At 44.1% G+C, this 144,179-nt stretch overlaps 2 protein-coding genes across 4 annotated transcripts in view; one reads left to right on the top strand and one right to left on the bottom strand.

The window, feature by feature from the left end:
* PPA2 (inorganic pyrophosphatase 2) overlaps positions 1-3,209 on the top strand; it is a 38,805-nt gene extending 35,596 nt beyond the window's left edge. For all 3 annotated transcript variants that reach the window (XM_072861388.1, XM_072861387.1, XM_072861389.1), the window contains 2 exons: positions 1,951-1,990; positions 3,034-3,209. In XM_072861388.1, the coding sequence (XP_072717489.1) occupies positions 1,951-1,990; positions 3,034-3,062 (69 nt within the window). In that variant the 3' untranslated portion in view covers positions 3,063-3,209. The remainder of the gene's footprint in view (positions 1-1,950; positions 1,991-3,033) is intronic.
* A 31,508-nt stretch (positions 3,210-34,717) lies between these two features.
* On the bottom strand, positions 34,718-109,756 carry TET2 (tet methylcytosine dioxygenase 2). Its single transcript, XM_072861607.1, has 10 exons — positions 109,657-109,756; positions 56,015-59,405; positions 53,633-53,723; positions 49,878-49,971; positions 48,519-48,727; positions 47,563-47,713; positions 45,306-45,395; positions 42,557-42,694; positions 40,718-41,078; positions 34,718-39,416 (listed from the first exon to the last, which is right to left on the bottom strand). The coding sequence occupies exons 1-10, from the start codon at positions 109,684-109,686 to the stop codon at positions 38,008-38,010; spliced, it is 5,964 nt and encodes a 1,987-aa protein (XP_072717708.1). The 5' UTR covers positions 109,687-109,756; the 3' UTR covers positions 34,718-38,007.
* Between the last annotated feature and the right edge of the window lie 34,423 nt (positions 109,757-144,179).

Here is a 144,179-nt window from a genome sequence, read left to right as displayed (position 1 = left end):
CAGCAGGTCGAGGGAGGTGATTCTGCCTCTCTACTCCGTGCTGGTGAGACCCCACCTGGAGTAGTGTGTCCAGCTCTGGAGTACAGGAAAGACATGGACCTGTTGGAGCGGGTCCAGAGGAGAGCCACAAAAATGATCAGAGGGATGGAACACCTCTCCTCTGAGGAAAGGCTGAGAGAATTGGGGTTGTTAGCCCGGAGAAGAGACGGTTCTGGATAGATCTTATTGTGGTCTTTCAATGCTTAAAGGGGGCTTATAAGAAAGATGGGGACAGACTTTTTAGCAGGGCCTGTAGTGATAGGACAAGAGATAATGGTTTTAAACTAAAAGAGGGTAGATTCAGACTAGATATAAGGAAGGAATTTTTTATGATGAGGGTGGTGAAACACTGGAACAGGTTGCCCAGAGAGGTTGTAGATGCCCCGTCCCTGGAAACATTTAAGGTCAGGTTGGACAGGGCTTTGAGCAACCTGATCTAGTTGAAGATGTCCCTGCTTATTGCAGGGGGGTTGGACGAGATGACCTTTAAAGGTCCCTTCCAACCCAAGCCATTCTGTGATTCTAAGACCTGGATTATGTTCGTCATGCTGGCACATCCTTTCAGACCAGTCACATAACCCCCCTGTGCAGGTAATTATCCTCGGTAAAGGAGGAAGAAGAATACTGTTTTTCCCTTCCTTCCTCACAGGCTTTGACCTGCTCTTCACTGGATTGAGCCCCATGCCTGCTCGGAGGCAGGCAGGCTCGTAAGGAAATTTCATACCAATGCAGCTCAGTCTGAGTGCTGCACTGTGCTAAGCCCGGCTGTGCAGCTTTTGGGTCAGTTTGCCTGCCTGCAGGGTATTGCAAAGTTTTCATTAATGTCTTCACGTGCTGTTAAGTAGTGGCAGGAAGGGAATTCCACCTGTTGGTGTGAAAGACATGGGTGGTCACTGTGCAGCTTTGTTCTCCTGAAGCTTCAAACAGCTGTAAACCCTGCCTTTGAGGTTGTTTCTTTTTTGCATGGTTCACCTAAGTGATTACTCCTGGGGTTATCCGCTTCGGTAAGCGTAGTTGGGGTGAGCTTGTGTCATGGCAAAGGCCAATATCGATGTGTCTCTTGCACTTGATTTGTGTGTGCGAGTGAGCGTGGCAGGATTCCTTGTGCTGAGATGCTATCTGCTTCTTTCCCATCACTTATGTCAGTTGGAAAACTTGTCTGTTTGTGAGAAGCTGATGGAAGGGCAGTGGAGGATTGTTGCTGTGCAAGTAACTAGCATCCTCATTGTGAGGCAGGTTGCTTCCAGCTGGTGTTAAAACTGGCTTTAATTTTGTCCTTCAAGTAATAGGACGAGACATGCTGTGTAATACTGCGATTGAATAGTGGTGTATCTAGCTCTGAAATAGACCTGGACTTACACACCTACATTTTAAAATGATTTGTCACTTTCCACAGAACTGAATCCTACTCTGTCAAAATGTGATTGTGAAAGAGTTTAATTACACATTTATTTAAAAATGTTTGCATATATGTAATGTAAATTGTGTGTGTGTATATATATTTTCACATGCATACCTTTAAACTGAAACATGTATATTAATGTAACTGGAAAGGCATTTTTACTCTTTAGTATGTAAACAGCAAACCCTGTTATCCTTAAAGACAATACAGTAGGAAAATCCCCTTTACATTAGGCAAGATGTTAATCTACCATTCATTATTAGTGTGTTTGTTTTGTCATTTATGAGCAACCAAGAAATTTGTACAGTAGTTACAGGGGAGAGGGGGGGAACCAAAACGGAAAGTCTGTAAGGTAGAGCATTGTCCTGTGGGGGCAACAGAAAGTTCTGTTTTTATTAATATCTCTTGACTTCAGCAGTAAAATAGCTTTGAGTTTGGGTGCTACCTGTGAAACGTTAACTAAACACTGATATGTTGGTTTGGTGTTTTCTTTTCTTTTTTTTTTTAAGGCACCAGTGTCTGTGAATGGAGATTCTGTTTCCCCAGAAGGTACGTTTTTCCCCGAAATGCCATGTGGTTTCTTTAATCGTTTGCTTTAAAAATTGACATAAAAACTATTGTGTTGAAAAAAGGCGGTTTTGTGCACAGGAGAATAATAGTAGTTATATTCTGTCAGACTGTAATGCTTGTCCCCTGTTAAATAGAACATGGGCAGAAATTCGTGGATGGTTTGTGGGAGAAGATTACTTCTGAGTATGAGTGAAAGTGTAGTGCACATGAAAAGATGAGAAGGCTAAATTTTTCTGTCACTGATCATGGAAGGCAAATGCATGACCTTTATCCTTTTTAAAGGAGAAAGGTTGTTTTGCCTTAGTTTTGTCATTGCTCACAGTAGCTAACTAATCAAATAAATAGCCCCTTTTCCTAAAAGTGACACAACCATACTTAATTTTCAAGTGTAAGTTCTAAAGACAAAATTCTCTTTCACTGTTATGACTGTTTTTCATGTTAACATGTGTCATCAGGAAATAAGAATGCATCCTACATTTTCATTTTTGTTAACTACTTTAAAAAAAAAAAAGGTATTTTTCTACTGGCAGGAACTATAGAGAAGACATACGTGCTTTTTGGGATGGAGGGAGTTACAGAAACACTAAAAGAAACTTAGTCATGAGTTGAGTTCCAGATTGTTTGCAAAGTAACATCTGTGTAGTCTGTGTCATGGGAAAGCAAGTTGCATTCCATTTGCCCTTATATGGCGTGCCAATAAATAGCATTTATTTACTGAAGTATTACATCTCAGACCTCTGACAGACAACTGAACATAATCTGCCTGATCTTTGATGTTTTCCAGGGATGGTCACGTCAGTGTTGTAACTTCTTGCAGGATTGTTTCAGTCCAACTGTTAAACTGAACAGATATTATTTTGAGGCCATGCTTTACATAAGCTGGGGATAGAGCTCACCCAGGAGTATTGTTACGGGAGAGGAGATAGCTGAAAGGGCAGAATATTGCTTTTTCAAGTGTTTGTGTCTGGCTAGTTGTATAGAACTAATGTCATTCTTGATGTGTTTTTTTTTTTTTGTTTTAGTTGATTCCTGGCACTTTTTTCCCAAGTGATCGTCAAAGTGTTCTGAAGCTGTATCATCAAATCTTAGTCATCCCTTTTTTGAAGACAGGCCAAAGCACTAATTGTTGGGTTCCTGTTGAAACAACTTTTCAACTTGTGTAAACTTTCTCTCATGTAAATAAACACTGACATTATAAAATGAATGTTTCCTTTGTATGTCTGTCTTTGTGCAGGGTGGAGCAGAGAGAAGAGGACTTTCTTGTTTGTTTCCGAATCTCAGAATTCCAGAATTGCTCTTAGCCTCTCATGAAGTGTAGTATCAAATGAGATGGGAGATAAGGTGTCTTCAACCTTGTTCTCCAGATTTAGGGATAATCTAGCCATCAAGTGCATAGAAAACTGTGCTGATTTGTATTTTAGGTCTTGTCTGGCCACCCTGACTGTAATCCTTTTCAAGTAGACAATAATCTTTATATAATAGGCTTAGCAGTTTACCGGGTCCTTTAATATGCAACTGCCCACTGTTTCCTGAGTTGTATTCACTTTTGTGCCCAGTTGTCTTTGCATGCTTCATAGAGTTATGAGCAGAGCATACTTGCTTTAAAAAAACAAATACAACTTTACTCCAAAGAGTAATTCAACTAGGGAGGGCTAATGCCATAACAATTGAAGTAAGGATGCACGTGTGCTCTCTGTACTGCATCCTGTTTTGATAACTTGTGTGTTTCATGACACAGGAAGGGTTTTCCTTATGGAAAGATTCCATTTTTAGAATTGTGTATGCCTGAAGGCTTTTGATAGTTCCTCATTCAGTGAGACAAGATTAATAACATGTATAGAACTGAGCTTTGTGCTTTCATAGTAAAAGTATCTGCCACTTTCTCTACTGCAGGATTACGCCTGACCTGTCTGTACCCACAGTGTTCGTTAAAAACAAAACCAAAAATAGCCAGCTGATAAGTAGAAAGAAAGGAAATGATAATATAGACAGACAGCTTTATCCAGCTTATTACTGAGACCAAAGGTGAGCACTGTCTGCTTTGTATGATGACTGAAACAAAAGTTTAATATTGCTGACACATGATGGAAATAGAAGAGAAAGAACTGAAAAAGTTAGGCTGTGGCTTCCCATACAAGACTAACTCTTCCTTACAAAGAATAAGTTATTAGTAAGAAAGCTTTCACCTTTGGGAATGTTTCTTTGATTTTAGGAGATGACCAGGTTTAGAGACTTTCTTCTAGAATATTGTCCAGTGTATAAGCACCAGTCACTTGGGAAGTCTCAGTTTGGGCCTCAGCACTTAGGAGTAGATGGAGTTGTCCCGTCTGCATAGTTTTGCATTTTTTTTATACACAGAGTTTGTGTGGTATGGAAAATGCAACATAAACCTCAGATATTAAGGACTACTTTTTTTTTAGTTGAGATGTTACATCCAACATACATTTACAATACTGATTTTTCCATACTTTATTTTACACTTTAGAATTCTAAGTACATGCAGCATTATACCTACAGATATAATATCCCTTTGTTAAATAGAGTAAATGTTTCCCTAGTGTCTTGGGTTCATGTGCAGCCTCTCAGTATGAGATTACTCTGGTTAGAGGTGAGCTCTTGTAGAGTGCAAAACAGCTGTTGTATTTGCCTGTATGGTGGTACATCTAGGAGGCTTACTGTTTCGTAAAGTGCTTAGGGACAGCTGGACAATGAAGGGCACTGTGTAAAATCAAATTAACTTCCCTATACAGTGGTCACTGCTGTCGGGTTTTTTGATTTTTTTTTTTGAGACAGAGTGAAAAGTTGTACGCATATGAAAAACAAGTATTGATTACAAATGTGAACTATCAAGAGTAGGTCAGAAGTTACTTCATTTTTACTTCAAATAATTTTAGTAGTGCTTTTTAATTTGTAACTGTATTGATGGTATGTGGTTAGGAATTCACAAGGAGAAATAAATTTCTAGATCAGATTAGACTTTGTGCAAGAAAATAACAAATAGTACTTGGGAAAGCTGAAAATTGATTGAAAATGCCCAATACTATCATAAATTTGAAAAAGTTAAAATATTTCTTAAACGTAGAGTATATAAACAGATGACCCTCTTGTCTTCAGACTACTTTCAACATGTGTTTATGTACATTTCCTAAAGGTTTTTCCCAAATGGGGTAAAAAGATGTACCGTTGTGTGTAGCCTTGCTGCTAAAATGTACTGAATGCTACTGAGAGGTGAATTTCAGAAATGAAGTGTAATGAAATAGCTGTGGAGAGAATGTCTGCTAATAAGAGGATTAGGGGGATGGGACAGAGAAACTAGAATATATTTTTTCAGATCTCCTCAGGAAAAACAAGTCTGTGCAATAAACACTTTTTTTTAAATTTTGGTTTTTTTGGCAGGCTAGGTCTTCTGTTTGTCTGTATTTATATGCCTATATTGTTGTATTTAAAATTGGTCTCATTGTGTGGGAAGCTTAGTGTAACAGTGTCCACTTCTCGGTAGTTTTATGGAAAGAACTTTTTCATATATGATACTAATATCTCCTGGAAAGATATCTTGAAGATAAATAAATACCTCTCCCCACCCTGGGAGATAAATCCATCTTAACTGTATTTTCTGTGTTGAATATATAATATACATATGTATATATTTCTTTCAAGGATAACTTTGCATCTCGATTTCCTCTTTTTGTCTGTTTTGGAGAGAAAGGAGAGGTTACTTTTTTTTTCCCCCCTCACTATTGTGATTATGAAGGTTCTTTTCACATATGTAAATCGTTAGCTGCTGCTCAAAATAATACCGTTTACTGACATGGAGTCCACACTTCAGTCCCCCCAGTCAAAAATGGGGTTTGAAATTTACTTATGTGGAAATAATGTTTATTATTCTTTAAAGTGTGAAAATAGTATGCTGTTGTCACTGGTAGGATGTTATTTTCATGCTGTTAGTAACAATGGACATCCTCTGAAAACCCCCAGAAGAATAGAAAGTAATTCTGAAGTGGGTTTGGGAGAACTGTTCGTAGATGTTATGCAAGGAGAGTGCCTTACCATAACTTGCCTGTGGTTGGCATTTGTGTTAACACTTGAGAGCTATGGCATGAAGCAGTCCTAAACTGACTGAAGTATTATCTCATGCTTCTCTTTACTTTTACTGGGATTGAATCTTTTTAATGGGTTGTAGTTCAATTTTAGTCCAGTTAAAAGCCAAAAACAGTATTAAGTCAGTAGGGTGCAAATTTTTTTTCCCTGCCCTTGCTGTAAAGGTTAAGGTGATTTCTTACCAGGTTTGATAACCTGGGTTCCACCCCCTCAGGACAAGAGATCTGGGATTTAGAGAATAAAGAGGTGAAAAGTTAGCTGGAAGAGAACAGAAAGAATGGAAGACAGATCTAGCAGGTTCAGGCAAATAAAAGTAATGAATAGAACATTAAATAGGAGTGACTGAAATGCTTTAAAACAATTTCACCTAAATATTGCAGCAATATGTAACAATGCTGATTTCATGTGGAGAGGTCAATAGGATTTGCCAAGGGAAGAACAACATTTACCTACCACACAGGAGTTGGAATTGCATCCCCTAAGTGCCTGGAAGTAGTAGTTTAATCTTTGGTCTCCTGAGTGGGGGAAAACAAGGGAAAGCAGCAATTGTATTTATTGTTGAATTGACTTTCTGGGAGTCTTTTGGGTTGTGCAGAGATGACCTGGGTGCTCACCAATGTTGACTGATCCACACACAGTCTGATTTCTCACAGCTTATCATTCTGTGCAGCAGGATGCTGGATGTATGCAGTGCTCTCTTCCTGAATCTACAGATGGGGTCTAGAGGGTAGACCAAAACCAGCCAAGCTCACTGCAGTAGATTGTCACTTTGTGATTATTTGTTGGCTTTGGCTAATTAATTCATTGCTAATTCTTGTGGTGGAAGCTTATAAGTGTTCTGGAGCTATGGGCAGAATTCAGATACTGCTGCATGTTTTTTCTCATTCTTGATCTGATAAATTACAACTGAATCAATCGTATCAGTGATTCAGTATGCTAAGTCAGAAGTAAAGATATTTGTTGATGATTTGGTCTACGGTAAGGGTCAAAAAAGGGTTTCCCTTTGTAAAGGAAAATGCAGAAGCCAGAAAGAATTGCACTATTCTGTGCATGAAGAATGTCTTATGTGCCAGAACACTGCTGCCTGTTAGCTTTTTCCCTTAGAACATCCTCATAAAGTTTCTAGATTCCTCACAGATGTCACCAAGTTTAATACCAACTTTTTTGTTTGTTACCTTTGGAAGAATAACACTTGCATTATCCCGGTATTACCACACATATGCAAATTTATGTGTTCAGTTGCACTCCTTGTGGTTTGCTTCTGTATATGCATTAATACTTGCCTGGAAATTAAGGGGTTTTTTTCAGACCTGAAGATCTGGTTTTGTGTGCAGCGTTCTGTGCTAATAGATCACTGGATCGTCCTGTAAGCTTTTTTTTGGGGATGAAGAGAGTAAGTGTAGTCACTGAAATGGCTCTAGCTGTTATTAGCTTTATGCTCATTTATTGGTGCCTATATCAGGACAGGGATATTGGAATGTTATGAAACTGGTTTGTCTACTCTGTGTATCTGACTGCTGTCTGCTGCTGTTATACCAACTACAGGTTTGGGGGTTTTCTTAAGCATTTTGTATTTCACATTTTAAATATGCTGAAGAGTAAACATCTACTGGGTGTCAAAAGCCCTGGGTTGGAATACAAAGAATTAACTTTAAATTCTATTTTTCCATGTTGTACTTTGTGGGCTTGGGCAGACCACGTAATCTTTATGCTACCTGTAAAATGGGTAGAAAAGTTTCTTCTGTGAGTGGTCTGATTTCTACCAGAGACCGGACGCTTCCCCAGCATTGAAAGGGGAACTCCTTCCAGTGTCTAGGAGAATGTAGGATACATTCAGCTTTGTTTACAGTGAGGTTAGCTATACTGACAGGCTTTGTGAAGGACTTGACTGAAGATGCAGGCTTTGCTAGTCAGACTGATCTGCCAGAGGGTTGTCTGACGGCATAATTATCTTTAAGAGTGAAAAGAGCATCGATGGTGGTGAAAGTTCAAGGTGTAAATTGGCATCTTCGTCCTTGTGAGTTCTGCAGGAGAGCAGACTCAATTCTTAAACAGGTCTTTAAGTCCCCTAATGGTCTATGTGTGGTGTTTCTGGAGTGCAGAAAAGCCAGTTTCAAAGTGTAACTTGTGACCACCTGGGAGTTCTGAGCATTTTAACTCTAAATCATAGGAGGCCTGGGAACAAAGCTGGTTTAAGAGTCAAAGTGAAAATATCCTGCTAGTTCCTGCTATTTAGAAATCTACTATGTGGTAAAAAAATCATGTCTAGCTGAGCAGCATTTGGCAGCCTGCTCTCCCTGGAGAGCTGGGATGAGAGGGAAGGCACAGTCAGGTGAGGTCAAAATTCCCCTGACAGAACTGTTCACTGAAATTAACTTCTTGCCTCATTTTTGCCTTGCTTGAACTAGATTGATTATTCCTTGTATGTGATAACATGGGAATCAAGAATTTAGGAATTCCTAGGCCTTTACTTGGCCAGTTTTCTGACTTGGACAAACCACATAAATCTCTTTTTGTGTGTCTCTTGTGTCTTACTGTCCCTTATTTATTAGGGACAGTATCTGTTTATGTTACAGTAATGTTGTGGGCATTAGTTGCTTAAAAACTTTAAACATCAAGGAAGCCTTATTACTAACAGATGTCTCCCTGACCCTATAGGTTGGCAGCACAAAGCTTCTAAGTGTTCAGACAAGAGGAGTTTTGGAATCCTGTCAAAGAAAGTTTCTATAGCTCTGTGTGTGTGGAAGGGAAATCCTGCAGGACAAAAGGAGTCAGGGTAAGAGCAGGGCAGCTGAGCAAGGGTCGTAGCGAAGTGCATCTGAAAAGAAAGTTGTAGCTTGTCATGCAACTAACTGGGAGAACAAGAAGAGAATGAGGGGACCCAAATGAGGGAAGGGGAAATGGCAATGGCATCTCCTATCCAAATAAGAAAAGAGATTTGAGATTCATGTTTCTGTGGGCCTAAGTGTCATCAGAACATCTTTGTTCTCTACAAATCATGTACAGGTGTTGCTCCCTGGTTATGATAATCTGCTTTGTAAAAGTAGCTTTCTGATTCACTTAGCTCTCTATCTTGCGCTGGAATGGTTTGGGGGACCTCCAACTGAAATGCAAATTAGCCTTAGATGTCTCTTTTCAATTCACACTTCTTGGAAGAAGTGACACAATTCTTGAAAATATCATAATGATGTTTCTGTGACGTGCAAGCTCTTTATTATATACATAGTATAGCTAATCTGAATCATATCAATATGCTTATGGTCTGCCTGAAAGTGTAATGTATGCAAGTTGCACAGCGTGTTATATTTTTCACTGAATGTGTGATCTCATGTAAAAACAAAAGTTATTTTTTCAGAGAAGGAAGAAAAAGGGGGGGGGGGGGGGGGGGGAAGTGCCCTTTACCAGGAAGGGACCAAGCAAACTGTAGCAGTTAATGAACATATGCACACCAGCTCCTAAAACTTCAGGATTTTTATCCTTTTAACTTAAAAGCCTGATCCCTTTCTAAATATAAGTTTATTAAAATAAGCGTAGCAAAAATTGTTTCTTTATGATGATTAGTTGCATAGTGAATAGAGGTAGCTGACTCATTTCCAGTTCTCTTCGGTAATAATTGGGTTTTGGTTTCTGAATGTTCAAATTTTAAATTTTCGTTTTTAAAGTCTTCATTTTGAAACAATGTTGCACTGAAGTCTTCTGGCCCATCAAATGATACAGAGTAGCCATAAGAATGAAATGCTCATTCCGTACAACAACTAGGAAGCTATTTTTTCTGATTTTAACGATGCTGTTTACCAGAATATGAATAACGAAAAAAATCCTCATTTTGCAGCCATAACCATTTTCTTCATCTATTAGAACTTCTTGTAATCATGACCAGAGAGCATTGTAGTAGGTATGTCGAAATATACATACCACCTCAAAGAGCTAACAATCTAAGTAGAAAAGACAGATAAGAGATAGGAGAATAATTAAATGCTATTCCTGTTCTGCTATTGCGAGAACTTGAGGAGCAGTGAACATTAGTGGTTTCCTCAGGGACAGTGGCTGATACGTGAAGGTGGTGAACTCCACAGAGATTTATCCTGACCCTTCACTTCTATACTGTAATATCATGGTGTTATTGTTTGATAAACAATTATATATTATATGGAGCTATAGTGGCTGTTTGTAACACAAAACAGTCATGTAAGCAGGACTGAAGTTTAAGTGAGAAATTTAGCATACCCTAAATAGTAAAAATGTAGGATATTGGGACTTTAGATCCATGCTGTTGTACCTTAATGTCTCGACGGTCTATGTACCGCATGTTGCTGAGGCCCAGAAAAGGAAGCCTTGTATTCACAAAGGAGATAAAAGTAAAGAAGTGCGACTCATCTTGAGGAAGTACGTTTCCCTGGACTAAAACCTATCTATTGTGTCCTTTTGCCACCTGAATCCTAGAGCTTCCATGAATGACACCAGCCAACATGTATTTCTCTAATGTGCAATCAAACTGTGAAGAGTTGCTGCCTTCCAGGAGTTAAGCTAGCATCACTTGAATTGTTTTCACAAACCCTTTGAGCTGGCATTTGGAGATTACTGACCTACACTCTGGTACTGTAAAACACTTTTACAGTGTTGACAGAGAACTGTCACCTCTCAGCTGGTGCCAGGGATAGGAGGTTAAAATCCTTTATTACGTGAAGAAACTTCTCCATATAATGCAGACCTACTGAGGTCTCATCTTTCTGCTTACTTCCAATCTCGTCATGTTGATGAAAGTGTAAGCTAGAGGCAATTCCTTTGGCAGGGTGATGGAAAGTATTTGTGTGATGGGACTGTAGCCATTTAAGTTGAACTGTTCATACAGTCCCAATAATTAATTATATTTGTTAGTAGTTTTCAATTAATAAGAAATTCTGGAGTAGCAGTCTATGTGTTTGGCTTTTTATTCAAGCTGATGATGTTTTTTTCAGTAAAAGTGTGGTGTTTCAACCATATGCTCAAATGTTAACATGTTTAATGCCAGCAGCAGAATATTTACATTAAAGGATGTGGAGCCAAGTTAAACTCAATTGCAACTTTATTAACTGGATTACAGTATTATCAGCAAAAACCAGCTGTGATAATCAATTGAGTGATCTCTTGCTTTTTTCCCCTCTCTAATTTTCTGAACAGGCTCAGGCAGATCTGCCCTTGTTGGAAGTTGTGCTCTAATTACTATCTTAAGCCCTAGTGCAGCAGGGTAGAGGGGGTTCCAAGAGGCATTCTGCTTGGACCTGAAACCCTTGAGAGGGAGGGATAGGAATGTAAGCATATCCAGGATTTTATTCCATACTCCCTCCCTTTTGTCAGGGGACTAGAAAATGTTACGTGCTTTCTTTCGACAATGCACGATTTAGCTATGTTAAATTAAGCAGTCGTTCTGGAAGAGAGATTTTACAGGTAAGACTGAGGCAGTTGAGTAGATTGTCCCCAAAAGGCTGTGGATGCACAATATCTAACTGTAGCAAATGCCTCATGAGGTTTCCATCTCTCAGATCAGGCTTGCAAAGATTCACAGTTTTGATTATATAACTGAAGCAAGGGCATTTTGATAGAAATGGCTGAGGGAGGGATAACCAGACCAAACAAGTCAGCAGATTTGAGGAAGTGGTAACTCTGAGCAAGGCATGGCATGAACGGTTAGTGATGGACGTCTCTTCTGCTCTGTTGCAGCCAGGGGAAATGGTCTGTTCATAGATGGTGTCAGAACTGGGACTGCAATGCAGGAATAAAATCTCTGTGCTTTGTTTTAAAGAGTAATGAACAGGTTGTCGCCTTGTGGAGTCACAGCTAGTGGTAGGATGATGTGACCATGAAGCTCAGAATTTGAATAAGCATTCAGCCTTCAAAAAAAACCAAAACCAAACCCCTAACAACAACCTCAAACCCTGGATGTTCATCATGCCAGTTTGGAAAGAGGATGAGAAAAATCTTTCTTTTTACAGTTCCCCTTTCCATCTGAAAAGGAGAACCATCTGAGGAGCACAGAAAGGAGAAGTTCAACGACACTTTTACACTTTTATGGTTTGTTTGTTGGCAAACACTAGGCCATTTTTTTGTTTTTGTTTTTTTTCCCCTCCCTTTTCCCCTTCCAAAATTGTTAATTCTAGTTAGGCCCGTTCCAGATGATCTTGGAGAGGGCTGACAGGGAGTTAGCATTGTAGGATGATCCAGCCACAAGTGATTTCTGCAGAAGACGGACCTTTGGCATCCCTTGTGTATTTTGTATGCAATATGGCTGCCCTCAGAGGAGTTCTGCCTTTTTGTTGAGACAAGAGGGGAGCAGAAGGGGCGCACAGCGCAGAATGAAAAGCTGAGGGATTTACACAGAGGAAAAATTGATCTGCCACATGGGATTGGGAGCAATAGAGCTGTAGACAGTTTTCTCCTTACTGAGCTGATGTTTCTGAGGCTGGGGATGGTGGGTGTTCAGGCAAGGTGAGGGCTTGTGCACTCATTTCTGGAGAGCACAGATTTGTAGGAGAGAGTGCTGGAACTGGAGTTGTCTGGGTGCTCAAGGTGAGAGGAGGTGATGCGCACTATGGAGGTGATATATATGAAAACAAGAGAGAGATTAGGGTTCTAAGACGACTGTGGAGATGAAAGAAATAAGTGGAATTTTTTTGAGGGATCTTTTTTCCCATGTTGTGTGTTACTGCTCTAATTTTATACTTGTGAGAGGGAGCAAATGACCCTCTTTCCCTTGTTTGTTTCTCATTGCCCATCAACTTTGCTGTATCACTCGGCAAAACCCTTTGACACACACTTGCACCACAGCAGCTTGTTTCTCATTCTGAGAATATGGTCATACTATGGTGATGCTTAGGAAGGGGTTATACAGATGGTAGCCTCAACTTCCCCACTTACTTTAGGCCCCAACCACTTCTGACAGGAGGATGAGCTTAGGGGGAACAGTTGATTCATTCACTTCTTAAAGCCATCAAGCTCTCAAGCCATCTTGTGTTATTTTCCTAGTTACAGTATCTTCTCAAGAAAAGATCCTGTATGATGCAGGCACTGACCCAAGAAGGAAAACAGTAGTTGGAAATGTCAGGAGGAACGGAAGGAGTACTTCCATGTTTGCAGAAACTTTAACATTTGGTCATGCATTTACCATGGTTTCCTGATTTTTTTTTTTTCCCCTGTATTCAGTGACTTTGTCCAATTCCTTGTAACAAGTTAGAATGTTTTTTTCATTAAGGTGATCACATGTGGAAGTGGGTTGGAAAGCATAGTTCAGTGGTGCAGGCAAATGAAAAGAAGCTCAAACCGTAAGATAATATGTTTGGGGGGAAGGAGCTGTGTGAAGATTAAGTTAAAATGAAAACGTTATCCAAAACAAACAGTGGGCTTAAGTCTGAGTTAATTTTTCCTCTTGAAGTAGTTGGAAAATTGTCTCCTGCACTCCAGATCCCAAATTTAAAGTGCAGTAATACTTTGTGAAACTGAAGACATATTACAGATGTTGCTTTCTAGATGTGATTTAGTGGTTATGGCAAGTGGCAGATTTACAGCATCAGGACTTTCAACTTTTATTGCAGACTGAGTCATTTAGTGACCTTTGGGTGACTCTCGGTTAAACACCTACATGCGGAGCTTGATCTTGAGCAGTGAGGAATGGCTGCAGCTTCCCTGGGTTCCCCTTGAGCTTGGCCAAGACCCACGCAGAGGGGCAGGGACGGGCACCCCTGCAGGCGCCCCGCACTTCTGCCTGCCATCAGCAGGGGTAGCTAAGCTGCTGCCTTCTCTGGCAGTCCTCTTCCTTCCCTTTCCTCGCTCTTCCTTGCCTGGCAGAAGGGGCCAAGAGAGTAACCACAGAGCTTCTCCCCCTCGCTGCCTGTGCTGGGACGGGGACAGGAAAGGGGAAGTGGTGCAGTGTGTCAGCTCGGAGGGCTGCTTTCCTGGAAACATGCTGCTTCCTATGGAGGTGTGCATGGAGATGGGAGTTACTGTCGTTGCTTTTTCTTCCCCCTCTGATGCAAGACTTTTGGTTGAAGGTCCTGAAGCTTGCTTTCTTGATGTTGAAATGAGTTTGTGACACGTGTTTCAGTACCCTGAATGGAAAAATGCCGTTTGAATCTCTAGGAGACTTACAGGAGTTGAGGGAAGAGAGAGGGTAAGACGAGGAGAAATAACAGCTTCATCCAGATTAGCTTCTGAGTTAATGCCACATGGCAGTCAGATGACTGAGCACAGCTGCATGGCTGTGTGGTCACATTATCCACATCCTCACTAAGTAGTTTGTTGGTTACTTCAGAAGGAACAGTCGGGGAAGGGGAAGGCAGAGAGCCTGCTGGGACCCACTGTCATGTGGCACAGGAGGGTCTCTGGTGCTGTGCTTCATGCTGGGACGTGAAAATAGTGAACAGTGAAATACCTTTGTGCACAGAGCCTGATTCTGTGAAAACCCAGGCTTAGAGGGTAAAGCAGCACAAAGAATTCTTGTGCAGATGAGTAAATGCTCAAAGATGGCTGATTTCCACCTTCAGCATTGACTTTTTTCATGCAAAGAGATGTGGTGGCAGGTCTGGGGCTGCTGGCAGGCACAGGAAGAAGCATTCAGTTGCATGGGCAGTATTTACTGTCCCCATTTCCTCCAGAGAAACAACTGTGGGCGGGCCTGGTTTTAGCACGTATCTCTTCAAACTAGCTTTGCACATCATGCGTGGTGTACATACCACAGTTTGGGAAGTCCTGACCTAGATGAAGGGAAGCCAGTGAATTACTGCTCTCAGCCTGTTTGAAATGACAGTGCCTTAAGTGAATGCTGCTTCTAGAAGGAGCTGTTACCAGTAAGGTGCAGCAAGCCAGTGGTGGTGTTACTTATCTGATTATTAGCAGAACTGCTGAATCAGACTCGCTACTTGCATTCTCTAAACTTAGTCCAACACTAGATGTAAAAATCAGAGGAGGGAAAAGCAGACAGGGAGGTGGTAATTTAGTTCTGTTGCTGTAATCCTTTGGCTTCACAGAACACATCAGAAAAGGATGGGAGAGGCACATGTGGCTGGATGTGGTGATGGAGCAACTCCTGGAGAAAGTGTGTGAATCTGAAAGCTGTGGAGTCATTGAGATATCAGCTTTGCTGCCCATAATTATAAAGGAGAGAGGAAACTGGAATGAATAAGGGGTCAGACCCTGGCTAAAGGCGAGTCCGTCTTCTACGAGGCAAAGGGTATCCTAAAGGGTGATGAGACATCCTGCCCTACCATGTCAGGGGTGGCCATGGCTGCTTCTGTGGAAGGGCAGGAGAAGTGAGAGGCTCTTCACTACTGGCTACATAATATTTCTCTGCCATTCTGGAAATGCTCCAAGACTTCAGTACCTTACGCTGAATGTATTTAAAACATCCTTGGTTATTTCATGAGGCTGTTATAACATGCCTATGCTGCTATTTTTCATGAAAGACTGCTATGTTTTGGTAGAAGAGGAGTGGGATTATATCAGTTTGAGACGTCTCGAACAAGTTGGTTGTGAGCTCTGCACTTTTTTCTTTTCTTGAAAAAAACCCACCAAACCAACCCCTCAAAACACAAAAAAACCTGAAAACAAAGGTTATTTCTTTTCATTGGGGAATTTTGAAATGTTCAAACTAAGCAGCTGCTTTTTCAGCTGTTGCAGGTATTAAACAACAGCAAGAAAATCCTCTGCTGTGACCTGTCACAGGAAATAATCCTTTCTTGATCATGGTGAACAGCTGGGTTCATTGCTTCTCCTGCAATAGTAATCCTCGACTTCTCAACTTGTTACCTGCACAATGGCTCGTCAAAATTTTAAGCAAACAGTATAAAAAAATGAAATAATGAAATTGCAGATGTTTAAGTGCATCCTTGGGAATCATAAATTATGGGGAGCTACAGTGAATAGCTGTTAGGAATGGATTAGGTGTTTGGAAGTGACCTACTTTGAAGATATTTTTCCTCTTTTAAAAATGCTAAATGCTTTTGACCTTTCTCCCCATTGCAATGCAAGTGACCACCTAATAATGCCACTTCAATTTTGTTGCTTTTTTTTGTGATAATAAATAACATTTACTTTTCAATGGTGATACTTGAATTATGCAAATCAAATTCTCACTAATAGCTTTTTTCAGACTCCATAAATCTGCAGTGTAATTTGTTATTTAGTAAATAGGTCAGGAGAAATGCAACAATGCCAAGGGTGGGCAGATGCATTTTGGATCCCCTGTTTAACTACATGGATGCTGTGTAACCACTTAAAAACAAACTCCAAAAGCCCAGAAAACTGGTGGCCTTTATAAATGTTAAGAAATGGAAATCATTATTGGAATTGCTGTGTTTTGTGTTGTTATTGTGAATAAAGGGGCTGTTGCTAATTTACTTTACTTAACAGATATTAGTGGAACCAATCCTGAAAAATCTTACTCTGACAATATCCTGTAGGCTTCCTTTACTTGGAGACTAACATGTTTATTTCTGGCTTGAATCTGCTTATTGTTTAGATTAAAATCTACTTCGCATGGTCAACATAGTTGAAAGCAAGCAGATTGCCTTCTGACTCCTACATTATCAATGCAAGAGTAATTGCAATCACAAATAAAAAGGCAGTAAATAACATGCATTACTTGAAAAAGAACACACAACTTCCATGTTCACAGATTTTTAAGGTTAACTGTTACTTTCCCTTCTCTTTCTCCTGCTCTCAAATTGGAACAGAACCCTACCCCTGAAAAACACCAAAAACTCAGGAACAAGCAAACTACCCCAAAAGCTGAGAAGCAGGCAGCTGTGATCTGTAATTGCTGGGACAACTAAAAATGGACTTTTCCTGTGTCATTTATAGAATCATATTTGAGATTGGAACTGTGATTGAATTGTTGCTGCATTAGAGAAATAAAAGCACAGGGACATACTGAGACAGAGTTGCCAGACCCAGCTAGACCAGAAACCTAGTGCACTGCAGATATGTTTAAATTCTGTATGTGGCAATACAAAGTAGTTTCTGGATGATGTCTATACTCTCACATGTACACCAGCCAAGGCCATTTCAGCTGTCTGATTGCACGGGATGGAAGTCTGGAAGATAATATGAGGAGAAGTGAAGTCGTGAGGAGGGGACTTGGAAGGAGAGTAGTGCTTTGCTCCATCCTGTGTACGTTGGGAGTAGTGTGACAGCCATAGCCAAAAAGGTGCATTTTAACAGAGAAGATTAGAAGTTCTCCATGCCGTGCTTGTCCCTTCCCTTTACCATCATTTTGACATTGTAAGTTTTTATAAAGAAAATTAGGGTGTAAGAGCGTGAGACACCTTAAAGAATCAGTAGGTGAATACCAGTTCTTTGAAGATAAGCACAGTCTGTCTCAGAGGACTTGTTGATTATCCAACAGCAGTTTGATCTCGTGCTCTGTTGGTTCAGTGATTTGACACACTGTTGGCATTGTTACTTAGGACGTTTTATGTCAACCAGTATGAGCTGGTTTATCCTGTTTAGAGTATAAGCTAGTTCTCCCATTCCCGCAACTGAATCTAACAATTTCATTACAGTGAATGCTTTCCTTATTTGTCTCTGAACTCTTAACTACGGTCACGAACAAAACAGCTATGACCGTCTTTGACGTGAGGTTCTCAGACTTTTCTTAATGGGGATACTGCCTTGCCTTGCTTTGGATAGCTGTTCCCTGTTATCTTTGGAAAGGAAATCTTTTTTTAAAAAAGGATGGTGGTATCTGAAGAACCTTCATTGTATCAGTGTTTCTCAGGTTACAATCCTGGATTGCTGGTCAGCCATAAAACATGGAAGGTTATCCCAGAGAGGACAGAAAGTAAAACACTCAGACTGTACCATGTGTGTGTTCTCACATATGTCAGCAAAGCAAGTGGGAGGAAATGGGCAAATAAAAATAGCAGACATTCAGAGTTTTAGCCTCATTTTTTGTTGGGAAATTTTAATAAGTAAGAGGGCAACAAGCATGGCCTTAGATGTTGTTTATTTAATTTCCCGCAGGGGCAGATAGTCCTTTGATTTATTTATTTCTTGGCTGTTGGGAAGCATTGCGCCCTGTTCTGGTGGGTCTGATTATCGTAGACAGGAAATGCCATCTCTCCAGCCTCTGATCTGGAGCTCTGGTGTCCCAGGCACTGGTCTGCGGGAAGAACTAGTATACCTCCTGTTGCAGCCAGCTCGTGATCACCTAAACTTGGAAACTATCTGATCCTAGTTTTGCACACTTAAATCCTCAGACACGGACAGGCCGGCTTTTGCCATTCTCAGAAACACCTGCCTTGTCTTCAGGGCTAAGTGGTGTGGCACATCCGTCTCACCTGAGCCATCGACAGGCTGCTCTCCCTGTAGTGCTCAATTCAGGCAGCTTTCAGAGCGGTCTTTCTACATGATGGCTCAGAGGTTAGAGTGTTCAGACATCCAATTTCTGAGGAAATTCAGCCCCTGCAAAGCTGAACAGATGGATCTGAGTCCCAGCAAGTAGACAGGGACCTACGTTTAATTCCCACGTCCTGAATGAGTGCTCTAACTGCTAAGGAAGGGCAAGGAAACTGCTGCTTCCTCTGGCCATGCCGTGTAGTAAAGATGTTGTCCTTCCTCATGAGAGCAAAGGGGTAGAGCTCAACGTGCTGAACTGCAAATGGAAAGAAGGGCCTGCTGGTGCCCTGCATGAAGAGCCTGAGCCCCCAGAAGAGGTGGGTTGAAGGAGCTTCTCTCTCCTCGGTGCTCCCTGGCGCTGATTGAACCAGCTTATCGTGCAGTGAGCCGTTTCGCATGGATCGCGCTCTGAAGCATCAGGCCCTTTCCTGCACATTGCACGGGGAACCCTCTTGCTGAAATCACAATGGTTGCTTCTGCTGCAAAATCTAGAGACTAAAATAGTGAAGTGCTTTTGTGCAGCACTGCTGTGCCAAAAGCCTATGTCCACAAATAGATTAATAGTTTGTTCCTTAGGGGGGCATTAATACCACAATACTCTTGAAGAGTAATATGTGCTTGTACAGAGAAAAAGTAGCATTTGGTACTACTTTCTTCCCAAACCCTCCTCCCAGCAGTCTGCATATTAAAGATACATCAACCCCCCCCAATAACTACACAAGTTTGACAGTTGAAACAGAATTGGAGGAGCTAACATAAAGCCAGACCCTGTGACCCACCTGCACTGCAGGCTGCTGTCAGAGCACCTGTCAGTCATGATTTGCAGCTGCACGACGGTTTCTTTCCTGAAGAAAAGCAAAACAAAAGCAGGCTTCCTTCCAGCCTGCTACCCTGATAAAGCTTATCAGTCATAGTGACAGCGAAGGCATAGCGAGGATAGCTTATAATGCTTGCATCACTTTGCTCTTAGAAGCGTAGATGACACAGCACTGAAAATCAGTTCCTTGCATCTCATTGCACTTCTGCTGCTGGTGGGACATCTACCAGCAGTTACAAAAAAAATCCAGCTGTAGCATATGCAAAGCCCTCATTGATATTTCTGTGGACCTAACACTCAATTTCTCAGTGTCCTGCTTGTATACAAAATATTAATAAAATATTTGTACAAGAAAAAAACAGTCCAGTTTCTCTAGAATGCTCCAAGCTGCCTGGGGTGGTCTAACACCCGGAGTTCTGGTGATCTACGTGTTACCGTAATTCAAGAATGGATGGCATCTTTCTCTTGAATAAGCAGCATGATTATCCTGAGAAATAAGAAAAAAGCACCTTTCCAAATGGCTGGTATAATGCATTGGCTTTTTCAAAGGTTGTGCTGGACTTTCAGCATTTACTCTGGTAGCCCTGAACTCTGAAGTTTCAGTGTATTGCATTCATTGCTTTGGATGGATGCCTTCTTTCTTTCTAAGCTAAGACCAAGCACGGAGGCAATTGTAGTTTCAAGATAATAATGTCTTTAGTTAAATAAACCCAAGACTCTGCCATTTTTAAAAATGTAGCTCTAACCCATTTGTTGCAAATTATGGCTTTCTGTGTTTGCACTGCTGTGACTATGCTGGTTCCTGATGTGGGCTCATTAATAGATTATTTCCTTGTTAGCTGTAGGTAAAGCTTTGACCTAGAGCTGATGAGGGAAAAGAACTTCTGTATCTATTATCTTTTCTCTCTCATAATTAGTATAATTATGCTTCTGTGCCCTAGACAGAAATCTCAGACAGTCTGCTGTGGAGCCACAGAAACCGTCTGGACTGCAGGAATGGGAGTTTGCTGTTGAGCAAGGGATGACCGGGTTCTGTAGTGTCAGGGAAAAGCTGAATTACAGCATTACACAGAGAGTAACCAAACCAGGGGAGAGAGAGAGTTCCCTTCCTCCCCACCCAGTTAAATCCAATTAACTGGGAGAAATGCAAAAAGCAGGTTCTGTAATTCCCACTTTTTAAAAGATAAATTGGCACGCCTATGAGGCAGCCTCATTTAAGGGCACAGTATTTCAATTTATAGGCAGAAATCACAGGCAGCGTTGAGGAGGAAAGCCTCCAAATGAAACTGCTCTGGTTCTGACACCATACTACAGCTTTTCAGTGATGCGTTCACCTGCTCTCTGTTGGCTTGGGCTGGTTGGGAGTGTTTACAGGTGTGCAGAGCGGGTGTGACTGGGGCTAATTCGGCACTGGGGTGGGGGCTGCTCCCCGCAGGTGTAGGTAGGGTTTCCCTTCCCAGGCTGCCCTGGCTGGCTGCGGTGCAAAGGCCAGCTGCCTCTGAACGTGGGTTACAAAACAAAAGTGGAGGAGGAAAGGACTCTTTTCAAGGTAGATCTTGGCAGCCTTGGGGGGAAACAAGTTAAAAAGATGAGTTCTGTTTAACATCTTTGTTTTTCATAAAGCTTCAGTGTATTTTGAATGCAATGCTCTGTTCCTGAGATCTCAAATCAGCCTGGTTAAAGTTAAGGCTCACTTCAAAAGGGACATGGCTAAACTGCTGGTGTGTCTGGAAAGCATTGACCAGCTTAACTGGCAAGAAATCTTGAAGCTTAAACTTGAAGGAGCTTAAGTGTATGTTGGAGGGCACTAACAGCTGTCTCTTTATTGCCTCTTACCCTTCCCACCATGTTTGTACCTCAGAGTATGTGTTGCTTTTTTTTGTAGTGCAACTGGACTGACAGGATTTAACAGGGCTGTTGTTCTTTACGGCCGTCTCAGATATCATTGCTGTGGTACTATGGAAGTGTAATTCCCTTTGTAAAATGGCAGCTGTACCTAGGCACTTCCCAGTAGGGCTGAAACGCAAAGCTCCATAGAAGGAGAAAGGAGATTATGGTAGTAGGTAATTGTGAGGGTGCAGCAAGTGTAATTTCTTCCTTGGGCTCAGGGCTTGGAGTCCCCACCTCATGCCTCGCAATGGAGTTCTCCGGTGAGGTAGGAATGGGTGGTTTCAGTGGGAGCAGCCTTCATCCATCCTTTTGAATTCATCCTGCAACCCGAGAGCGCTGCAATCTGAGTGCCTGTATCTGAAGTGGGGAGGGAGGCTCTAGTGTTTCATGTTCTTCTCTGTATAATGATAAATGTATGAGCAGTCCTTGGAAAAGAGGAGAAAGCTCAGGCTCTGGCATACTGTTAGCTTAAGTGTTAGGATGCTTTCTTGGGAACTAAGAATTATAAATTTGGATCCCTTCCAGAAAGAGAGGGGCTTTGAGGCCTAATCTACCACATCTCATCTAAATGCCGAACTAGTTGTGGGTGAAGGCAATGACTCCTGCTCTAAGAGTAGGAGTAGAGGTGCTTACTTTTAATCAGAGGATGTGCATCATGAACCAGTGATGCTGCTTCTTAATAAACCCTTGAAGGCCCCAGGCAGGCTGTAGGAGCTTCTGCCAGGGATCCTGGGCTGTGCCACCTGCCTGCCCCTGCATCTCCTCTTGAGGCACCTGATTGTCCCTGGGCTTTGGGTAAGCTCAGCGGTTTTGTTAACACAGTCCCAAGTTCCGCTCAAGGCCTGGTGATCAGTTAGATCCTGCAACGCTACCTGCGGAGCTGCTCGAGTCCCTGTTTGGGCTAAATTCATTGCTGTTAGCCATCAGCCCTGCCAGGAAAGAAATGACTGAAACGTGCGAAAATACTTTGTGTAACAGAGTACCTGGCAACTGACAGGATAGCTGGATATTTTTTTTTGTTTGCTTGTTTTCACTATGTAACTTCTAAAAAAAAAAAAAATTTAGTTCATTAAATGAAACAATAATCCAGTTATAAATGGCAAAAGCACACTGGGCTGTGCTGCTGCATCCTGGGGTGTAACTATCCCTGTTCTTTCTGTGTTCCACATGTGGTAAAGTAATCTGGGAGGGAGTAGGGTGTCTGTAATCCCGCATCCCTGACTCCCTGCCTGGAAGTGTTCCATAAGCAAAACCAAAGATGAGCAGTGATGTGGGGTGTGTCACGCGTTATGGTTTGATGTGGCAGGGATGAATGTGAGGCTGTGATTAAGGCTCTTGTGATATGCCGTGAGAAAGTAAAAGGCTTGTGTGTCTTACTGGTGGAAACAGAAAAGGAGTTTTGTGGTGTATGGAGGAGCCCACTCCTGCATTGAACCATTTTCAAGCTGCGATTGAATGCTTTTATAGCTAACGATTATCTGAATTTTTAATACAACTTTGATAGAACTGTTGTGTTAGTGTAATAATTAACACATTCTGGAAGTAAATATGCAGTTGAGCATAAGAGCTTGTATGTCTAAACTAGGTTAGTGGCTTGGGGCCCAAGAAAACAGGTAAAACCTCTTGTCAAGAGGAATGATACCGTTTAATCCCAGGTTACAAAGAGAAATTTGAGATGGTAAGCAAAGGAGAAACTGCCTGCATCTGGAAATGTTTCAGGCTTCAGCTAGAGTTTTACTAATTTTAAGAGACTGAGTTCCAGCTAAGAAGTGTGAATTGGTTTATTAACTGGCTGTCACTGACCTTTCTTTCTGTTTACTTATGTTGCTAATGCTTTCTGTGCATTACAGCAAGAAATCATAGCTTACGCTTTCTTCCTGTGGAGCTTGCAAGCATTTACTTTGCAGTGTGAAACCTCTCCCTTCAGCTGATAAGGAGCAAACGGCGTTAGAAGCGTAGCTATTCAAACTAAGACACGGCTCCCAGTTGCGCTGGGCGGAGGCTTAGGAGTGCTCATTAGCAGTGGTTGAAGAGGTCTACGTTTCAGTGGGGACAAGCCCAGTGTGAGCAAGGCTGGCACAGAGCAGGTGGAGGAACTACATGATCTTAACGTGTTTAGACAACGTACTGACAGTTTACCAACCAAATAAACAAACTTGCATGCCGACTGTATTCCGAATGAGTCAGGTCATTTTACAAGAGGTCTGTTTTGGTTACAGAAGTGTATGCGTTTTCTTCTTGGGAAAGATATTGAAAAAGAGTGAGACTGACCTTCTTCTAATGCGTGTGGAAGTTCTGGCATTCACTCCTGGGGTTTCCTTACCTCCTGTTTGCTTGTTACCTTAAAGTGTATTAGTTTTTTCTAGACTTTCTGAATATAATTTCTTTTTATTAGCAATCTAGTCATCATGCCATCTTCCAGCCTAAGGGAATTAGTCATCCCCAACTCCTTTTTTCCTTTCTCATTTTCAAGGTGCCTTAAATATAAAACACCACAGTTTGGGTGTGGCTCCCATGTGAGAGTATTTGAAGTGATTGGATTGATTTGTTGGTCACTGACTTTCCTTTGAAAGTATCCAAAGTGAGGGGCTTTAATGTTCATATTTTTGTGTTTCTCTTAAAATGAAAGAGATGAAAGGGTCAAAATGCATATCAATGAATTTTGACTTCTACATAGCATCTTGGTTTAGATCCCATTCCTTGCCACTCTGTGAGAAAAGCTTTTCTATTAATTTTGTTAATCAGGTTACAACTATTCTTTTTATAATGTTGGCTTCTGTAGGGATGGTAAACAGGTCATTGAGTTGCTAAGATGGGAGGTAGAGAGGATTTAAAAAAAAAAAAAGAGGAGGGGAATAAAAAGAGACCATAGATATGATTCCTGATCTTCTGGAAACGCTTTGAGTCCCAAGCACCAAGAGCCACGTTTCAGTGGCTGCAGAACCTGGTAGGATGTTCCCTTCCAGAGTCATGTGTGAGCTCCTGTCGATGGCCCAAGTTTTTTGTTCATTTTCTGGAAATAGTATAGGTGGTCATAGTGATAAAGCTCCACGGCAGGAAAATATCATGAAGGCATAAGCAGTTTTTTTAATGGACTGATGGAGGGCAGTGGACAAGCATACAGAGTGAGACTTCAAAACAATTTACTGAAATAATCTGCTGTGAACAGAAATAACATAATGATAAATAGAAGTCACCTAATAACTCTCATAATGGCTTTTTTTTTCCTCTCAAAATTTCTTCGCCAGCTGATGCTGTTGAGTCAGTCAGGGTGGTGAGCCTGGTAGAAGGGTGGAGAGCTCTGAAAGGGTGCTGTGGCTCCTGCAAAGCTGCAGTCAGCATATGGTGAGGTTTAAAGTGCTGAGACTATTGAGGGATGAGGAGAGCATGATTTCTTAGTAGAAGGAAGACATCTTCTTACTGATGCATAAAAGCCTGGGTGTCCCAAACAGAAGTAACAGTCTGGGTAATGGTGCTGACTACAGACCCTGGTTACCTTCTCTATTAGGACAAATCTGTTTCTAACATGTTGGGCAAACAGATCTCTTCAGCACCTGAAAATGGATGCAGAGAAGCAAATCTTCAAATCTGAAAACCATATTCTGGCTACCTGGATCGATTTCTCTGCCGTTCCTGCAGATTCACTTTACACCCGACCACCTCCTGCTCGGTTCCCAGGGGCATGCTCTGTAGGCAGTACTGTCTGGTCATGGTTTGCATTCAGGTCCCTGCTTGTGGAGCCTATCAGGTGGAGGCCTATGGTATAAAAGAGAAATCGGACACTCAGTAGATTACCTTCGCTGTGTAAATGACCCTCTTTGTCTCGGCCTGACTTCCTGCAGCATTGCAACAGGCAACTGTAAAATCGCATCCACAGCAAGAAAGTGTTGCAATCTCTCTCCTCAGGCTGTCCTTCCTCTCCTCCCCCTTCTGTATTATGCCAGGATTATGCTGATTTTCACTATTTCTGTTGGTTTTTTTTTTTTCTTTAAGGAGGAAATGGAATGAGACGGAGCTTTCTCCTTTTTCTCTCTCTCAAGTGAGCCTTTCCTCTGTCACACATGATCCATCCAGAAATCCCCAGTCCATGTCTTGCTTTGATTGGTAGCAGTTAAAAGATGGTGCTTCTTGTTCAGGATAGCTTGTGTGCCTCTTGGAGTAAAAACTGTGGTGAGCCTGGCTGGAGTTCTGCAAAAATTGCTCGGTTGTTGTACTACTGACAAATAGGCAAGAGTGAGTGCAGTTCACTTGCTTTTGTGTAATTTCTTACACCTTCATGGTTACTCTGTAGTACTCTGCAGAATGGCTGCATTGTCTTGCCTTGAACTTTCCCACAAGTCCTACATCCAGAGTAATTTTAGTGCTTTAAAACTTTATGAATTGCCTTTTGGGAAGGACCTTTGGAGAATTAAGCTGTTGTGAGGGTTTCTTGCATCTTGAAAGGGTGAGAGGGTCAGGGCAGCAGTGTCTTAAATAGCTCTCATAGTCTGAGCTCAACCTTGTAAGCAAGGCTCTGAGAAAACTATGCATTTCATAAACCATCTCCCAGAATCCGTACTAGTTATATCCCAGGTTTTGCAGTGTACCATAGACTGTTTCGTGAGCAATCAAAAGATTGTATAAACAAGGTCTACCTTTGTAAATCTGTAATTGGAGGAAGAAAAAAAAAAGATGTTTTAATAAGTATGGAAATAGATGTTACTGTAGTCTGAGCTACAGTTAGTCTGCACTCAAAGTGGCTAGCTGAGTGTTGGATGGTTAATGTGAGACGTTAAAAAGCTGAAGTACCCGTCTATATTCCAATAATCAGGTAGCTTTAAAAGGCTTCAAGCTGTGCACCCTGAAAACCTTGGAAGGCTCCAAGAGTTTGTAGCGTATTTGGCCACGTACTTTCTATACACTTCAAGACATTGCTTCCTTCTTTCCCTTAAACCATAGTGATAAGAGTGGGGGGAAAAAAAGAAGGGGTGGGTTTGCTTTCTAAATATGTGGAGTTAAACTAAAGGAAGAGAATTTGAGTATCTCCACCTCCAACTATCTTACCCCTGATGGACTGGAGAGTGTATTTGAGTAGAAAATAGCCTTTGCCCCAGGGGCATTTGCAATCCCCAGCAGCTCTTCAGAGATCATTGCTGATTAGTTGGGATACGGCCGGCCCTCCTGCCCGCAGAGCTATAAACCAGTGGTAAGATGCGCTTCTCAGCTTTACATTCGGCGCAGTTCACTGAAGGTGACTTGGAAAAGTTTTGCACGATGGGCTGTTTAGTGTTTTGTGCAGTTTTTTCCGAACAAGGCAATACAGCATGCCTCTTAATGCTGAAATCTAGTCCTTTTACACTGAACTTGCTGTCCGAGACAACTAGAAGCATCGTTGTTGAATTGTGTGGCACTTCTCTAGCTGAAAGTTGATTCTGACCAGTGGGTTTTGTTTTTTTTTTTTTTCCATTGCAGCTAGCCAGTACTTGATGTGGTATGATTGGAATCAGAAAAGGAATCATTTTGTATGGATTTTTACTGGAAAAAAAGCAGTCAGCAGATCTGCATCTCTGGGGGGGTTATTTTTTTATTTTTTTTCCAGACATGACAGCATCTTTCCCATCTTTTGATGATGCAAATAGGATTTTATGGGTCATAATGAAATATTTTATTGATCATATTAAGAATAATCAATGGAAAAAGTTGCCCTGGCTGTCAATTCTGTGCTACCTACCATGTATGCAGTGACAGGTTTGACTACTCACCATTGTGGCTGAGAAGAGAATACCTTGGGGTGCCCAATTATAGCAGCAGTGAGAGGAAATTCAGAAGAGTAATTTTGGCTTCCTTCATTGCCTTTATGTTGGCCTCTGAACGAGTGGCTGTTCCACTCCTTTCAGATTTCACAGCAGCAAGAGCACTAATGGCAACTCTGTGCAATTTTGACTTCTCATGTCCATGAGATTGAATCAATGCTTTTCCTTCCACATTTAGTAAAACAATTTTCCACGCACACTGAGCAGCTATTCTTGTCTATACCTGCTTTGAGATGGGCTAGATGAACTGGAAGATTTTATAGAAAGCAGTCTCTTCCACTCTTTCTCCCTCACGCCCCCCCCCTTTTTTTTTAATAAACTGCAGATTGGCAGTGGAGCAGTTCTCTAAAGGAGGTATTTTTAAGGCAAAGATGAGGAAAAGCCAAGTGTTTTAATAGGGCTTATCTCATAAGCAGTGGAAGTTTAAAGCAGGAAAGAAGAAAGTTAACATAAACAGAAAAAAAAAAACAGTTGAGCTCTCCCAGTTCAAGGATATGTAATTCAGGTGCTGTTACCATAGTATCTGAATGCTTAGATTGTTAATGTATTTATTGCTATAACATTCCTGTGTGGTTTGGAGCAGACCCTTTTGCAAGGGAACTGTGACCGAGAAACCCAGTTAAGGGGCTTGGGTACCTAAAGCAGGTTCTAAGCAGTGTTTAGATGATGAAATTCATAACTGCGGTCCATATATTCCCTGTTCAGTCACTACTTACCCCTGGAGGTGATGCATCTCCCTGACATTTATGAACAGCTGGATTTTGCTTTCATAGGCGCCCAGGACTGCTCAGAATGGGAGTCCCACAGCATAGCTCATAGGGAAGTGTGACCTGACCCCAAAATGAAGTGTTCCTCTGCCTGAATTCTGATCAAAGCGGACTCATTGCTCGGGGGAACCGAGCTCCTGACAAGCATCACGCCTCTGTTTTGGCCGCTTTTAAAGTGTAGCTGGGGAAGTACAGAGCCTACTGGGGAAGGTGCTTGCCTATGAAGAAGACGGCAGGGGTCAAGTGCTATCTCTGAGCACTGTCTTTTAATGTGCTGTTTAATATTAACATCACGTCCATAAGCAGAAATGAGAACAGGCAGCAGAGCTCGCCATTCCCATACTACAAAGTCACGCTTCCCCTTAGGCATAGTTCTCTCCCTCTGGCCCAGCAAATACATTATTATAACTTGTGTTGAGTGGCAGGAGGCATCTCCTTCCTCGAGGAGGGGCATGTCTTGGACGAACGCTCTTGCGCTCTCCCCTGCACTGAAGGCTTGAATCTCTTCTGGCAGCCATTTAAAAATGGTGACCATGCTTCCTAACAGGAACCCAGCTGCACTTTTGGAAAATGTTTGTGGACATGCTAGGCAAGAGATCTCTTTCCAGCCTCTGAGGCAAGAGGTCATGTGTAACGTATAATCTCTCTTCTTAACTGTAATTGATTGATCAGAGTTAACTGAACAAGCAAGGACTTTGTTTGCTCTTTACCAGGAGCTGTTTGGGAATACTCGCTAGCAGCAGGGCCCTCCACGGATCAAGCGGCGTCTGCTCACTGCTTAGTCCATGCTCTAGAGGCAAGCAGGCAGACAGCAAATAGGCAGCAAATCTCTTTGGTTCGTTTTTATCAGCACAAGTATAACACGTAACCCCTCCGAAAGAGGGCAGTGGCTTTCCTAGAGTGGTAGGCCATAAATTACGCTGTGGAGATCTACCTACAGAGAAATCTAACAGCCATGTGCAACTGGTGACTATCGACTGGCAGCAAACTACTTTCTTAGGAAGAGGAAGAAAACAGCTGCTAATGTTCCCAGCTAGTCTGACGTCAGCTATATCTGACTATATGTATACTTCGCTGCATATTTGAGTAGTTCTATAGTGCCTTACTACAAATGCACGAAGAGAGCACGTAGCAATACTTGTTGGATTCACAGAAACTTATCAGGTCCTCTTCAGACTTTGTGAAGTTTTATTCTTTCCCTCACACTTAAAATGTGAGGGGTTTGGGGGGGTTAAGTATGTGTAAGCAAGCTGCTTGCCTGCCTTTCCCAAGGAAGCAGCTGCTGCTGTGCAGCAATAGTGAAGGTGGAGGAGGGGGCAGCGCTGCTTTCTCCACAGAACAGGCACAGCTGCAGGAGCTCTGAAACCTCGTGGCTACACTTGACCTGGTTTCCTTGACAAAAGCACATCTGGTTTTCAATTTGATTTAACCTGGAAACCATGCCTCTGCCTGTGCCGGGGCTAGGAATCCTGAGTCACAAATCCTTCTGTAAAATGCCAGCGTGTTGCTGCTGGGGAAATTACCAAGCCAGCAGATCTAAAAGGTTCCCCGTGTCCTCTTGGTAGTCCTGTGGGAGAGGCTTACCTTTATCTTGTCACCTTATGTGTCTGGGATTTGCACCCGGCAATTTGAGTGCTGCAGGAACTGTCAGACCCCCTTTTCCTCCTTGTGCTGCTTCAGTTTGGCTGGTATCGCCCGGCACCTCCTCACAGTCTCATTGTCTTGATACAGATGAGTTTCCTCTGTGCTACCATTAGATCAGCTGGTATTTGTTGCCTGGGGTTTTGGACAGGAGGAGCCCAGGGCGTCCGAGGTGTGTGCTGTGGCCTTGGTCCTTGTCTTCCCTGGAGCAGCTCAGCTGAGGAGCTTCTGCAGCTCGCCTAAGGGTGCTGGAGGAGCCTGGGTCAAGGTGGAAATAGGCTGCTCGTTTGCATCCTGTGCCAGAGACGTTGGAGTGCTTCGGCGCAAATGAGCAGTCGTTTTCATCTTAAGAGCTGGGAGAATAAATGCCTGCAAACTGCAGCCCTCTGACAAAATGCATGCTTGTGTCTGCTATGGAGAGTATTAACAGTGGAGAGACGAACAGGGGAGATTTGTCAGGGCTACTGATTATAAGACTATAAATTCTTGAAGAGCAGGCAAGCCTGAGGCTTTAAAATTCTGCCTTATACGGTCCCTTCCAGTATCCTTTCCTTCGGCCTTAGGAAGGCTGTGCGGGTGCTGCAAAGCTTTAAATACAGATCCAATATGCGGAGTCCGCATGTTTTAAACCAGGGCCTGAACTGAAGGGCTGTCGTGCAAAACAAATGTGCTGGGGGTGGTGGTGGAGGAGGGAACAGCTAATAGATGTTTTCCCCTTGCTTGACATCTGTCACCTCCCCCCATGCCAGCCCTTCCTCTGTTTATAGCAAACCATTTGCTCCCATTAATTAGAACTGGATTCCTGCCATCTGACCAGCTTTATGCCTGTACAAATGTCAACAGAGCCAGGACTACACAGGTGGGGAGAAGGGCTAGGCAGAGGAGATCTGTTGCATCTGTTTGGGGAGGGATAGATGGGGGAAAATGCCACCCCCCCTTCCAAATCAGGCACGTTAGCTACAACAATAATTGAAATGCGGACTGGGAGCCCCAGGATGCCACTTTCCCCATCCCTTTTCAGAGCAGACTGCACTTTAAGCCACCCCCTCCAGTTAAATCTCTTTACGAAAGTGGTCTGTATGAAGGCTTACATACAAGAAGATAATGGTGCTGTCATTTTTACAAATAATCACAACAGGAGCAGAAAAATAAGAGGAAGATGATTACACCTGAAAATCCAATGAGGTTCCAGTTGCTAATGCAGTGGAAGCTAAAAGGAAGCTGAACCACACTCCCAAGCTGTTCCTGCCAGGCACTGGGCCGGCTTTTCTGCCGTGACTTAGGAGCATATAGCTGTGTTGCCATGACATTGGAAGGAAATGTGCTTACCCTGGGATGGTTTTCCCTGTGTAAAATACTGCGAAGACGAAGTATTTAATGTGCTAGTTGAAGCAAATCATGAGTGGGAGAAACAGGTTAACCTCGATTAGCTTGACTGGATTGTAAAACAAAAAAACCTGCAAACTCTCTCGTGGCCTCCTCCAGCAGCGAGTGCTGTGTTTCTGCCGGGATTATGAATCAAGAGAGTGGCACTGTTTTTACGCTGAGGATTAAACCCCATCTTAAAAGGAAGTGGAACAGCAGGCTCTCCCTCCCCCCGCTCCTTCATATAATGAAGTATTTTTATATGTGATGTGGGAAGGAGGGGGGTGATGTGATGTGCCTGTGTGTACCCCAGAGTATTTTAAGCCTTTTACATCCTGTAAGGTGGTGCTTTGAATCTGTTCAGGCAAGGAGGACCTGAATGTCAAGGTTGCGAGTACTCAAACCACAGAACTAATGGCAAAATGGTCTGGAGGAGAAAGTGGTGCCTTGTTCCTACAGCTGAAAGAAACAGGTGCAGGCTCCAAACTGGAAGGAAGGCAACCCTTTGAAGTCAAGAATAAGGAGACTTCTAAACTGAAAGGCCTTGGGTATGTTTCTATACCATGTTGTAGGAAGTACGTAATGCCCTTCCTCATGGCCTGGCATCTGGGGATCCCTCCCTTGTGTTCCCCTGCATGGACAGGGGCCACCGGCACCCCGCTGTGCTGCAGGGTGGCTCCAGTGAAGGTGGTGTTGGTCTGGGGCTCGAGTGCCTCGTGTTGCAACGTGCAAGTCAAGTACACAGCTTCAAGCCCCAGTGTTCTCTGTTGATCAGAAAGAGTAGAAAGCACAGCAGTAGATCTTTCAGACCTTTTCCTTCTTCTTTCTCACTTTCTTACCCCAGTGCAAGGTTTTTCTTCCTTCTAACAAGAAGGATTCTTTTTTTTTTTTTTTAAATCAGCAACACTTTCTCTGCTAACTTTATGCACAGCGGTTATTCCCTTTGCTGGTTAGAGGTGAGGCAAGTAAAACATGGAGCTGACTGATTTGCAAGTTCTGCAAGAATTTCTCCTAGTACAATATTTGCCCTAATTAAGCTAACTTAGGGAATCATTTACAGGTTAAAGTAAAGGGACCCACTCAATACATAAACTTAGCTGAAAAACGAAATGTCTCGCACAGAGTGATGGAGGGAGAGCTGTCATTGTAGCTCATGGGGTGGTGGGGGTAAAATTGTCAGTCCTCTGAGACAAAATGGTCATTTACTGAGTGCCTCAAAATTATTAGTTGTGTCTGCATTAAGTAAACATAGTTGAGTGTGACAGAAACTTGACAGATGCATGTTTTCAGGAAAAAAAAGTTACTGTGTCAGTTAAATAACAGAGTATTAATTTACTGCTGAGATGATGATACCTACCAATTCTAATCTCGGTGCTGCTGGACTATCAGCAAGCTTCAGTGAGTTCGGCATGACGCTTGTCACGCAAGTGTAGAAGTAATGGAGAGCCCTGCCTTGCAGCTCTGCTGGCAGGCACGGTGCCGTGCTCTTCTGAACAGCCTACGGGCAAGAGAATGTGCATTTCTATAAACTGTTTTGCAGCTAGGTGTAAACCACAGGGTTCACATTTACATCCAAGGTCTTGTTCCCCTGCTTTGAGTTTCACTTGAGTGAAAAGATTTGAGTTTTTTTTAAATATTTCCTAATTTGTATTTGAAAGTAGTGGTGAAAATGTGCATACAGAGAAACCACCATTGCCCACTGCTTCTTAATCCCTGCCTTCTTCTGTAACGTGCTTTACTTCTCCAGAAGAAATCCTTTTGTTTAAGTGTTTTTCCCTTTTCCCCGCTCTTCCATGCTGGATACTTTTCTCTATCTTTCAGCACAGTCACCTGTTGCTCTTAAATTTTGTCTGGGGTTTGTTCACCCTGGCTTGGCTTGTCATCACAGGCTTTTCATTCCCATAAAAAAGCTGTATTGTTCTCTCTGTGAGATGTCAAAAGGCAGAAAACGACAGAACAGATGGGTAAGAGAAGAGGAAAGGCAAGGCAGAACCTACCTCTGGCAGCTGGATGCTCAGCTGGGCACCCCCAGTTGTAACTAATTTCTCAGGGCTAGCAGCCTGTGGTTTGGGTAGTGATGGTAAGTGGTGCCTTGGTCACAGCCACCTGAGGCACACGAGCAAACTGCCCTTGTCTCGGGGAGAGCCCGTGCTCGCAGAGAAGCGCGGTCGGCAGGTACAGCTTGTCTTCCCAGTGGCCTTGTCTGGGAGTGTGTTGTGCCAATGTTAGCAGCACCTCTGAAGTGAGATCTGTCGAAGTGCACTGAAGAGAGAGCCGCTTATGGTAAAAGGTGGCCAGTGGGAATGTTCATTAATGGCAGGATTTTTTTCCGGGGAAGGCTAACCCTTGTTAAAGCGAGCGCATCTGTTGGTTCCAGCTGTCTGATGCATTAAAGTGCACCTGCGCACAGAAAAGAGCAACACTTGGCTGCTGCAGTGTGCTGGCCTGCCTCAAGACATTCCCGTCTGGGAATATGCTGAGATCCAGGGGTTAACATTACAGATTTTTTGAGTTTTAAATCACTGCTTCCCCAAGACACGTAGCTCTATGAATGTACAGAGTAGGGGGGCTTTCCCAAGGTGCGTGGCATTGATGGATGGGGTAACCAGGGCTGACAACAAACTCGTGGTCTTAAAAAAGAAAGCTTGAAAAGCTTTCGAGTACCAATTGTCGCAGAAACATTTTGCAACCGTGGAGAGAGCAATTTCTGTTTCTTCCCATAGAAGAGAGCATTTCAGGATTCAGTCCTGATATCCCTTGAATTTAAAAGAAGAGACTATGAAAACAAGCTTTTGTCTGGTGCCTGCAAGAATGTATGTCCTGGTATTGATTCAGACACACTTTCTTATTGCTTCTGCTTTTCTCTAGATTACGTGTGATTTAGATTATACATGAGGTTTTAGGCTTTTATAATTTTGGTTTTTTCTTAATTGTAGAATCGTTTAGGTTAGAAAAGACTCTTAAGGTCATCGAGTCCAACCGTTACCATAGCACTGCCAAGTCCACCACTACACCATGTCCCTAAGCACCACATCTATGCGTCTTTTAAATACCTCCAGGGACGGTGACTCAGCCACTTCCCTGGGCAGCCTGCTCCAATGCTTGACAACCCTTTCGGTGAAGAAATTTCTCCTAATATCCAATCTAACACCCCCCCACCCCCGCTTTGCGCAATAATACCTTCTGTTGGAGTATTCCACCATTTGGGAACAATCTGAAATCAACAGAAAAATGCATAAACAGGTAGAGATAACTACCCCAAATAAACCAATGAACCCCAAGGCTATCCCCCTTGTCCTGCCTCTGCCAGCTGTGCATTTGTGGCTGTTACTTGGGCAGTGAGGAAATTCCAACAGTGAATATGCCATATTCATCTGCGTCCACAAACACCAGTAGGAAACCAGCAGTGATGCTCTACACGTATTTCTGCCCATAAAAATGCCTCTCTCCTTCACTGCAAACACAGATTTCATTGAGCAGTAGCCTGGGCTAGGTAGCTAGCATCCCAACCCATTAGAGGCAAGAGTCAAAGCAGAACTAGGAATAAATGTGATGTCTAGATCTCCTGTTTTGAAGTCCCTAGTGATGCATTTCGTTCGAGCGTGATGCTTGAGTCAGGGAAGATGGAGGTGGGCTAAATCTGTGTGGGTGTGTGGGCCTGCTTCATTGAAAAGTTTGGGTTGTCCTGGTATGTCAGTCGATGCATTCAATTTCTAAGCTGCTGAAGTATGCAACCTCCTCCGTTTCTCATAACACAGTTTTAGATTTAAGTTCCCCAGGCTAGCAGTTTTCCCAGCCCTATAACCGTTGTCCGGTTCCCCTGGGGCTCTTGACTCATGGCTGGTACGAGGGGTCACGTTTCACTGCGCTGGCTTTGTTGTTAGCTGATAAAAATGACAGGGAAAGACAAGTTTCTGCAAGACAGACTTAGAGTGCATTAAATAAATATAAATTTTATTAAAAACACCCACATCTCAGCATTATCAGGAATGATATAATAATAAACAGCTTTCAAATAACCTGCATTACATTACAATACTTACAGTATTTATAACCATCCTTGGATTCTTTTTATAGACATACCAAACATTTCATGAAAATGAATGAAACTAAAGTAAAAAAAAAAAAAAAAGTAGAACAGAAGCATAGAAAATGCACACAGAAGTTCATTACCTTAGTGTCAAACTGCTAAAGTTTCCTACACAAGTTAACCACTAGCTTTAGAAGTGAACTTTATACCACTGTGCGTCAATCAAGATGAAAAATTCATTCAAGTAAAGTTGACACCACTCAGAAGCATCTTCAAGTATGGCTATAGTCAACCTGATAATCCTATACAAGCAATTTTATGTCTGCTTTGTCATTCGTTCCAACTGAGGCAGGGTTCTGTACACCAAAAATTACAGTTCGGGTATTTACAATACAAAACTGATTCACCAGCTAAGCTTCCTGCTCCTGCTGCCAGCAGTTTGGCAAATGACGGTGCACGGCATATTAACCAAACATCTACTATGGATTACATGAATAATATAGTACTTAAAAAAAAATCACCAAAAGATGAAGATTTATAATGATTTAATTAATCTGACATATAACCATCGTTAACTTTTTTTTTTAAAGGCGAAACTTTTGTTTCAATGCAGTGGGTAAAGTCACAGACTGAGAATTAAAAAACAAAATTGCCATAATAAATATTTGACCATTAAACCCAAAGGCCTCCTTTGATTTACTCGAGTTAGGTTGTGATTCTGTTAGATAAAATTTCTTTTGACCAAACTTAATCTTACAGTATATTGCACAAGATATATCTGGGACATGGAGGTTTGCATGTTTAGGGAAGCCCTTGTACAGACTGTACCTTTTTATATTTTATTTTATTCATTACAGTATCCAAGAAGCCTTGTTTAGAGAGTGACTTGAACAACTCTAGCAAACAGTCACTTGCCAAACCCCTGCCTTACATTTTTCCCTTTAATCAGCTCAGTGCATTCTACTTTCTTTTTGTTTATTCATTTGAAACAGGCAAAACATTCTAAATCTCTTAAACACTTTCATTACAATAAAAAGAGCTAACGAATTTACAAAATTAGTTTTAGTTACATTAATACATGTACAAGAAAAATTAGAGAAGGGATTCAAAAGAAAAGCATTAAATCCCTGAAAAAAAAACCAAAACAAAACAAAAAACCCAAGAATAATATACTTAACCTACAACAGCTTTACATACACACAGGTGACACGTTGGCATAGGAGAACATGAGCTGAAATATCCCTGAATTTTTAGAACCAAAAAAAAAAAAAAAAAAAAAAAAAAAAAGTTGAAGTTCAAGTTATACTTGCTAAAATATCAAGTATTGAGAGAGTTTTTTTGTTTTGTTTTTTTTTTGTTTGTTTTTTTCAAAGGCTATTGGGGGAAAAAGTTGGTATATAATATATAAACTTTCACACTCAGTTCAATATCCTATTGCCAAACTAGTGTTGAGGTATATGACAAGTAGGAACATCACTCAAACCTTTTAATGTATTTTTAGCTCACATTATGATATATTTGTAGCAGGCTGAGTAGCACCATGATGTGAATTCAGCTCAAAACCCAAATATATATAGATTTAATATTTTTACAGTACTAAAATACTAAAGCATTGCGTTAAAAAAAGTTTTGTTTACAATTTAATTTACTATACAACTCTCCTGCTTTTTTTTTAATAGAAATTAATGATTTAAAACCACCACAGCAAGCCAGCTGCCTATTTTTTTTTCTATTTAATCAACGGAATCACACAGAACTAACCCTGTTTCATTCATCTTGTGTAGGCATCGGTCTGCTCAATCTTCCTGGAAAAGAGGACACTTGCACCGAGAAATGACTTGCACCACAATGTACATAATTATCAACACAAAAGCAATCTGCCATTCAATATTTGAAGAGCATACAGACCTTTAAAAACAGCAGAAGCCCAAGCTAACTAGTTGTAGTCTGTCGCATGCTGCTAATTATTACCTGTGGTTAATATAAAATTCTTTCCTTAAAACTGTACATATTTGAGCAATGAACTTGTCATAATAATTGTAGAAAACAGTTTACAGTATAGCTGTGTGAGATGAGCACCAGAAAAACATGTGTTTTGTGTACTAAAGTATTCCCTTATATCCAGTAAGCCCCATTTTTACCATAACTGACTGTATTAAAAATGGATATGTAGCCCACTAGCAGATGCACGGCTAAAACAAAAGTATTTAAAAGCTTTTTTAGTTTAAAAAAATTATCTTTGCATTTTAAAATCAAAGTAAACTTTTTTTTTTTTAATGTCTTAGTACCTTAGCATTGTTCAAGTTGCCAAGCTTAGGTAGACAAAGTGCTTTTGAAACACCATTTAAAAAAAAATATCTCTATATATATTTTATTGTCCTTTTCTAGGACTTGACTGGATGAGCAAAATCCAGAGGTCTCTGTAATTCCCATATGTTAAAAAGTAAGCTTATTTTAACACCAGGTAAATTCAATACATACATGAATGAAAAGGTCCTCCCTGTTGTTGAAGAACATTTGACTACATCATTGACATTTTGTTATAAAGGCATTAACTGTTTGACTGTTAAAATAAAGACACTGTTCTCTTAGATAGCACCATGGTTTTAGAATATCCAAACAAATTCAGCATTTTGCTGTCTATTCATTATGTTTTATACTTATCTACTTTGTTAAATAAACTCAAGATACTAATAAGATTACAGTAAAAACTGCATGTTAAAAAGCCATAATTCCAGTATTTCAGTACATCATAGATTCAGCACCAGATGTTATTTTAAGATTCCTGCAGTTGTAATACTACAGTATTATTTTTTTAGGGTTTTTTTTGCTCCTGTTCCATGACTATGCAAACTTGGTGACATTAAAAGTGGCCACAGATGTGCAAAACTGTAAGAAAAAAAAAATCCATTTGCAGATTATCTCCTTCAGTAATGGAGCCAGTGTTTTCAAATGTAAATTGTGAAACACTTTTTTGTTTTGTTTTTGTTTTTGCATAGGATGCTTTGGTCTTGTTTCCTACGTGCCATCTGTGACCACTTAAAAATCAGTGGAAAATAAGTGCGCTAGTGAGATTACCTCTTTTTGCTGGTGTGCTGAGGCTTTTTCCACTGACGAGTTTCGTAAAAACACTGTTTTCTTCTCCACCCTTGCCTTCCCCAAAACCTAAAGAAGAACTACCCTACTGACAAGGTGTTTTTTCAAATGAGGTAACCAACAAAGGTGTGAAGTTAGATATATCGGTTGTAAGGCCCTGTAACCCGTGTAAAGGCATATGGAGATGTAGTTACTGTGGAGTCTGTGGTGACCGACAGTGTCCTTTGTGCAAGAGACTTGATGAAGCGGATGTATGTTGGCTCTGAGGGTTCATGTGGCTCAGCAGGCTCCCGCTTTGCTTTTTTGCCGTAAGATTTCTGAGGCACGTAGTCTGGACCGTACTTTTCACATTCCTCTTCTTTCTCTCTTGCCTTCTCGGCCATCTTTGCCTCCCACAGAGCCAGACCGTGTTTTGGCTCATTCATACTCTTGTGCTGGTAAAAGACAAGGGATATTCTGGTGGGATGGTTCCTGTTGGGATTTTTTAAGGGGGTCGTTGCGTGGAGCTCACGTTTTGCACACTCTATGAGAATTGACCCATGAGATGGAGCAACTGCCACTCCTCCAATTTCTGGATCCAGAAAGCTCTGCTCACTATCTGACCAGACTTCATCGGGATCCTCTGCTTTTTCTGGATTCAGCACATCAATTTTATCTAAGCCACCCTGGGGAGTAGTCCTATCATGGTTTTGACCTGGAAGTATGTTAGACAAACCATTAACTGCATGTGAAATCATTTCACTATCCTTATTTTGGAGGTGCAGTGAATTAGGAGGACCACTAAACATACTTGGACCAGAATGGTAGTCGTGTGCTAAATGTGGAGGGGGTTGCACGTGATGATGTTCACTGGTTTTACTCATGGAGGCATAATCCATGCTCAGATTACTCAGATTAGATTTTAACCTTGAGGCAACCTCCATAAAATGGCCATCAGCCTCATGGGTGGAGTAAGAGGAAAAAGACCCTACGTGGTGTACATTTGGTCTAATGGTGCAATTACTGAAGGAGTCTACCTGCATATTTTGGTTTCCATAATTCAAGTACTTGGGACCAAAACTCTGGTTATTCCCAAACCTATGCTGGTATAATGTTTGAATGGGTGGTAAACTTAGTTTAGACATGTGGTCTTGGCTCTGGCAACTGTACAAGTCCACGTGCTGATGCTGGGAAGGGTAGGAGCCCAAGTAAGAGGGGCAGTTGTCCATCGGTATGTTTCCATTGCATTGGTAGGGTGGGTATTGGTTATTTTGACTTAATGATCCTGAATAAGGGTTCATGGGACTGGAAGTATTCAAATAAGACCCCGCAGGCTGTGATGAGGTTGTATAGAGGTTCATGGGACTGGACCCTCCATAGGGATCTGAAGTGTATGAAGAGCTTGGATAAGCATTGGCTGGATTAGGCAACCTTACATAGAGATTTGCAGAACCTGAACCCGAGTAAGAGTTAATAGGATTTGACTGAGGGTTGTTAGGGAGAGTGCGCTGTGGATGTTGCTGCTGCTGTTGTTGTGTGGCTGGTCCTGAAAGACGTAAAAGATCTGTAGATGTGAAAAGAAAAGACCACACACAACAAACAAGCTTTTTTTAAAAAAAGAACAAACAACAAACTACATACTTTATAGACTTTTCATGACACATATCTATGAAATTTCTAAGAAAAGTGTATCATATGATACGTTAACAGAGGGTCCCTTTCCCATATCTCAAATACTATCCTTTAAGAAGCTGAATAAATACTAGGGCTACTCATCCTTTTTGGCATGTATCCAGTGAGATCAGATGCTAGTGGCAATGGGGAAAAAGAGGACAGTGCAATCTGTTCAGAGTCACATGCACAAAATCCAAAGAGTTGAATCATCATTTAAGTAGCCCATGAAATGGAGCATCAAAGTGCTCCCAAACAGCTGTGCACAAGGTGACCTTCTTTTCCCCAAGAACAAATAATTCTTCTCATCTATATTAATAGAACTGTCTCAAAAAAAAGTCCTAGCTTTATGTAAAAAACCAATGGTGACATTCACTGATAGAACAGTTCAGTAACAAGTGAGATTAACTGAAGACATAAGAGCAAAAACATCATTCATTAAAGTGAAATGGCATCGTTCAATGGTTACAACTCTAGCCTGGGTCATGCAACAGCTGACTTCTATTCATCGGTATTTCAGTGACCTTCTGGGTGGCCTTGGATGTATTGCTTTTTTCCTCTCTGAGAAAGTTGCTGTTACAATAAAATAGTCATGATGAACTCCTTTGCTCAGGACTCTCAAATCTACTGATGAAAACTGCCAGGGATTGCTAAGTGGATTTTTAAATTCTTACTCCACTATGGAAAAACCTGCTCTGCTTTTGGTCTTGAAGCAGAGAGGATAAATAGTGGTAAAGAGGTTAGGCTTGAATCCCCTCAAATTAGGAGGTTCTCTGTAACAGTGGCAGACAGGGAGTGATGCGTAGGTCATTCTGTCTTTGGCAGCAGCATCACACACTTCTCTTCATGGCTTCTAGCACTACTAGTCTTTTAAAGGTACTTTACAATACACTGGATGGCAAGCAGAGTTTGCAAAAGCACCAGATTTCTACGGGTGTTAACTATCCAACAACAACAAAGGATTTCTCGTACTTTTTTTTTTTTTTTGCTTCTCCAGAGTTGACCACAATTGTGCACCCTAGTATAAATAAATATATAATATTGATATTTACTTTCAAGAATTCTCTTTCCATTTTACTTAAAGATGTTCTTGGGCTGAGAATAATGGTTTTCTTGAGACTCATTATAAATGGCCCTGATTTCTAGGAAGCTTACCACTGTTGATAAAGATCCTGATCAGATTCATGTGTTTACCTGCTAGCTGCTTTGCATGACCTGCCGCCTCAGAGTTGCCTTGCTTGTTGCGTGCTGCAGCAGACTTATCTCTTTCAGCTTTGCTAGACCCATTCTCCAAGGAGGAAAGCTTTTCTGCAGCTGCTTTCTTTGCTTCTAGCTTCCTTTGCCGACACGTCTTAACAGGCTCTGCTAACATCCTTACTTTCCGGCGAAAGGAGGTAAGGACCTGGATACTGCCATTCCTCTTCTTCTCCTCCTGGCCTTCAGTGCTTCCGAACTCATCCACATCAGAGACTTTGTATAATGGGAGCACGTGGAGCTGCTCATCTTCTGGTGTTTGGCCAATTTCACGATTGTCTTCTCTAGTTAGTGTGCAAACCTGTTGGAAAGGTGTGTTAGAGTAACTCTCTCAAACCAGTCTGAGACGAAGAGATCTGAAACACTAGCCTGTGCATTTTACCTTGCCCTGCCACTGTCGGCGTTGGCATCTGGCAAGCTATTTGTAAACTGTTTCTGTGCAATTTATGCATATCGCAACAAGTCTGCCATTTAATTTCTTCCATTGCTCTGTTGGACAGTGTTAATAGAAACAGAAGGTACATATATCTATTCCTTCTACTTGTGCTGAAATGAACAGTATAGTTAGGGATTACCCTAATGTGAAATAAACTGTGTGATCCATTGTACCGTGGCCAGAGAGTTAAAACAGTGGAACCTGGGACTTTGTACTCACCTGAAGATTTTTTCACTATATACATTAGCTAGCTACCTATTAGAAATAGTGTGCAATATAACATGCTGCCATGGTATTTCACACCTCCTTACAACAGCAGCTTCCAGGACTTTGCAAAGGAGCAAGTCACTGTAATGTTAATAAGAAGATTTAAGGAAGTTACTGTTGTGTCATGCAGCACGCTTGTTGTGTTAGCTCCAGCTAAAACATATTGGGAGGATCTCAGTGGATGAAAAGATGCTGATACAGACATATTCTGTAGCAAAATCATTGCATCAGCCAGTTTTAGGAAGAAAGCTCAGCTAGAAATATATATTGTATTGGTGGTGGTTGACTTGTCAATTAAGTCAGACCCTGGAAACAGGAAAAATTTAGCTGGTATTAAAAAAGCAGATATTCTCTTTGGTCGTAATAAGAGCTGCACTGTGAGTCTAGGTAGTTGCTTCAAATTACAACCATGATGATTATTCAGAACTGAAGATTATTCTTTCTCACGTTTACCCCAACTGTATTGTCACAGAGAGAGTAGGCAGGGAACAGAAATAATCCAATACACATTGAAAACCAGCTTGTTTTTCTGGTATCTTCTACAGAACATTTGCTGTACATGCTAGAGATCAGAACTGAAAAGAGTAAAGGGCACAACATGTACAATACAAAGGATGGCAAGGCTTGCAGACTTTCTGCTCATGCCAAACAGGAATGAAATCCACAACTTCCAAAACTCTCCTGGAAAGAAGTTATTTGTTTCCATTTTTATTTTATTAGAGGATATAATCCAAAGTTGCTAGAAAAAAAAGTGTTTCAAGAGGACAAATATAAACCATTTTGTGCCAGGAATGCTGAAACAGGCATTTCAGCCCTGCTGGGACCTTCTTTCCATTGTCTCCACGGTTTCTCTTTTACCAGTTCTATATTAAACCTTTCTTTAATACAACATGTCTCATTCATTTGAATGAAAAATTGTGTAGGGGGTAATAAGTTAGCTCAATTACTGCTTAATGTTTCTTTTTTTAGCAATCTGTGTTATATAAGTATAGATTTAAACAGACAGGAGATAATGAATTAATTATATATGTGAAATTAGTGCTGGAGTAAGGAGGCTATATGCATCACGGACTTACCAGTGTACTCCCATTCTGCATATTGTGCAAGTCTCTGTGAGCATGAGCGCAAAAATCCAGGCAGGCAGTGACCCCTGAGAATGGGCGACCTTCTTTTAAACCCAGGCGACACTCGGGTGCTCTGTGTTCATACTCGATCTGGAAAGAGATGACAGGTATCACTGCAACTGAGCTGGATGCTCCAGTACGTGGAATTAGCACTGAATGCTCTGCCGTGACAATATGCAAGTCTCCTAACATCTTGGAGGTGGCAACATATACAGATCTTGAAGGCAAATAAAATCGAGCAATTTGATGGCAATTTTGTATCTGTACTTCATTCCTTGCTGCTTTGTTCCTTGTTACCTTCTGTCTCTGGTGTGATTGTGAAATTGGCCAATAATACTTTTCCTTGCGTATTACTTTTGATTCTCTGCCAGTGGTTGGTGTTTTTACATGACAAATACAGTGCATGGTTTCAGCGTCTGGCACTGTAATAGTGATATGTTTGTGTAGACTGGAAATATACCAAGCTATTAAGGGAAAATGGCTTTAGAAAACTGACTTTGGAATGACTTCATGAAAAATAATAATTTGCTTTTTGATTTGTAATATTTTGGCGTGCTAAACGTATATTTCATTAGCTTAAGTGCAACTCTAACCCCTGACCAAAAAGAGAGATAATTCAGTCAAGACAGTACTTTCTACCCATGCACTCATTGTTAAGGTTCTTTACAAAGAGTTGATAATGCAACAATAAGCCTTACACTAAAAGAAAGGATTTTTGTAATGGAAGATCAAGCCTTAGACAAATGACGGTTTCATGTTTTATTTAGAAAATTAAAAATGAAACCACGTTTGTAAAATGCTTTGCTGAAATGCCTGAACCTTTCAAGTGAATGCAAAAATTCTACACTTAATGGAACTTAATGGATCCCATTTTAAGTTAAGGTGAAATTAGAAGTTTTGCCAAGTCTTGATCCAAGATCACTAAAAATATGTCTAGTTTACTCACAGACCTTTATTTTTAAAATTTGGAATGTTTACTTCCCTGGAATCTGAAAATAAAAGCAGAACAAAACTCGAAACGTGTAAACTTCTTTGGAATTAAACGAGAGTGGTCTGAAACGTTAGCCAGACTATAATTATCTGATTAAAGTATACTGGTGCAACTGTTCCCCGAGATGTTCTGTTGGGTCTGGTTGGAAAAACAGACCCTTTCCAATTCTAGGTTTTAATCCAGTAGCAATCCAGACTTGGATCAGAATAAATCTGGGAATTTGGAATTTCTTTTGAGGATTCAAAGGGGGATTGGTTTTAGGGCTTTTTGGTTTTAGAACCTTTTAGAACCAAATTAGGCCTCGATCACCTCTCTTCAAAGCCACTGACAGTAGCTTCATCAGGGTTTCCCCACAAATACAAGGTCTGCATGAAACTCCTTAAACAGGCCAAGCTATGCAAACACCTTATTTTACAAGGTAAAAATTGAAACTTGTAAAAGCATGTATTTTCAACAAGCGTCGGGCAGGACCATGGTTTACGTGGAGAAAAGTTCTTTTGTGAATTTTTGTGGGTAAAGAAAAGCAGCCCAAGCAAGGAACCATTTTATTGTTCACCACCCCCTCATTTTTTCTTCTTCCTCTTCCTTTCTTCTCTTGCAGAATGTCTCTCAGATATTTGGACAGATAACCACAGCTAGTGGGCACATGGCCACAGTCTCCTCCATAATGAGTCTCCAAACATTATCTGATCAGGTAAGTGAAACTGGTTAAGTCTGTACTGAATCTGCTTACCCTGTAGAGTTGCTACTAAATATGCAGTAAAGGAGTGAGTTTTATGGCAAATAAAAATGGACAGTTTTGTGTTAGTTTACTGTTTCCATTACAGTGGAAAATCTTGAAAATCTGTCTTGTGCTGGTTGCTACAGCATAATGCTGTCAACAGGAAAGAAAGAAGATGTCATATTTTGCAGTGATGCTGATAGTTTGGAGACTGTAAGTCCTGTGAATGTTTGGAATGTAGTGAACCTGAGCGACAAATATGAAGGCCAACAGTTACGCATTTGCAAGGGGTATGTCGTCAAATTTTGATGCAAATATCTGAAAGACGTTTGGTAAAGGAATGCAGATGAGAGACAGCCACAACTGGGAACCTCATAAAAGCTTTGAATGTGCTAGTATCTGTGAACACCACTTCACAGAAAATGTGCACGCACGATCCTCTCATGCAAGAAGGCTGATGCAGGCACTTGTGTGCATATGCAGGACTGAGTGTGTTCAAATATGAAACTTTGCTTTAAAAGCATGTTTGTAATGGCTATTTTGGTGAAAACTAAATTCATCTGCCACTTGAGAGAGCAGAACTGAAACTGTGGCTTCAGGACTTGAGTGCAATATGATATACTGCCTTCCGACACTGTTGCCAATCTCACACCACCTTCATGGCTATTTTGCTAGTTTAGCTGGTGAATCATAATAAATCCAGAAATTTGTGTTGTAGAGCTGAAGAGTTCTGCTCAAGTGTGAAGTAATTTTATTGTGTTGATGTAAGTGAAAAGACTAGTTCTATTTAGTGGACCATATTCTGCTACTTTTACTTTTGAAAGAATTTTAAGTGTAACTGTTCATTTCCATTTGTCTTTACCCCGATGTTAAAGGAATACTGGAACAAAATGTACATAATGGTTTGGTGCAAGGTTGAAGCATTGGGAAGTGTGGTAAAAATCAGGTTATTTGGATGACTGCTTTGATTCCTTTTTTCCCCAGCATACCTGGTTGTTATATGCATCAGGTGCAAGCTTCTTGTAGGTAGGTGCCATCAGGGTTGACAGATTCTGCAAATTGGATTCTAGTTTTTCTTCCTGTGAGGAGATGAAATAGAGTTCAATGACATTTCCATACTGTATGTATGGGATCTAAGAAGTTAGGGTCTTTACACAATTACGTTTACACTGATAGTTGTGTAAAGGCCGAGACCGTTGTCATTCTTGTTTAGACAGTAACTGCTGTGAATCTCCTTTTAACTTTATTGTTTCACAGCCTTTAAAGTAATGAAGTAGTAAAGTAGCGTAGTGTGATCCTTGCAAGAGGATATCACATACTATAATCTTAATTTGGTTTATCTTAAAAAGAATCACATTCTTCAACATGGAGATGTTTTAGATCCAAGCGTGATGACCCTCATTATTTTCCCTATTGGAGTTCTGGGAAAATAATACTCTTCAGAAAGCTTGAGAGAAATAATATCAGAATGGTCCATCAAGTAAATCTAGCTAATTTAAGGGTTTTGCACATTGCAATGACAGCACTTCAACACACTGAAATATCTTTTCATGCAGCAATTTAAAATTATTTAAATACTTCAGACTTCAAAAAGTTCCCAATTCTTAAGCAATGAAGAATTGTGGACATGTCTAGTAGTTGGTGATATGGAGGTAGGAATGACCACACTTCATGAAGGGCTCTTTAAAAATGAAGTACTCTAATAACATACTCCAAAGTTGTTCCCCATCCTCTCAGGATGAGAATCCCAAATTCAAAACCTTGCTTATATGAGGCCTTTATTTTTAATTTCAAGTGCATAAAGAACAGTGGCATCCTGGAGTGGTATACTTGTTTTTAGGAGCTTGTATATTTTAGTAATGCGTGAAGAGCTGTGAAAAATCTATGGGTTTGAGAGAGACGTGTCTGGTGCATTGAAAGTTTGTATCTCCTACTATAGGACTATATCCTAGTTTGGGACTCCAAAATGACATCACGAAATTGTCAAAAATATCTTGCTGTGACCTTGTGGCTGCTGCCAGAACTTGGAGCTTTTGTGTGGCCCATAGGTTACAATTTGTAAGTGTTACTTCTAGTTTTTATCGGTGAGGATCCTATTTGTGTTGTCTATAAACTGTGTCTATGCTATGGGACCCAGCCCCTGGATGCTCGCCTTGGCTGTCCCTGACTTTGTGTGGGAAAAAGACTGGAGGGTAAAACCATCTTCCCTGCCCAGCTCTGACTTCCATGGGAAGTAAATCCAGGAATGCAAGTTGGAAGAGTGCCCTGGTGGGCTCTGGCCAGGTATCCAGCTCAGAAAATTTAGCAGGTTTAGGATTGCAGGCTATGATAAAGAAGGCTTTGTGCCACAGCATGATTGAAGGGGAGCTATTCTGTAATTCTTGGGGCTGTAGAAGAGCAGTGGGGAGGAAAAACTGTATGTTAATTATGATGATATTCTAAATACTGTGCTATTCTCAGCACAGGCCATAGGATGCAGAAGTACCTGGCTCTCTGATCACGTGAAAGAAATGCTTGGATTTGTGTAAGACACTAGAATACAGGGAAGGCTGTGGACCTATGTGTCAGTACACAAGCAAGGGACTAAATTTGCACGTGCTTGCCAAAAAACAGACTGGGCCATTGGAGCCTCCCAGACACATGACTAGCTGGAGGTGTCCAGGAGTTGCTGCAGTCATAACTGCAAAGGTATCTTGTGCCTAGATTAATATTTTTTTAATTACTCTGACTCGTTTTAAACAGTTGCCAGTTTGCTGTAACACAGAGCCCAGTTTGGAACGTTCAGTGGGGCAGGACTTTATGTAGAATGAGTCTTCCTATCCTCTTCGTCCTATTGTCATCTCAGAGTTTCATCGTGTTTGTCTCCATGCAGTCTGCTCTGGTTCCCAGTTGCAACGTTATGTGCCTTCAGCTGGTAAACTTTCCTGTCTGCCACTGGGGAATGCCCAATTGCAGGCCTAATACAGTCACAATTATTCAGGCCGTGCCCTCTCCTCTAATTGTGAAAGCCTGCAAACATGGTTTCAAGTCTCAGGGCTTTTACCAGCTGTCAGAATTTGGACAGTCAATTCAGCTGGCTCAGTGACTGGAATCAATCAGTTTTGACTGGCAGTTATTTAATTACCCGACATGTATGCCATTCAGCCAGGGCTCTGGCCCCTGGTCTCTTGTACTCTATCTCTATTTGCAGAGTGACAGAAAACATTTCCTTGCAAATGAGGCTCATTTTTAGAAACGGACACCAACCTCTTTTGGGTCATCCCCCATCAGCTTAAACTTTCTTGGAATCTTGCTTCTGGCAAACTTACAACCATTGTAGTACATGCTCCAGGAGCAACCAAAGGAAAATGAAGCACCACAAGTTTCAGGGTCCAGCCCTTGACATGCGCAAGTTCGTCTGAAAAATAAGAGAATATGGCTGTTAGCAGCAGGTGGGTCACCCTGGGGCATTCCCGCAGTAGGCATCAGTGTTCTGCCAGCGCTCTGGGGAATCACTGGTCTTGGATCATCTTCCATCAGAAAATAATGAAGAAATGAAAGAGGGAGGCAAACGCATTATAACAGAAGAATTTATCAGAGTGAATAATTTCATGGTTCCAGAGCAAGGACTATGGGGTTTCTACGGTTCTGTGAGAAACCTGGCTTTGCCTGAAAGTGGGTATGTTTGCATGGTGCCTTGCTAGGTAGTGATATTCATGGTACCTGAAAGGGGCATATGCTGATGGCACTGCAGGAATGTGGGAGCTTAGGGGCTAAGCAATAATTCCTGAAATACAACTCTACCCGTGAAGCCAAAGTGACATACAGGGATAGCTAGGCTAATTTTGGTCTAACTATTCTTTGCTATCAGAAAGACACGGGAAAACAATATTGTGCAATTTCTTTAGATTCAGGCTAGCTTCTGTAGGCTTACAGTATGATTTAGTGCATCTAGTTTTTATTTCAAGGTTGAGGCATCTGCTGTCCTGGGCCCTGCTGAGATCTCTACCTTTAAATATAGTGAGATGCTTCACAACTCTGGGAAGATGTTTTTCCCTGATTTATAACAACATTTACTTTGCTTTTCTCACAAGGTTTGTGGGTTTTCAAACTGCCTGAAATAGTTGGAAAGTAATTCAGGGTAATAGCATGAGCACAGGTGCCAGGTCCAAGGCTGAAGGTGGGGTTGCAAGTTTGGCGAGCATATCCTTTGTTCCACTTACTCTTCATTCAGGGCGCACCGCCGGTTTGTGAGCGTGCCGTACTTCCTCAGGGTGTCGGTGAGTTCAGAGTAGAGCTTGTCGGCCAGGCTTGTTGGGATTCCCTCCCAGACCAGGATGAGAATCACAATCACGGCCGTTTCACACGTGTGGCCCGCTCGTTCGCGCACCAAGCAGAGTAGCTTTTCCTCCTGACTGCTTCTGCGAACTACCTGCATGCACAGCAACACACACCCCCAGAGCCCCAACACAAACAATGCATTTCTTAATGTCAAGAGCAAGAAAATAGGAAACCTCAGCATTAGTGCGCATGTGGGGAGGTTACTTCTACTTCTGTCTTCCTCTTTGTTTCTGGCAACTTGATCCTTTTTTCTCGTTTAGTGATATGGGCCAGGGCTACCCTTTCTGTTTAATGCAGCTGACTCCAAGAGGCTAAGCTTGACTGGTGGCGTGGAAAGCCGTGGTGGTGGAAACCAGCTTTGCAAAGGTATCCCCCATGCTCCGATTCAGCAGGAACATTCTCCTGAATCTGCGCTATGGTACAAGTGGCACAGTTTGATTAGTGGGAAAAAGGAAGTGAGCAGTGAGATGCCTCCCTGCACAGAGCTGGACAGTGGACTCCTGTGCTTAGGGCAGGAGCCATGCAGGGAAAGGCAGGCAGCTAAGGAAGGGACTAAATAAGTGGACATGGGAGCTCCCTCCCTTTCCTTCCCAAACTTAAGCAGCTAAAGTTGTAATCGGCCACTCAGTTTTGTGACCTGCCCTTACTACAAACATTACAGTGATGAGAGGAAAGCAGTAGATGTTGTTTAACAAGTGTCCTTGCTTCTCAGTGCTTGTGCCACTATGGGTATTTCTGAAAAAAAGGTGCAGTCTGGCATGCATAAAGACTATAATCAAGTATCAGTTTTTCCTCATCCTGTCTTTCCCCAGCCTACCCAAACCACTCGGTAATTTGTGCCAAAGTACGACAGTGTTTGCTAAGAGGGTGGTCTAATGCCTCTCTCGAACTGGGAGTGCATTTTAAAAACATCACAGTGGTGCACTTACTGGACTTATTTGTAAGCTAAAATTAAACATCAATGAGAATGTCTGGTGTTGTGAATCTTAAATCTAAGCGAAACTGCCTTCCTTCTCAGGTTTTCATGCCTTTAAGCCAAATTTTATTCTTGCTGTTCTCCATGCAACAAGTAAATGGAGTGTGAGAGACAGGAGTGGGAGCAGGCATCCTGTGGTACTGCTGCCATTGAGCTATTTTAAGTTTCATAGTGTCAACTAACAGAAGGACATGTCACTGCTGTCTGCTTATGTGAACCATCATACTGAACTAGATTTGTCTTAACATTTATGTACATCACTTACCCATTTAGCAATTGGACATCCTTGAGAACTTTTGCCTTCTTTCCCAGTGTAGACAACCCTCTCAATCCTTATAGCTTTACCCTTCTGTCCAAATCTTAAACAAACAAAAATAGGTACAGTAAGCAGATTCATTTGGTTCTGCGTGAACACGGAAAAGATGGAGCACATTTGCCAGTCTTATCTTAAAAAATAAACACTATGAATTACAGAGAGGGATGTGCAATGTGGTTTATCTTTCTGATTTTATTGTAGTGGTGGATTGATATGTTAAGAGAGGCAAATGTCTTTAATATATCACGGATGAGTAAAAATTATCCATATCACATTAATATTCCCAAACCTTTTAATTGTTTATGTAGATAATTTGTTATAGATGACATTTTGAAAAGTGGACGTGAAGTCTCTCTATTTTGGGGAGGAATTTTACATTTTTCTTTAATTTCTGGGTTAAACTTAAAGTTACTACTCTGAAATGTATATAATTAAGTTGTCATGGAACAGCTGGCATGCAGTACTCTATTAATTTTCTGTGCTTGTTTCTGGCTTAGATACAGTGCAAATCAGTTAAGTCATTATTAATTTGCATCATATCTATTTCCTTTACTTTATCATCTGCTCATAAATTGCTACTTATTTACTTCTGCCTGACTTCTATGCTGAATTAGGATCACAAGGTGCCCTCAAATGATGCCGTTTGTGTGTGTCTTCTTGTGACCGAGGTGGGCAAGCTCGGCACTGGCTGAAGCACTTAATCAAGGTGATAATGCCATCAAGGCAGAATCTAGCCCCACATGCAAGTAGTGCTGTTACCCAGAGCAAATGGGATCCGCTTTCCACGTCCTCTGATGGACCAGGTGGAAATATGTGGCAAACGCTAAGTGAAGCAAATCTTGAATCAATAAAAAGCATCAGACCTGTTAAGCCATTTCCAGGCATGTTCTCTGGCCAGGCCTCTCCCCGGGCTGCTGCAGCTGGGGGGTGTCCACCGGCCGAGCCCTAGAGCACACCAGGTCTCAAGTGAGGCCGTGCATTAGAAGCCTCAGTGTCTGCAACACTACAGATGCAGCTACCATGTTGACTTGGCTGCATTTCAGGGACTGGGCAAATTGCACTTCCATCACTGTTTCTTGAATTCTGCTGCTCTCATTGGCATTACCTTTTTTTTGGGTTTGTTTTTTTTTTTTTTTTAAATAACCAAGTGTGGGGACTAAATCACAATCTCTGTGTTCTTTGCCTGTTACCTACAGAGCAATCAAGATAGTTCCTTCCTGTTATGCAGCCATTTAATGATGCCTTGAGAACTTTTGACCTTTCATCCCTCTTGTTTTTGCACTAAAATCTTGGTGACATATTTAAGAGCAAATATTTGTATTTAAACTTCTGTCCTGTAAAGGAAATGAAAAATGCTTATTTTTAGATGTGATCTCATTGTGAAATCTCAGTGTCACAGGAAATTATACAAATAAAATCAAGTTGTACTACACATGTTCTGCAGGCAACTGTTAGGTCACTTTTTCCTACTTAGGCTTGGATGTTAGTATACATTTGTTTCTTTAATTAACCACATTAAAAAAACATTTTTAAATCTTAACATTTTCTATCAATTTGCTAATCTGGATTGCAGGACAACTGTGCGGATGCTGCTATAGAAATATGTTGTACATTACACACTGGAAATGAAATGGACTTTGTCTCAAATCTTTTCAACTGTCACAAAGGAATTTGTGCCTGATGTTTGTCATGCTTGCTTTCAGGCCAAAGCTGATTGGCTTTAAAACAGGAGCAAAACTCACTGAGCATGAAGTAGGGATTGGGAGAAGGAAGAGGCAAAATGTATGTATCCACCATGGATTCTGCAAGAAATTTGTTCTGGTACAGCTACAATATTAACTGCAAGTCTAAATCCAAATCCTGGTTTGTTTGGCAGGGCTGATACCTTAAAAGTCAATCCATATTCATGGGAAGCCTGTCTAAAAGGGCTTCAGTTGTGATTAGTGTCACCAACTGCACACATGTGCTTACGAGTATCTTTACAGTTAAGTGTTTTTTTTACTTAGGGATACAAAATTAACTAACAAGGAGGAGTTCTGCAGTTCTTCAGTCAGGGAATTGCACAGTTCATACCATATGAACAGCTGAAAACTAGCCATTGTTCAAGTGGCTGCTGCTATACTCTGCTGAACCTGGCTGAGTAGATGCATGTTATCTATAATCTCTCAGGATTTCCTTCTGCCAACATGAAATGAAATTAAATGTAAAAAAAAAAAAAAAAAAAAAAAAAAAAAAGAAAGAAAAAAGGTGAGGTCAATATTAAGGATGAAAAATTACATTCCAAAGTAAAGAAATGAAAAAAGTTTCATCTCTAATAATTGACATCATGACATGAATGACCTTCCTCTTTTATTTATTATTTGTAAATACTAAAGAATTAACCAGTCAATGAGAGCTCTGGAGGTAACAAATTGTAAGAAGCTTCTCAGGAGGGTCAGTGTTCACTCCCCCTTTGCAGGAAGAAGCTGATTTATGTAGCTTACATGCATTCGAGCTGCTCATGAAGCTAAAACAGGTATTGGGGCAAGCCCTGCACAGGAGTCACAGGGAAGGAGGTGCTAAGAAAGAGAAAGGATCTTAGGACTTAGAGGTAATCTGAAGGGTTTAATATGCCCTAAGTAGCCCACGGTCATGCAGTGATGAGCACAAGCTAACAGACCTTGGTAAGAAACGGTGCTCCTTAGCTCAGACACAGCACTGCAATAATGCCCATTTGCTTTTGGTTCTGCAACTAGCTGGAGCTCCTTTGCAGTTCTGGAGCCCAGATTTTTAAGGTGGGATTTAACAAATCAAATTCCCATCTGCCTCTGACTTACTGGGGAGCTTTTTGTTTGCTTGTTTGTTCAGAGGACAACTGTATTCCCAGGTACCTCTAAAAATCTGGCCGTTAATGTCTATGCACACCAAAAGCTACAAGTAATGCAGAATTCACAGTGCAGAAGTCACTTTTGTGACAGTTTTTAATTTAAATACCTTAGAAAGGCTGGTGGATTTTGCACTTACACATATTTTTAAATAGCACAGATCAGGTATCCATTCTGTGCTGTTCAAAATTCCTGGTTTGGTTGGCGTTGATGTAATAAATATATCACAGCATGCAACACGATACAGGGATTGTCCACAATCAAGATAAGGCTGGTTTTGTGCCATACTCCAAGGAAGGGGGATGTTTTTTCACAAAACAACTTATTGATTCTTGGGCTGAAGTCCTACCCAACAACTTTGTGGCACTCCTCTGGAGGTGACTAAGTTAGATTTAGCCCTTTAGGGTTGTAGTATATACTTAGTAAATTGGGGGGGACGTGGCGGGGGGAGGTAACTTTGGAGTTTGGTGTTCTGCTCTCCATCTTCCTTCTACCTTGGCATTCTCCTACCCAGAGGGAACACCAGGTCCATGCCTGCTTTTGCAGCCGTTGCCAACCGTCTTGCTTGGCAGGCTGGTGAATACTTGTTCCTGCTTGGGTTTGCTGGCATCTGTCTCAAAGTGCGCAGTCTGTGCCAGCCAGCAGACTATTAGCCCTGTCAAATATTGTGACTCTCTGGTGAATAGCACAGCGCGTAATGTTGGCAACACTGGAGTAGCTCAGCATACAAGTAATTACTTGATTTGCAATTGTTTATTTCTTTATGTGCAAAAGCTGGAAAAATTCTGACATCCACAAAAGGATAAACGTTCATCTGCCCTGTGCCTTTGCACTAATTACCTTTCTTCCATGATTTCTCTAATAGCTGCCACATTAGGACCGGCTCCTAGATGGGTATAGAAAGGACCTTCATCTTTTTCAATAATTTGCTCTGTTTAAAACAAAATAAAGGTTATTACTTCGAAGCTTAATTCTTTAATGTAAAAAGTCACATTGCAAAGCTTACATCTAGCTCATTAGAATACTGCTGTAGGGGTCTGGGGTCAGAGTTTTCAAACACTTATGTCTAAAGTATGCCCACACAATTTGTACAAAACACGCAAAGCACGTGGCTAATCCTGCAAAAAGCCGTGATACGGACTGTGTGCTTTTTGCTAGCACAAACAGTTGTTTCACATCTCGGGCTCTACACTGAAATTCAAAAGCCATTTTCCTGTTATCACCAAACAATTGTTTCTCCTTCTCCCACTTCCTCCTCTCCCAGTATCTAGAAAGAAGGATAAATGGGATAACAGCGGTAAATATTGACGTTAGTGAGCTGTACAGGACTTGTTTTTCAGCAGACATGTTACAGTGTAGGAACCTACAGCTTAAGAAAGTGGCCAGTGGTTACACAGAGAATTTCTGCCACTCACAGAAAGACTCTGTGAAATGAAAAAAAGCAGGTTTGCTGAAAGAAATCCTGCACAAGGCGTAGTCAAAATGCTTGTAGGCTAAGAATGTGGCCTCAGTTTTCTGTGTGTAAGTCATTCACAATATGTCAGCTATGTCAGCATTCACAATATATGCTATATGTTTGGTTTGATACCAGGAGACAGGCTCCAGCAGTGAAAAAGAAACGGCCAGGCTCTGCTTGGGTTCAGGAGGAGATGGTGGAGCTGTGCTGACTTGTCTGAGGGCTGACTTTATGCTTTCTGCCATGCTAACTCCAAAGGCTGGATGAGGTGGTGCTGCTCTTGACGTACAGCCTCCAGAAGCATGATGAAGGTATGCTATAAACCTGAACGTGTCCGTAGGGGAATGGCTTAATTTAATCTTCCTAAGGACAAGTATCAGTAGGAAAGAGCAATAAACTGTATTGATTACGTTGTGGCACTGGCTTCTTCAAAGAGAACAGGAACTAAGTTTCATGCTCCTTTATTTCCTAGAGGGTCTGCTAAGACTGAAGAATTAAAATGCAAGCGGAGAATAAGCTCTTTTGCTTAGTTAGCAGTTACAGTACTGGCTAAAAAAATAGTGAGAATAATGAAATGATTGCCAGAAAAACTTGTGCCAGCTACATTGCAGAAACCATCTCAAGAAAAAAAAACAACAAAAAACTTCAGTGTTTTCAAAAAACCTACATTTTGTAGGTTGTTTCTTATAAAACAACAAGGAACAGCAAGGAACTGTCTTCCAGTTTTCTTTCTGGGAGCTTTGGAAATCCACTACCACCTCTTTTTGTTCCCATGGATCATCTCTGAGACTTGGCCCCAAGCATTCAAAAAGGCAAAAAGGTCCATTTTGCAGTTTTGGAGGAGCATTGGTTCAACTTCCCGCTTTTATAGTTGGTACGAAATCCTAGTAAGTGAAACTATAACAAGGATTTTTTTTTTTCCCATTTTTGGTGCTGAACCTTTTGTCTCAGCCTGAAACCTTTTGTCTCAGCCTGAATAATTTATCCAGTAGAGTCTGAAAGTGTCTGCTAGACCTGGCTATGTGCAGTGTCAGTGCTGTATGGAAGTTTGGGCTACAGGGCCTGCCTGTCACTCTACTTTGCTTCCCTCTGCTCTATTCTTCCAGCTTTTGGAGATCAGGTGTGCGATGAAGAAACGCTGAGGGTCCCCCTCGCTGCTTTTTTGGCGCTGCTTGTGTAGCTTCTCTAAGAAACTGCTGATCTCTTTAGCCTTGCAGGAGACAAGTACGTGACAGGGAGGATAAACTCTTGCAACAAGTGAGGAATAATCTGTCATCCCTTCTTTGCTTAGGCTTTACTGAGTGAGGGAAACTTAAGCAATTTCACTGTTAGAGCAAAAAATGGTGTAAGGATCTCAAGTTTTGGACCCAGGACATATTTTATAAATGCTATATCTAACCTTGATGAATAAATTAGATTATAAAGTTATGATCTACTTTTTATCAACATGTTGTCATTACATGTCTACTGCTCAAGGAGAATGGATGTGAGGGGATACATTACTGGCCATAAGCATTCTGACTGAAAAAGCAAATAGGTAATTGCTTTATGAAATATTGAGAAAGGGCCCGTCTGTAGGGTTGGATAAGCAGAGTAGGCATAAGTGTATAAAATTGCAATTTTATAAGTCTTTACTAATTGCTGTTCTAAAAAAAACCAACCCAAAATTTCTCCAACAAAAACATCCAACTAACCCCGTGATCCCAACTTGAAGGCTCATTTCCTTCCTGTGAACTAGTATGTTTTTAGTACATCTTGGCACTTACCAACACAGCTGCAAGATGGGAAATCATACTGGGTTTTGGCAGGTGTGTCCAATAAATTTTTTACAGGAGTATCCAATAACTTGGAAGGTGAGTCTAAAAAATTATTGAGAACAGTTCCAGCTGTTCTTTTGGTCGGGGTTTTCTCAGCAGACGAGTTTGCTTGCTGATCTAAGATTGGGGTCTGAGTGTCAAAATCTGCAGCACTGGTATTTCTTGATAGGATGGTAATAGGGCCTGCGGTTTCAACCTTCACATGTTTAGGTGATTTGATAGTAAAAGTCTTGTGATCAAACAGTGATTTGACCTGTATCTGTTTTAGCTGCTGTTCCATTGTCTCAATGATGCTCTTTTGTTGCATGTTCTCGCAGCCAAAGTGCTGATTCTCTTGTTTAATTGTTTTTTTCCACATTTTGTTTTCCAGCTGTCCAGCTGATGGACGCATGCAGACATTAGACTTTGTGCCAGGCTCGATTTTTATAGGCTTGCGTGCTGCACTGGGACCAATCTCGGTTTTGGGTTGCTGGTATGCTTGTTGCTCCTGTTTTTGCAAGAGATGCCACCTTAGAGCAGCATGCTTTTGAAAATCCTTAGGGGCTTGGGACTGCAAATGACAGCCTCTCTGGTCTTGGGAGTGTGGGGCAGTTTGCTGGCTGTGTGGTAAGTACCGCTGAGGAATCTGCGTAGCTTGTTGGCTCGGGAGATCTTGGTTCACACTACCACCGTAGCATTGTGTTTGCTGGAGTGGTGGTAGCTGTATAACTGAAGCTTGTTGTGTCTGTTGCTCTTGTTCTTGAAAACAGTGATTCACATCTTGCTTTGCGGTCAAGTTATTTGAAAAATACTGCACATGTTGCAAGTCCTGCATTTTGTTGGCTCCAAAGCGTTCCATATTTGCAGCGTTCTCTTTCTTCTCAGAAATCAAGTGCACATTGTTTGGGCAGGGATGCTGCAGACTAGCGTTTGCTTTCTGAGAGTAAAGGGGAGCTTTGTTGTTCATGCTCTGTACCTGCTCCAGGCCTAGCTGACGGTTATGCAGTGGGAATGCAGTTGATTTCATGTACTTATTCCCAGTTTGAAAACATTCATCTACTTTAAGCTGATTGAAGGATGTCCTGTCTAGCGGCTGCTCAGCATTGCTTTGGGAGTGGGAAATGGTTTGGGGCAGGTCTTTATTTTTCATTTGCAGAGCCTGTTGCTGGTTTGGGGTTAGCTGTGGACTGCACAGCAGTTGCACCTGCTGTGCCTGTTTTTGAAGCATCTGTTGCAAAATGTGTGAATGCAAGAATTGCTCGTTTTCCCCTGGCTGGGGATTCAAGTGCTGCTGTTTCAAAGGGGCCCCTAAAGGCCGTTCGGCCTGTTGTTCTGGTCTTTGCTGGAAATGGAGCTGCTGTGGAGGGTGTTGCTGCACTTGGGACTTGAGCAGGGAATCCATCTTTGTGAGCTGTGGCTGCGGTGAGTGTTTCTGGAACGGCAGCTGCTGGTCAGCTGTGGGATGCGGCTGCAGCTGGGAGGTCTCGCTTTTGTACAGCAGAGGAATTTGTTCCTGTTGCATTATCTTCTGGCTCTGGGGCTGTCCTGAAGGCCCCTTTAATGCATCAGGACTTCCAGCATACTGTTTTGTATAGGCTGTTTTGGCTGTGTTTGCCTGGAACTGAAGAATTGATCGCAATAATGCTTCGCTGGGCTTTTGGGGAGGCTCTCCCTGGCGGAACTGGGTGGAAACCAGTTCTATCCAGGCTGGTTTTGAGTAACGTTGAGCCTGTTGCACAGGCTCTTTCACTTGGTCCTTTTCTTTGTCAGGAGGAATCTCAGGTTCTCTCTGTCCTGGGAAATGCTGATAGTGTTGCTGCAACTCACACTCACTTCCGCGCGCTTGCAGGTTTTGGAGGGGAGGCTCTGACGCCGGCGTAATTTCTTCTGGGCGCTGCTGAATTGAGGCGGCCACAGCAGCTTGCGGGTTGCTTTCACTGACATCTTGTTGTGACGTTTGTGCCTGCTGCGGAAGTCTCTGCTGAGGGTGAAGTTGTTGTTGGCTGAGGCCGGGACTTTCTGACATTGGTCCCTGCTGTTGCCCTTCACTCTTTATCTCCCCAGGAAGAGTTTCATCACATCTGTTGTCATAGGAATGGTGTCCTTCTCGCACCATGACGGACAGTGCACTGTTCATTTCCGGAGCAGGAGGAGCGGAGGAATCTTTGTGAAACATTGAGTTCTGTTTAAAGAAAGCACCATTTTTTTCTGCTTGCTCAGAAAACCTTTCCATAGTGGCGCTCTGAGCTTGCAGGTTACTGCTGGAACTTAGAGAGAGGTCTTGGTTGGGAACCTGCCCTATGCTTCCACGAACAGTACTGTTTCCTACGGGTAACTGGTGTGCATCATAGCCTGGAATCTGTTGCTGTAGCTGTAGTTCTGGTTTCTGAAGTGAACAGCTACCTGGCAATACAGGTGGTTTACTGGAGTCTTCTGTGTTGTAGACCTCAGTAACCACTACAGCTGGCACTTGAGGCAGCTCAGAGTTTGAGGTCTGTGGAGAAGTGATCTGCCCTGAGGTATGGGATGAATGCGTTGTCTCATAGGACAACTCATTAGTAGCCTGACTGGTAATGGCATTGATATGAGATGTGTTCTTCTGCATTGCTATGGAAACATGTTCTGGATAATATTGAGACAGTGTTTTCTCCAGGAGTTCACCATGCATGCTTTCCATGGAAGAGGCAGAAACTGTAGCACCATTAGGCATTGGCACCGCCTTGTTCTTAAGTAGTAAGACAATTTCCCTGTTGTGGCAATGAATGTTTTCCCGCTCCTGCTCATCCTGAATGAGGAGGTCATGAGGGTTTTCTGAACCACCACCGTTGTATCTTGTAGACTGTATCAAATCTGAAACTTCATTTTCTTGTCCTGTAAAACTCTCGGGTTTCTTCTCACTGTAACAATTGGAGACTCTTAGTTTTTCATTATTATCCTCTGGCTCAGCTTTTTCTCCGTTTACCTCTTTGTCTTGTTTCACTTTCTTGCTTTCATGAAGTCCATACAGAGAGGGCTCACTAAAAGTGCGTTTTATCCCACCATTTTGCATATATTTGGAATAGAGTTTCTTTTCTTGTAAAAGGTCAGGGCTAACGCGGTTGTTTGGACTTCTCTTCAGGTGGGGCACTCCATAGTTGCTTTTAATGAATAGCCGCTTGTGGTCTCCATTTATTTCAACTTCAGGCCTCTCTGTGGCTGGACTTCCATTCTGTAGCTTCACTGTAGAAGGCTCTGCCTGGCAAACGTGAGAAGATTGCGGTATTAGAAATGGACTCAATCTATTGCCGTCAACATGGTTGGTTCTGTCCTGTTCCATCTGGCCTGCTCCGGGGCCATCCACAAGGCTACCCTCTGAACGTATCTGAAAGAGAAAAGAAACAGGAGAGAATCTAAGTCAATTTTTGTTTCTATTGAGGGACAGCCAATTACCGACAATTCCTGCAGCATTCAAGCACCCATTGTCCTGACCAGCTCCCACACACAACGTGAGCTCGCAGGCACACCTGAGGGGTGTTTCACTATCCTATCACACTTTGCAGCCCCGTGTCTCCCTTTTTCTTGAAGGTTTGTTCTTCAAGATGAAAAAAGAGTGAAAATAGAGTGGCTCCTTACCCCCATTTAACGCACAAGCAGATATTTGACAAAAAAAATCTCTCCTAATGGTGCAAAAAATATTCTCCGCTTTCGAATGATTTGCACAGACTGCTCTGTCGTCACTTTTTCTCCTTGGCAAGGCAGAAAGTCATGCCGAAACCATGGTTCCCAGACTTGGTGCTAATCCTGTTATTTGATTAAGTGTGCCAAACCTCTTTTGTGTGACTTGAAGGATTATTGCCACCAAGCTTGCCAATTAGAGGGGAAAACCTCCTTTTTTCTGTCTTCAGCTGTCTGACAAGGTCTTTTAAAACCGGCATTCCTAAAGACCATGCAAGTGGCACGATACACATGTGAGACAAAGCCACGCTTGATTGCTGTCCATAGGAACTCTTACAGTTCATCAACATCTTGGTAATGTTGACAGAAACAAATAGAGAGATTTCTGAAAGGTTTGATGGAAGTGGTATTTTTTCAGGTATTAATATCCTTTCAAATTTACATACAGACATCAAGCATGGCTTAAACTGTGCATTTGGGTTTTCAACTGAGCCCCACAGCTGTGGAGCTAGGATTTTTTTCTTCTTTGTTTGGAAGGAAAATCCCATTTTCTCATATACTTTCTATATTTTATTTATAAAATTAAGTTTTTCGTTGGATAAAAGTACTGACAATGTGCAGTGAACAAATTCCATATAATGACAAGCTAATCCTGTTCACATGGATCTTCCCAGGATTCACAATCCCAGTTAAAATAGATAAAGCCCTTGTTTGACTCTGCTTGTAATTTATTCTTTGTTGGCTTTATGGTTCTCAACCAGTCACAAATGACAGAAGACAGACTGACAGAGGGTCTTACAGATGTGAGATTGCACAGAGAAAATCTGGACTCATGCGTGTCTTTGTCCTGAAGCTTTTCTTTTTAGTTTGCATAAAGAGGAATCCGAAGGGTTCTCCACTACCACATCATCCCTGGTTGGACTGCAAAGTCAGGAGAAGCACTACACGTGGCTGGTATTGCCACTACATAAGAACTACTGCACTGAAAAATTTGTCCCATCACGGTTGCTCTGCTTGTTTATTTATCCTACACTAATATTTTTTTTTTAAATGCTAAAGAACATCTAATTTATACAGTTTTCAGTGCAGTATTGCCTTACTCAGTTGAGTAATATGATTCTAAAATGCTTCTAAAAGTAATATTAATTCATGAGATTCATTACATCCAGCAGAATCTCTTCTGCTTGCAGCTGTGATTTCAGTATCAGAACAATTCAAACACATTTTGACTGGCAAGCACCTATATGATGACTTGTATCCACTTCCTCCTTATCCCAAACTTGGTTTCAGATTTAATTTTGACCTCCTGAAGTTTTTTTTTTTTCTTTTCTTTCTGCACTCAATTTATGTATTGTACGACAGAAATAGAGAAGTTCTCTCTGCAAGTAACAGTACTTTAAAAAAAGACTTTTTGAAGGGAAAGCTAAGAATAGGGAGATGGAAAAGAATGTTTGTCCATCTTACCTATTTTCCTGACAAGGTAAGGTAGGCTTCTTCCCTTCTAGATATATTTCAGTATTATTTCCCAACCTAGCTTTAAAGTACCACAAGACACGAGCCTTTGCAGCTTTCCCAGGGAGATGATATTCCACGCTTAACAGAAAGCAGTGTGAAAAGGATTTCTCTGATGTGTCATTCTAGGCCAGGTGGCACAATGATGCTCCCAGAGTGTTTCAAAAATAAAATGTCAGCCTAATTTGGAAACCATTCTTTGCCTTCACACCTTTCATACCTAGAAATTGCAGCCGAACCACAACTCAGACATAAGTGTGTAGGCTGCTCTATTTCTCAAGTATGAAATGAAATAAAAGGCACCATAGTAATTAACACTGTGCTGTCAAGCTGCTTCTAAGATATTTATTTCTTTAAAAAAGTTTTAGTCTGTGTGATTGAGCCGTGAGAAACTTCCTCTCACCCTGAAAGTCTTCCTTGCTGCTTGTGTTCTGGTGTACCATGTGGGTTGCAACTAAATTATTTCTGAGAGTTCCCAGACAATCTTTCTTCTCAACTCCTTACTGATAGGTAAAAACACCTTTTTGTTTAGAAGACTTCTCTAAACTTAGCTTGCAAACCCCTCGAAGGAGCACATCTGTGCTTCAGAAAAGTCTTAGGTTCATGCCGTCCTCAAAAAAACACGAGGTTATCTTCACTGTGTGACAAGGATTATTATTCACAGTATTCTCAAAGACCTCATGGTATGAGTCAGCTAGTCCCCCCAAATTCCTATCACCTCCAGTATAAAAGGCACAGGTGTTAGACATTGCAAAGGACACGGGCATCATTTGGTTCTTTAAAATACAAAGTTAATTCATCGATTAAAAGTGCCAGATTTGCATTCTTTGAAATGCATCTAAGATTGTGGTGACTTTGCGTTACACTTCTTTCTCTCTGTCTACACTCAGTTATTCACAATCCTCGCATCACACCTGAGTACAAATCTTGCTCAAGCAGCTAAAAATCACAGCAATTATTTGTAATTTAAAATTGGCAAAAGACAAATGGCAGCAATACCTTTATTACTGGTTTTAACTGAGACACCATGAAGATATTCTTGATGCTACTATTAAACAGACCCGGTTGCACCTTACAAAGTCTCTGTGCTCTTCTTTATAATTGTTGTGGGGTGAACTGTCTGCCTCTCAAAGTAAATCTACCTTTCCCTAAGCGTAGCAGTTAGCCTTTTTTCTCTTTCCCATAACTGTATTTTATCCAGACCATGTATCCACGTATTTTTCTTCAGCTATAATTCATTAGAAATTCAAGTCACATCAGCAGCATCTGTGAAACAATTACTGCATCTAGGACTGACTCTGCAGTCTAATCCATCATAATTATGACTGGCCTCTTTGAAGATGCCACGATGCGTGACTTAAATATAGCACATTACTGTGCAAATGGATCAGCATCTCATCCCACCAATATGCATTCAAGTTATAATTCAGTCCACCACCGTTTGACTTTTTCAGATGCAAGCAATGTATGTACATTTATTTCCTGCCACATATGGGGCACAAATTGGAAACTAGCTACTGAGAGAGAGTTTGAGATTTATTTCTTTTTTTGTTTTATGGGCAAGTTTGGCATATTCCTGCCACCTCTATCAATACGGGAATACTGAAAGACTGTGGAAGGCATTGTTATGAGCGCGACAAACATTTCTGTGGCAACAAAAGTACTCTTAGTTATTTCATTTTCTTTCATGGAAAATCCTTCTTTACTTTTAGCCAGTTCTAGAGGTTCGTACCTTATTTTATATAGCACCCGTATCTGAGGAGTTTGTGAATGCAAAGCAGCTCAGATGAATGAATGGACAAATACACGCACTGCAGGGGAGTACAATCTTCTGCAAAGCTGGGCAAGATTCCCAGTAGAAAAAGTAGGTGGGGGAATGTCGTGTTAGAGTACTCATGGCCCTAAAAGGACCGAAAGGTGGGATGTCAGATGGGTTGTTTCCCCTTCTGGGGTTAGCTGGGATAGAAATGTACCTCCTCAGAGGTTTTTCTCCCCAGCAGAAATGTACCTCCTCAGATCATGACCTCAGCTGACTTGTGCTCGAGTGATTATCGGGATGAGACTCAAGAAAGCAGAAGTCGGATACTGAGGAGCTTGTTGATGGCTCGCTGGGTTGTTCCTGGAGTGCTGCCACAGCCTCCATCCTGCTGGTACCCTTCTGCCACTGCCAGATGACACAGAGGTCTAAATTGCTCCCAGACAAGAAACCTCTGTAGCACTTTCTAGACAGGAGGTGAATTTACCTATATGTCTTGCCAAACTCCAGTTTGGTTAAGTTGTACTTTCTGCTTACACTCTCCTGCTCCTATCGCCTGGGTACGGTAGTTGGCGTCACTTCTGGCTTCATTTGCTATGTATTATTATGTGCTGTTGTGCAGCTGCTTCTCTCCTCTGAAGCTCATGCTGCTGGCAAAGAGGTCTAAATCCTGAACTTCCAACAAGTGAAAAAGCTCCTAAAGTGAAGGGATTTTTTTTTTGTATTTCAAGAATGAATGAAAATTCGAGAAAAGGCATGAGTAGAGTTATTCCTAAGTAAGGACACTCATACATGGCATTATCAGAAAGGTCAATTTCTGCACTAAAACCTTAAATCTGGACTCGCATACATGCGAAATTGTTTTTGATTAACTCTGTGTCAGTGTTTTCTCTTTTTTAGCTTTGGAACAAGATGTGTAAGCAGTTATAATGATGCTCAACACCATGATTTATAGCCGTGTGGTTATTGTGGGATGTCATTTTTATTTGGCCTATCTAAGTAACAGTTGCTTCAGCTGTGCCTTGGGTTAACACCTGTAAGCAAGCTGCAAATGTCACAAGAGGAGAGAAGATGTGCAGTTAACTCAGATGGCTAATGGGCGATGTAACACATCAGAGCTCCTTATTAGTGAGACATTTCCATTATTGCTGGGATAAAAAGTTGCACACATGAAAACTGTGCTATAGTTTAAGCATTTCCTGTATGTTTCGCACTTAAGGTGCACTGTGTTTATACACCGAAAAACAAAGCAAGCTTCCACATAGAAACTAATGAGAGAGGCAAGACCAGGACTACGCCTGCCCAGACTCTGGGTGGTTTGCCATTCTTCCCAAGCTAGGGTTGCTGGTAGTTTGTAATAAATACAGTGCCACCAGAAACCAAACGCCGTGTGGGCCTGTTGTTTAAATATGGGTTAAACGTGCTCTTTTCAGAAGCCAAGGCACCCATGAGAGAGAATTTTAATCCTGTTGTCCAAAGCAGGTTCGAAAGAGGGACTGCATTCATGCCCAAGGTGAATTGAAGCTCTGAACCCCACAACACGCCCTAAGGATTTGCTCTGCTCCCTACCAGCACCACTGCTGCCCCACTGCAAGTGTGGTGGCTGAGGAAAACACAGTGAAACTTCAAGGCAGACGTAAAGGAGGCCCCAGAAGGACACGGACACTCTGTTGTTATCTGGGCTCTATGGTTTACAATGGCGTCCTTTTGCACTGCATTCAGCTGTCTCTTCATTTGGATAGTATCTTTATTCGGTGCATTAGCAATGCTTTGGAAAAAACTTGCATAAGGATGCCGTGCCTTCTCTGTCCCTTGAACTTTTTAAGTTAAGGCTATATTTCTTTCTAAAATACACATATTGTTTTCTCATTGTAGCTTTAAATAGCAGTTAAGGGGTTAATCTAGAAACTACTGGATGAGACTCTGTGACTGTATTCTGCAGGAGGTCATATTACATGAATATAATTGTCTTCTCTGGCATTTAGATCTATGAATAATCTGTGTCAAACAGAAAAGAAAATGTGGGATGGCTAAAATTTGTTACCTAATTTATAGCTAATTTATCCTTACTTTACAGGGAAAATGGTGACTAGCGAATATAGATATAAGCAGATATAACAGAATGAAGAGCACGGGATTTGTGAAATATGAAGATTAATAATTCATTAAATCTTATCCAAGCCAGAAGCCTCATAATTCATGCATTTTTAAATCAACTAGTGCTAAACCCCCCTCAATTGATTGACACCAGTTCTTACATTTCAGCAATGCAATGACCTAATTGCAAAAGCACTTGAATCAGTTTGATTTTTGACCTTAATACAGAGGGCAAGAGAGTAAAGCTAAACTGGTCTGCACAGTGATTCCCCCTTGCTACATTATATAACCATCAACAAGACTGGATTCTGCATAATATCTACCCACACATGAAAAACTGCACTATTTTAACAATTGCATAAAATCAAGGGAAGCAAAAATTAAATGCCTCTGCAATACGGGTGGAAAAAAAATCAATTATGTGAAGGAAATGAATTCAGGAATATAAGATGCAAGTAAATAGGAATTACAATATCGCATCACACAGCTCTCCAGTTCCTATTTTTTTGTGATTTATGTCCTATACAAACTTTGCACCTAATCATACCATGTAGCACTTCTAACAGAAGAACACAACTCTTCAAGTCGCTTGTAATGCCACCATAGTGACTAGATTAGAAATGTTTCCTGAAAGGTCGAGCTTTAGAACCAGGTTGGATTTAAGAGACAAAAGGACCTTCCTGCTGTAATAATCAGAACGTTAAGATGATGTTGGCACCTACGCTTGTTCTCGCCAATTGTAAGCTCGTTTCTGTGGTTCAGATTTGGAGTATGGCGGATCCAGGTGGTTTATACTGACAGGCCATCATACAGAGCTATATTACTTCCCAGGTTAGCCTGTTTGATGTTACCTTGGGTGTTGGTATGCCAACATACTCTAAGACCAGTATTGCTCAATTTCTTGAGCACCATCTTGACTATTATACATCTTCCACAAATACAGGGAAGCTGAACTAAAACACCCTTTCACCTTTGCTGTTTTTGAGAGTCATTACAGTTGACAATTGTAATAGGAAGGCTGTGGGGATGGGATTTCCACTCTTAAACGCTGGGGATGCTCAAATAAGTGTGCGCTGAGTGAGATGCTTCTATGCCTGGGTATAATGAGACACTTCTCTTGTGTGCCTGTGAAGTTTGGGCCAGCAAAATTATTTCAAATTGTGACCCACACAGGGCATCATTCGGGTAATTCACCAGTGCCTGTGGATTCAACATCAGGAAACATGTTAGGGTAGGAAAACAGAACCAAGCCTCTTTTTTTCTTCATCTCAGCCAGTTATCATGCTAGGTTAGGTGTGTTGAGTAAAGCCTGGCCAAGTAGGGTGGGCGGTGTTATCAGGTGCACAACTGGTGCTGAGACCTGGTTTTGATTTCTGCAGAAATGGTGTAATTTGAGGGACAATTTTCCTCTCAGTACTTCAGCTACCCCACACGTCAAACAGTAATGATGATACTGGCCACTGATTAAAATCAGCCATCCGAGATCAATAGCTCTCGGAACAGCTCACGCTATTCTGACCGAGCTCTCTAGTGCAGCGTGCCTCTCTGAGAGCACGCCAGAATAAGCAACCATTGGTGGCTGAGCCGTTCTTCAAGACACACTTGATGTTATCAACCTGCCGTTTAAGGAAGGTTACCAAGAGGTCAGTGTCATCATTATCTTCCAGTTTCTGTGATCTTTGTCCATCTGGCTTCAGACCTGGATATAGCATGGATTTCTTGGGTTGATGACTTCCTGACACCAGTCGAAGGTCGGTTATCCGTGATGATTTCATCACAGCTGTCGGCAGAGTTAAGTAATTTGCTAGTAAGTAGTACATCCTCCTTGAGAACTGGAAGCAGTGGAAGAGATTCTCTCAGCTCTCTTCACCCCGTTCTATAAGGAAGAAAGGGAGGACCCAAAGGAAAAACCACTGGCAAGCTAAAGATTTCAGGGTTTCATCAGGTTGGGACAGTAACATTAGAAAATAGGATCAAAAATTGTCCTGTTTGCACGTGGGTGGAAGAACTGACAGAAGAGAGTAAAACGCTGTGGGCTGCAGCATCCTCAGAAAGCCTATTTACACAGCTCTGTTTTCCATTATCCTTTGAACTTCAAATAGGAAATCCTGTTGGTCTCCCAGTTCTGATGAAAACAGAATTTTGGAGGAAATGCTGTTGTCTTAAATTTCTTCTCCAAAAGTTGAAGGTGAAGGCCATACCGAGAGGAGAGTGGAGAGAATGCAGAGACAAGGGTTGATGACTCGAAGGATTACTCTGATTGTTGCTCCCACATGTCCAGATGACAAAGCATAGCTTTCAGCCCCTTCACTGGCCTCACCACGGTAGCCTTTACACCCCTATACACATTCCTCCTCCGTTTTTCTCATGCCTCTGCCACACCTATGCTGGGATGCTGTAGTGAACTCAATTTTTGGCTACTATTCTTTGCCGCTGAGAAATGAGAGGCAGCACAGGGAGACAGCTCCCACGCTACACAGCGTGCACTGTGTACCTCGGTGTACCCCAGGGGCAGGTGCTGGGGATCCCTGCCAGGGATCCCTGCCACACGAGATACCCGTGTGTCCGTATGCGAGATGCTGCGTGCCACTGCAGCTTTCTGCGTGGTTTCCTACATCCTTCTGGGGATTTACTTCCAGATGGTGAAGCTGGGGGAGTTGAGCCAAAACAAAGGTACTTGCTTGGGAAAGATCTTGTGCTGTTTTAATTGTTGCGTGATTTGATTTAAAAATGTGTTTTCATGCCCACTTGTGATTTTTTTCTTTCTTCCTATTTGTGCCTTGCACGACTTACAAACCAAACCCATCGCTCATAAATACATGAGAAAAATAGGTTTCTCAGGGGCCTGACGAGATGAGTGCCCTGTTCTTCAGCTCCAGGGCAGCACCAGCCAGACCTGTACCAGTCCACTCCAACCTGTTTTCAAAGGCCTCTGAAGATGAGGGTCGCATAATAACCCACAGTTACATGCAGTGCTTCATTAGCCTTACTTATTAGAAAGCTTCTACCATTTAAAACATAACCCTAGTTCGTCTCTTCCCATCTACCACAGACTTGCGGAGCAGTTTTTTTTCTTCTGTGCTATGGCTTCTTTCTCCCCGTGTAACTGAAGACTGTTATTAATGCTCCCCTCTTAGACAGAATAAACAACCCAGTTTGTGACATCGGATCTCCTGCCCGAGTGGATCTATATCCATGCCATTTGTTCTCTGACCAGATGCACAGAGGTCACAAAGCAAATGCAACAGTCTGTTCTTTGGAGACCTTATGCATGTGCCACATTCTGCTAGATTTTCCCCGAGTTCAGATGTTTGCTATACAAGCAGCTATAATATGTGCCTATATAATATTTCAGATACCTGTATGAGTTAACTTGGCTTTCTCACCAGTAACTCAAATCAGTTTTATTCCCTCAGCATGAGAGGGACTGTGTAAACTGCATTGAAATGAACAGAGCAGGCTCGTTGTTCTAGCAGAGCTTTATAGAGGAGCTTGTTTCCTTAAAACCTCTGACTTCAGGATGTTTAACTTTGTGAGCTACTGGCACAAACATCTCTTCTGACTTCCACTGTTGCTCAGGCACCACAGAAGATAAGAATCTAATATATTTTTAGAGGTGTATTAGAAGATGCTCCCTGGAGCTACGGTTGCCATTCAGCTTCTTTCTGCATTCGTGTGTGGTCTTCAGGAGCAGTTTTCATGTGGGTTATTGCAATCTACACGCAACAATGGCATGGATTATCGTGCTGAAATCTACATCTGAGAAAATAGTTACAATTGCCTCTCCAGATGTACAAGAGATGAAAGACAAGGTGTTTTGATGACCAGAGCCAGCTGACGACCTAAGAGCAGTTGAGATCTAACCTTGATAAAAGCGCAACTCTGGGAGCGAAATGAAACGTGGGAGCCGGTGCTGCCTTGCCACGGGTTCTGAGCACACAAGAGAGCTTGGCACGGGTACTGTTGCTATCCCCTTCAGTTTTAGGTTGGAGAGGAAGATGTGGGACTACATTTTCATTTTGAATACTCAACATACGAGCTTGGAAAGAACTTGGTCATTGTCTAATCTTATATAAAATGGCCCAGGGCCCAAACAAATTGTAAGTCGAGGGACACTCACTTCACATTATGCCAGCATTTATCAAGGAGTTACAGCCTAGCTTCTTACGGTTGGCTTGAAAAACAGATTTTCTGTAGTTACCATCTTGGCCACAGTCATTTTTCCCCCTTTCTAATTTTAGCTTTTTATTACTTGGCAAGAGAGTTTTTAGCTTTTTCTTTAGAAGGCCAGTATTAATCCTGTTCTGAGGATCAAGCAACGGGCTCTAGTTCATGCTTCCACACAGCTGAGGTCATTTCTGAGTTCCTTCTTATCTTGATACATCCTTGCTTACATAGGACGCGGTTTTTATCTATAGCCATTTAGCCAAACTTCTTAACATTTAAGCATAAATGGGCAGTATATGGGGAATTTATGCATTTTGTGACAAGAAACATTTAGTTAGAGAGCTACTAGAGAAAAAAGCTTATTACATGGAGACAGGCATTTGCCTTTCTGTGGAATCTCCCTTCGGTGTTTCAGGGAAACTGGAAACCAGTGAAAAGTCTAGATTTTGTGAACAGGATGTTTGTTTAAAAACACAGCTCTAACATGAAGGTTTCTCCCTTTAACCAAATTACAAGACTGGATAAAAACTTGGGATTGCTGTGCCGAGAAAGGGTTGGGATTCCAGAACAAGCTGGCATTCCTGCTTTCCTTTAATTTCCAATAATTCAAAGCACATTCTTTCTCCTGTTTAAATTTTCCTCTTTATGGCGAGATGCAACATGAAGAGACAGAAAATTTGCTGCTGCCAAGCTAAAAGAGCGGGGGGGAAAACTGGCAGATTGTGTTTTAACTCTCGCTAAGACTTTCAGACTCCCGCAGCTGACACTTGGAAGAGCGGTATTTGAGCAGCCCCAAAGGGAACTGCAACACTCCTCTCTCTGTCCTTCCTTTTCAAATATTTTCAAAGCTTCGAAAACAGTCGGTTGTTCTTCGTTCTGGCAACTTGCCATTTGCTGCCGGCTCACATCAGTTCATAGTCTTCCAAGGTATCCAGTGGCCCACGTGGATTTGAGAGAGTTTGAAGCTCTAATGAAAGACCTTTGATATTTTGGGATATTTAAGAGACATACAGAAACGGGTGAGTTAAAAGAGCTGTTGTCAGTTCCCGCAAAGCCCGCTTCATGTTCTCAGTCACGAGATACCGTTTCACTAATTGATTATTGTCTGTCCATAACACAGTCACGCTCTTAGTGCACAAAGAAGCAGTGTGGATGAAAAGCTCACCATTGTAAAGTACACACTCAACGGGATTTAGAAAGCTGGGAACTATAGACAAGTCTAAGATACAGGACTACTTTGAATGAAACTCATAAATCATAGCTGAGACTTTTTTCAGCTTAAGTAAACATCTTTACTACAGATGGTGAAAATTAATGGAAGCATTTTAAATGCCTCCCTTCACTCTTCCTTGGAAGGGTGGCAGGTGACCTCTCCTTGAAAGGGTCAGGTGACTTTTCGTTATTTAAATCCACACCTCCAGAAACGAGGACCTGATCCCGCAAGTCCTGCTGAACTGCTCCTAGCTGGCAAGGTTATGCGAAGTGTTTGCCAGGCTAGTCCTTCAGGCAGAAGTCTAATAGGTGCGGTGGTCTTGAGCTCAGGAATGCAGGTGAAGGGATGAACGCCTTGCATTGTGCTGGTCGAGTTCCCGTAAGCTTATGTGGGTCCTTGTACATGAAGTGTGATTGCGCAGCACAGTCGCTGCTTTTCTTTGCCAACACAAACCATCACTCCCTCTTCCATGCCCCCTCCCCCAAAACACATCAGGGAGAGAACAGGGCTGGGGGCAAAGCAAGGATGATAGGCATTAAGTTCTGACACATGCAACCAGTTTTGCTCAGAAGCAAATGCAACGCAGTCCGCACTTGGTAGTATTACTTCTATACAGCCTTTGGGGGCAAAGAACAGCTGCTTTTCCTTTAAAAAAAAGGGGGGGGAGGGAGAAGAGAGGAGACAGCTATCAGGATACTAAATGCCTAATGCAGTCATTTAAGCTAACACTGTCGAATGAATATAAGGACACTTTATTTTTTGTTTGTTAACAATTTGAGGGTCAGCCAGGTTGATTAGGAGAAAATGAGCTATTAATTTTACTGTGGGAAAGGTGGGGGACAATGATGAATGGCAAAGTTTACCTGCTCGTTACACTCCCCAGCAGACAACTCTTCCTAACAGCCTCATCTAGCTCAAAAAGCTTGTGTGTAATTGATGTGTAATAAATCAGAAGCATGCCTCAACTCCCCAAACCAAAATGATCTAAAAAGTTTATGATAGATATTGATGATTAAGCAAATGTTCTGAAAAGTTAGTTGCACCTAAAATTAGAACTAAAAATGAGATGGGCAGAAAAAAATATTCTGGAGTACCTCCAGTTAACCTTTAAAAAAGCATGTGGAAGACTAAAGCAAATCAGGTGAGCACTAGAGACTGGATATGTGTTCCCATACTGCTGTGCATCAACTCTGCAGCATGCCACATCCTTCAGAGAAATTACGGCATGAATTACTGTTTAGAGTCTATGTTCAGGGTGCTGATGCCTCCCAGCCCATCTTGTTTCCTACCTTCTCCCTTTGGCACCATTAAGGTCCTTTCACTGGCTGGTCCCAACAAAACCATGCTCCTCTCTTCAAGCCTGGCACGTGGGCCTGGGGCACACGAGCAATACAGGGTGTGTGTCACCACTGCCCCGCAGGGCCCCAGTCCCATCCTGGAAACCGATGGGGATCCCAGCAGCTCCCCACCTCCCCCTGCCTAAGCTCCCTGCCCCAGCCCCTGTTGCTGGAGGTGTGGAGGCAGGGATGCCTTCAGAGCTGTCAGAAGCTTATGACAGATGACTTGTACGATCAGGACGCTGGCTACTCTGATGTTAAATATTTGTTTGCTCTTTTTCCTCCCGTCCTACTTCCTCATACACCACAATTAACAGGCAGCACAAAGTCTTAGTTTATGCTTTAGTTTTTATGGCTTCATTGAAAAAATTCAATGTCTTAAAACCAGCTGCTACTACTTAATGATCTTTTGGTAACTAAGGCTGATTTCTTTTGTTATGCTCTCTGAAGATTAAATTTTGCTCTGGACTCTATTGCCTGAAGGAGGCTATTGTAAAACAAGATACTCAGAAATCGGCAAAAAGATGTTAAAGCTAAAACAGAAAACCAAAGCACTTTAACTCTAGTGGTGCTGCTGCCAATGAGTTTGAGAAAAGATCCCGAGATTATGCTAAAACCAGTCTGGTATTGTGGGCTGATGGCTGAGGAACTGCTTTCTAACAAGGTACACAGCCTTGCAAAAGAATAAAACTTCCATGATATAAGAGATGCTTCTTTGATGTTAGGTTTTAAATCTTGATTTGATCAAACAGGCTATCATGCAAATAACTAGATGCTAGTAAGCATTGCTATTGCTTTAGATTGTGAGGAGGGAAACACAAAGCTCAAGGATTTGCAGTCCCTTTTACAAGAGACCCATTGGGGAGAGCCTGCATCTACTGAATACTGAAAAGCTCGATCAGGATTACAAAGGAAATTGCTACAAAAGATTAAAATACTCCGTCAGCAGTAATAACTCTCCCTCTGTTTGTTGTCTCAGATTGTATTTGTGTTGGAGGAAAGATTGGTGTACTTCAGATAGCAGCAAGGAAGAGAGAGAGGTTTTGAGAGACATTTTCCATGACAAGGTTAACAAGAGGAAGTGGATGGGGACGGGGGAATGTGCTCCACAGAGCTGCAGGAAGTTGAAGTTGGAGGAAGACAGTGCAGCAACTACAGACTAGAGCTAAAGACTTTGATGAGTACAAACGCTGACAGTAGTTTTGGGAGAAGAAATTACTGAGGATTAACAACTGACCTGGTCTTCAAGTCTCCCCTTGTTGGGATGCTCCTGTGGCACCCACCGGCGTTAGCCTGTCCCCAGGGATTGGCAGGCAGTGAGCCTTCATTGGGTGTTTAGTACAGAAGGCTTCCCCCTTGCTCAGGTCAGCTAGGAACTTACTGCATAGTTTGCACTGACTGTGGAAGTAAAAGTTATCACTATTTTTATCATTTATAAAAAGCTTTTGTTTAAAAAACAACAAAAGGATACATACAGAATGCCTGTGTGTGCAAAGGAGTCAGAGAAGGACTCTAAGGAAATTCTGGGTGAAATGATTGCAGCATTTTATGTTCTGTGCTCTTGGTTTGTCTGTTGCTTAGAATTATAATAGTGATTCAAGGGCCAAAAGGCAGGAGAATCAAGCTAATTCCTCCAGATATGGCTGATGAGAAAAGCCTTCCTTCTTAATTGAAAGTTTAAGCTCTTGCTTTGCAACTAGGGCACTATTTCCAAGTAACTGGAAAAACTTTGATTCAAATCAGTCTTTATAGGAACTTGCCCACATGACCCTCTGCATCTCCCAGTGCAGAGCGACTGGATGCTTCCCTGATCCTGCCGACTTGCACTGACATCCTCTCCTCTGATGTAGCCTGGTACCAGGAAACATGCTCATTTGACCTGAGATACCAACTGTGGGATTTATGAAGCCACTTCTTTGAAGCTAACTGTCTCTGGAGAGCCCTCCTACTCGCTGCAGTGAGCAGTGGGTTACTGAATGATACTGGGGCTTGCATGTGACACCACTTAGCCTTCATTTTACGTTCCAGCTGAAACAGGGCATCAGCCTTCGCCAGTTATTTTGCTCATACAGGTCACCACCGCAGATACAGATTCACAGGGAATTACAGTAACCAATACGTAACAATGTGCAAAATTCAGGAAACACATTTTGTAAGCACTCTAATTACTCTCTTTCTGTTAAATTTCCTCTTTCTGTTAAAGGTACAGATACATATTTATAATATACAGAACCAGATTAATTAAGGCAAGTACTGCCAACATTATCTTTTAAGGGCAGATTTGCCTTTCACACACAAAGACATGAAGACGGTAACTACTGCACATGTTATGCTGAATGGTAACTCTCCTTGAAGGATTCAGGGTGGCCAGACTGCCACTGCATCCCAGACTGACATGGCTGGGAAACCCCAGCACCTTTTCCATCCCTGGGGAATGCAGCTTGCAAAATGCTACTCCCACCTTTGGCTTCCCTTTGGGCACCTGGTTAGGCACTGTGTCTGTATCTATGCATGGTTCTTCATTTGAATACTTAGGAGACTTAGGACCTAACATGAGAAGTGGGAGGCTGTGCATCTGCTTGTTCAAATCACAGCTTGCATGTCTGTAAAACAGTGGCTACAGGACACACACCAGGTACAGCTTGGCACAGCAAGGTGTAGGGCACATAGTACAGGATATAGGGTGTTTTTTTCTGACCAGAACTTCAGGGATGAACTATTCATAGACATTGTAAAAGAAATAGCTATACTTTCAAGTTTTAAATGAACTTTGTTGACTTGAGATTTAGGTTTTCAATAAGCAGACTGAAAAGAGGAGCAGCTGTAACATCTGTTGTTAACTTTTGTACTCATTTGTGGCCTTATCATCGTTTAGATTTAGTTTTAGGTACAACTACTTAAATAAGTGCAAAGTGATTTGTTATTTTATTTACGCTTTTATTTACATGTACTATACATGGAAAAGAAGACCATAAACTTTTGCATCCATTGCACTGGACAGGAAAACTGGCATTGACTAGACCAGAGACCAGATTTTATACAGAAACATTAGAGACTCTAGTAACTTAGAGGTCCTACTTTCAATAAGAGGAAAAGTAGTCAGTGGTGGTATTTTTTATATTGGTCATGCCCCAGTAACTCCCACAGTGCTCTTCTTTTGTAATACTGAGTCTTTCATTACTTGACAATGTTTATTTGCATTCTTTGTATTTTTTGCTCGAAGGGAAACTCTTCTGTGAGCCTTTAAAAAAAAAACAAACCCAACCACTTTAATTTTGAAGTCTAGTTTCTGTATTTCTCATCTTCTCAAAGGGAAAAAAATACATTTATAATATCTAAATGAAGAAAAGATAACGGATAATATTAAGTACCTGACACCTCCAAAGAGCAAAGATCATCAGCTTTCTCTTTCAGTGTTATGGTTAGAAAGTGCATTTGACAAAGTTATGCTGTCAAATAGATCATCTGCTGGGAAGATCTACACAGTTCTCTCACTTGTTATCTTTTAGTCATGACACAAAGCTTAGTTAAAGTAAAGTCACCACAGATGACAAACAAGAAGTGAAGAAACCGTGTTTCTTCACTTAAAATCTTTGGTGATTTTAAAATGTGCAAAATAGTTGGCATTAGAGTTTCCTGCCCTGTACGATGTTGCTCCCAAATGTGTATTCCAAAATCCCACCCATCTGTGTTGCTGCATTTCCGCTCATGACAGTTTAGCATCTGAGCATTTGAGTCAAAGGCCAGGGAAGTCCAAATGACACTGCAAGGTCTTAGATAACAGGGATATTCCTAAAAGACACCCCATACCCAGAAAGGTATGTATTTTCATATCCCATATGACTTTGGTCCATGTTCAGTGTCTGTCTTACAAGCAGAACTGCAAAATGCTTTACAGTGGGAAACTGAATCAGTAATGGATGGGCAGAAATCTTTCTTTCCTCAGTCCCACAGTCCTCACAGTTGGTTGTTTTTATTGTTTTCATTTCAACATTAGTTGTATTTGAGAGCTGCTGAGGAAGGAAGAAAATCTAGGCAAATCTCATGCTTATACTTTTTGTCCTACAGAAAAAGTTCTATACTCCTTTTTCTTTTATTCTTCACAATTTTAAAAGAGAGCTAGGATTTTTTCTTGGCTATCTTTAGGGGTGAGAGAGGGATTATTTCTTAGCTTTAAATGGCATTTTAGCAATCCAGAAAAACAAACCTCTCTCATAATGAAGAGCAGTATCTTCACCTTGTAGTAGGGGATACAAGTGGTGTAGCAAGATTATTGTTTTTGCAAGGGTAAACTCTAGTTCTGTAGTTCAGACATAAAATAGGAATCTTTCCAGATTAGGAGAAAAAAGAGTTACAGAAATGCATAATCCTTGTCACAGTTGACCTTTTCTCTCCTTGAGCTTATGGGTGTTTTCTCAAGAAGTAGAAATTCTTGTTCTTGCTGTGCATGGAGGAGATAAGGACAGTGTCACAGGGGGAGGCACTTGTGTTTTCCTAAAAGGTAAGTTACTATTTAAGGAGGGAGGGAAAGAACAGACAGAAACTGCTTGGGGGGAATGTTTTGCCCAGGGGAAGGAGAAAATACATAGTATCACAGCTGAGATCAATTACACTGACAAGACTGTAAGAAAAAGGGATGGAGAGAGTGTGGGGTGGATCCAAAGTTTGTAGAAGGAAAACACACCCACCAAGGGTGGAATGGCAGAGATCAGCATTCTGATTTGAAACTCTTGGTTTTTTTAGAGAAAGGAAGGATGGGATGAGGTTTTTTTATCATCATCTGATGAAATGTTTATTTAATAGAGAAGAAAAGAAAAATGCAAATACAGGAAATCTTCCTGTGCCTGGGTTAAGAAAACCCTCAGAGTCACTAATGCATTGAATAAATCCTGTTTTAGGCAGGTAATGACTTGAAACTCCCCGCTGAAAACAAAGGTGGTTCACAATGATGCGTGACAGATGCAGAAGCAACGTGACTGTGAGATGGCACAGTTATTCCAGTTTCAGGGACGATGGGAGTTTATCTAAGGATAAAGGAGGGAGGGATTCCCTGTGCAAGGTCAGTGTAGGGGAGAGATCCAGGGGGAGACCAGCTGTCTGTACTTACTAACCTCTAATCCAGGAGGATGGCTTTGTTGTGCTGCTCCAATACAGAACAGGTTAGATTGAGCACCGATGAGGTACCGGCCACCTAAGAAGTCACTTTCTGTTTCACTGATTTGGGTTCTTGTTGTTTTGTTTCCCCTATCTTTGTATGTAAAACAAGTGTTCAAGGAGTTCCTGAACAGAGGTCGCCCTGCTCCTCTGTAATAGAGGCATTGCAAGCAATGCGGCTGCTGCTGGCCAAAGGGCTTGCCAGCACTTCACAAAAAGCCCTGATAGTACATAAATTCAGATCTTCACCAGACAGATAATTTTATGTGGTCTGCAGAAGAATAGGCCTTTGTCAGAAGGAGATGATAGCTGACTTTGTTGGGGGGGGGGCAGGGAGGAGGGAGTTTTCTCAGTTTCTGTGTATTTCTATTCAGCTGCTGCAGAAACATCCCCATCTGCTTTGAATCTACATTTTAATTCCAAACCCTAGCAAGAAATGAAGCAAGCTGGCTTGCTCTGCCTGGCAAAGTACACACAGAGCAAGTTGCTGAGCTGAAAGCTGTTCCAAAATCCAGGAACGTAACAACCTTAAAGCCAAGTTACCTGGCTTTGTGTTCTTTTTAACCGTGTGACGATGATAATCAGAAAATAAATGTAATCAGTCTGTCCTTTAAATGTTGTCACTTACTCAAGAGTACGTGCTTTCTTTGCTATCTGCTCTGTCAGGACAATTTGGTTTAAGGAAGTGACACTGTAAATAAGTAAACCCAAACCATTTCATTTCTCTGGTGAAAGCAGGCAATGGAGCTTTGTCTGCTCTCCTGCATGATTATGGGTAGTGAAACAGAGGGTGCAAATTAAATTGTTGATTACCCTCATTTGTAACGCCTATATCTGAATTCATATAGTATGACATGATTTTTCCCACTAACAGTAGAATCTTACATATTTATTTACATACATACATACATATATATGAATGCTCAAGGGCTTATTTTAGCTTTATGATCTGCACAGTTTGAGTTTTTGCTTGCCTTTCCTAGTGCAGGAAATTTTATCCCTAACTGTCAACAGGTGTCAGAAACAGAAGCAGCTGGAGCCAGAGCTGAACAACATTTCTGTTCTGATCTGATAAACTTGCAAATAAACCACATATAACTTCTGTTATGGATGCCCAGCAAAAGCTAATCATGATGCAGACCCTAAGTTAATTTCTGTGCCTGTTTCACAAGCTGTAAGGGGGGATAGTGAGCGATCTACAGACTAACTTGCAGGCTGATAAGAAGCAGAACTCCCTCTTAAATTGCTCCTGGCTGAAAAGAATCATAGAAATGCAAGTTATTTACATCGCATTCTACAGAGAGTATAATTTAAGGGACTTTTTTGTGATGGAAAGAAAATGGACAAGCGAAACTGTTGAAGCCAACTTAAGCTGTTCTGAGAAAAGACAGAAAAGGAGAAGACGGTTTACTGTGAGCTGAAAGGGAAAAGAATTGAAAGATGCCCATTCAAATGCTTCGTCTGCCTGCTAATTTTAATTAAGACTCCTCCTTTGTAACTATGCCACAGAGCCCGAGTCTTTAAAAAAAAAAAAAGTTGTCACTAGGCAGATTTCTGAGAGTCTCCTGATTGAATCATCATTTTAATCTCTTCACTGCCACCCCCCTCTCCTGAGCAGAAGCTACCGGCTGCATTATCTGACAATTAACATGCTGAGAAATGCTACTGCACTCCTCAGGGAGTTTCAGCGATGCAAAACACTGTTTTGCTGTGAAACAAAACCACCAAAACCTTTAAAATATCCTGTGTGGTAAAATATCCTGTGTTTTCTGAAGCCTGGATGCATGCCTTGTTTTCACCAGGAAAAAATATTCTTCATGAACTTTTTCTGAAGCAAAAAATACTCCTTTCCTTCAATTCTTCCCCTCACCAATATCCCCTCCAAGTCTGGAGAACTTGATATATACAGGGGTCTTTGCAAAGAAATACTGGTCAGTGACAAAAACTGCTGGATGGGTTTGCATGTCTTTGCTCAGTGTCCTTGTACTTTCTCAGATCCTTCCTTGTCCTTGTCTTACTGCTTCACGTTTCACTAACAAAGCACTAGAAACAGCTTCTTTCTCCGTGTCTGGTGGGGTCCCAGCCTGCTCTTCTGCACCACCCCACTCCAGTCCCACAGAAGCCAAGCCAGGTTTATTGAACTGGGTCACTGGTCCCAGTTAGACACCACCCACTGTACCAGTCTCCTCTCCTAGCAACACAAAAAAGGGGGGTGGGGGGTAAAAAAGCAAACAAATCCTTTCTGTGTCTTCTCCCTCTGCCACCTTTGTAAGCCACAGATCAGCCCAAGCAAGGTCTGCCCACAGGGACATGCTAATTGAGATGCTGTTTGGCAGCAGACTCTGTCCTTGCACAAATGTTCACAAAATGACTAATTAAAAACAAGCCTCTTGCCCTGCTTCCTTCCCTCGACAAGTTAACATAGGCACGTTTTTCCTTTCATTATTTTATGGACAACAATAACGAACACGCTAAGGAAAGAGCACTTCAGGAAGAGTTTTGTCTGAAGAAAATACCAAGGGTGGTTGTCCCTTTCTTCCCCCACACCCTGATGGCTGCCTGCATGGCTGGGAAGGTACAAACCAGGAGGAAGTCATGCAAGATGGGGTGTATGGGGAAAGGTGGGTCATACCAGGCAACTTTTAATTATAGTGAAAAAGGAGGAAATATGCTTAAGCATAAGAGTTCTGTTTCTGTTGTCGCAAAAGTACTTTGGGTATTCGATATGAGAATGAACAGATTTTCTGGGAAGCCAAGCAGGTTAGGTCTCGGTGAGGAAACCCTTTGGGTTCTGCCGCTCAGCTGAGCGTCTGTCCTCCCACGGTCCTGCTTGGAAACCAGAAGGCACCAAGTAGGAATGCAGAGTGCCGTGTTACTCCAGAAAGCACACATGATGCCAAATGGGCAGAGCTCTTAATTACATCATAGAGAATCATGGTGTAATCACGGAAACATGCAAGGAATGGGAGTAGCTTTAATTCAGGAAAAATAGCTAACTGGGTTGTGTAATGGGGAAAACCAGCAAATGCAGGAGAAGAACGCAATGGTGAGGTGACTGCTGCAAAGCGGGCAACAGAATGACTTCCACATTGATCGGAGATTGTGAAGCAACAGGCTGGATTTTTATCTAGCTGTTGTACGTGACTAACACGAGCTCTGTGCGTACATGAAACACTGAGGAACTGCTTTCACTGTTACTCCGCTGCATGTGCGTTCATTGTTGTCTAAACTTGGGAATAAATGCTGTGAAACTTTCAAGCGCGTAAGAGTTTTCCTGTAGGCAGAGTGGACAAATCCCCAAGGGAGAAAGGAGCTGGCTCCTTGTGAGGACCTTGATCTCCAGACTCGGAGAGGAACAGCTTTGCTGTGCTGGAAAAAGCTGCATGCACATCCACGTGCTTTGGAGGCAGCCTCCTCGCTGGGCCTGAGCCAGCTGCCGAATAGGAACATGCTGAGGAAGCAGCTCTCCGCTCCACATGCAGCCAGGCTGCTGGTCGAGCGCCCGCAATGCACAGGGACACGGAGGGGAAGCCCTGTTTATTCCTGCCGAGGCTAGGAAGGGACGACGGTGTGGCACAGGGCCCACCCTCCAGGTGGCTGGTGGATGTTGTTCTTCCCAGCAACTGCTTGGGAAACCTTAATAAAACTTGAGTATGAGACTGAAGAAATGAGCAAAAAGATGGGCCAAAACGTGCAATGTAAGCACACAGACATGCAGATGGGCACCTCCTGGGGATTTACAAAATCGTTTTGGTAGTTAACGTAATTAGAAACTTCATGGGAATTACAGAAGTACCTATCTGACTCTCTAGACATCTAAATGCCTCTGGAGAGATGGTCCTTAGGGCCTGTTTTACCAGAAGTCAGGTATGCAGGTTTGATGACCGCAGTACGCACGATCAGATGCTTGTGAACGCAACTCTCTCGCAAGGTACCTGAGCTCTGCTGTGTACTGCTGGTGTTTTGGTAGCCAGCTCTCCGAAACGCCTGCTTCTGGCACTCAATCAGCAGTCCGTATGTAGTTTGTGGAACTGCCGCTGACCTCCACAAGATCCTGTCAATATGTGGACAGTCGCCAGAATCAGCCTTATGAAGGTCATAGTGTCATGCAAAAAACGAAAAGTGCAGTAGCAATTCCACCTTCAGCTGTGATACTGGACCTCCCTTGCGAAGCAGGTAAATGAACTCAGTTACAAGGAAAAGCCAAATGCTGCAGGAAGTAGGGCTCATATTTCCATATGTAAAACCACCTTCCCCTTACGTTAGCACCAAACCCTCAACCCAGAAAGACAAAGTAGCTGGATTTACAGGCACAAAAATCTGTCTTCCTCTGAAACAGTTAACTACATTTTTGTTCAGAGTAAGGAGAGGGCAGGGAGCGAAAGGAGTGATCTTTACATGTTGGGTTTTTATTTATATAAACTATCCAGAACACCTTGACAATCTTTGGGATACACAGAGCTATATATAGAAAGGTGAGTAACTGCATTAGGGAGCGTGATGCTGTGTGCAAGCCAGAATATTCCCCAGTGTTTTTAGCCATGTGCTTTCCTTCCCCCCTCTAGCCTTACATAGGTTATTCTAAATCACTTTAGCATTATCTAAAATGATTTTTTCTTGCCTTTTACGGTAGTTATTTCTGTATGAATACTATGTAGTCTGAGACTTCCTCCCAGTTTGTCTTGCAGTTTCTACTGAATATATACCTTTATTAGGATCTTGTAAAGCTCTACCTCCGTCCCATTGGAGTAGGTTATTCTGCAGTGAGCAGGTTATAAAAAAAAACCAACCTAATTGCTGGAGAAGTAGAAGTGCTATGACATGAGAGTCAGCAGATCAAGAACCCCAACAGGCTGATGATTCCTCCAGAACTGGTACATACCTATCGTTATCCTGAATTACTTACAGTGCTTTTTAGACCCAAACACTAATCTAAAAAATAACGTATTTCCAGGCCATGCAATCACACAAGGAGTTTCAGTACTGTTACTTGTATTTTGAGGTTTAAGAACACAATGCTGTGAACTAGTATTTGTTACTCCTGAGCTGAAATGCAAATGCTAAATGATTCTGACTGGAGTGGGAACTACTCCTGATTTGGGACACGTCATGCTTTCCAAGCAGGTAGTTCTGGGAGCAGCAAGCCTCAGGAAGTCTGAGAGTCCCATGGGTTTGCTTTTCTTGGGAGACTGTTGAGTTTCAGCAGAAGCTTTTCCCATGGCTAGAACATGCATAAGTGCTCTCTCCCATGAGGGTTCTCTGGCGTTTAATAACATGTGAAGTCATGCATTTGTTGTTTCCTCACTTGGGATGTTTACAGGGTTTTTCCCCTTTACCCAGCTTCCGATCTTCACAACAGTTTGAGCACTAATCTATCACACGTGCCTGAAACCAGCCAGTTGACTCAGACTCTCTTTGGGGGGGACAGACAGGCACATATGCATGGTATCATCACATATTATTAATTTTGCTGGGAAACGAGTTTAATATATATTTTTCTAGTCACAAGAGGGACATATGACGGCAGTAGCTTGTGGTAGTGAGCAGAATGGTCGCTGGTATTAATGGATAAGGGAAATCTCTTCAAACCAAAGAGCAGAAGGCTGTCAGACATACCACCTTAACCACGAGTCAGAGGACACCAGGGAACACTATCTGTAAGAACTGGAAGTGGAGAGGAGACAACAGAGAAGGGTAATTTTTAAACAAGCCTGGACAGTAGTGGACTCCTGGACCCTGCAAAGGTCAGTGGAGATTATGTGAGGAGCTCCTCTGGAGGCAGCTGGAACAGGTTCATGGAAGACACTCACTGTTCGGGTTCACAGAGAGAGGTGAGGGCAAGAAGTAAAACCAAGCAAGCCTTTTTCAAGCAATAGACTTACTATAATTTGGGACTGGCTAGAGGACAGTACTTTGGATTGATAGCTTTCTTGTCTTCTATGGGGAGAAAGTAACTGATGTTTTGGGGAAAGCAAATCAGAAGTGTTTGATAGTGCACCCAGAGCAGTGCTTCAGAAAGGGGAAGAGCAGAGAGGTGGTGCAGTTTAGAAAAATACTGGGTTGTTTTAATGCATGTTAAGTCATGCAACTGCAGGGTAGGAATTTTGTGCCAGTCAACAAGTTTTCCCAGAGAACAATTTCACACACATTAAAGTGACACACATGTGAAAGGCTGGAGAGCCTCAGAACCAAAAGGGACTGGAAGCTGGGAGCATGTTAGAGGAAGTCCCTTCCTAATTTTTAATTTAGGAAGGGAACTGTTTTGGAAACAGTTGAAGGTAGTTGCAAAGTTTGGTGGCAAGAGAGAAGTTTAAAGGATGTGAAGGGAAGCAGGGTAGTCACACAAGCAGAAAATGTGTAGGTGCTTTGGGAGCAAGCAGGCTGCAAAGAATTAAGTATGGAGAGTGCTGTATGTATGCAGATACAGGTGCAGACCTTGGTTAGATTAGAGAAATCAGATGTCTGGCTTTCTTTGGGCATGGGGAAAAAAACAGTGAGATAAAAGGAAGGATCTTAAAGGACGGCAAGAACAGATGAGTGAGAATGTGAAGTGGGGAAGGCTAGCTGTAAAAAAGAGGTTCTGAATATAGTGGAAGAAAAAGCTTACGAAAGCAAGTTTTGAAATAAAGCAGTGATGCTTTTCATTGTAGAAAGTCAACAAAGCGAGAGGTGAAACAAAGTTTATATAGCCATGGAAGGAGACGATAAAGAAGTAAGACTTTCTGTTTTCTTCCTTTTAAGCCATGCCACTAACAAAATCGTGAGGTTCGGCTTTCTGTGAATGAAGATTGTTGCTCTTACCTACTTCTAGAGGTAGCATGGTGTGATCAAATGGTAATAGTGATGGACGTGATGAGAGAAAGGTCTCTAGTGACTACACAGGCAAAAATACACCTAAGGATGAATTTACGCACCTAGCTAGTTCCTAATAGCTGCTATGGAAGTCCCATTCAAAATGATCAAATGGCTTATACGATATCTTTCCTGTGACCCGTGGAACCGAATCTGTGTCACGGAGTAAGGTCACTACACTGTCAGCTGGGTGACAAACCTAGTTTGAGCATTGACTCGGGATTGCAGGCCATGGGCCTCGGGCCAAGGGATGTCGAGCGTGCCACAGAAGTGACGCGCGTACTGCCGGCGGAAGGCTTCCAGCCGATCGGCACGCCGCCACGCCATCCCTGCGCCAATTCATGGAAAGGCAACCGGGCCACCTCTGAAGGGAGCGACTCATCTGGCTGTCCAGATGGATGTGGCACTGTGCTGGCAGCAGCAAAAACCTGTCGGAGAGGAGGACGGGAGTCTGTTGGGTAGCCGTTGGCCATTCGTGACCAGCTTTCTAAGGAGACTGAACACTTACCGAAGATGCCCTGTTTGCTTTGGCCAAAAAAATCTGGTAATTTTGCAAGAAATTGAGGAGACAAGGGCAAATGTCGTGCTGCTGTAGACTGGGGTAGCTCCACTGATTTCAGCAGAGCCATACTGGTTGAGTTTTGGCTCAAGGTCTGAACAATGGCATTAGCACAATGAGACCGTGTTACCTACGCTGCTGTGAAAGGGTACCGATCCAGATATTTCTGGTATAACATAGATGTAAGCCTGTCCCCTTGTGTGTTACTGCTAAGATACGTTGGTGCTGAGAGTTTGTTTGGGGTTTCTGCGTCAGTTTGAACAGGTAGCAACCTCGTTGCTGCAGTTTAATCCTTCAAACAATGCCATGACAACTGTACCACACGGTGCCTGCCAGGTTCAAGCAAGGACATAGTGGAGCGCACGTCAACAGTGGAGCGGCAAATGAGGTAATGCGTTATCAGCAGACAGGTCAGGGCTCTATGTATCAACTCCTGGAGAACAGAATGACTAAAAATAACTTTCTATTGCAAGTACCCATTTCCCGAAGAAGGAAATGCCCTTGTTTAACACCTTCCACCCCAAACAAACCAGGAATGACTTATCACAGTTCCTGCATCCCTTGATATCCCAGTGGTCTAGCTGGATGACTGGCTGAAGTGCTCTGCTTTCACCTCCAGAAGGTGACTAGAAGTCAAGAGTAATATAAAGACCTGCGCAATCCCAGCCACATCCCCATCACCTGACCGTCACCGTGGGTAATATTACAGTTATGCACCAGCCTCTCTCTCTCAGGAATGTGAGTGTCTGGAGCAAGTGAGGGACTGAACTACTTCTCATGCCTTTTGAGGCACACATCATCAGATCAGGATCTAGACTACTAAATAACCTCACATGTCAACTTCCCACTTGGGTCTGAATTGTGAACAGAGAAGCCTTTGACTTCTGTTATTAGCCGGACTTTATACCTGTACACAGACACCAGAGAGATCCCAAGCAAAAAATATTTCTATGCTTAAAAAAAAAAAATAATTAAAAATCACTATTCATTTGTAGCATATAGTGTGCCCTAAGAGGTTTATTTTATCCACTGAACTGTAGTGGATGTTTTAGGCCTTGCCATGTATGAAGAGGTCTACAGCACAACGCTTCAGTGCGAAGAGTGTGAGTCTGTTCTCCCTGGCACTGAGGAGTGGCATGGGTTCAGGTCAAGGGGAGAACTGAGTGAGGTCCAGTTTCTCATGAACACTGGCCAAAAAAAGTCTCAAACTTAGGTACTCTAATTGTATTTATGCATCTTCACAAAAAATGTGATTTCTGTTGGCAGCACGTTTCACTACATTGTCCAACAGCTCTGATGCTTTTACTACCGGCCAGGCAATTTCTATTCCCCCTGCCCTCCTAATTATTACTTTTCCAGACGTTTACATTAGTAAGTCATGGAGTATGCTAATCCTATGTAATGAGAGTGGCAGATTTACAGCTGTGCCACTACAGGCCAATGCAATCTTCTCCTGAAGATATTACTGCTTTGAGAATCTGCAACAGAGGGCAAAACCCCACAATAAATAAATAAATAAACCAAGCCTCAAAATGCTACTTGCATTACTACAAGGGGAGGGATCCTCTTCAATGAAAAAGCAAAAGTGTTTTGAAAAGGCACCTACTAATAGATACACCAGAAACAAGCTTTCTCTGAAGAAAATAATCCACGGCACATCTCCTCATGACCAAAACCACAAGTGTTTTATTAACACACGTAAGCAACGAGCTTAAGCAGGGCCATTGCATCAGGCAGGCCAAAACTCCTCTGCGTTTGCATTAGTTGACTCAGGACTGGGCTTTTTTTTTTTTGCCTGACTACAGACAGTGCAGAAAGTATAAAAAGGACAATTAAGCACCACTGCTGAGCATGTCTCTTCTTCCCATGTTGCACACCCTGGCAACAAATCAATTTTGTCTATTGCTGTGAGACTTTCTCTCTCTCTGCCGGCTCAAAATTACTCTCCCAGAATCCTCTAGAGCAACTTTTTCTTCCCCTCTACAGTTCATCCTGCCAGTTGCCACTTTAGTAAATAGCATATAGCAAGCAATAACTTTATTTTTTCCATTCCCTCTAAAGGTTAACTATAGGTGAACATTTTATTCTTTATAACAAGCAATTGACATGCATGAGCCAACTTTCTGTTCAGAACATAATTTGTATTCTTGAGAGATCTGTGCGTATTCTTGTTCATATTGCTTCTTCCCTGAAGGGATCTGGGAGGGGGAGGAGAGAGAGAAGCTTTTAAAGTTTGGCTCACAAAAGTTACAGAGAAAGATCTAGGCTTTCAGCTCCATCAGATAAATGGTAATGTAACTGCACAATGTACAGTACAGTGGCACGTACTGATAGGAAAAGAACAGAGTAAATAATAGGGAGGGAGAAGGGAAGTCAGCAGGCAGAGAAAAGAGAATACTCAGCATCCAGGCAAGCTTGCTGCTGAAATAGAAATCATCAGAAACTTTGATCCTAAAGGTTGGTGGGCTTACCTCCCTTCATTACAGACACAATTCAGGTGGGCTTTTAATGGGAGCTTTCTCATGAAAAGTCAACGCAGTTCTTCATATCCTTACACTGGGGCAGCATTTGCTTAATCAAACTTAATGATTTGATCCCAAGATCACTGAGATCAGATTTGTTTCAGTCACTTCAGTGGGTTTAGGATTAAGTTCAAAAAAGCACCATTTTTATGGGGGGTGCAGTGGGGGTGTTTAAGGAGTGGGTTGGTTTTTTTTTTTAATAAATCAAGAGTCTTCTCATGTGGTTACATCTTTTTGTGAGAAGGTCTTTTCAGAATATATGTATAAAAAGAGTGTAAGCACATATGCAACGCCTGTAATTTAGAACATAGCTCACGGGTTGTGGTCTCCTTGGTCAGGCTGGTAGGTGTGGTGGGTACAGCTGCATAATCCTTGCAATGCCATAATCTGTCAGCTGCCACTTCAGGCCTTTAATTTTACCACACAGTGGTGAATTTTTATTTTGTAGTAAGGCTCTTCAGCCCCTGTACATATAGCTTTTTCAAGATTAAACAAATGTAAGACCCGCTTTAGCAAAGACAGAACGTATTGCAAAATTAATGTGAAATTGCATTTAAAGACTTGATATTCACACTTTCACCTACAAGGGTAGGTCCTGCCTCTCAGAATTGACCTCCTTAGCTTGTAACATTCAAGTCTGTGGTTTTAGAAGAGTGAACAGTGTATTTTTACTGAAGAAAATACATTTTACAGACAGAACTGGGACAGGATTATATATTAGTTGCATATTATCGTGGCAACTTATGAGACTTAGCTAGTGGAGAGTCTTCACGCTACTTAGGTTACAGTATCCTCTTGTAGCCCCTGACTTGCAGTTGCCCGCTGCACCCACTAACAAGCATTCTCCACACACAGATCCCAGCTGTCTAGTAAAAAAATTACTCTAAATACTAAATAACTAAGACATCTTACACAGACACGGCCACCTATCTTGTACAATGAAAGCCTGAAAGAACACCATGAGGTTATTCTTTCCACTCACACTTTATTTCAAACAGGTGTGCAAAGGGAACATATCAGAGAGATTTAAATAGAAGGTTAAGCAGACTGTAAATTTCCATCTACGCTTGGTCTAATTAAAGCTATGAACATACTTAAGACTGAGAATTTTGTTTAGAGTAATCCCTTTATCAAAACTGTCATATGCCAGGAAACGTTAGAAGCAGAATTTCTTACTCCCCATGTTCTTGAGCTACTGTGTCTGCCATTTAAATATCAACATTTCTCAACAGCTTTCAGTTTAACCCACAGAGATTTCCCACAGTAACTACTGGCTGACTTATGAGCCCCTTACTCATAGCGGTGATTAGTTAATTCCACAAATAGCTCCACTGACTGCAGTGGGATCACATTTAATTATGACTGCATCAATGTAAAAGATTTCCAGCCCTTTAGGACTAATGCAGATAGTGCTATGAGATAACCTCAACAGCGGTACTCCCAGAGGTTGTGATCACCAGACATTTTTGCTGCTTCTGCTCGTGTGAACGATAAGCCACTGCACCACAGACAAGGGGCAAAATGTTACTATTGCAAGCCGTGCTAAGCCTGGGTTTGGTTTTTTCCATTGTTACCTTCCTACAAAGAGCTCTCTGCCTCTTCTGACTCTTGTAGTCTACCATAAAAGCAATATTTTAAGCTCTGGGGTGCAAGGATTTTCTCAACTTTATACTGTCTCACTTGGTGGGGTCCTGAGTTTTGCACCTCTACCCAGTATTTGCACTTACAAATAATTAACAGATTATACAGAAAAAATATTTATGTGCTATTTATGTACCACAGCAATGCCTTCAGGCCTCAGCTGAGCTAGGGGCCTCCTTCTGTTAGACACTGTAAGGATGTATAATGTGCTTTTGATTCCCCTCACTGTTATCTGTTTCTTCCCAAAGAGTTATATGGTGAGTTTTTTACATGGATGCAGTTAAAACCACATGTGATCTCACTGCAGTCAATTACATTATTTGTGAGATTAACTAATCATCACTGTGGAAAAGCGCTCATGTTCAGGTCTACAGTTAATGAAGGGAAAAGGGAAAAAAGCTTTTCAGTGCAGGGACTACAATCCTACACAGAGCAGCAGTCAAAGGCTAGGACTGGAAACAGGTGCTCACGCATCAGGCAAGCCCTCCTGAGGCCACTGAGTGGGTCCAGGGCTAAATCTACATATAGACCACAGGGTTACCCGTTCCCCTAGGGCTCCTTTTGCTGGTGTCCCAGGGACAGATTTCCCTGCTGAGCTTTCGTCTGCATGCTACAAAGCTTTCTTTTTTGAGAACTGCTATGTAATAACCTAAAATAGCCTGCCCCATCCATCCTGAGTGCAGCTGGGCAGAGTTCCTTCATAATATCTGTCATGCCTAAAAATATTCCTGTTATGAAAATAGAGACAGAGGTACTATATCTGTTTTTGTGTGCTGTGCCTGTGTGTTTCGCATACGTGTAAGTGCACGTGGAGTAAGTCTGAGGGTGAGCTTCCTCATCCACGGAGCATGAATGCTTTACTGAAGAATTATCTAAAACAGTGAGCTTCATGAATAAGGGCTTGATACTTGTTTCAGAGTATTTGTCTATAGCTCTACTGCTGTGCTATAAATACATCTAAACCAAAGCAGACAATATGTAAAGCAGGGCAGGGAATACCTCTGACTTCTAGACTTGCTGAACTTGCAAAGCTGTGGGCAGTGCTGCTCACAGTAATACTTCACAGGGGTGAGAGAGAAAAAACTACAACCAGGAATGAGGCAGGTTAAGCCTCATGAGCGAGATGAGGTATAATATTTGAATGTTTCCAAGGAAAGAAACTAAAGGACAGTGCAAAGTAGGCAAGATGTACTTTGACTGGTGTGTAGAGGATGATACTGGTGAGGACCATAGTGACAAAGCAGAAAGGTGGGAGGCATTTTAGAACATATGTGGTTTTCCTCCTCTGAAAGTTTTAAGTCATAGAAAAAGCCCATAGAAGAATCAGATATGACCATACAGAAACAGGAACCGATGAAACAAATTAAGTCTTGGGGCAGAGGAAAACCCTATTAGTTGAGTGTTTCTCACAGCTTTTTCCCTTCTTTCTTTTTATTTAAATGATGATGTGTTCAGTTTCATAAAAGAGGCAAACCCTGCAACTGGGCCTGCCCAGCTTAGGTGTTTTAAAGTGTGAAGGGAAGCAAAAACATGCAAGCACAAACATCTGCTGAGTTTAGGAGAACAGAAAGAAACAAGAGAGAGGATGAAGCAAAGAAAATGCCCAGGTTGTCTCCAGTTCCCTGTGAACCTAGTCCAGGTCAGCACTGTTGCTAGCTATACTGCAAGATACGAGTTCCAGCAGGATACCCGGATTTTATGAAAGGATGGATATTTCTCACAAGTGCTATCTTTACATCAGGTTACTGTTGCTTTGAAACCTTCTTTGCTTCACAGTTTCTACAGTTCTACAACCAATATCTCCGAGTACTCATCCTCTGTGACTGCTGAAAACTACTTCTTAATTCCCTGGAGGGAGAGAGAGAGGCAGATGAGGCAGCACTTTCCTGCCCAGTTCTGCACAGGAGAACCAGTAACCCTTCCAAAAAGACTGCCATTTACCCCCCTGAATATCCTGATTTAGTGCAAACTCATATTCATATATATAATTAACATTTTAAAAGGATTTCTAAAGTCTATGTCATAGCCTATAAAATTCTTTGGCACACACAGAGGAATTTAGTTACTTTCAGGTTAAAACAGTTTTGGCAGAATAAAGAAAACTAGAAGCAGTAATAAAAAGCCCAAATCCCTGAAAGTACACGATGTGTCCTTCCCCATGCATTAGGCTGCAACAAGTGTGTTGATAGTCAATGTTAGATATGCAAGGATGAAGTAAACAAAAAGCCTGAAGATTGCAAAGTAAATATTTGGGTGTATTAGCTAACTGTTTGGGGGTGTTTTGTGCTTTTAAATTTGTTTGTATTAATGTTTGAGTCCAACTCACCTTCCAAAAAAAGATAACTGAAATGATCTGTCTCCTGCCCACGGTTGTCTCCTCCATCAATATTTTTGCTTATCTCTCTTCTCATGTTTCATGTTGTTTCAAGCAGCTCTTTAGTGAGCCACAAAAATGTTAGCTATCCAGCCAGGTTTAAGTGGACCCCAGCTGAAGTAAATACTCCATGCAGGCATACTATCTTTCTTTTCCATTTCTTGGTTAGTCCTCTTTGGGCCTGCTACGTGTAGATCAAGAGTCTTTAAAATGTTTAGTGAGGAGACCATGCATTACAGAAACTATTGCTTTCACAGTGCTGTGTTTCTATAGTAACCATCTTATTAAAGCACTGCAGCCATCTGCTTTAAATATTAGCTTCACAAGACCATCAGGACTAGCTTAAAACAATATCACATGTTCATTAAATATTAAAACTAGAAACAAAAGGAGAGAACTACAGGAGAGAGCTTTTTCCTGTTCCTTCAGTCTAATCTTTAAAAAAAAAACCCCAACACTGATTTGCTCTTTTTAGATAATTTAACAGTTCATGCCACTACTTCAGAAAGAACTGTTTAAGTGACCACACTAGCTGCTTGTGGCATAAACTACAACTTTCTGGGTGTTGCAAAAACAAAAAATGAAGAAAATAGCTTCTTGGGGTAGGTGGTCACTTTGTGTATGTTCCTCCTAATAACAGATTTTCTTGACCCTGTTTTCACAGCAGTACTCTCAGACGTACTGTGGCAAAGTCTTTACAGGAGGGAGCACACAGGGAAACGGCCAGCGGCAGCTGAGAAGTGCCACACTGAGGCAAACAACTGCCTGTTTTTGTCGTAGTCTGCTAAAAGGCAGATGCCTCGGAGAAAGGTATAAACACTCAGTAATGGCATTACAGTCAAAACCACAAGACTTAAACCCCCCTATAGATTGTATCGTAAGGAGCAGGAGCCTAGACATTGTCCTAACTCACAGAAATGCCTGCTGCTTACAGAAGAACCTGCATCAGCAACAGGTTGTAACAGCAAGGTCCTTAGATTAAGCACACCCTATCGTATTTGTTTCCTTTCAGCAATTTGAAATATGTTGGCTGTTACTTCTTCAAATACTGTCTTTCTTCAGACTGTGCTAGAGAGCCAAAGGTAAGCTCCAGAGAGCCCTCCTCTGCCTTTAACATATGGTATCTAGCTCACCCTCCGTTATTTTCGCTGTGCTCTACTGCCTGCTCCCTCGTTCTGTGCTGCCCGTGTTGAGGCCCTGACCCAGCACAGGCTATTGTATTTGGAGTCAGAATACATGGGAACACTCATAATTTGCAAATTGCCTCTGAAAATTTCACTGGAACAGAGGAGGAGAATTCAGATCTTCCCATGGCAAAACCACACGCCTCTGGCACTGTAGCTCAAGAGAAATCTTTTCCAGTGTTTTGGGTTCTCTGAAACACGCTTCTATCTCCATCCACTACAGCTTAACAAAACCGTACATATTACTAAGATTAAGTACTGCATTGCATCTGTTTTTCCCACTTCTCTTTACTGCCACATTGAGCAAGTGCCTACACTAAGCTGTTTATGATATTGTCCAGATCTTCTTCTGTGGGAGAGAACTCTTAGTGTTATGCTTGGAATAGCGGCAGTGTGCCCAGGTAACACAGACACGGTCCTTGTCCAAGAAATTCATAGTCTAGTAGATCACCAGACCCTTACAAAAATGGCAATTACTTATTTTAAGATTCCCCCAGTATGCATTTCCTCCTCCTTGATGACACCAACTTCTCTGTTTTCACACACTAGCTTGTTTTCTGAAGTTCTTCTGGGGTTTCTCGTATTGGTAACCCCAGGGCAATGTCTCAAAGGCAGGAACAATCGTGAGCACAAACACTGAATGAGGAACAGCAGTTCCCGGAGTTACAGTGAATATCAAGCTGAACAGTTGATGTCAATCCTTTTGAGAAAAAAGGCAATTTTTGCACAGGCTATAGTCCTGTTTGTGTGCCTCTGTCAGGCATTAAGTCACCTTTCTTCTCAGCCTTGGCAAGGCCTCAGCCAGAACGCTGTATCTGTCCAAAACCAAAAAAGTTGATCACAATGAGAAGACTTGGAAGAATACAGAGTCTCCACTAGCAGAGGTCTTCTACAGCAGATTATCCAAGTATTTGTCAAAAGTGACAGTTATGATTTATCTGGCTTGGGAGAAGAAGATGGATTAAATTGTTTCTTCCATGGCTATTTCATACAACTTTTAGGAACAACTTGTCCACCTTTCTCACTGCTGTGCACTGGTACAGGGAAACTCCATTTAATATATCCTGGTGAGAACTTTCCTGGACGAGGGTGCAAGCAAATTTGCACAGGCCATAAGGGGCTCACAAAGGGAAGATGCTGACCACTCTGCCCCCCAAAATTAAACAAACCCCAGTTTTCCACATCAAAACTTTATGCCAGAGCACGACATTCTTCTACATGGAGTTTCATGATATTTGCCGTGCTCAAGACACCCATTCTCTCCACACTCGTGGACCTACAGCAAGGAAAAATAATTAGGAAAAAAAAAAAAAAACCTGCCAGGATAGTGGAACATGAGTAGAAGAGAAGGCCTGATTTTGCTGCTTCTGGTGTATCTCTATTGAATTCATAAATTCGGGTTTCTGTGGTTTGCCTGTTACATAATAAAGGCTGTTTTCTTTCGTTGATATATAATTTGGCTTCTAGAAATGGGGGTTTCATCACATTTTGAAGCTTTGGAGGTTGGCCCTGGCCAAAGGCAGGCTAGTGGGCAAAGCACAGTAGTGTTTCTTGTCGTACTGAGAGACGTGGGAAGAAACATCAGCACCTCACTGGTTTAATCCTGTGAACATGAAGAAGAGCCATTGCTGGCATGGCTCAGCCAACTTTTTTTTTTTAAACTTACTCTATAACGTGGGATTTTCTTGCGTTCCTAAGAACACCTCTGGGCATTTTTCCCAACGCATTCCCCAGTACTGTAAAAATCTAAAATACTCCTTGTTGCCTTCATTGTTTTTGTTCTCTTTTGCCACATGTAGTTCTTGTGACTCTCGAATTAACAGGACTTGTTTTAAAAGTAGGGTGATGGGAAGCATTTTCTGCCTGTGGTTTGCGCTGAGCAGATATTCTGCAGACCTATTGCATGTTCCTACCTTGCCTTTGAGTGCTGTGGGCAGTTGTTAACGTAACTTAATGTATTGTCCAGCAGGTGTTCTGTATGTTTTCTTCTCTGTGCACAAAAAGAATAAGCAGTTGGTCTGTTAAGGAACCATGTTCTGCTGAGAAAGCAATGAGTAAGAGAGACAGAGGAACAATGCGGTCCCTGTCTGTCTACCTCCCAGGCCAGGGAGTCTTCCTGCTGCCTCATTCAGTGCTGCAAATTTTGGTAGCGCAATTCAGATCCCATCCAAGATTCCCAGCTCCAAGAGACATCAACGAAAAATCCCTCAGGTAAATACCACAGCCGCTGTTTCATCTCTTCTCCATCTCCCCCTGCTTTTTTGGTAGACTGGCTTTTGGGGGGGGGGGGGGCGGCGGTGGTGGGGTGGTGGAGAAGGGGATTGGCAGAAAATTATAAATTGGTGAATAACCTCTTGCTCTCTCTCACACACATGTGGCAGAGAAAGCCATGGCTGGGGATAGTTGTTTATTATGCCAAGGGATTCTTTTTCCCAAACTATTCACTGACATGATTATTGATCAGCATATGTTCTAAGTATAAGAAAAATCAAAAGTCCCAAGGCTGTTCTCTGGTAGTTGGGTAAAACTCTTTAGTAAGAATTGCACCCATGCATCTGAAGACATAATTAAACTTTAGGTGTGCCTTTTGCTGAACTTGTTAAACAAGATTTCCATTACTTTTTTACCTAGAGGACAAACCCATGACAGAGTCTGTATTTATTTTGAGATACTCATCTAAACTGACACAATGGTGGCATTCACCCTGTAGCATACAATGGTAATCTTACACTATTTGCTTCCATCCTGCCCCCAACTAAAAGCACTGAATAAAATAATCTTCATCATAAGCAGCATTTCTTTCCTTATATTCTCTTCATCGGGTGACTAAAAGAAGCTCTTCGTATAATGTAAGAAAATATCATAAATGGTAACAATAAGAAGATTCTCCGAGTCAAAGAGGCACCAGACACATCATTTGTGTATCTGTATAGATCTTACACTGGTTAAGTTAAATGTACCGGTAAAGCCCACAGACATCATAAATACTAATAAACCAGTCCTTGTAAACCTCAGTACTTTCTGATTCAGATTTAAAAAGCACTTCAGGGCTTCTGGATAAAGACTCCAGAAGATGTACCATGATGTTCCCAGGAAAAAAGCTATATACATTTAGAGAATATTTTATAGTAAGGCTCTAGTTCTCCTTTCTCCAAGTCTGCCCATACTAGTACAGTTTCACAGTAAGGTGGATTTGCTTTCCTCAGGCAGGAGAAATGCCACAAAGAACTGCTAAAATAGGAACAGAGCAGTGACCTATTTTCAGTACTTCCATTCTTATTTCTAGGTCTATTATATACAGTGTAATGAACATTGTAATGAACATTCAGCAGTGAAAAGACATCAATAACCAGTGCAAGCACATTTGCTCACATTCCGAATGCAACACTAAAAATCAGCTGGGAGACTGGACAAAACCAGCAATGAGTCAGGGGCTGACCTGCAGAGCACTTCACCTGCTCAGGTTAGAGCTATCTGACCACATGAAATGAGTTAGTGACCATGCCAGACTGGACACGTGTTGGCCTCTCTTGTGTTATTTTGTTTACGTAGTGAAAACCTCTGCAGGAGCTTTGACAACTCTAATGCAGAGCTGCCATGGGTAAGGATGGACAAGGTGAAGACTATGGACTAGCTTTATACTTTAAAAGTTTTATTCAGTAATGGGATTGAATCGCACTGGAGAAGAGGCAAGGAGAAGCTCATCATGTATCTTTCCTAAGGACTTTGTCATTATGGTATTTACAAACACTGAGATGTATCATAGTAACTAATATAAAATAGAACTACCATCTTTCTACCATCTCGTCTGCTTCTGAAAGGTCAATCTTTCTATTTGGGAGGGAAAAAAAATCCTTCACCATTTAGTAGGCTTTTGCAAAGCTGGGATTAAATTCTTTGATTTCAAAAGTAAAACTGGAAGTGATTTATTAACAAGCATGGGTTATTTTTGCTAGTTTAGCAGCTTTTTCAAGAAAGCTCTGTTTATCTCTGGCAACCAGTCACAGTTATATAGCCTCTCTTCCTCCACATACATGTATTTCTGAGAAAACTTCAAGAATGATAGAATCTGTCAAAAACTAATCATCTGACCACGTACTTCCATTTTACAATAAACTGCTAACTTCTAGGAAGGAAACTGCTTTAGAGTAATTTGGCATACAATACAAACTTCTTTGAAGAACTTCAAGGGGACACTTTTTTTTTTTTTTTTAAAGTAGACATCTACTGTGTCCAAAAGCAATTTAAAAAATATATATATCAAGATAGAATGTGGACATTTGACAGTTGAACGTACTATGTCTGGTTTGCTAAAGGGGTATTTCAGCTATGCATTTTTTTTCTTAAGGCCCATGTCAAAAAAACAAGTCAGCTGTATAGTGGTATTCGTATTTTGTAGATGGAGGTATGTCATTTGAAACTACTAAGGCATCTTTTTCCTAAATTGATGGTCACAACCTGACTACAAAGTATTCATTAGTGCCCGAGTGCCAGTGCTAATAAAGGAATAAAAAAGGAACTGTCAATCAGGAACCACACGATCACGCAGTGTTCTTTTATTTTAGCCAAAGTAAGCCAGCTTTGCAGTTCCTTTCCGCTTTGAAAATTTTATGTAGTTTCTGAGTCAGTTCAACGCAGAAACAGACTTACGGTGCCGAAGAACACAGTCACTTCTATCCTGGAGTTGCTGAATCACTTACCCGCCACTCCTGCTAGTTAATGGTAGCTATTTTTAGTTTACGGTGGAAAACTCTCTCATGGTGGCAATGATATTTCAAAACAGTTTTGGAGCAAAATCATCTGCCTCGAACGTCTGATGTGTTCTCAGAGCCTGCGCTCGGTACGAGCGCCTCACCATTCCCTCCCAGCACTGGCGATCTAGGTCACCCTTGCGCGCGGGATGCGGCATTCGCTGGCTCTTTCATAACTGCCCGTAAGAGTTCTGGGGTCATGTTTGTAAACAGTGCTGCCATGTGCGCGTAAGCACGTGGCGAGACACCAGCATGACCTGGAGTGCCGAGCGGAGAGGTAAACCTTGGCGCTGGTGTCGATGTCGCTAAGCCAACTAGCGCCAACTCTCTCGCTGGCGCACGCCCCTTGCAGCCCTGTGAAACGCTGTGGCGGGTTATTTGAAGGCAAAATGGGAACCTTTTTCCTGTACGTGGCACACGTGGACGTGTGCTAATGTTGATGGTGTCCAGGCAGGTTCCTTCTCTCAGGCAAATGGCAACGCTGAATTGTTCTCAAGAAAAATAAAACTCATTTCTGCCCTAAGTCACTGAAATTGGAGCCAGCATGGTCCCTCAAAACAATGCAAAACTATGGCTATTAGGAAAAAGAATCGTCTAAGGGCACATTGCCAAAGTTTCCAAAATTACTTCAAAGACAGATAACCAAGACTTCGTGTCTGTAATAGCATTTTGCTGGCTTTGCACTGATGAAATTAAGACCACGTTTCAGGCATTTGAGGAAGTAACTCCTAAATTATTTCTGTTTATCAGTAGAAGTTGCATGAAGCTAGATACGACCAGTACAAACAAAAGTCACAAGTTTTTCATTTCCCCTTACAAGAAATTAGCAGATACAGCCACCCAAAGCCTATGGAAAGTTTCATCTCACCCTGGCCATGCACTTTATATGTTTCAAGAAAAAAAAAAAACACGGGGAGGGAGGGAACAGCCTGTGGTTGCCATCCCTCCGTCCTATACCGGCTCTGTTTCAAGTGCAGCTGTAAGTCTCATTTGCTTTGACCTTTGCTGGGAGAACTGAGAATAGGACAAAGAGTTAAAGTGTTACTAGTCCCTGCTGAGTCTGCACTTCTCGGCCAGGCAAGCCAGAGAGCGGCTGGAAGAGGGTGTGCACGCAGCAGAGGGTAAGCGGGAGGAGGCGCCAGGAGGGAGCGTAAAACAAAAGGAGAAAAATAAACAGTGCACACCCCGAAACAAAACAGGGGAACAAGTACAGAAAAATGCTCATCTTTGAAGAGCACGAACTTTTCTGTTTGTTTCCCTCCGTGTAGTTATAGCTTGTTATCTGAACTCAAGGTACAGTAGATACACGAGTCCTTGAACTCTGAACTCGTGAGGAGAGCAGCAAAAAGTAAGTCAATACAATTTTAGCTGAGCGGCTGGAAAGAAGCATGCTTTGTCTTTTTGTGCCTCAGCTATGGGAGGCCATTTAATGCAGCAACACCAGCTGTTCAAACCTCTTTCTTGCTGTATGCCAATGGCCTGCTAAAACAAAGCAAAACCAAGGCAGTCTTCTCCGAGTGATAATGCAACTGTGGTTTCAAATACTAGCTGCTCCAAGCTACTTACATTTTGTTGAGACCTGTCTCTTAAACCTGGACAAAAAGTGGTCCCCAATTTGTTAGCGGGACATTAAAAAAAATGTGCCCATTCATTTCTACAGGCTTTCTGAAATCCTGCTCTACTGTAAATGTTACCCAATTCCCTAATAGCGTCTCTGGAAAGCAGAAAAGTACCTTCCTCGCTGTTGCGTGTATGTCTAGCTAGCGCTCTCCACCGCTACTACTCTATCGAGCAATAAAGTTTCTATTTTTGACTCACTGTGGACGACCTTACTCTAAACCCCTGGCCTGAATATTGCTTAAATGTAAAATGAGCAAACCCGAACGAGCTAGCAGACTCCGCCAGCCCGTCACAGCCCTGCCTTTGGCCACGACTGCTACGAGCGGCCACGGGTGAAAAACAGGGGCTCTCGCAAGCCGCGCGAAGGGAGCTCGGCCCTGCAGCGTGGCACCCTCTCGCCCGTTACGCGGCACCTCGGGGACGCCTGGGAGGGTGTTTGTAAACAGCGCGGCCACGTGCACGCAAGCCACGTGGGGGCTCGGCCAGCTGAACCTCCAAACTGCCGTGGGGAAGAGGAGCAACTGGGGGAAGCAAGTCCAAATGCTCCCGCTCCATCTTTTTCCAAAGTAGTTTGCAGCGCTATCGGATCTCTAAACATGGCAGGGAAAAAGCCATCTGTCCTTCACAGTCAACTGCCTCTGTCAGCATCCAGAGACGCTGCATGAGCTAAATTACCCATTGGATTTTATTTCCAAATACATTTCATCATGGATTGTATCACGAGTCTGTGAATGTGCTGAAGTTACTTAGGGTAGGCTCTCGGTTAAATGCACTACATACCAAACCAGGCAGGCTGAGCTATGACTAGCCACAGCAAAGGAACTCCAAAAGACCAGAGAGAGACAACATTAAAATTTATCATCTCCGATTCAGGTCTAGGAGATAACAGGTGACTGCTGCACAGAAAGCTATGAAGGCTGCTAAGGTTGTGTCACCTGCACAGGTTTGTGCATCCCGTCTCCAGCAGAGAGATTTCTGACATCAAATTAAAGTTGGTTTGTTTTTTTTTTTTTCCCTTTGAGCTCTGCTACCAAGTATGACATCAGCGTGAGGGTTTGTGAACCCTGACGAACCTTTAATTGATAAAACAGATCAAAATGGGAGTCATGTGGTAGGTTGGAGCTGATGTACAGGAACAGTTTGCAGACTGTGGGAAATCTTGCCTGAATGAATAGGAGGATCAAGGGTATTAAAGGTTAATGGGAGTTATTGGAGTACCTACTTATTGAAATGACATTACAGAACTCAGTTTCACACACTGCAATTAACTGACACAACATACTAATTTTAATTATAATTAGCTCATTGTGAGATTTTGCTTATTTGTTTGGGGGTGCATGGAGGCATCTGCAGTGCCAGTAAACCCTTTGAGTGGAGGGTTTCAACAGTGCTGCAGCCAAAGCAGTGCGCAAAAGCCGTCCTCTTCACTGAGGAGATAAACAACAGTATTTAATTTGCTGGGTTGTGTTGGATGAGCACTGCTGGTTTAAAGGTCCGAAGGCTTGTGCAGCAAAAAAAGAACGTGTTGTCAATCAACAGAAAATGCTACCGAAAACCAACTTCTGAAAAAAAGTGAAAAGCTACTTGTTTCTGAGTCTAGTTTCTGTTTCTTAAAATTGATACTTCTGTTATCTTAGTAAGCAGAGAAAACTATCTGTAAACCTCTGAATGAGCAGGAAGGAGGGTATCATGGGTAAAGCACTGGGGCTTAGGAGATATGGGTTCAGTTCCCAGCTATACCACAGCTTTCCTGTATGTCTTTTAGGGTTTAAAAAAAAAAAAAGGCACTGAAATGAATGGCTCCAGCAGGGTTTGTACCACATTGCATGATCTGTGTGTGCTTTGGCTCTCAGTTGTTGCTTATTAATTTTGTACCCTTTCTCTTAGTCTTTGCATGTTTTGCCTGCTCACACACACACCAGGTAGCAATAGCAGCTTTGATTTACTGCAAATATTTAGTTTTTTGGAAGGGAGCTGCCTGCCTCTGCTTTGCATTATAAACAAGAGTTACTAACACTCTGGCCCCTTGTGTGCTGCCAGACCCCTTTTCTCTGTCTCCTTTACTGAATTAAACAACAAAATGGAACAAAAATGGTTTGTGTTTGTACAGCCCCAAGCACAGTGGGATTCTGTTTCATGGCTGGGATATGAGGTGCCTCCTAACGTGCAACAATTAATTTCATTCTATCCACTCTCCTTATATTTAGAAGCATCAGAGTTGCCATCCTGAATTAGACTCATGCTCCAGCTTGTCCAACAAAATATCTCCAACCAACTAGTTGCAGTTGTTTCAAGAAAAAGCATCTATTCAGTAGGTAGTTACAGACTCACTCTTCCAGAGGCAAAACTTCTTTCCAATCCATCAGCTAAAGTTTATATTTTATAGCCAAAACCATGTTAACTTGCAACTGCTTTGAAATTTTTTTTGTAAAAAGTAAAAATTAGTTTTTAGCTTCTATACCTGCCTCTAAGTCTTTCTATCAATTTCTTCTCCCTCCCCTCCTCGAAGAAAAAATACCCCCAAAACTACTTTTTTTCAGTTGCTGCAAAGTATGTGACTGACTAGGTGCCTCACTCCTGCAAGTGTCTCTACATAGGCAGACTGTTACAGCTCTGTGAGCCCAACAAAAATGAATAGGGCTTTGTGAAAATGGCAAGGGCTGCCATCAGTTTGCAGAATCACAAGCCAGCTGACAGCACTGGGGAAAAAAAACAAGCCAGCTATACCTAACATATTGTCAACTGCACAACATAGGCACAGTGGAAAAATACACAGAAATCTGTGTTTTCCTACCTGGTCTCACTTCTCAGGCACTACACATGGTAATAGAGAGAAAGAAAATAGATCAGCACAATTCTTATTTTTTCTACTACTTTCTCACACCTACAAAAGCTTCTTCTCTGCATTAACAATTACAGGGAAGCAGAAATGTACAGGTCCAAACTTTTTTAAAGAGAACAAATGTTCTGTGGAAAGTATGGAGAGCATCATAGAAACAAGCGAGAACTGAAAGGCAGTATTTATCTGTTTTGTGCATTTTTCATGTTTATAAATACCAAGAGGGCTTTTCCCTATTTGGTCAATATTTTCATTTGCTCCTGGGTATGTGAGGTGTATACTCGCAAACTGACTGTGCATGGAATGGAGACTCACTAGCACAGGTTTTCTTTCCACCAAAATGTCTACTGGTTATATGAGTTAAATAAGTGTAAAACCTGACCCTTTTCAGTTGCTCAGCTTTCGTGTTTTTGATTTTTACTGTTGCCATTTTAGTAATACTTCAGACCTTTCGGGGCAGACAAACTTGAAATCAAACAGACAAGCATGCAAAGGAGTGCAGTGGGAACAAAAAGTCGGTCATTTGAAAAGAAAATATGTTAAGGTCTGTAATACATACACACACACACGCACCCCCACTTCTCCGAATCCCAGGGAGAGGAGAGTCCAATGTATTTTCCAGCTTTCATATGTTCTCTTTCAGGGATAAATTGCATTCCTTTTATTGAGCTATACATGCACTTGAAGCTTCAAGGAAATATCTCACTTCTGTGAACTTTAGTAACTTTGGGGGAAGGGAAGCAACTCCTGCTTTACTGCAACAATTCATTTTCTTCGTTTTACCTGGAGCAGGACAGTAATGCTACTTGCACACAAGAGGAAATATGCAATGATTAGTTTCTCCTTTTTGCTTACATAAGAGCTGAAAGAGTTTTGTGTCCTTTGGCAAGTATAAAAATTGTATAACTTCAAAGTATGTGACTTCAAACACAAGTGAAGTAGCACTGAAAGAACAAACAGATTAAACAAAGATGAAAAAAAGCATTAGGGGCACGAAATGGGGTGAGTGCTGCACGAACAGTTGTTGTCTCTCGTGCTAAGGGACAAATATGGAAAGTTATTAAAGGACACTGAAGTTGAGGGCAAAACTCTCCCATCAGCATCAGGCCCAGAGTTAACATTTACTCTTTGATCTCTCTAACAGCACTAAAAGTGGCAAGAGAAGGAACAAATAGTCAGTGTAAACTCAGAAATGGCTTTGTCACGTATTCTCTCATGTATTCTTTATTCTTGCTTGCTACCTTCTGCTACCCAGCTGCTGCAAGAGTAATGGGAACTGTGGGTCAAAAAAGAAGTCAGAAAACGAAAGGAGGTGAAGAGCTTAGTGAAACAGAAGCAGCTTCTGCATGTGACCCAAATAATTGTCTTGCAAATGAGAGGACAGGTGAGAAAGAAACCACTGGAGCGTAATAACAAAAATACAGTGATTGTAATCGACATTAACATAAAATGGAAGCAACCAGTGTGAACATACAACTAATCACAGAAGTCACATGTCTAACAAGATCTGTGGACTGGCCTTCGTACTCTGTTGTATGATGGTGAATACCATGACTCATCTAGACAAATTCAGAATATGGAAGAGCCACTTGTACCAACTGCTTCCTCCCTGCGAGGAAAAACCAGTTCTTAGGATTCATTTTGTAAAGCAAGCAATGTGCTTTAGCATACCGTCCCGAGCGCTTGCTGCAAAACTGCATGAGAAAGTCTGAAAAATGTGCATGGGACTGGAAAATAATGTTTCTGGATGAGGAGCAGAACCTCTGCTAATAAGGTCCCACGGTGCACGCACGGCATAGGCTTCAAGTGTCTCCGGAGACAAGAACCTGTCTGACAGCTTTGGTTTAGCTCCACAGGGGAGGGCATGAAACACATTGTCAGTTGGGTGCTTCTGACCAGCTAGTATGTATTTTCAGCTGTGCTTCCTCAAACCATCTTGGCAAGACAACCCCAATAATTACCACCACTTCTCCCTCTTTTTTTTTTTTTTTTTAAACAACAGATTGGTGGCATTATTTGTTTGTTTGAGTAAATGCAGAAATCTCTACCAAGCTTCTTATGTCTAATGGAGATCCAAAACTTGCCTTGCAGTGGTATTAGCTTTCGTAAAGGCAACACCTCTTTGTGTCAACACGTCTCACTAAGTAATAAAGACTTTCAGCTATTTGATTTTACTTATAAAGTTAGTAGGATTCATGATTTCTTTTTTGTTCTTTAAAAAGGGAATTGTTCTTTAAAAAGGGAATTGTTCTTTAAAAAGGGAATTGTTCTAGTATTCTAACAAGCAGTGAGTCATGCCTAATTAAGGAAAAAAATATATAACCATTTACGGTGGGATTCTTGTATTGCAAAGAGCTGTTTTGTCATGAAAGCTTTTGGAGATTGAATTCCTTATAAATTTTTTAAAAGGGGAGGTGGGGCAGGGAAATGATTTGAAACCTTTGCAACAATTCTCTTAACCCTCATCTCCTACTCGGGGTCAGTCCGTTCCAGGCAAATGCGCCAACACAGCCCAGATTGCGCTCAAGTGGGGGGAAAAAATACAGCAGCGTCTGACAGAGGAACCAGCCATCTAGAATGCAACACAGATGCAGAAAGCTCAGCCAAAACCCAAACTACAATATGTTTTCTTAAACTCTGCATTTTTTATTTCTTTCCCCTTCCTCCGTTGCCCGTGAGGACCAGGGACATTCCTAGAACTCTGTTCTCGCTGGCTGCGTCAAGGCAGCTGCCGAGGATGCTGGGACACTGTTTGTAAACACTCTAACCACGTGCGTGCAACCACATGGAGAGTCATCGTCCTGACCTAAACATCTACCCACTTGGTAAGCTGGGGTATTACTGCAATGGAGCCAAATCCTTCTCCAACGCAATGTGACTTAGAGCAGCTCACACCAGGACATTAGAAGACAAAGCTTGGACTGTTCATGCATTATTAGAAAGGAGATTAAGCAAGTAGTTGTTTAAATTCTAGTCATCGAAATGTACGTTTAAGCATAGGGTAGCTCATGTAGAGGAAAGAATGCACAAGCATTATCCTCTTTATACGTCTGCAAAAAATTCAACTTAAACCTGCAAGCTTCTCCTCCCCCATGCATACAACTGGTGAAACCAATATTCATATGCTGGGAGCCCACGTGGAATATACTTGAGGTTAGAGGCAATGCTGTAGAACATGTGAAAATATTCCATGTTGTCCAAATTGCGTCATAGCAATTAATCAGAAAGTGCCGAGGCTACTGCCTTGTACCCGTGGAAGACACTTGCAAGGGCTAGTTGGTTATTTAGCTATTCCTGGTTATCTTAGCTATCTAACGCTCACCTGCTCACTTCTTTGTTAATTCTTTGAAACTGTCTTAAAAGATATGCTGTACTTGATTAGGATTAAAATGCTGAATTTTCCTTTCTTGCCAAATTTGAGCATAGAACAAGCCTATTCCTTTGCACACTGCAACAGAAATGCTGCCTTTTATTTATTTATTTTTTAATAAGAGGAAAAAACCAGACACACCAAGAATTAGGTCAAACTGAAGCCTCAATACAGCAAGCCTTTATTTATTTGTAAGAATAATCCTACCGGGGTTTCTTGCCATATGCATGCTACAGGGCAACAACACTCCAACTTGGAATCCACACCTCCACAGAAAACTTTGGTTTTGAAGGACAGCCTGAATTTTGTTCAGGTTGCTAAGATGATTCAGCTTTCTGGAAGGTGTTTGACAGAGATGAACAAGCCTGCTTCAAAAAGACAGACAGGAATCTAAATCTTTATGGCTTTTAACTGTTAAGGTGTTTTCAAAGCATAGCAACTTTCTTTAAATTGTCCCCAGATTTAAAATCCTTTACTATGAACAACTAGTAGAACACTCTTTCTGATCCTCTTATAAGGCAGAGCATTTTTTTTAATTCAAGAACAGTGTGAGATACGTGGGTGAAATTAGTTAGCTGTTCTTCCTATTTCTCAAAGCTTGTTTTTTCTCTACCTTCCTTCTGTTACTCCCTGCTACGTAATGTGAGGCACATTCCCAGTATTTTAATCCACACAACCTTTTTGGGTCAGTCATCAGCTGTCCTTGGGATTAGTCCAGCTGATGCTGGAGGTTCAGAGTTTTATTCCTTAACCCCATCACCTCTGTCTCTACCCACTGAGCAATTCCTTGGGAAAATTAGTGATTTTTTTTTTTTTTTTTTTTAAGAGACTTGTCTACCCTAAGGGAAGGCAGAAGTGACTTCTTTTCAATGGGTGACTGAGAAAATGATTACTCATGGTACTTTCCATTTGTAACATTTTATTGTCTAGGATACTGGGACAAGCTATGCAAATTGAACATACAAGCAGTGATGATCTGAAAGTGTAACAACAGGAACTATGGCAACTTGTTACTAGTTACTTGTTCAGTGTTCAAAAGGGTACTTTTCCTTCAGAATATCATTAAATGAGTAAGAAGGTACTCACTGCCTTATGGAGCATGGGATCGGAATAATGCTACAAGTGTGATTGATTCATATAATTCCCTTTTTGGCTTTCAGCCATGATGCAGTCATATGCTTTATCTCTGTTCAGACTAAAGCTTTTTTTTTTTTTTTTTAAAAATAATGAATCATAGTACATCCCACTCCATTTCAGAACCAGCACATTGCCTTTCAAAATGATGTCACAACACTTACTGCTGCTGGCTGACTGCCTTAACAGCAATCAGAGAGCTGGACTAAATAAATACTGTATATTATTTGGCAAAATCATTTGTGGTTGTGTTCTCCAGCACAGTTTCCAAGATAACCACCAACTCTACTTGAGACTTGGCAACTTTGTTCTACCACTTTCAGGCTCCAATTGTGAAGCTGGCTTACAGATGCTGCTACCACGCTTAGAGCTACTGTGTGGCAGTCAAGAGGTAGAAGGGTCACTCGCTGTGACAAGCCAAATTTGACAGCTCATCTGAAATTCCACCTTGAAAAATGGACAATTTTTTAAAAAGGACCTTATTTAGCTCCTGTAGAAACACAAGACACATCTTCCACTCAGAACAAAACGGAGCAAGGGATTTAAAGTCACTGCTTAGGCACACTCTGAGAAAACCACTCTACTGCCCATGCAAGTAACTTAGAAGTGAAGCACTCCCTGTAATCCCAAACAGACAGGGTCGAGAACATTAGTCCAACCCAAACTTCATGTTTTTCAACACGTGAGCAGCAGATTTGTTCCAAAACATGGTGAGGTTCCCCCCCTCCCTGCCTTTAGGGCTGTCTGGCTGTTGCTAGTATTTAAAGGAACCGTATGGGAGACAGAGTCCCAGCAGCATCTGAAGTGCTCGGGGCAAGAGGGAATGGTCCCTTCCAACTCGGGCAGCTGAAATCCCCATTCCAGCAGCAACTACAGGGTCTCCCGATTCTGCACACAGAAACCAAAACATAAATGTTTTGGTTTATGTTTCAGTTTTTTAAACAACCTCCTATTTCTGTTACCCAATGCAGCACTGGTACCAACAAGAGACCTTGGAAATCTGTCCGTCATAATAACTCCTCAGTGGGCACACGTTTCTTGTTCTTTAAACAATGTTGACATGCCAAAGTCTAGGACCATGTGCACTATATCAAAACAATACCAGTTTCCCTGGCTAAAAGCCAGGAATCAGCACAATGCCAAAGTCCTCGTTAAAAGCCTTACTACGAACAGTGACAGTTTGGCAAATTCGGGAGCCTCAGTGTCTCCCACTCAACCTTTTCTTCTTTTGAAGATTTGTTAATAATTAGGTCTGAAATAGGCAATAGAAAACCACTTTCTCAGGTTCCCTGGATGCATTCACAAAGTTTGTTGATGTCACTTCCCAAAATGAAACACCTATTTCCACTGAAAGATGACTTTAGTGTTCTTCATTTTCATGTAAACAGCAGTTTAGTCCCACCACCTAAGCGCTGTTATTTTTCACATCTTTGCCCTCACTTTTTTTCCTCCTCCCTGCACCCTGGTTGCTAGATTTAAATGTTTTCTGACTTCACTGTCAGGGTTCACACTACACTTTCCATGACACTGAGGAAGAGAGACAAAATATTGCCCAACAGTGATTTATTTACATTGGTTCCAAATTGTTGTTTTTCTGCAGGATAAAATCTAAGAGGCATACTTTCTTTCAAAGTGTTAACAGCAGCAGATCTGGCAGACCAAAAGTTCTTGACTTGCTAGATTTAACAATGTTTTCAAGACACAACAGGCTTAAATATAATAGAAAGCATATAATTTGGGAGCAGGAAAAGAAATATACAAAACTGCCTTAACACAGATGCAGCAAAATAGTATCAGTGTTTGTATCCAGTTTGACTCTTTTGAAATTTTAGCAACTGAGATATTTAGCAACTGAGAACTGAAGTGTCAAAGGACAGCACCAACCAAAGTGCCATGTGTTTGAGAAAGAAAGAGCTGAAAGAAGTAGTGTTTCTGTATGACAGTCTATTAAAAACTGTTACCTGACCATTGTTAGTCACAGACCTTTAGTGATGATACACAAATGGTAATCTATATAGAAACTGCAGAGGCTTACCTTTATTTGGAGGGGTGCAAGAAATTAACTGTGAGGTGACCAGGAAAAGAAAAAAACCCACCAAGAACGAAAGAAGTTTTGGGAAATGTAATGATAGTTGAGGAGCAAGCAGTTCCTTTGAGCCTATGGGCTCAAAGAAACGTGCTCATTTTCTGTGGCTACTGGTAAAAGGAACCAATACGTTCATCACACACCGCTTAAGGAAATTTGTCTAAGTCCCAGAAGATAAGAGAAGGAATGATTTATAATCTACAGTCAGCCTACCATGCCGAGGGCGTCTCTTAAGAGGACACTGCATGTACCATGGTGTTGTTTTTGCCACCTTTTATTGAGTCAAATCCCCCTCTAACCCGAGTTTATACATGACTCCTGACCATTAACATCTCCCTGTTGAGTATCTTCGGCAACCACGTCCCGTTTTGCACTTTACAACCTCCAGAGAAAGTGCCGTAGTGGAATACACATGCAGATACACAAGTGAATATACATGTTACCACACTCACCCCCTGCTGCAGTAAGTCAACCTGCCATTAACATGCAAATAGAATGGCCTCATTAGCCGACAAACAACACCCACTGACCTGCTTTCACTAGGGACAATATCTCCTCATCTCTGAAACTCCTAAACTTTACACCGAAAAAAGCAAAAAAAAAAAAAAAAGAGAAAAAAAAGAAAAAAACCTATGCCGAACTAATATTCAGAGCTGCTGATCGCTGCTCAAAGCCTGCACATTTGCATGTCGCTCATCATGGAAAACAAATCTTGTGATGAGATCTTTGGTTGCAACATTTCGATGGAAGCACGCTAGACCACATCACTTCTCCCTTCACCTCACTCTCTGAAAAGGAAAATTACTTAGCAGAAAAGGGTCTGCTAAATTTCCAAGATTCAAACCGCGAGCCGAAAAGCCTCCTTTTAACTAAGGGCACGAAAATGACTGCCAGTGTCTAAGGGGGCGATTTAACGCCAGTAAATGCCACGATGCGAGCATACAGTGCCGCGCGTCCGACTTACAAACGTGGTAAGGTTGTTGCTCTTGTCTGTCATCTGGCGGGGAACGAGTCTGACCTCGCCGAAAGCGTTATTTTAGGGGAACATGCACGAGAAAGTAATTTTTTTCTCTTCCCGTGGCCACATTGTGCAAGTGGGCCCGGCAGCAGGATTTAGCAACGCGGACAAAACGCGCGTGTAGACCGCACAGAAAAAGGAAGGCCTCGCAACGAGCCCCCCCCCCACCCGCACACACTTCTCCCTCGCCCCCCAGGACCGGGTTTCGGTCCCCCCCTTCCCAAACTCCGCAAGTCCCCCCGCCCACCCTTTCCCGGGGGCTGCGCCCGCCTTTGTGCCCGGCCGGGGCCGGGGAGCGGCACAAAGCCGGGGCCCGCCGCCGCCCCGGCCCCCCGGCCGCGCTCCGCGGGGCTCTGCGCGGGGGCGGCCCCGGGCAGCCGGGCAGCGGGGGTGGGAAGGCCGGTTCCCGCGGGGCGCAGCGCCGCCCGGGGCGCGGCGGAGGGGAGAGCGGGGCAGCGGCGCGGCGGGGAGCCGCCGGCCGGCCGGCGGGGGCTCAGCGGCGGCGGGGCGCCTCCCGCCGCCGCCCCCGTCCCCCCGCCGCCGCCGCGCAGACAAAGGCGCGGGGAGGGGCGGCGAGGCAAAGTTGGGGGCCGGCCCCGCGGGGAGGGGGCGGCGGGGGCCCGCGGCGCCCCCCGCCGCCTCTGTCAGTCAGCCATGTTGGGGGAGCCGCGGCGGCGCCCACCCCCCGCCGACACCCAGCGGCGCGGCGCGGCCCCCCGCCACCCCCGGGGGAGCAGGGGGAAGGCGGCCGGCGCGGGGGGCCCGCTCTGACCTCTGCCGCGTCCCTCAGCCTTGCCGACATCCAGCACGCACAGCCGGGCGCCGCGCTCCCCGCTCCTACAGGGCCGCCATCTTGCTTCCTTCTGCTCCTTGACGAAAGCGGCCGGGCCCCCGCATCAATATGCACGCGGCGCCCTGACGTCGGCGCCCGCCCCGCGCGCCGCGCCGCCCCGCGCGCGCAGCACACCCCCCCGGCACCCCCCTCCACGCGGCGCCGGGCGCCCCCGTGCAGCGGGAGCGGGGGCGCCCCCCTCCCCGGCCCCGGCCCCGGCCCCGGCGCGAACGCGGGGCCGCGGCCCCGCCTGGGGCTTTTTTCCGGCTGCTGCCGCTTTTTGGCCTTTTGGGGGTTTTCCCCCTTTGCCCCTCTCCCCCCCACGCTGTTTCTGCTGTCGCCTCTCGCTGCGCACCGTTTTGCGCCCCGCGCTGCGCGGGAGCTGCGCGGGAGCTGGTGGGTCCGTGGGGCACGGCGGGGTGCAGGGTGCCGCCCGCCAGCGGCAGCCCCCGCCACCCGGGACACCCCCTTCCGCGTCTCCCCCTCCCCGGCGGCTCTTTCCCACGGGCGGCTGCGGGGCCCGGGACTTCTTCCTCGGGCTGCCTTCCCCCGGCTGCGGCCGGGGGCTTGGGGACCGGTAACGCCGCTCGGTAGCCGGATGGCAACGTAAAAGAAAAGCCAAAAAAAAAGAAGAGGAAAAAAAATCAATGCCCAGACCTCCCCGGGTTTCCCCAAAAGTGAGTCCCGTGCCCGCAGACACCCGGGCGCGCTGCACCGCAGCTGCGAGCGGGGATCGCCGAGCGTGGGGCCAAGCGGACACGCGGCCAGGCGAGCGCCCGCTTCCACGTGTGTGCAAACCCCGCGGCTCCCCCTGCGTGACTCCTCGCGCGTCCCCAGCGAGCGGGGCTAATCACACCGCTCCCAAACGCTGGGTTTATTGCTCCTCGCAGGAGAAACGGTTTCGCGCCCGCGCCAGCTGGAGCCGCAGGAGGAGGTCTGACCGCCGGTCTCAGCCCCACGGCCCCGGCAGCGGGGCCGGGTGCCTCCCCGGCCTGCCAGCCCTCGCCAGCGGGTGACAGGTTGCCGCTGCCGGCCGCTCCGGCCGCCGCCCCGCTCCCGCGCTGCTCGCCGCCCGCCTTAGCCGGAGGAGCTGGAGCCTTTCCAGCCGGGGGCTGCGGGGAGCAGAAGTAAGAGCGTGCAAAATGGCCTCTGTGGGAACCGGCGCTGGGGTTTCACACCGCCGAAACACCCCCCTGGAGTCCTGAGCGCCGGGCTGACCCTGTGGCCTCCCCTCCACGGTGCCATCCCTGCCACGCAAACTAGAGCAGCCTCCACGCTGCTCTACGCCGGCCTGCCCGGGAGGCGTGGTGGGGCGAGGCGGGGATTTTAGGAGAGCATTAGCTTCCCGGCCAGACCCTCTCCCACCTGCGTATGTGTCCTTCACCCCGGGGGTGGCAGGAGGGGGCCTGCAGGCACTGTGCTCATCAGCGGTGCCCGGGAGAAGCTGAGCCCCCAGCCGTCCCCTGCCCGGGGAAGGCAGGCTGGTGAGAAAGGGCTTTAGCAAGATGGACTGGATTTGGTGCGCTTGATGCAGATCAGAGTGATTTCTAGGAAGTTCAGGTCATCGCTGAGTAATTTGTTTTTCACATCACAGGTTGTTCTCAGGGTTTTGGTTTTGCTTTAATTTCTGTGAAACATTTCAGAAGCAGACTGGAGATAAAAGGTTGCCCTTACAACTTGCTAAAATAGCTCTGCGCTGACGGCAGAGTGTCACTCCTGTACCCGTGCCGGGCAGCTCACTCTCCCCAGCCCTCGGAAAGGTGCTGGCCTGGCTAGCCCTATGCCGTAGGAAAATATGTGGGTTTTCTAGACAAAGGTCTTTGTGTTTGCTTCCGCAGAACTGACTTCAGCAGCATCTCGTGCAGCCTAAACCTGTGCAAATAGGCTCAGTCTCTGTCTCTTTTTGGAAGAGTAAATGACGCAAAGAATGGTCAAGGTCTATCTCAATTTTGCCAGATTTTTTGCGCTTTCACAGCACTTGCTTGATTTCCAGCAGGCTTTAATCAGTATTTCAAACCCTTCTAAGTCTTCGTATTTGTGAAAGCCTAGGGTTGCTTTTTCCCCTGGTGTGGGCTTTTTCCCCTGGCACATCCAACTGACATCACCAGGAATGAGCACGCTCGACCTCTTAGCGGGTGCAAAGTGCTGTCTCCTCCCTGAGCCGCTCTTACAGCACCTGCAGAGACACCTCCATCCTCTGCACCGTCTTGTTCTGCCTAACCAGGGCACAGCATCCACAGGGTTCGGCCGGGCCTCTCTCTCTCAGTGCTTTTTTCCGGCATTTGCATTGTGCTGGGTGAGGTGACCCTCCTTTGCATGGCTCAGATCCCTCCGGTGCCCGTGCCAGCCTTTGCGGCTGGAAAAAGCAGGTGGCTGGTTTTGGCAGGACCCTGCCGCGCCGGCTGCCGGTTTCAGCAGGAGCGCAGCCCTCTCTTCCCTTTGCACGAGCAAGCAGCTGCAAACCTGGCTAACTGGGTGGGGGGAAAGAAAAAAAAAAAGGAAAAAAAAAACCCAAAACAACCTCAAAGCCACAAGCAGGAGTTTTACACTGAGCTGGGATTCTTTTCTTTTCTTTTCCGACTGTGCTCCTGTGCTGAAGATAAGAAAGAGACAACTCATGCATATCTGACCTGCACGTATGAATGTGAGAAGTGTGCATTTTTGAAATGCTTCCTGTCATAGGTGTGGTTCGCTTCTCTGTTCTTTTCTTTCTCTCTCTTTTTTTTTTTTTTTTTTTAAACTTTACTGCCCTAATGACAGCCTGTTGTAATCACCAGGCTCAATAAACCCAGGAGCAGTCCTGCTGACCCAGCAGTACTGTCTTCCCTCCCGGAGCACAAGGCGCATTTACCGGAGCCTCCCCTGCTCGGCTGGGTTGTGCTCAGCTATCTTGACCTACAAGCCTCCTAATTGACCCGGTGCCCTCCCGCAGTCCTGCCACATTTTGACAGACCACAGGATCTTTTGGCTTCCAAATCAACGGCTTTCTGTTACGCGTGCCTCTGTCAAATGCGGCTTGCTCTACAATGCACGTTTCTTGGTATCCGTTAGCAGCCTAATGAGAGGGACATGGATCTAATTTCTCCCTTGGAGTAGTTCTGTTGGCTTCAACTTATTTATTGAATGAGAAAGTTTGACCCATTTTGCTTTGCCGTATCTTTACCTGTCAAACGGGGAGAAAAAATGCCGGAACTTGGCCATAGCAAGGAGTGACTTAAAAAACCCCACACCCTCTCACCCTTAAAGAGTTGTGGAGAAAAAAGCCTTTTACCTCTCGAACGTGCTGTTCTCAGCCTGAAGTTGCGTGCATTTTTCAAAACAAGTGTCTGCTGTACAGAACGGATATGCAGCTTCCTTGGAAATGCACTGAAATGGACTTAGCTCAAGCAGTATTTTGGAGCTGTTTCTAGGGCTATCCCAGCCACACTGTTTTTCTTCTCGGTCAGTCTTTGCATCTGTAAGCAATGAAAAGAAAAAAAAAAAAAAAAAGACATCTCAACTGATTAAACATGTAGAGTCGGGAATCCTACCAAAAAACCCCACTCCAGACTATGTGTGTCCACTGCTATCCTTGTCAGGAACAGCTTTCGCTCCTTTCGAGATCTGCTGGGAACAGAATAATCTGCTTCGATCTCTCTGAGCAGAGCGTTAGCAGCAATAAAGTCCAGAGGCCTGATCGTCACACGGTGCGACTGCAGGACAGGCGCTTGCTTGGGGGAGTCACTGCAGGTCGTGGCTGGAGCGGGGTTTCTCGCTTCCCCAAGGGGCACGGCAGCGAGGCAAACGTTCCATGGGCAAAATGTCAGGTAAAAAGCATCCTGTCCCTTGGCAATTAGAGCATTTGTGTGTACTACGCGTAATTGCACACAATTAGATCAACGGTTTAAAAGAGCGTGGGCCTTACCCCTCTGCTAGAGGGAAGGCTCGCTCCCCGTGAAGGATGTCGGGGTGGCCAGGGCACAAGCCGCAGCCAAAGTTTCCTCCTAACTCTAAAGCTGCAACGAGCAAACTTGACTGAGTTACTGAAAGAATGTAATGTACTTGGCTCCCTCAATCTTCCACATGAAACATTCAGAAAGACATACAGTGCAAATAATTTTTCACCCTTTACCCCGCATTGAAGAATAAAGGGGGTTATATTAACTACCTGCTTCATGTAGCTTGCCGGGCCAAATTGAACTCTGACTTAAAATTTCTGTGCAAAACCCAGTTCAGAGCCATAATTAAATTGTTTCTACTGAGTCTGCAACTCTTCATGTTGTTTTATTCATGTTTTCTTCCCCCCATGATAAAGTGCAAACAGCTATGTGAGGTGAGGGGAAACAAATTTGCTAGATAACCCTTTTCACCTCCTCGAGCAAACCCCAAGAGCCCAGAGGACCGTCAGCTGTGACATGATAGGCCTACAGAAAATCTCTCATGTCCTTTCTCCACGTAGACATTTGTCTCTGTCTTCCACTGAGGGACACTGGTTTCTCGTGGGGCCACGTCTAGATCACAGCAGCATCCACCAGAAGCCCTACAGGGACAAGGCGTGGGAAAGGCAACGGGACCGGTTCAGCGAGCCATCCTTTTGCTTTGGTTTATACTTTCAGCAGGGCTTTTTCAGGTCCCGAGACATCCGCTTGTCCATGTGCTCGAGAGCCCAGCCTCAGAGCTGAGGGATCAGACTGATGCTGGGGCTGCAGCCATGCCGGCAGGCAGCAGGGCGATGGCCCTGCCGGACTCCAACACAACAGGACGCTGCTTTAGTTTTTCCCTGAATTCATCAAAGATCACTTCCCTGGACAGGAGGGGGCTTTTCCAGGACCACACAGATGAGATGGTGCAGAGGAAACACGGAGGGAGGCCGATCTGTTTGCAGTAGCTCAGTGTGGAGTTTGGGGAGCAAGGTGCCCAGCGGCTGGGGTGCCTGCTGGGATGACCTCGAAGCTGCGGTGTGTTACCCACCCAGTGCCGGCGTTCTGCTGGTGGGAGGCACGTGTCTCCCGGTGATGGAGAAGAGCTGCAGATGGTTCAACTTTTCAGCCCTTGGCTTTTTGCCGATGGTTGTAGATGTCTTTATGTTGCTCTTCAGCATTTATGGCTCTGAAGGTGACTGTAGCCTCGTGATTGCTCGGGCGTTTGTGGCTGGAAAGCCTGAATCTGGGCACCTCAGGCACCGGCTGGGCAGCACCTGTCCTCAGGACTGTGGCCGGGACGCACGCCCCGGGGAGAGGAAGGCCCTGGCCTGGGAGCAGGGGCAAGGGAGGCTTAAGGAGAGCTGAAGTGGGAGGACCCTCTGCAGCTCTGCAGGTACAGCTTGTCCTTTTGGGTCCCTAGGCTTGCTTTGCCACGGCTGTGGGAGTAATATCTTGAATCCTTCATGCAAGGGAAGCGGAGATTCCTCTCATGGGCCTGTAGAGGAAGGTGTGGGCTGAGGGATGGAGACCTGGTCTCTGGTTTCTCCGAGGAGTGGCACTTTACTTTGTTGACTTCCCGGAACAACCTTCCAAAAAAAGGCCAAAAGCTGACCTGCAAAGAAAGGGTTCTCAGCAGTGTGTATAGATCCTGGATGCAACCGAGCTGATGACATTCAGGACCAAAGCCAACTCTCCCTGCTCTGCTCATCCCACTGCCCAGCCTGCTGCTATCCCTTGGGTGTCTCCACTCTCGGACTGCAGGGCCTTTGGGAGGGCAGCAAAGCTGAGAAAGCAAATGAATCAACCCAGTACCACAGACCAACATACGCAGGGGGACAAGAGCAGAGTGCGGGGGAGCCCTTCCCCAAAATATCTGCCTCTGGGAGCAGAGGCGGCAACCAGTCTTGCTCCATCAGCCTTGCTTGCCGAGGCTGAATGCTCTCCCACACACAAATGCCTGCTGTAGCAAAGCATGGTGAGCCGTGCAGCATTTCTGTCAAGTACATATGCAGCCATCAGAAGTTTCGAAGCCCCACCATCGCCATCAATCCAGCTCTGGGGAGGAAAGCCACGCCGGTGCAGAGCTGCACCGTTACCCCTCCACGGTATCGTTAAAGCAATGGCGTGAGACTGGGAGTGCTCCTGCCCAGTGCCACCAGCCCTCCGGTGTCGGGCTATGTATGTAACAGCGTGCGTCTCTCACTGCCTTTCCGGGCTAAAGCAACATTTGGTAGCTGTGTCCATCGATTCGCTGATTGTTGGAGGAATTAAAATCCTTTGATAACCCGTGAGCTGTGAGCATTTTACTGCTGCGTGAATAGCTAAGGGCTCAGGTGGACTGAGAGGAAGAGCTGCCAAATCCCTTTACTGAAATTTTTCCCTGCCTTCTCTACTGACATTCGGTTTTCTTCTTGTCTTCAAAGCCCTCCACAGCCTTGTGGTTGGCATCCTGGCGTGCATCCTCGCGTGCTGCCCACGGGGTCTGCTGCACCGCCTGGCATAACCTGCACCGCCCAGCGTAATCGCTGTCAGCCCTCGCCCTGCGGCTCCGCAGCGGCGTTATGGGACAGACAGGCGGACGAGGCCATGGAGTCTCCTACGTGCTCTCCCTGGTCTCTGCTGGTGGCAGCGATGGAGGAGGATCCCTCGCGTACGAGCCCTCAGTAGCTGCGCAAGCAGAGCCCGTGTGAAGCAGGGACGGGTGCGGGAGGCTTCGGTGCTTCTGTTTCCGATATGGACACCAGTAGCGTTGGCTCCAGCCAACACAGTGTTGCTCCTGGGCCCTGCCTTCTCCTCAGCTTTACCGAAAAGTGTCCCAATTTGAACTGTGGTTTGTTTCCAGGGGCCACTTTGTTCTCTGTCCCTGAACATGACTTTTGGTCAACTATGAATTGAAGGGGATGGATGAAGGGCTAAATTCCTATGGGTGCTGATCCCTGAGAGGTGCTCAGCATCTTTCCTCCTTGGAAACTAACTCCGGCTCCCTCAGAAAATCAGGGTAGAAGATGAAGGAGGAGTAAGGAGTAAGTTGCACTTACCTCCTGCAACCACATTTTCAAATTGGCTGTCTGAAGACAGGCTCCCTGGGTCTGTAGTTAGGCACCGAGGAAAGGTGGCTTTGTTTCAGGTGACCTTGATGTCTGCTGGTGTCACTAGTGACAGTCTCAGGGAATCAGTACCGGTCACATTTAGTTAGATATTTTCCAATATATAGATTCAACATACAACTTTAGATATCAGGAATTTGGTCATTTTCTATAGTTCATCTCACAAGTAGGAGGGAAGAGGTCTTGCCGTTGACTTGGAGAAGCCAAGGAGATGTGCTACATTTTGCAGTGCAGCCTGTGATTTCCTGGCAGATATGAAAGCTGGCTACTAAGAAAGTCCTGAAAAGGGAAAAGCGCTGAGGGAAAACCAGGAGGGGCTGATGAAATAGCTAAACCAGGTGACACACAGAGGCCTGGGCTGTGATACAGCAAATGCTGGCCTTTCGAAGGAGCCTTAGCTGTGTGCCTGGGCAGGAGCTGGGCAAGGCAGGGGTTGCATGGTCGTGTGACTCATAAAGAGCTTCACCTTTTAATTTTTAATCATCATTTGCCTGTTTAACAAGCTCGGTGGGACGTGACTTGTTGGTTTCCCTTCTCCCAGCGCATCCAGATGAGAAGCCCAAACCTAATCACGGGGTTGCCATCGCCCCCATGATTCGGAAACTCTCAGCCTCTGAGCGGAAGCGACTGTGTCACTTTTGTTCACACCCTTAGTGCAGGCACAATTATATTGAGTTAAATCCTGCTTAAATCAATTTTGCCCTATAAATAAAAGCTATGTGCAAAGCTAACTGCTTTGCAGCATGCATTTAAGCAGCTAAATGGTGTTCAAAAGCAATGTAAATGCTTGTGTACCCGTGATCTCGTTAGTGCAGGTTTTCTAATCTAGAAGCAATGTATAAAGAAGATAAATGTTATAGCTGTCTTTGTCTCTTTTGATTTCCTTCTCTGGCAGAGCAGTTTGTCTGTGGTCCTAGCTGAGCTGTCAGCTTGCTTTGATTTTTTCTTGCATGCCTGTTACTCTTTTAGGCAGGGAGTCTGCACCGTAGCTCCTCAGGGGCAAGAGGTCTGGGTTGGGACATGACCTGGCAATAGCCTGGGGATTTGCAGCTTGGGGAAGGAGCTATGCGTTCGGTCCTTTTTTTTTTTTGGTGAATGTGGGGATGTTATATACAGTCTTCCTTCCTCCCTTCTTCAAAAAGCTGCAGAAAAGCTCTGCTGAAAAATGCAGGCATACATCAGACACACAGTCACCACATTACAGGTATTAAAATGTACGTTTTTGTCTGAGGATTTGAAGAGCAAGAGGAATAGCCTGGCAGGGCTCTGCAGCTACGAGGCACCAGCAGAAGTCCTTGCCACCTTGAGCAACTTAAAAATAAACAACCCAAATTCTGTCTTCTTTCGGGGCGTTTGGACAGAGGGGAAAAGCTGGCTGCCTTTCACAGCTCATTGGCGCAGCTTTCACTCTTGCCAGCCTTTCTCTGTGGGCAAAATATCCTGTGCCCCTTTTCGGCGGGCAGTGGGCGATGCGGCAGCAAGTGGGACTCCTTTTTGGTTGCTGGCGTCGGTGGGTGCCTCAGGGCAGGGCTGGGGGCTGGCGGCCAACGCGTGGCCGGTGGTCAGCCTTTAACCGGCATCATGTGCCTTTCCACGCAGCCGATGCCTCCAATGTAATATGCCACTGGCTGTCAAAATGAAAAATAGCTGCGGTGCTGCTTGGCGGTGACAACCTGCCCTGTCTTCTCCTTCCCTTAATGGGGTGTTGAGAGACAAGGAAAAAATGATTTTATGAAGCTGGTAAAAAGTAAAAAAAAAAAAAAAAAATTGTAGCTGCTGGGACAATCTCTGCCTTGCTAATTCCATCTCTGAAAAATTAGAAGATGTATTAAAAAGTGATTGCTGTGAGAGAAGGAGATTGTCTGTGGCCACAGACTCTGATTGCCACATAGACTGCAACGTATTTATTTTATTTCAATCCAGGAAAAAGCTGTGGATGAGCTCCCCTCGGTGTGGATGAGCATCCTTGGTTTTCTGCAGTGCCAAGGAAGTGGGGTGCCACCGCTCAGAGGTCCCCAAACTGAAGCAGCTTAAGGGGCATGAGTTTTAGAGGATAGTTATTTGGCATTTTCAGAAAATTCAGCTGCTGGATGCTTTTAGGGCATCTCAAATTAGGGACCTGCTTTATGAGATTTTTACTTCCAGTCCCACTTTGCCTTGCTTTTCCGTTTGTAAATAAGACCACTAATACCCTTATCAGCAGAGGGATTTAGCGAAGATAAACAGATTTGGTTTTAATTCCTTCAGAAATCATGCCAGAAGTACAGAAAATAAACAAGAAGTATTTGGAGACTCAGCACAGAAGCAAACCAGGATTTAATAGGCACCACAGAGACTCTGGGGGAAAGATCACAGCTTGGAAAGGCGGGTAGGGAAGGGCATGGCTGATTTAGGAAAACTGAGCAGAGAAAACAGGGGTTAAATTTCGCAGCAAATGCCAAGAAAGGCTGTTCTTCATCTGACATTCGGGAGGAAGCAAGAGGAAGATTTACTGAATGAGTCTGGAGATAGATAAAGAGGGAAAAGAGGAGGGTGTCAAGAGGAGGGTTGTTACAGCTCACTCGGTTGGAAGGGAGACCTTTGGGAAGGTACTGCATAAGCAGCCGCTAAGCAGTCACCCATTGGCAATGAAGGACTTCACCTACCCCCTGCCCACGAGGGGACAGTCCCCGAGAGGGCCACAGGCTCAGCGTGCCTGGGGACACCAGGGACGTACGGCAGACAAGGTTCCGAAGGCAGCGGTGGGTGCTGCTCTGGAGTCAGCGGACGGGCGGTGCCGTCCAAGGGCAAACCGCACCCCGTGGTGTATTTGCCATGAGGAGGTATCCTCTGTTGTTCACAGCCTGGTGAAGCTTCAGATGGAGAAATGCAGCCAGCTGGAGAGCCGTGCTTCCAGTAATATGGAAGCACGTGCTTCCAGTAATATGGAAGACAAGGGAGTTCAGAGGTGGTCTGCAGGAACGACAGCTTATACAGTGAGGCTCTCCCCCGAGCAGAAGGGTTTGGGACTGCTGAATCGGGATTTTGGCAGCTGTGAGGACGCGGGAAGTCATCTGCTCCGTGTTAAATTCTGTTAAAATGCTAAGCATCGACTGCCCTTCACATCCACTGGAAATAAAGCAAGAAAAACCTGGGGTAATTGGCAGCAAGGCACATCTATTGCCAGGACAATAATTTCTGACTGTAAAGATAGTTCTGTGCTGAAACAAGTTGCCTAGAGAAGATATTGCACCGGAGGCTCAGCAGGGCAGAGCCTGTCAGGATACGTCCACCCACGCAGGCCAAGGGTGGACCAGGAAACCACCTGCAGTCCTTCTCAGACCCACGTTTCCATCATGCCAAGAAAATCATGTACTTTTTTAAGAGTCTCAGGAAGAACAACAGCATCCCAGTTGGAGACCATACAGAAAATAAAATCTGGGTGCTGAAAGTAAGATAAATAGTGGAGATGTGCCATTTGCTGGGCTATCCGCACTCATAGAGTTACAGGCCACGTCATCACAGATGAAGGAGGGGGGCACAATTTACATTCCTTTTTTCTAGGATGCTGGGGAGTGGACTGAACCTGGACTATTAAAATATGCATCGAAAAAAATATGGCTGGTTGTAAACTGAGGAGTGACTTGCATGGAAAATGTTCTTTGATTTGTAGAGATGGCAGTCCAACAATGCCAAGCTTCAGAAGTATTTTAAATGACTTAAATATGATAAAAATACAAATGTGAAGTCAAATTAAGGAAATAAAATTCTGATGGGAAATAACATAGGGAAGCAGGGACATTCAAAGTAGTTACTGGAAGGTTATATCTGTTTGGGGGCAGGGGACACACATCCAAATGATGCTGACAGGTTGGAAAGGGTTTGGAGAGGACCTGCCAGCTTGCCATCAGTTCCTGACCTTTCTTCTGAGGTCAGAAAACTTGTCTCCCTCTGAGAGATGTAAAGAAGTTCAACCTATTTATTTTAAGAAAGGCAAGGTTAAGATCACAGTCCTCAAATGTCTACAAAGGGAAATGTTCTTGGTAGCTGCAAGTTCTTTAATTGGGCAAAGGCAAAACAAAATGCAGTGGACAGCAGCTAAAGCTAGAGAAATTCAGGCCGAAAGGTTCTCATTTTTAAGAGCAAGTGGCATTCTTTTCCTAAATTGTGGAACAATTTAGCAGGGGAAGTGGCAGAGCCTTTCCATCAAGGGTTTGTCTAAAAGACACGTTGTGGTGCTTTAGCTGGTTACCTAAAGGCTGTGCTGTCTGAGAGGTCAGGCAAGACCGTTGTGTGGTCCAATCTGGTCCGTGGATCCCGATTTTGTGTCATTTGTGCTGTTACTGTGATTAACGCGCGATGTGGGCAGTTAACCTGAAGAAGTCTGCCCTGTTGCTGGAGGTCTATCTGTTGCTGGAGGTCTGTCTAGTGAGCAGACGTCTGGTGTTCGAGAGCAAAGAGGTAAGGCGCAAGATGCCCCACGCAAAAGAATTGTAATGGTATTAATTGCACAGTCCTTCCAGGGCTTTTGAAGCCAGAGATTGCCAAAGGAGTCGAGAGGCAGCTGCTAGCTCACTAGTGAGCCCGTGAAGCTCCCACCCCTGTCTTGCTTGGTAAAAGAAACTTTGTGGGCTATTGCCGCGGTGCTCCTGTGGCTCTGACTGTTTCAGCAGGCTGTCCCTCCCTGCCAGAGCTCTTCTTAATTTTCAAGCAACAAAAAAGAGGGTGCTCCATCTGAGGGAGGTCAAGAGAGCAATAAGTTTATGAAAAGGGCAGGACTCAAATTAATAAACACGGGTGGGACGGGGATGGTGAGGTGCATTTGTCTTTCACATCTAGTCACCCATGTTAATCTGTTCTAATTGCATTAGAGGGAATGAGCAGGCAACAGAGCTGATGTTTGCTGAGGCTAGTGCTTGTAGCAGCGCTGGGCATCTGCTGGGAGGTTTCACCGGGTCAGCTGCACTGAAGGCAAAGACGCCTCTCTCAAGCGAATATATGTAGATATGTGTCGATATTAGAATAGTGACAGGATATGTACATATACATATGTATGCATAAATGCTCTCAGGAAAGACATCTTAGCCGAAAAGTTTGCAGTTGATGAACATAATACCTTTTCACTCCAAACTTAGGTGAGACCCACACTTTCCACATTGAAAAACAAGCTCTTAATTTCTCTTTTGCTCCTTTTGCATTTTGAATGCAATGTTTTCCCAGCAGATAACGTTCATCATGTCCCCCATAATCTGCTGGCTCTTTCATACTGATCTTCTCTGGCAAAGCTCTTGAGCAACAAATTGTGTCTTATCAATGGGGGCTTCAGTACCGGTTGGAGTCTGTGAGTCTCACTGAGGACAAGCTTTGCCGAGGCGAGGAGGGCAGAATCTGGTCTTGGAGCTGAACATCACCTAGAATTGATGTTTTTTGCATTTCAGTCTATTTAAACTTGTTGATATTTTTCTCCCAACTCCATGGTTTTGCTACGTGCAAATCAGCAGCGATGGGGAAGTAAAAATCCCTGTCTGAAGCCGCCTCATGCCATTGCTGTACCTGACGTGCATCGCCTGGTGTCCGGAGGGGACAGCCTGTTTTAATGATGTCTCCAACCCCTTTTGGCTCATGCACATCTGCGGCGGTATCTGTGGGTGGGGAGGAGTGGAGAGGAGCAACATGGGAGCGCAGAGACCTTGTGTGCGTGTTGATCCAACAGCCCCAAGGAGTTTGCATTTTTAAACCAATTCCCTCGTTACCTCCCATCTTGCTTCCCTGGCTTGTTTTCAATTCTTAGGTACGGCAGCAGCGAAGGCAGCGAGCTGCCCGTTGGCAGAGCATCGAGGGGCGGGCAGGGGGAGCGACACCGCGCTCGGGGATGCAGCCCCAGCTCCTGGCTGGTACCCTTCAGGGGATGGTGCTGGCTCAGGGTACAAGGTGGCGCTGGACAGAAAGCCAAATGGCAAACACTCGCCTGCCAGAGCGAGGGGTGGGCCACCGTGGGAAACTGCGCAGGCACGGTTTGCTTCTGTTTAGTATTTGCAGGCAATTTGAAGGGAAGCATCGTCAGTCTCCTCATCCCTGTGGGCCTGGCAGAAGTGTTTTCCTGCTCCAGGGGGTTTCCCCATCCTCTCCACGAGTGGTCTGGTGCCCCACGGGCTGGTCTCGTGCGTGCTCCTGGTGGCAGAGGCCACTGGGGAGAGAGCCTGGCGGCTGCTTGGGGCATGATGTATCTGCTCTGGGAGGGTTTTCCATAGGCATGTCGAATAGAGTGTTGTTTCCTGCTGGACATGATGGATTGCAGTGGGGGAATGTGCAAGTGTGCTGTCGCGTATTAAAAAAATACAAAACCCCCATGATCTAGTCAGCAAAGGCCCGTGAGATTGGTTTAAAAAAATGTTATTTTTTCCTTTTGTGATAACTTTGCGTTCTTTGCGTTGAACCATCTGGGGTTTGAGTGGGTAGCGACTGCTTGAATTTTCTCCAAAACCAAGACCTTGAGCTGCAGCTTTCTGGGTCCCCCTTCAAAGGAGAAGGTGCTGGGAAACCAGGAGACTCCAAAGCCTTGGCTCTTGGGGTGAGTGTGGGTCACGGGTGGGTCAGGCTTGGTCCTGGCATGGTCCAGGCATGCTGACCTGGGTATGAAGGGTGAGGTTTAATGAAACCTGCTGGGTGAAGGGCTTGTCCTGGCCTCATCTTCCCCCGGTCCTCCCTCCCTCCCATCCCCTGCTCCCTTTCCCAGTTACCTTCCTGGTCTGCCCTCTGGTACCACAGAAAAGCAGCAGCCTTTTCCTTCTGGGGGGAGCTGGCTGGCAGCCCCACCACCGTGGCCATAGCAGCATCTGCAGGCTGCAGCTGTGCAAAGCTTCTTTTTAAGGCATGCCCCCCCCAGGGCAGGTGGGGAAGCGGGGGGCCTGCACCCATCTCCTTTTCCCCATGCTCTAAACCCAGCCCTGTTTTAAGGGCTCCCAAATTTCAGCTGGTGTGAGCGTGGGGCAAGTGGGATGCTGTCGGCGCTGCTGCCCAGTGAGGGGAGGAGAAGCAAACCAGGTGCCCTGGGCAGGATGCTGCAGGCTCCCGAGGGGCCAGGGCTGTCCCTCCTAATAGATTTGTTGCTTGCCATGTTGTTTTCCAGGTTGTTGGGGGGTTTTTTAATTTATTTTTTTCTCCTTTTCCCCACTTAACTTCTGGGCTTTCCTTCTGCCAGTGGATTTTGAAAATATACTTGCAGTACGCCAGGCCTCATCCCAAGGGAAGCTCTAAATGGGAATTAACAACTAACATATATTTCCAAGCCCCCCCCAAAAGTGTTGACACTCTTCCTGCTGTTAGGCACCGAACAACAGGCATTACTGACCTTGCGCACGCTAATGAGTCTCATACGTGTGGCTGGGAGTGTACGCACACGGGGTGGCCGACCCCATGTGCCTGCTCTGGTCAGTGCTGCTTCTCCAGAGGGGAGGGCTGGGGACCTCTTTCCAAAGTGCCTCTGTGCTTGTAAAGGATGAACCCTAAGGGCAGAGCATCAGGTGGGCGTCCTGAGCATTCAGGGTGGGCGTCCTGAGGAAGGACAGGCGCTGACGGGCGCAGCTCAGCGAGCAGCAAGACTCACATCCCAAGCATGGAGAAATGCTTTTATTTTAAATATACGGGCTCTTTAAAGTCAGAGGAGAAATCTCTGAGAGCAACTGTGTGGTCCAGCCTGCCTGGGCTCTAACCCGTCTAATTTAAGAGGGCAGCGCAGCTCACCGTTGCAGGAAAGTGAATTTAGAGAGGGATTTCCCCACAGAGAGACGTAGCCCTACGCAGCAGAAACCTCTTCTCTCCTTTTGGTGCTTTTTGCTGGATTTTGATGGCACTAAATCCTATTGAGTCCTGCAGGTGTGTTTCGTCTCCCGAGGTAATGCTGCTGGGTAGGAAATTGCCTATAAAATGCCTGTCCTGGTGAGTGTGCAATCTGGGGACTTGGCTTTTTTTGGGGGGTTGTTCATTTCCTCCACATATTTATTTAACATTAAGGTGTTGGAAATATATATTTATGAGAAAGCAGCCGTCAGATAGTTAGTAAGATCCCCGATGGTCTCTCCCAGTTTTAAACAGAAAGTGTTGCTCTCTGCGTATCGAAGCCAACACAAATCAGCGCAAACAATCGTTAAGTCATTAGCAAAGGCTGTGAATGCCTGTAGTGCTAATATTAAGCCTTCTGGTGCTCTCCCTGGAATCGTCTGCCTTGATTGCATCCTGTTACACTTGCAATCTGCTTTCTGCTATCAGCAGATAGGCTGGCAGCCGTTTAAATTCTTATTTAGAAAAATCCGAGGGCGCTTGGGTTGGGGCTTTTTTTTCTTTTTCTAGCTTTTTTTCCTGCTCCGATGAGAACATCGCAGTTCCTGGAGGGCAGCTTGGGGAAGGACTTGGTCTCCCGTGGGGCCAAGCACCGGCAGCCCGTTTTTGGGCTGGCGTAGCCTGCAACAAGGGCAGCCCGAGAGGGAGGGTGGCCCTTGCTGAGTTGGGGGGACACCAGCCCGCTTCTCCCACTTGCCTCTGCATCCTCATCCTCTGTCCCTGTCCCTTATTGGGTTTATTTTCCAAGGAGATGTGGGAGACGGCGATGCCGGCGCTCCTGCAGCCTGGGGAGGCACGAGCCTTTGTCGGGAGTTTTCCTGGCCCGAGGGCGCAGCACCAGAGGCACAGGGGAGTTCACTCCCATGGACCTGGGGTTTGGGTCAGGCACGAGGATAAACTTATTCCTTCTGGGGAAAGAGAGGTGAAGAGAAGGTGTTGTTTTAACATGAATGGAGAGGTTGTTCCTCCTCAAACTCTTTCGCTCCTCCTCTCAACACAAAACAAGGGGGAGCAGGGAGAGGCCCCTATTCCCGCCAGCCCCTCCTGCAGCCCTTCATGCAACCCTGGCCTTCGGTGGCACATCCCAGTGCTGCGGCCAGTCACTTGCCGAGTGGACGGGGCACCTCCTGAGCCCCCCACCCTCCTCCCCGTCCTCTCCAGCTTGCGAGGGCAGCCCGGACGAAACGCTGTTTGCTGGAGACACCTCGCAGCACCAGCCCCCAAGCCGCCATTCAGCTTCATGAAAGATTTCCCTTTGCAAACCTCCCCTGGCTGCCCGAGGTGTGAAGCTGCTGGCTGCCGCCGGCGCTGCCTGGCACCTGCCATTTCGGCATCCGTGGGCATGAAACGCCGCTGGGGGTGCCAGCTACTGATGCAGCCTGTGGTAGAGTTAAGCATTAATTTGTTTACGCCGTTTAACTATAGACAATGCAGTTTAAAAGGTTTTAAAATGTGCAGGGACATAAATTCCCCCCCGATGCTTGTGTATAAGTGCCTCTCCCTCATTTGCACAGCTATGAAGATGTCAGGAGGTTTCCTGTAGGATTTGGCTAGGATGCCGGCCCCGAGGCCAGCTTTTGCATCCCTAGGTCTGCTTTGCAGGAGGGATCTACAGATGTGGGCAACCTTCATGCAAATGCCATCTGCCCGGGCCCTGGCACCCCGGGTTTTGGAAAACCTTGTCCTGAGGGAACATTTTCTGATTTTCAGTCATGGCCCCATGACATGGTAAACTGTAACCACCTTCTCTGAAAATATCTTGTCACTGTGGAAACCCTGGCATAACTATCTGTATATAAATAGTTAACCTATTGTGAATAAAATAATTTGCCCAGCAAAGTTTAGCTCCTTGGTGTTACTTTACACAATGAAATCTATATAAGCAAATAAAACCTGACAACCCCACTTTTGTCTGTAATGAACTACAGTAATCTTATTGACTGCCTCCCGACAGAGACTGCACACATCCCCAGTCGAGGAGAGCCATCGGATGTGCCTAACTCCTGCTGCAGGGCTTGAGGGATGCTTTGGCGAGCAGTTTCCTCCATGTGAGACTTTTTTTGGGGGGCTGGGAAGCCACCAGAGGCTTCCCAGGTGGGGTGGGCACATCCTTTGTGGCAGCACATCCTTTGGCCAGCTTCCCACCAACACGTGAAAACCGTCCTCCCTTGCTCCTTCAGCTTTGTGCACCGGGGATGGACCTGGCCTCGGGGCTGGTCCCCACATGCGTGGTGGGACAGAGGACTGCTGGGTGATTGGGGGGCCATTTGTTTTAATCTCATCTGCCTAAAACAGTCTCAAGGGAAGTTGAAGGAACAAATGAACGCCGGGCTTGCCTAATGGCTGTACTTCAGGGAGACACCCACCGAAAATCCTTAGGCAGATGCAGGAAGCCTAGGAGAACTGAAGGGCGCTTTGGTAGATGTTCTGAGATGCTCCAGGAGCAAAGTCAGGACCAGCAGTTGAACACCAGGCTGATGACTTCAAAATACAGCCTCAACATGCTCTTCCTCAATCAAACCACAAATCTCCTGTGGGGTGGGGTGGGTCTCTTCATCCCCCTGTTACACAGAAATGTGAGAAGTAGGTTTGATCTTTCAGCTCCAGAGAAATCAGTTGGGGTGGCAGGAGACAGGGATGCCAGTCCCCCCTGGAAGCAGCAGAGACCCCCCGTCTTCACATGGATGGGTCTATGTTGCTTTAGCCCAAAGCAGAAGCTGGCGTGAGATGTGGGCATCCCCTGCCCCATGCGCTCTCATACCAACAAACCTAGCCATCGGCGACATCGAGGAAGAAATGCTTGCTGTTTCTAGGAAGGCTGTTATTTGCAGTGTAGTGTGGGGGGGAACTGAAAAGGAAAAGGAAAAGCTGCAGAAGTTAGATGACTTCCCTCCAGGAAAGCAGCAAAGAACAACGACACCTGGGAAAGAGGCAGCAAACGCCCTTTGCTGTCAGGACCGCGGCGTCCCAGTGCCAGCAGGAGAGGTGTGAGCCCAGGGATGTGCTCCAGGCAGGGGCTCCCTGTCCTTGCCCCCTCCCCGGTTTTGCACCCCTTTGCTCAGGGACACCAGCAGTGACAGCATGGCCTGCTTGTCCTCCCTGCACCAGCTCTTTTGGGAGGAGAAGAAGGTGATGGAGCCAGCAGGAGGGAAGGGTTGGGTGCTCGGGGCCTTGGCAATGGGAAACCTGAAGGTAGCTTAAGCAAGAATGGTATGTATAGACATATATAAAAATATACATGTATGTATGTGCATGATTTTAGCTGAAACACTCAGGCCGGGGGTTTGCCACCTGGAGCCACCCTCAGCATTTCCCTTTCCCTGTTCCCTGGGCTTCCTCCCCCTGCCCTGCGAGGGACCAGACCGAAGCTGCGGCTCCTGCACCTCTCCCCCTCTCCTTTCCCATCGTCTCGTGCTTTTGCTTGGGGGAGAGGGGTGCTGGGGGTGTCCCCCCACTGCAGCTGAGCCTCCAGCTGTGCGGGCAGGTGTGGGGGCTTCACACCTGCAGCTCTTCCGAGAGGCCGGGTTTGTTCCTCGCAGCATCTGCTCGGGGAGGAAATGGCTCCCGCCACAGAAAGGGGCCTACCTCCCGGGGGAAGAGGGCTTTACCTCACTGCCGGCTCCCCTGCGATGAAGGGAGACCTCGGGAGCACCACAAAATGCTGCTGGGGAAATTAATCCCCTGCGCAGAGACAGGGCAGGGGAGGGCGGCTGCACCAGGCTGTGGAGGGGGGCCGAGCGCTCCCGGGAAGGCGTGGGATGGGGAGGGGGTGGCACGGCATGGGGCGCAGGTGGCCCTTCACTCGGGGCCCGCTGATGGCGACACTTGGGTTTGGCACATTTTGTGGTACCCTCTTTTGGTAAAGATGTTAATTTTACCAGAGAAAAATTATTTCCTGGAGAAAAATTATTTCCCGGGCGAGTATCCCATTGCCACCACAGGCAGTTGAGGTCTAGTCCCGTACTTCTGCTGCCAGATCTGCATCCGAGCTTTGAGAGCAGTGTAAAGCCGCTTACCTGCCTCCGCGGGGAAGCCCGTCTCCCTCCTCCGGGTGACAGATCTGTGACATGTGCCTTAAGGATGCTGAGTTTCTCAGAAGTCACAAATGGCACTCGGTGCCAATAGCTGCCAAATTAGGTGTGCTTTCTGTGGGTATATGTATGACTATATAGGCAGTCACACAAATATATACCTACATGCATATATACAGATACACATACACACAGATATGCACGTACACAGCATGTGCACCCAAAACATTTATTGGTGAACGGGGTCTGACTCAGTGACACAGAGATGAAGCAGGCCATGTCCCCGCTGTCCCTGGCTCCCTCCCGGGGGGTTTAGGGTGGTCTGCTGCAGCGTGCGGGCGCAGGGGCTTGGCAGCACTGCTGGTGGCACCGGCCGCTTCCCGTGGCGTGTGGCTGTCACTTCTCTGAGTCAGCGCAGGTGGCAGATGATTCATCTCCGGTGTCGGTACGATGCTCATTTGCACAGTTGCAGGTTAGATTTTTTTAAAAGTTTTTTTTTTTTTTTCAATGCCCAGATGATTCATCTCCTTATGCCGGCGCTTCAAAAGCTTCAGTCCCAGGGGCACTGTCTTCTGTGGTCGGTCTTCTAGGAAAATCGTGCCACCACTTCCCTCCCTCCCTGCTGAGCTATGCTGTCTGGGCTTTTTGCACTCTCTGCTCTTTGCCTTCTTATTGACTTACGGTTGGGTTTATGTGGCATCCAGATAGCACCATCTATCTGGGAGAGACAATTTTCCTTGCCATCTCATCCCTAATATTTTAGGAGGGCAGTGATTACCACAGCATCTTCTAGTCTCACTCCTGCAGGACTTGGCTGAAGGTGGTGAGATGGTTTGGCTGACAATGTCTCACACTACCAGAAGAGTCTCCCCAGACGCCTCTCCCTGGAGCGAGCGGGCACGTCCCCCTGAAGCAAACCAAACTGCTCACCTGGAGAGACAAAGCACATACTCAGCTTTTAGGAGCACTGAGGTGAAACCCTTTCAGCTGCCAGCAATAAAGCTAGTTAGATATTGGTCCTCTTCTGTGCTTGTTGGCACATGAGGTGGTAAGAAAGAGCTGCTGGAGATAACAAGGATGGGGGGCATGAGGGCTTTAAACTGGGTGTTTGCGAGCACCAGCTGGAGCTGGGAGAGGATGGGAGATGGGCATCAAAGAGCTGTGAGATTGGTCCAGAGAGCGAGAGGACTTTGAAGGTAGAGATATAACCAGAGGAAGGAAATATCCCCATGGATGCGGGAAACAGGGATGGTGAGGGAGAGGGGAAAAGTCCAGCCCCCAGTGTGGATGCGGCAGAGACCACATGGGTTTGTGGCTTCGATTTTGACTTTAGCATTTCTTGAAAAATAGTAATAGTTTCTCGGAATACTCTAGCAGGTCTGAAATGTGTCCTCGCTGCCGATGTGTTTTCACTGCTTGTGGATGCCCCCTCTGAAAAGAAGAGGGCTGTAAAAAGCCTGCCTTCCTAATTGAATGTGTGTGTAGATGGTGAAGGTGCAATCTAAGAAAATTAATGCTAATTAATTATTACATGGTCAAATGAGCAGGAAATGCACATGGAAACTCAAAAAAATTTAATTATATGAAAATAGGATAATCACTTGTGTGTTCAGATACGCATTTATCTGAGCAAGTGTATACTCAGCATTTTAAAAAGGGTTACTGTAGGAAAAAAAAAGCTGTGAAGAGAAAACATTTCCTAAAATACTCCCTTCTGCATATTAAAAAACACAAAGCTAGCAAAAACCAGACGAAGTTAAGAAAAAGAGGCTAGTTTCAGTATCACTCGCCTTCAAAGGGGAAAATATTGACATCGCACAGCCTACTGCACTCTCACCATACAAATACACCTGGCCTGTGAATTTAGTCATTCCTTCACTATAAAAAAAAAAAACCAAAACAGAAAGGGCTAAATTTTGCTAACCGTCCTTGCAGGGTGCAGTGTTCTGTTTTGCAAGCCGTTGCAGCGAGGCTGGAGAAAGTGAGGTGAGAAGGCTGGCGGGTGAGTGACCAAAACCCATGGGATGGGAGAGCGCACAGGCAAACGGATGGTTTTTACCTCTGCCACAGTTTGGCCCGAATAACCACTACAGCTGCACGCAGACAGAAGCTCATTTCCTTACAAATATAAAAATACTTGCTTAGAAAGGCTCCAGAGCTATCAGGATCCAGGTTTTCTTCCCATATGGCTTTTTCCCTGTCAGCTCCCTGGCCATAGTGCGTGATGAAACACTCCTCCGCAGTAGCCGAGGCAGGGCTTGTCGCTGGTGGAGGCAGGGGGAGATGGTGACTGCATCCTGGGAAACTCTGGGGTTCCTCAAAGCAACCTGTGGGGTTCACCTCCCTGGTCTCCACACGCTGTTGCGCATCGGGCGTACGGTGTTGCATTGCTAAGCAGGTGCACCACCTCCTTCACGCACCGCCTCCAGGGTTACTGGTGGGATGTGTGGGACAGTCCATGATGGAAAATGCAGAAATATGTCTGCCCAGGGAGCCTGAGATGGGGGAGGCAAAGGCAGTGGAGAAACAAATTTCAGCTTCTGTGAGAGAGATTTAAAATATAGAACTTTATAGCCAAAATTTCTCACTTTCTCCCTCCTCCTCATCCAAGGATTCTGATTTTAGATGTTTTAATGAAAAAGCAAGCGTGCCAAATGTTTGCAAAAAAATTGCTTAGTGGAAAATCTAATTTTATCCTAAGACTGTGTTTGATTCAGAAATTCATCCTAACCCTTGTCTGAAGACTTGCAGTGCCAAGACACGTGTGTAAATCTGCTTACACCTTTCCTCTGAGGAGCAAGGGGGAGGAAGATGAACAGAGCTTGGACCTTTCTCCAAGGAAGAGCACCACAGTTTGCTGTTGATGCACCTCACTACAGACTTTCTATCACCTTTGGGGAAAAAGGAAGAAAGACGAAGGAGCTATCCTTGGAAACTGATAATGGACTTGCTCTTGCACAGAGGGCTGGAGGACAAGCTCAGTACTGCACCTAAAGGCATAATCAAGTCCTCAGAAATATGTAACAGCTAAATTCTCGTCTCTGAAAGGCAGCAGCAGCAGCACTGATTTGGGATTCATCGAATATTTTATCCAGGCACAAGCATCAGGTCAACCTCCAGGAAGTGGGTGGATGAAAGTGTGAGGGGGAGTGTGTGATTTGTATTAAATTAGAAATAATCAGTTAAGCCAACAGCGGTTCCAGGGAGCCACAGCAGACCATTTCCAGTAATTGATTTTTTGGGAGCCCCGCGGATAGAGCTTTTCTTTTTTTTTGTATAATGGATCTCTCCCCCAGTGATTAACTAACTAATTCCTCTAGCAATTACATCCTCTCCAAAATGACAGTTTCATGGCTTAGAAGTTACTGGGAGCAGCTCTGATCCCTACACCCGTGCGGTTTACCCACCCTGGGCCAGTCCCACCCTGTCCCTCCAACATCCCTGTTCCTCTCAGACTCAGCTGTCCCCCATGCTCGAGCCCCACGCTCCATCCTCCGAGCTGCCCACTCGCACCTGAGAACCTTGTTGCAACATCTGTAAATGTGATATAAAGACAGGGCAAACAGCTCACGCCCTGGCCCTGGCACAAGGGCCATGCCTGGTCTCTCGCTGGCTGCTAAGCTCACGGGGCAGGGAGGGAGGTGCTGGCAGATGTGGGGGTGGCCGCTGGGCACAGGAGTTGGGGCACAGGTGTCCCATTTCTCACCCAGGACCTCAATGTTTGCTGACACTGGGGATCCAGCAATGCTCTGCAATAGCTCAGGTAGGAGCGACTTGTCTTCTCGCAGCAGCTGTGGGGTTGTGCGCATTTGCAGTTGCAGGTGCAAGAACTCATGGAGAAAGGGTCTGTAGCTGTGTATGGGGGCAGGTGTGACACAAACAGGTTGTCTAGATGTCAGTGTTGTACGCTGTCCATCCTGCTCGGTTTCAAGATGCATTTTGGGCATACCTAGGAGATAGCAGACAGATTTCTTCTATTCACTTTGAAATTGCCTCCTTAACTCTAATACAGTTAGCAGAACATGATTAACCACTTTCATCCTTGAGTGGGAGCTGAACAGGCACAGCTTTTCCTAGAAGAAAGCTGTAAACTTGATGGCGTATGATGGAGACAAGTCCTTACAGCCACTGGCCAACGGCAAATTATTACAAACTAGCAGGGGCACCCGATTCCTGCAGCTTCGTATAAACCGGATAATTATCCTTTGGCTTTGATGCTGGTATCATCAGTGCAGCATTGGCTTGTGTTGTGGTTTAACCCCAGCTGGCAACTAAGTCCCACACAGCCGCTCGCTCACTCCCCCCAGTGGGATGGGGGAGAGAATCGGAAGAGTAAAAGAGAAAACTCGTGGGTTGAGATAAAGACAGTTTAATAGGGAAAGCAAAAGCCGCGTGTGCAAGCAAAGCAAAGCAAGGAATTCATTCACTCCTTCCCATGGGCAGGCAGGTGTTCAGCCATCTCCAGGAAAGCAGGGCTCCATCACGCGTAACAGTTACTTGGGAAGACAAATGCCATCACTCGGAACATCCCCCCTTTCCTTCTTCTTCCCCCAGCTTTACATGCTGAGCATGACGCCATATGGTGTGGAATAGCCCTTTGGTCAGTGGGGGTCAGCTGTCCCAACCGTGTCCCCTCCCAGCTTCTTGTGCACCCCCGGCCTCCTCGCTGGTGGGGTGGGGTGAGGAGCAGAAAAGGCCTTGGCTCTGTGTGAGCCCTGCTCAGCAGTAACGAAAACACCCCTGTGCTATCAGCACTGTTTCCAGCACAAATCCAAAACATAGCCCCATACTTGCTACTGTGAAGAAAATTAACTCTACCCCAGCCAAAACCAGCACATTCTCCACCCCTTATTCCATACCATTTATGTCATGCTCAGGTCCCACACTATCCAATACATCCTCATTAACCACCACCCCCCTTCCCATGCTTTGATACAATACACAGATATCATTCCCTTACTCTATGGACCACCTCTGTGAAACATCTGTAAAATGTCCAGAAATGTCCACAAATGTCCACTGAGTTCATTTAGTCCATGACTTTGGGCTCCATGTTATGGTGGTCACTCAGGACAGGAGAGGTGGTGCGTTGCGTGGAGTTACTGGGCACCAAAGCCAGCTCAGGTCGGGTCACTGCTGCACTTGCGCTGCTTCTTGTAAGGCTTGTCCTCCATCGGTTCCGGTGGTTCCTGCTATAGTAATTCCTGTAACATGCAGCTCAAATCCCGGGTTACAACAATTTAAAGGTATTTCCATTACAGTCTCCTCCCCTGGTCCCTTTGGACCAGACCATCGGGTTTAACATTGCAATGAACTCCTCCCCTTGCCCCTGCTCCAGCTTGGACTTACCCACAGACTGTAGTCCCTTAAGGTTGTACCTGCTCCAGGTGGAGCCTTATCTGTGAGCCACAGTCTCTCCAGGGGTGTACCTGCTGTGGCATGGACTTATCCACAGCCACAGTCGCTTTGAGGTGCACCTGTTCCAGCGTGGCCTTCTCCATGGGCCACAACGCCTTCAGAGATAGACCTGCTCCAGTGTGGCCTTACCCACAGCTGCAGTCCCTTCAGAAGTAAACCTGCTCCAACATGGCCTTACCCACGGCTGCAGTCCCTCCAGGCGTGTACCTGCTCTGTCATGGGCTTATCCGTGGCCACATGCTTTGAGGTGCTCCAGCATGACTTCATGCACAGCCACTGATGCTTCAAGGTGTATCTGCTGCAGCATGGACTTATCCACAGCCACAGATGCTTCGAGGTGTACCTTCTCCAGCGTAGACTTATCCTTGGGCCACAATCCCTTCAGAGGTATACCTGCTGTGGCACAGACGTAACCACGGCCACAGACACTTCAAGATGTATGTGCAGATACAGAAAGAAAATTAACTCTACCACAGCCAAAACCAGCACAGTTTGTCAAGTTGGCAGGAGCCTGCGCAGTCTTAGCAACAGGAAGTTTCTTCTGCAAATGCTTAAAACTTTAGTAATTATTTATTGAATAGTTAGGATGATAGCCAGGACATAGCAGAAACGCGAGGAGTTTCCCAGGAGACCTTCCAAAGTCTTTGAGATACTAGCAGGTCCAGCTGTAAAGTTATTAAAAGGAAAGAAAGTCTTCTCTAAAGAGCTTTTGGCTATTTTACTTGCTCTCCTTCCCTCCCTCATTTACCTGGTCAAATGTCTTCAATCTGCCTTTATTTAGTAAAGTTAAGGAAACATTTTCTGTTATAAACGGAATCCTTCCTGAGTGATCTTGGTGGAAGAGATAGAAGAAGAGAATACAAATCACAGCACCGAATTTATTCCTAACAACAGGAGCTGTTGCTGCTAGTCCCAAGACAAACAGATAAGTCCAGTAATTATAGATAAGTGCTTTTGTTTGATCTGTATAACAATTTCTGCATTTTCAGGTAATTTCCCTTAGGCATTCACAAGCAGGTGGGAAGCTGTTCTTCTACAGGCTGTATTTTAATCTATTTTCAATTGACTTCTTGACGAGCAAACAAACAACTTGCTTCCATTTTTAGGACTAAACCTTTTCCTGAGACTTTGTATGAGCTGAAGTTATGATTGGTTTTTAATATTATACTTTCTGACTTCTGCCCTTCCCCCAAGTAAGTCAGTAAATACCCCATTGCTTCATTCTTGATTTTCCCCAGTAAAAAGAACTTCAAAATGCCCTAGCTTCTTGCAAGGCCTTATTACAAGTTAGGGGCCAAAAGCCCTGGCCCAGATTTGTCCTAACTCTGCTAGATGCTATACAAACTTCTCCAGAGAAGTGAGACTAGGGTGCAAATAACTCAAACCCTTCCTTTTCCCAGCCTTCAGATTCCTATGAAAGCCCACTGGGACATTTTCCAGAGGTGTAAACAGAGACACAGATGCCTTGCTAAACCCCATGCACCCCATGCGCTTCGCAAGCTAACACACAACCAGGACTTTAAGGCTGCTGGCAGGAACATTCCCCTGGCCAGGGTGTTTGAAAGTGGATGCAAGCCGAAGACAGCTCCATAACTAAGCGATGAAGTCAAGCGTTTGATATCCCAGCTTCAGCTCCCTGAAACAAAGTCAAAATCATGGGGCAGGCTGGTAAGCTAGCAGTATGGCCCATGCAGTTGTTCAGAAAATGCTCCTCTGACCAAAATCTCCCTGCTCTGTTGGTGTTTCTAGGTGATTGTGAGGAATTTCAGAGGTTTCTTCCAGGGAAGGATATATTTTTTAATGTGCAAAGTGACCACAACGGTAGGCTGCTTGTCAGCTTGACTGGAAATTGTTCTTTTAGTGGTGAGAGAGCAGCTATTTGAGAAGGCCTAAAGCAAACTAGGTACATTGAGCTTTGCCTCTTGCTCTTCCTCCTTTTCTCCAGTCTTTCTGGCTCCGAGAGCAGTAGCCTCACTCCAGAAGAACAGCATTCACTGCTCCTACCTCCAGGCTCAGTTTGGCCCTGATGGCAACCCCAAAAGGGGTGGCCAGTTGGTCTGGTTGAAGATGAGGGTAGGTGGGTGATTTACCTTTTTTTTTTGGCGGGGGGGAATGCTGATGCTGGGGGTAAGGGTGGACTGAATGGTGGTGCAGAGAGGCAATGAGAGCATGGCCAAAGAAATTTGCTTGCTCTGAGCAGTCCTTGGTGGCCTTGTGGTAGCTGCCCCTTGATGAGGGGTGGTCACCCTTTGGCAATGCAAGACCTCTTGTGGTCGAAGGAAACCTCAGTCTTGGCAGTGCTGTGACTGAAAGCCATGTCTGAATTGATTGCAGCTCTACTGCTTGCAATGAACCTTCAAGGATGTTTCAGCGAAGTTTCTAGGGCCTGGTGAGCCTTAGAGTTTCTTAAGTATCTTGGCTGTGTTTGGGTTATGGCTACCACCTTAATGAAAAAGCTGATGTTGAACTGAATGAAGGAAGGTCGGTATAAGACAAAATTGCTGTGTTTTGTTGCCATTCTCCTGGTCGGACAGTGAAGGACTAGCCAAGGGAGGTTTCTTGGTGCTGTGGGAGGTGGGGACAGGAGCAGAGACAGTTGCTGCTGGGGGCACCCCATGGTGGCTGAGAGCAGGGGCTCTATGAAGGACAGTCACCGCAGCGTGACAAGGGTATGTACACCGTGTAGTCAGGCAGCACCGCTCCCAGACAGTGTTGAAGTGTGATGAGTTTCCTGGGTGCACCCCTGGACTGTGCCCACCTGTGCTGCCCGAGTCGGTGCCCAGGGAGGAGGCGGCTGCGCTGCCTGGTGGGAAGGAGAGCTCAGCTCGCACGCCCGTGAGCCTGCGCCCTTCGCCATCAGCCCCTCCCTTTACTAGCCTGAACGTCGCCTCAGCGCCTCCTCAAGAACAAGACGTAGCAGAAACCTCCAACCCAACGAGGGTGATTTCACTCTTGGTCACTTTTGACACCGACCTTTCACCGAGGGTTTTGGCTACCTCTGGGTGTACCTAAGCCAGTTTGACCACTTTCTGTCAGACTTTCATCGGTTTTCTTCTTTCTTGGACAGTTTCTGGGATGAGACAAATGGAGGATGACACATCTCTCACTTACTTAAGAGCAAGGAATAGGTAGTGGGATCATGTTTGACAGCGTGATTGTGCCTAGAAGTGAGGGAGCACTGGTGTTTAATTGTGGGCCATGTTAGTGTCACCTAGGTGTAGAGGGAATGAGTGTCTAATAAGTATTTGACACAGTTCATTATCAGTCATGGTAGATTAAATAACAAGACATACATTAACTCATTAAATAATTAGCTACCATCATATCAACTTGATAAAAGAGTACTATTAAGTAAGTCTGACATTGTGTTAATACAGTCTTTAATTTTTAACATGGAAGATTAAGATAAAGCAACTGCCACGGATCGCATTATAACACCTTTTCCAGCTATGTTGGGGTAAACATCTTTTGGACAGCATTAAAGCTTCCTGGGAGTAGTTACTGTTAACTCCCATATCTGGTATTTTTCTGAAACCTTGAGTATTTGTATTAATTGCTCACTTGCCTCCCGTTCCTTTGGGAAAGAGCAAACGGGGAATGGACACCTGCCGCAGCAGAGCCGGTTTCAGGGGAGGACAGGGGAGGATCTGGTGAAACCACGCAGAGCAGGGACCATGCCATGCAGGGGAGCACGAGGAGGAAGGACGGCCGGAGGAGCGGGCTCCGGTCTTCCGCGGGCTCCCTCTGTGGTGCTAAGCTCTTCCTTCACCTCTTTTTGCATCACTTTCTTATCTGTGTAAAAATAGGAATATTGATCTTCTTTTTTCCATGCCATTTCATTTGCTCTGTCACTGCTAGCATTGCCGTTCCACGTGTAGGGTTAACCACATTTCCTGGGCTGGTTTGGGAGGTACTGAGAGCGTAATAGCTGCTGTGTGTGCTGCCCCGTATGTGTTTCTGTTGACCATGTGGAAAGTCTGGGTTTACGCTAATGCGGCAACAAAAGCGAAATGTGGTTTGTGAGTGGCTTAAGCTGGTTACATCTAGCAGATATCCTCATAGTGAAATACTAGTAGGAAGTGGGATGAGAAACAATCGCTTTGGTTACAATCATGGTGAATAAATTTGCTGTACGTATATTTTGTCTTTTATTTTGCTTCTGTTGTTGCTGGGGGGCTTCGGGCTAGCGGTGCTTTTTTGACCCACTCGGGTAGCACGTACCTTTCAGCAGGACCTTCGATCCCTCGCCTTTGCTTCTGGGTTTAAAAACACGCAGGAGAAGACCTGCTGGTGGGAATCACACCCAGCAGTAGGTGGAGGCGTAGCAGCAGCCGTGCTCCAGCCGGGCACTGGTGGGCACCCAGGGGAAAGCGGAGGTGCGGTGGGGGTTCCCAGCGAGAGCTTCCCCAGCTAAAGCCGCTGTGTAATGGTGCTGGAGGGATTTCTCTTGTAGGAGTTCGTCCGATCCTTTTTCAAACCTCCGTAAGTTTTCGGCACCCACGGGATGTGCTGCCAGGCTTGGCTTGCCACTGTGCAGATGCGTATCTTTCCCATTTTCAACACGCTGCCTGCTAGTTCCTTTCCATTCCTGCTTAGCTCCTATGCTAAAATGCACGGGAACAACCCCCACCTGTTGCTGCATACCAGCTCCTTGCCTTTCCTGTGTCAGGGAGCAAGTTGCTGCATATTAATGTGGGGTTTTTTGGGGGCGGAATTGGGTGAGATTTAGCAAAGCCAGTTTAATTTCAGAAGCTAGATTTAAGTTATTTCTGGGAAAAAAAACTGCTAGAAGATGAGTATTTGGTTTGCAAATAGGTATTAAATAACATGAATATTAATTTCTGTTATTTATTGCTGTGCTGACATGAAAGACTAAGTGGCCACGCTGTAGAGAGATTGCAGAGGTCTTTCCGAAAGCAGCTTAAATACTGTTATACCAGTGCATTCCTTGTTAAATACTGCAGTAACACCAGTGGCCAATATTAAAACACAATGGTAGGCTCAGAAAAAACAGAAGTCAGCTTAAAATCAAAAGAATGCAAGGAACATATATATATCTATCTTTTTGGTTCTTATTTACCTTCTGTTTTCTGAGAATGCTGTTTATGCTTGCGAGGGTTTTTCTTACACTCGTATGCTGTATCAACACTTTTTTATTATATTGAAAACCAGGCTCCCATGATATTACTCAGCTGAAGGACCAAGGCTTTAAGAAAAGCAAATATGACAAGATACGTGATAAAATCATGGAAGATGGCAAGCTACTGTGGCTGCTTAAAGCATCTTTTCTGGTGAAACAAGTTGACTAGGCAGCTGGGGGAGGGAACAGGTAGATTTATTCTGAAAATCACATTAACAGTGTCCATGCAGGAAAATGACCTCCTGATGGGAGGTGCTAATTGTTATTAATTAAACAACTTACAGATTATATGATTAGTATTGACCCACGATATTAAAACAGTAAATTACTTATAGAGTGGGCAAGACTGCAATACGGGAAATTGAGTAAGTTAATAAATCAAAATTAATGGGTGTCTGGAACAATTATAGTCATTAGTGGAACTACAGTCACTTTAAATATGTAAAGGGAAGTCCATAAAAGCTAATAATGTTACCGTGGAAAGGGAATTCTTGGGACGAAACAGAGATACAGACTACCCCTGAACCCACGTTAGGTATTGAACGGGGGCATCAAAGGGGGTGCACCTGCGGACAGGAGGGGCATTTCTTCTCTGTGGCTTTCTTAAGGCAGCTCGGAGAAACTGCTTCCCAGCTGTGTGCAATAGGCACCTCTCCACTGAAGCCAATGAAAATTAATGACTTAAATACCTCTCAAGATCAGGCTTTGATGTAATGTCCTCCCAGAGATTAACAAAAAATAAACGGCACTTAATTTAATAAGCCCAAATCCGGCTCCATGCTCATAAGGGCCTTTTAAAGTGCCTTGAAACTTGGGAAATCACTAATGGTTTAGAAGAAAAACCACTGCTTGGGGGCTGCTGCTGGGACCCTGGGCTGCCAGTCGCTCATGTTGCTTTTGCTTTCTTATCAGACTGCACCAGTACGGCTGCCTTGCTCCTGCTGAAAGCTGGGGCCTCGGTCCATAAGCTTTCCCTCTCCCTCTTAGCACAGCGACCGTCCGCCTAGAGAAACGATCATTTTTCTCACCGTGGAAATGTTTCACTGCCCATCATGAGAGGGGCCTCTCCTAGCAGGCACGATCTGGGAGAGGGCTGTGATGTGTGCGAAGCCCTTGGCTACAGCTGGAAGACAAGCCCTGGGAGCTCAGGTACCTGCCCACAGTGGGTGTCTAGGGGTGTCTGTGCAGGTCGCGTCGCCTCCCACACAAAACGAGTGTGTACCTTGGCAAGCTGGTTCCTGCAAACCTCCCTTTTGAAAGTACAGTTGCAGTTACTTGGTGCTTTGAACGTCGTGCACAGCAGGGCGCGTTCCCCAGCCCTTCTCACCCCAGCCTAAAACAGAAGGAAAGGAGCCCTGCTAAGTTCAATGGCGAAGCCTCCGTTGACTTGAGTAGAACGACACGCTTGGTCTCAAACTATGAAATCTCACGCATGCCTGTGAGGTTTCCACCCATGGAAGGGAAAAGGGCTTGCACTTTTGGGATGACCTATTTCCACTGCTAAGGACGCAGGACCTTGTGTTCAAAGAAGATGATCTTCTCGCTCTTCAACATGAAGCTGTGGGTCCTGGTCACCTCCGGAAACCATGGCCACTGGCTTCTGATGTGCAGGGACATGCAGACGCTTACACAGGGCTACTTTTGAGAAGAGAGAGGGAACAGGAATTCACCCTGAACCCATGACAGGGCAAAGGAGGCAGCATGCTATGGATCTGATCTCCCTTATTCGTGTTAGCTTATGTGAAAATGCAGCGAAGCCTGGTGACTGAAAATGCAGTCACCAGGAAACTGAAGATCTCCAGCCATTTTGTATCCAGAAGCAAAGTGCACTCTGTTACTGAGGCAGATTTAATCAACAGGAACCAGTGCTGGAGGACAGTAACAGATAAGCAGAGAAATTAGTCCCAGAGTCATTGTAATTAAAAACATCTGGGTGATGTCAGCCTGCCTAAAAGGCCATTTTCATGAAGAGTTTGCAAGCACTCCTAAAATCCTCGTACTAATTGGGCAAGAGCAAGCCTTTGCATTCCATGCCACACTTTTTTTGCTGTGTGCATGTGTCTGTGCAATGTTTATGGGTTTGGATATTCCTACAAATACTGTTTCCCTTTTTTCAATGTTGGAAAACCAATGCCGCTCAGGGATTTACAAGGACAAATCGATGGTCAGACTCCTCAGCGGATGGAAATGTCTAACAAATTTCTATATCCTCTGGAGAGACTTACCACTGATGTATCTTACGTGGAGACTTCAGCCAACTCTTCATTTGTACATGAGGAAATGTTTGGGGTTTTTTTTATACGAGACTTTTCTTTTCACTGCCACTGAGCAGAACCAAAGAAGCTGTGCCTCTCATCCCTGCCTCCAGCGCAGCAGAGTTGGCTCTGATGGATGCAATACAGATGGAAAACAGGCAGAATTCAGCTTTCCTTCCTGGGATGTATGGCAAGACTTTCAATATCAGTACCCTTCAACTGGACAATATGCCCTCAGCAGTGTGGGGACAGGCTCCAGTTAAATTATTAAATAAGGTGAAGACAAATAGGTTACCCTGGGGCCAACGCTGGAGCAGAAGTGAGTTTTCCATGGGACGGTTGAGCCAGGCACTGGGCACGGGAAGGGACGTCGATCTGGTGCCGATGGGAACTGGGTTCCACTCTGCTCTTCTCTGGGATGGGAAAGAAAGGGATGGCCAAACTCTGCACACTCCCTGCCTCTCTCCTGCATCCAAACCCCGTCTGTCATCCTGGGGGGATGAATGTAACCTGGTATTCTGCATTTCTTGCTTTGTGGCTTTATTCCTCACCTCTGCCCACGTCTTCATGTGACACCAAAAACACCTTCTGCGCGTCCTTGGGTCGGAGGTGGAGATGGGGTGGGCATGCTCTCGTCAAGCTGCCACGGTGCACAGGGAGTGTGGCTTACTGCAGGCAGGCACCCGCGCTGCCTTGCAGGGGACGGGCAGCTTAGGGACTTGTCGAGGACTTCCCCGCCAGAGAAATCGGCTAGAGCAGGTATTGGCACAGGACGTTTTCCCTTTCCAAAGGTCAGTGAGACTTTCTGATGAGGAAGGATTAATATACCTAATGGCCGAAAGGGCTGGGTTTTTTTTTTATTTATTATTAAGCTTAATTGACAGCCGACCATGACTTTTATTGTTCATAGGACTTGTGTTGCCCCACCAATAGCTAAACTTCAATAAGCTGTAGAACAGATTATTGGTTTGTTTTACAGTCTGAGCGAGAGTCATCCTCATTAATGTTAATGTGAGGCTGTCAAATAAGAGAGCTCAGGCCTTTTTCAGATGCTCTCCTTGCTATTTTATGGGATTTGATGCAGGGGAATGGATGCTTCGATGCAAACTTGCTGCTGCTACGAGGACTGGTGTGAGAGGGGGTGGCAAGGGTCACTGGGAGTTACTGCAAGACATGCTGAACAGTAAAATGTCACCAGTATCTCCATTAATGGACTGCTGCAGGAAACGTTAACTGGACTAAAATTAACCTGGGGTATTGTTTAAGCATTTTATCAGACTGATCTAATCTGCTTTTCCAGGTGTTTATAACATAACTGTAGTTGTGGTGTTGATGCATGCTACGAAACTCTCCGAAACTCTGCAAACGTGTTATGCTAGAGACAGAGTTTTCTCTGTGTAAACATCTCTCTGGAGCAGAGAGGGCTTGCCTTGTCTTTGCTGTACAAAAGAGTATGAGGGGTTTTTTTAGGGTGAGGTCACTATAATACATCCCAAGCTCATTGCAACTGACTTTATGGTTCTCTGCAGCGGAGAACCTCATCCCTTTAGCCCCATGCTTTCAGGAGCAGCCTCTAACACACAGCACTGTGTGCATCGGGGACAGTCGTTCTGGCGTCGGCTTGCAAAGGTGCGGAGCTGTGGCTGCCCCGGGCCCTGGCAGGATCCTCTGCAGCTCTGAAACAAGCCCACTGGCTGAGCACGCCACAACCAGTGCATGAAAAAAATAGCAGCTGCTTTGTAGATGTTTTAAACAAAAGGGAAGAAAAAAGCCACATTCTCTGACCTCCTTGCTGCAATGTGCTCACCGTATTGTTTCTCCCGGCCGAAAGGAGGTTACGTTTTATAAAGTGCACAAATAGCTCTCCCAGTAGCCAGGGTTATTTTGAAGACTTTTTTTTTTTTCCCTAGCATGTAGTGTCTTGAAAATATTTTAAGTTTTCGCTAAATAGAAAATAGATTTTCTTGAAGAAATCTGTATCGTAAGAATACGCGCAGAGGGAAACCTTGCCAGGCATTAAAAATACCCAACTTAACAACTTTAGTTTGTATCAAAGTGTGTCATCAATACCACGAAAGCAACAGACTGCATTCGGGTGAGGTCAAACACGCTGCCTTTTAACCAAGCTTCAAGACAAGTCATGTGGTGGCAAAGCCTGCCTATGCAAACCCTTAAAAGCAAAGAAATGGCCAGTCAGAGGGAGGCTTGTTGTCAGCCCTGCTGCCTGGTCCTGCTCTTCCTCTCCTTGCAGCCCGTGAAAGCCTCCTTTCTCAATGGAGGAGGTGAGGGCGTCCTGCCGGCAATGCCGCGTGTCCTGCCGGCAATGCCGCGTGTCCTGCCGGCAATGCCGCATGTCCTGCCGGCAATGCCGCGTGGCCAGGAGGGAGCAGAGTTGTCATCTGCCCAGCCCTCCCAGAGCTAATTCCCACCATGGGTCCCTAGGGTGACCGCAATGCATCCCAAAAAACTGAGGAGGCCAAAGGATGCCCTTAGGACAGGCGGGGAGGGCTCATCCAGCTGCATTTGCTGCTTCGCTCCCTCCCAAGGCAGCGGTGGATGAGAGGCACAGGCACCTAACTTTTGTCCAGCTCCAGAGCCTTGTAAAACATAATAGACCAGATCAAAGGCCTCAGCAGCTTAATAGCTACTTCCCTCCTTCCCTGCTAAGCTTTTTGCTATGGCGGTACCGGGAGCACAAACCTGAACCAACAGGTCGAGAGCAAAATCACATGTTTTCACGGGGAATCACGTTTGTGCTTCAACAACTGGTGGTGAAAAGCCTGAGACCAACA

Source organism: Ciconia boyciana, chromosome 5 (genome assembly GCF_034638445.1).
Source record: "Ciconia boyciana chromosome 5, ASM3463844v1, whole genome shotgun sequence".
Lineage (NCBI taxonomy): Eukaryota > Metazoa > Chordata > Aves > Ciconiiformes > Ciconiidae > Ciconia > Ciconia boyciana.
Note: the sequence above shows the minus strand (reverse complement) of the source record. Positions and strands in the feature narration are given on the sequence as shown.

What these genes read in the sequence shown, in the direction of transcription:
- TET2 (XM_072861607.1), bottom strand. Translation starts at nt 109,686, where the DNA reads ATGTCGGCAAGGCTGAGGGACGCGGCAGAG. An exon ending in GATGTCCAATTGCTAAATGG is followed by an intron (nt 48,728 to 49,877) that starts GTAAGTGATGTA and finishes CTGTGCATGCAG; the next exon opens with GTAGTTCGCAGAAGCAGTCA. An exon ending in CGGTGCGCCCTGAATGAAGA is followed by an intron (nt 47,714 to 48,518) that starts GTAAGTGGAACA and finishes CTTATTTTTCAG; the next exon opens with ACGAACTTGCGCATGTCAAG.